Source organism: Oryctolagus cuniculus, chromosome 17 (assembly GCF_051225735.1).
Source record: "Oryctolagus cuniculus isolate XC-2025 breed Fujian yellow rabbit chromosome 17, ASM5122573v1, whole genome shotgun sequence".
NCBI classification, from domain to species: Eukaryota; Metazoa; Chordata; class Mammalia; order Lagomorpha; family Leporidae; genus Oryctolagus; species Oryctolagus cuniculus.
Genome location: NC_142883.1, coordinates 39,386,573 through 39,528,153, shown reverse-complemented (window position 1 = coordinate 39,528,153; position 141,581 = coordinate 39,386,573). Strand labels below are relative to the sequence as shown.

At 56.2% G+C, this 141,581-nt stretch overlaps 1 long non-coding RNA gene across 5 annotated transcripts; it reads right to left on the bottom strand.

Annotated features, from left to right (window-relative positions):
- Window positions 1–49,367: 49,367 nt before the first annotated feature.
- LOC149121193 (uncharacterized) lies at window positions 49,368–133,728 on the bottom strand. Of its 5 annotated transcripts, none has more exons than XR_016223839.1 (3): window positions 64,693–64,855; window positions 50,389–50,496; window positions 49,368–49,596 (listed from the first exon to the last, which is right to left on the bottom strand). It is a non-coding gene; the product is annotated as an uncharacterized LOC149121193 (long non-coding RNA). The 5 variants fall into 5 exon arrangements; XR_016223838.1 differs by lacking the exon at window positions 64,693–64,855 and adding an exon at window positions 132,038–133,728 and having other exon boundaries at window positions 49,369–49,596; XR_016223837.1 differs by lacking the exon at window positions 64,693–64,855 and adding an exon at window positions 50,606–50,806 and having other exon boundaries at window positions 49,371–49,596.
- Window positions 133,729–141,581: the final 7,853 nt, after the last annotated feature.

Below are 141,581 nucleotides of genomic sequence, written 5' to 3'. Positions count from 1 at the left end.
TGAATTTGTTTACTGGCTGTGTGACCGCGGGTGAACACCTGCCCTCAGTGTACCTGTCTGTCAGAAGTGCTGATGTTGGTGTCTTTCAGGTGGCTAAAGGATTCGGCAGGTCCGGGTATCAAGGTGCCCAGGACACAGCAGGTGCTTCACCTGTGTGACTTCCCCCCTCAGACTGGTTCACAGACTGCTGTTTTTGCTCCTCTCCATCTGATTCTCCAAATAATGCCCATCTTGACCCCAAGCAAACTGGGTGGGAGCAGAGACAGGGCAGATCATGCCGCTGAGCTCCTGCTGGTGTGATCTGCAGGGGCCTGGGTGGAATAACCTCTGAAGACCCTAGAAGAACTTGGTTGAGAAGAGCAGAGCGGAGGCCCCTGTGGGACCCAGAGGGAGCCCCTTTAAGACTCTGTCTCTCGGGCAGGCACCGCAGTTCAATAGGCTAATCCTCCGCCTGCAGCGCTGGCACCCCGGGTTCTAGTCCCAGTCGGGGCACCGGATTCTGTCCCAGTTGCTCCTCTTCCAGTCCAGCTCTCTGCTGTGGCCCGGGAGTGCAGTGGAGGATGGCCCAGGTCCTTGGGCCCTGCACCCGCATGGGAAACCAGGAGAAGCACCTGGCTCCTGGCTTGGGATCAGCACGGTGCACCAACTGCAGTGCACTGGCCGCAGCGGCCATTGGAGGGTGAACCAACGGCAAAGGAAGACCTTTCTCTCTGTCTCTCTCTCTTTGTCCACTCTACCTGTCAAAAAAAAAAAAAAAAAGACTCTGTCTCTGAACACTTTCATGCAGACAGGCACACATGCACACCTGCTGCAAGGCGGCACCTGTGAGTTCGAAGCCTGATGCATGTTTATCGGTGCCGCCTGCCGGTGAGCAGGGGTATGAGCAGGTCGGTCTCCCTGCCTGAGTCCAGTGCTTCCCAGGAGGTGTTGTGGGTCTCACCTGGGTCTTGGTCTCACCCAGGGAGGAGCTCTCAGAGGTCCAGGCCTCATCCTTGAGCTTCTTGGCAGATGGAAGACTTAAAAAGCCTCGGAGAAGGAAGGAAGGAGGCCTGTGGACCTCACTTGGGCTGGGAGGTGGGGGGCAGATTCAAGGCCTGAAGCCACGTCTTCTTACTCCAAACACAGCACCGTTTCCACTGAGGGGCAGCCGGCAATGAGCACACACATGCACACATGCGTGCTTCCAGGGCTCATGTGGCCAGGCCACAGTCTAAGGGATTTCCTTTCTTTTTCCCAGCAGGTGGAATCCTCCCAACACCGGTAGCGGTGTCACCATTCTTAGGTGAGGAAACTGAGACAGCAGGAAATAACTAGTTCAAGGACACACAACGAGAGCCTCAATATGGATCTTGAGTCGTCTGGCTTCAGAATTCAACCTTGCAACTGCTCAGTTCTGTCTGCTGCAGAACTGCCTCTCTGTGCACATGTGCACGCACACGCACACACACACACACACACTTCTCACGTGATCTGGGGGGCTCACCCACACCCACCCCTGGATGCAGTGATGATGCCAACACAGAGGGTGGAAGCTGGCTCGGGCCCAAGAGCGGACGCCTGCCTGGGGACAAAGCAGAAACACCTCTCCCCACCATGTCCTCTCCCTTGCTCTGCCCGAGCCCTTGCATGGGAGGAAAGAGCCAGCCAGCAGGCTCCTCCCTTGTTCCAGCCCCCACCCCCTTAGCTCCCATCCCCGAAGCTCCCTGGGGCCTCCGCTCGTACTGCAAAGACATCCCGGCAGTAGGGCGCCAAGAACAAAATGAAATATATGTAACATCTTATTAGTAAAGGACAGCTAAGCCTCTAATTAAAATTTGCCTAATGACCCAACTTCTTTGTCATTTTTGCTCTTGGAGACATTAATTTAAGGTGACAGGTACTTAGGCGAGGGAAAATTAATTTTTCCTTTAAAAAATTAAAGCGGGAGAGAGTGACCTGCTCCCTTATTTGTCTTTTAGATTTTTATTTATTTTTCATATCTCCTCCCACTCTTCCCCAGTAAACCCTGATGCTGAAATATAGCAGTGCGAAGGGATGGGGTCGTGTAGCAGCACCCCCTCCCATGGGGCAGGGTGCCGAGGATCCCCGCAGGCTCACGGAGAAGCTGGCTGTCACTGCTAGGCTTCTGGGGACCGGCTCCCACCCAGGCTGTTGAACTTGGCTGAGCCAAGGGTATCTGCTTCTCCATGGAACAGATGGTGGGCTCCTCTCCCCTGACACCAGGTTGCAGCCTGGCCTTCTGCCCTGCTGTCTTTCCCCGAACAACAGGCTGCAGGGAACAGGTGCTGCCGTGGTCTGCCTTGGCCACCTTCTCAGTCCTCTGGCCTTCTACTCCTGGGGTCTCTAATTACAGAGGAGGGCTTTCAGCCAGAGGTGAGGCCACCTGGCAGGGAGACAGGAACAGGGCTGGATGGTGTTCCAGTCTCAGGGCTCCGATTCTGCACAAGCCCATGGGGATGAGTCTAGGGCTTGAGGGGCAGGTGTTGTGGCACAGCCACTTGGGACAGCGAGTGCCTGGAACCAGCCCCACCTCCGCTTCCTGCAATGCTTCCTTGGTCCAGGGGGCTCCTCTTCAGATCCCTGTACTCCCTGCCTCTTCTGGCTCCAGGCTGCCCCTGTCTGGTATCCACGCCCTGTCTTCTGTTCTGTGCTTGGACAAAGGCTCCCTGGTCCATGGAGGGAGCAGGGCAGAGGCAGGAGGAGTGGAAAGAGGAACCCTCCCTTCCAGAGCCCTCAAGCCTCGTTACTAACTTGTCTCTCCCACTCCATTCCCCTCCAGGGCCATGACTGTCCAGGGATCCAGAGGTTTTACTGGTAATGAGGCCACAGCTCTGAGTAAGGGGTCTACACACCTGGCAGGAGACACCCTGGTCCACTGGCCCTGTGGGGAGGGGACAAGGGTACTCAGAATCCCTCTCCCCAGGAAGGGCTGGGTGGCAGCTGCTGTGGAAACAGAGGACTTGAAGATCCTCAACCCACAGGCCCAGCTCACCCTGTGCACACCTAAGCCTCAAAGCTCCATGGCATAACGGTCCAGCAGGGTCACTAGTGGCAAGGCCAAGGGCAGGAGCAGGGTGGGTGCAAGGCAGGGGGAGGCAAAGGGACTTTGGAGTCAAAAGGATGCCTGTCCCCACTCTGCCCCTTGCTGGAACACTTACCTGAGTCCCGGGGCCTCCAGAGGAAAATGAGCGAGAGCCGCTGGATGGAAATGCCCTTGGGACCCTGACAAAGGACCCCTCCCCCACGCCCGCTGCCACCCCCAGCCCTCCCCTGCTGGCTGGGAAGGGCTGCAATTCCTCTAATGCATGGAGGGAAGAAAGGTTTAAAGACGCCTGCTCATCTTGCTTTGCATACATTTGCATATTGAGTTCAAGAGGCTCGTCCTAATTCTGAGGATGGAAAATAAAATAAATTAACCAACGAGAGATTAACAAATGCAACTCCTGCAGCAATTGTCTTCCTTGCTGTTCCGGGCTTGACACCCTGGAGACAAGGAATGTTCACCAGGGAATCAACTTGTAATCATCTCTGGGCAGGGGTCCCTGACCCAGCGCCTGCTCAGAGGTCAGTGCTGGGGGTCCTGGGGGGCTGCTGGAGCAGACGGCCAGGGCCAGAGCAGGGGACAGGGAGTGATTCTTGCTTTGCTCCTTTGTGAACTCAAACGGCAGAGCATGGTGGGGGACAGGTTGGGCTGGGGCCACACTGCTCAGGTCTCAATCCTGGCTCTGCCACAGTCAGCTCTGTGACCTTGAGCAAGTCCTCTAACCTCTCTGCCTTTGGGTGCCCTCATAAGTGGGGACAGCAGCAACAACCCCCCCACACCTGCATAGGGTCAGTGTGGAGAACAGGTGGCTGTGTCCAGGCACAGCAGGTGTACAAGCTTGGTAAGTGTTGGCTAGTCTGAGTACTTAGATCATCATTGCCACCATTAGTGTTCTCTGATTGACACAAGATGCCCACAGGACAAAGAGCCTGAGCCCTAGGTTTTATTCTCTCCCTGGCCCTTGTCTGTCCACTGAGTGGCTTTGGGGACAATGCCCTGCCTCTTGGGCCTTTATACGCAGAAGGGGCTGGACTAGGCACCTTGTAAGCTATGACCAACAGATCAGACAGGTCACACGCGAGCCACATCATCCTCTGGCATGCAAGGGCAGGGCCCCTGGAGCCAGGGTCCAGGAGCAGGCCCCTGGCCCAGCCGCAGGTGAAGGAATCCCTCAGCTCCCCTCCCCAGGTTCCTAGGGACCTGACCAAAGCTTCTTCCTCCTGCTTCCACTCTCCCCTCACCCTGCCCCATCTGGGCCCCCTCACCTTCTCTCTCCACTATTCCAAGAACTGTTCACCATGTCTGGAGGACCGAGGGGCAGGACCACGTCTCACTGCCATGCCCACCTGCCCTGCATGGGGCTCTTGGCCCATTTTATCACCTTTCCACCTCACTGCTAGGAGAGCGGCAACATTTGAGTGCCCATTTCACAGAAGGGGCAGTAAAGACTGAGGATGAATGAAGCAGCTTGTAGGATATCAGCCTGCTGGAAGAACAAAGCCAGATCCAAGGGGCCAAGGGTGCCAGCTACCCTCCCCTGGGCTGGATCTACTGGCAGATCCAGGACAGGGAGAGGAGGCGGGGGTGGGGGAAGAGGACCACATCACTGCTCCCCCCTGGAACCCTGAGGTCTCCCTGCTGAGACAGAGAACCAAGGCTGCTGCCTGCCAGCAAATTTCTAAAGCCCAATCAATGTGGCTTTTGAAAGAGCCACTACTGTGAACATGAACCCTGATCCCAGAGGTTGGGCCTCTCTACCTCCCTGCAGCCCAACACCTGCCCATCAGCCTCCTGGATCCCACAGTAGGCCCAGCTCCCACTGCTTCCCTGAGGCAGACTCCTAGGTCAGCGGTCGGGTACCCCTAATTCCCAGCAGGAGAATCCACAAGGATCCAGGGCCCCAGCTCAGGGGGAAGAGGCAAATGTCCCAGCTGCCAGCCCAGCCACCCGGCCACCACCAGCACCCTCTTGGGGAACACTGGGCCACTACAGCCAGCCCCGCCCACCTCCCCGCCCACCCCCATGCTGGCTGCCTGAGCCTGCCCCTCCCATCCCTCTTACCTTCTAGGCCACACTCCGCCAGACCCCCCATTAAGTGGATGAAGAGGCAAGTTCCAGAAAGAAGGAGGTGTGGTTCAGTCCCAAGCAGATCCTCCGCCTCCTCCACCCCTTCCCTTCCCTCTCAACCACTCGGCTCCCTCTTGCTCTGTGGAGGTCCCTCCTTGTGCCCACTGTGGCCTCTTCTCTCACCCCCAGATCCTGGAGTAGAAGACACAGGCCACACCCAGTCAGCGCTGCGGAGGGGAGCAGGCCCAGGCTCCTGGGAGCCCCTCTGTATCCGTCATGCAATTCCATCCTTCCCAAAGCCCGTCTGGGGACCCTTTATCCCACTCCTTATAGAAGAGGAAACGGAGAGATTAAGTCAGTCACCCAAGGTCACCCTGCTAAGACGTGAAAGGTCAGCTGTTCTGCCACCAACCCCCTCACAGAGCCTCCCCCACATCCCCCTACCTGGCTTCTCCCTCCCGTCTCCTGACAGAGCCCCAGCTGGCAGAGAATAAAGGCTCACGGAGCCCTGGGGAGCAGGTGCAGGGGCAGCACCCCTTCCTGAGCTCCTGTCTCAGACTCCCTCAGCCTGGGTTGGGCCCAGGTCTGTATTTTCAACATGCACCCTTAGGGCTTCAGGTTTGCACACACACTTGGAAACCACTTTGTTTACCCAAATCTTTCATTTTCCATTTGGGAAAACCAACGGAGGCTCTGTGACTGGCCCGGGGTCTCACAGCAAAAGCCCAGCGTAGGATCCCAGCCGACCTGAGAGCTGCTGGGGCCCAGGGCTGTCCTTCTGGGCCTGGCATGGATGTGCTGGGTGGAAAGGCCCTGGCTTCTCTGGGCCTTGTCTCTCCTATCTGAAACTTGGGGCTGTGAGATGTACCTTTTTTTTTTTTTTTTTAACAGGCAGAATGGACAGTGAGAGAGAGAGAGACAAAGAGAAAGGTATTCCTTTGCCGTTGGTTCACCCTCCAATGGCTGCCGCGGCCGGTGCACCGCGCTGATCCGATGGCAGGAGCCAGGTGCTTCTCCTGGTCTCCCATGGGGTGCAGGGCCCAAGGACTTCGGCTATCCTCCACTGCACTCCCTGGCCACAGCAGAGAGCTGGCCTGGAAGAGGGGCAACCGGGACAGAATCCGGCACCCCAACCGGGACTAGAACCCGGTGTGCTGGCACCACAAGGCGGAGGATTAGCCTAGTGAGCCGCGGCGCCGGCCGAGATGCACCCTTTCTGCCTCCTAGAGGGGAGCCAAGAGTCAGGTGAGAATAGGAACAGGACACGTGCACGGGGCAGCTCAGCCCCAGCCCTTTTGACTCTGCTGGGCATGGGTCACCCGACTGGATGGCAGTCCACCCCCAGAGCCTCTCTGGGTGAGTGCTCACGGGCACTGTTGCCCAGGCTGCCAGGGGAGGGCCTTCTCCAGAGGGGCCCTGGCTGCAGGGGAGCCAGCCGTCTGCCTGCCCCGGCACACTTCCTCCTGACCGCTGTCCTCGAAGCAATACCAGTCACTAGCTGGCCTGCGTCTGCCCTGCTGGAGACACATCAGCCTGGTGGCCTCTCTGTGCTCAGGGTCACAGTCTGTGCCCAGTGAGCCCCTGGCTCCCTCCCTCGGGGTTTCTTATCTTCTTGCAGAGAACAGTAGTGGTACCCAGACCAGTGAAACAATAAACAAGATAATGGCTCCTCCAATTTTACGATTCCACTGATTTTAACTTAAAATCAAGTTAATGGGGGCAGGCACTCTGGCACGACAGGTTAAGCTGCCACTGGGATGACACCCACACCCCAAATCAGAGTGCCTGGCAGAGTCCCACTTCCACTTCTGATCCACCTTCCTGCTAATGCGCCTGGGGAGCAGCGGAAGATGGCCCAAGTGCTTGGGTGACTTGGGCCCCTGCCACCCTTGTGGGAGACCCAGATGGAGCTCCTGTCTCCTGGCTTTGGCCTGGCCCAGCCCTAGCTCTTGTGGGCACTGAGGGAGTGAACCAGCAGAAGGAAGGTCTGTCTATCCCTCTGTCACTTTGCCTTTCAAAATTAATTAATTAATTAATTAATTTTTAAAAACACAAAAAATAAACATGGAATGGAAAAAACCAAAATGTGGTCGCCGGTTCGAGACCCAGCTGCTCCACTTCCAATCCAGCGCTCTGCTGTGGTCTGGGAAAGCAGAAGATGGCACAAGTCCTTGGGCCCCTGCACCCTAGTGGGAGACCTGGAAGAAGATCCTGGCTCCTGGCTTCAGATTGGCACAGCTTGCGCCATTGCAACCATCTGGGAGTAAACCAGTGGATGGAAGACCTCTCTCTGCCTCTCTTCTAACTCTGACTTTCAAATAAATAAATCTTTTAAAAAAAAATGAACTCTTTTTAAAAATAAAATTAACAGCTTTTTATGAACAAAATAGGGGCTACATTGCTTTCTATGTAAGATACATTGTGATCTCAGAATTGAAATATCAGAAAGAAAAATAATGGAGGTCCTCAAGTTGAGGAAATACAGTAGTGATAATAGCACTAACAAGTGCCCAGCCCAACACAGGCAGTGGCCTTGTGCTCTGACAATGCACTACAGGGTGTGGCAGGTGGTGCCATTGGCCACCACCACAACATAGCATCTGGCCGCCTAGGGGGCCCCCAGTCTCGCTGGGGGGTGGTGTCTGTCTCACTCCCCGGGGGTTTTCTTGGCTCTGGGGGAGGGGGCTTGGGGGAGGCTCCTGGCACCCTTCTTGGGGGCCTCGGAGCACCCGCTCCAGCTGTGTGGCACCAACAGCCTCTTAGTTTATCCAGCGGTTTTCATTACTTCCCCTCTCCCGGGCCTGCTCAATGACTTTCCATTTTATGAATTCCAAAGTGTCCCACTATTCCCACCACACTAAGGAGAGGACAGAGGGTCTGACAACAGGGTACGGGGCTCTGCTGGGCCTTCCTGTGCTGGGGCGAGGGGACCCCATAGGCCTCCAGGGGGCCAGCCGGGGATGAAGGCCTGGTCTCACTCCGCATCTCTGCCTTGTGAGCCTCTGCCTCTGGCATCTGTAGTGTGGGGAGAATCAAGTCTCTCCCAGGACGACTGTAAGAAGTGAGATCGGGGGAGCGCCTTCCCTAGCTCACTGCGGTTCAGCAGGTGCTGCGTTCCTTCCTTCCTGCAACCACCTCCCTTTCCCACACAGACACTCAGCCACCCCCACCTCCTGGGAGCCCCCAGGATTGCCCCCACTGCAGGCCTCCTCTTCCTCTGCTCTAATAGCCCCTCAGCAATAGAAGGCATATATTAATACTTACCAACATGGAAAAGTGCCAGGACATATTGTCAAGGTTATCAACACATCATACTATACCCATAAATGTATATAACTCATACATGCAATATGATATTAATAAAGAAGAAAAAAGATGCAAACCAATTTGTAGAATGCAATTCTAATGTAGTAACAATATAATTATATATATAAATAAAAAATATCTAGAGGTAGACATAGAAAAGCAGTGAATAGATTACACAAACTATAACAAGTTTCAAATGACTTTTTAAAAATATGTATTTATTTAAAAGCATCTTCCATCCTCTGGTTCACTCTCCAAATGCCTGAAAAAGCCAGGGCTGGGCCAGGCAAAGTCAGGAGACAGGAGCTGGGATCCAGGAACTCCATTCACGTCTCCCACGTGGACGGCAGGGACCCACCTGCTGCCTCCCAGGGTGCACATTAGCAGGAAGCTGGAACTGGAAATGGAGCTGGGCACCGTGACACAGGGTGCAGACGTCTCAAGCAGTGTCTTAACCACGGCGCCAAACAACCAGCCCACAAGCACTTTCAACCTCTGAGGCCAGGTCGCATGGGTGGACAGGGAAAATTTACATTTATTGTTCTATAATTTGAAGTAGTGGGATCAGGGATAGTTTTCACTTCAGAGAGGATATTTCTTTTTTCAAGTTCAAGAAGGAAAAGGGGAAACACATGGACTCCTCCCCTGGAGAGTGTGAGGTCCCCGCCCCCCTATTATGGAGGAGACAGAGAACAGAGGCCAGGTTTTGGGGGCCAGGGACATTTCAAAGCCAGACATCTGGAGGAGTCTTTTTGCACGCATGAGAACCAGGTCCTTGCCCTGGCTCTGCTCCCTCCCCTCTCTCCTGCCCCCTGCAGGCACCTTCCCTGCACCTGCCCAAGGACTAGCCTGTCCTCCCTGGCACAGGCCTGTCGGGTTTGCGCATCAGAGGACCCTCAAGCATCCCCCCTCCCCATCTCTTGTGGAGGGAGATGGAGGGCCAGTTAGGAAATGGAGCAGCTCTGTTCACTATCGCTGAGAAGCACCTGTAGCTACTGTGGTCGCCATGGCAACACAGTCGCACCAGGGGGCGCTGCCCAGGAAACAGGTTGCCTGGAAACGGGGCTGAGGATGGGCAGGGTCGGTCCAAAGAGAATTCCCCCTCCCCTGTTTCTGAGGAGGAGGCATAGAGTGGCGGAAGCAGGCAGCACCGGAGGTGGGGAGGCCTAGCACAGCTTCCCCTGCCCTGGGGCCCCGACCCCGGCTCCGGCTGGGTGAGGAGACCCTGGGCCTTGCAGCTGGGGCTCTGGAGCAGGAAACCTCTGTTTAGGAATACAGGATCCCCCTGTGCCCTGGTTTCCTCATCTGTATAACACAGGGGCAGGAGCAGACCCTGCCTTCCAGTGCCTGTGAAGAGTGGAGACAGCGCTACTTGCAGAATGGAAACTCCGGTGTGGCAGCTCCTGCTGTGAGGATCCCCGGCACACAGCAGAGATGCAGCAAGCGTGCGTGACTATCATTCGCTCTCCCCGGTCCTGCCAGGCTCCGGACGGCCTGCACCCCTGATTGGCCCACCAGCAACCGTGAAGCACCTGCATCTGCCAGGCTTTACTCCAGGGCCTGAGGAAGCCGCCGCTGAATTCAAAAAAAAAAAAAAAAAAAAAAAAAAAAAAAAAACAAACTTCCTGTATGAGAGGGGATGCCGAAGCCCACAGACAGCAGGCGACGACCCCGCGTGACCTGTGCAGTGAGAGCAGATTCAGAGGTGGGGTAGGAAAGGTCGGCCTGAGGCAGTCCCGGCTGAGCTCAAGTGTGATAGCCAGCTGGCCTGGGAAGGAAAGGCATGGCGGGCGGGGAACAGCACCTGTGAGGCACCAGCCAAGCATGGCTGAGAGTGGCCAGCTGGACAGGGACTGGGAAAGAGGACGTGGGGCACAGTACAGACGCAGGCATAGGACAGGGGAAGCCCTGGAGGCTTCCCAGGGAGAAGGGCCAGGGGGACACCTGGAGAGGTCAAGGGTAGAGCCAGGAGCACTGGAAGGACACTGGGTCAGCTGTGGCCATGGGGAGAAAGTGGTGCTCATGCCCTGGGGCCACATCACTTCTCCTGTGGGAGCAGGGTGAAGCAATGCTTGTGTCAGTTCTTCATGAGTCTCCCAGCGGCTCCAATGGCTGGTCCCGAGGGTACCTCCCAGAAGCCTAAACAAAGACAGTGTCGTGGGAATGAGTGCTGTGCCTCCCATGACTACACCAGTACTGTGAGTAGCACACACTGGAATGGATGCAACTGAGACCACTTGTTCCAAAAACTCCAGGCACACGGCTGCATACACCTTGCCATCAGCACGGAGCCTCGTGTGCAGAGGAGAACTTGGAGATCCTGCTCTCTGGCTCTGGGAAACCTGAACCCTCTCAAGGAGGAAGCCACGCCAGTTTCCACAGCCCCTTTCTGTACAGCCAGGAGAGCCAGAGCTCTCCTAGAAAGGGGGACAGAGGTGTCTGGAGGCCGGAGCCAGGGGCATCCTCCTCCCCTGTTTGATAGATAAGGAAAAGGAACCACAGCAAGAAGGACTTGCACAAGGCTGAGCAGTGGGCGCGTCCACCAGCCAGTGTCCCCAGTCTTCTTTCTGGTTAATTGTCACTTATTTTATTCAAAAGGCAGAAAGAGAGAGAGCAAGAGATTAACCATCTGCTGGTTCACTTCCCAAATGCCCTGAACTGCCAGGGTTGGGCCATGCCAAAATCAAGATCCCAGAATTCCATCCAGGTGTCCCATGTGGGCAGCAGGGTACCCAAGTACCCAAGGGACCAAGTACCGGCTGCTTCCCAGGGTACACACCAACAGGAAACTGGAGTCAGGAGCAGAGTGGGGACTTGAACCCAGGCTCTCCAACTTGGGATGGGGGCGTCCCAAAGGCTGTGCTAACCACTGTGCCAAACATCCATGCTGTGTGCCCCCCCCCCGGCCCTGGCTCTCTCTCAAATGGGCAATGCCCACCACCCAAGGCACCACAGATTCTCCTTCCATCACCACCAGAGGCTGCCAGGGGAGCCAGACCTGCTCCCAATTCATTCATTCTCTCTCTCTCTTCCTTTTTTTTTTTTTTGTTTTGTTTGTTTGTTTGTTTTTTGTTTTCGTTTTGGTTTAATCTTTTTGCCTTCAGCCTGACCTTGAGCTCCACTGGGCTAGAGGAAATAACAACGTAAGGCTCTGAATTGCAAAGGAACGAGGTTGAAACTCAGAGCTGAGAGCAGGGCCTGGTCCCTGCTGGTTCCTCACAGGCCTGGGTTGCACCCATCTTCCCTCGGCTCAGGACAGGAGTTTGGGACAGAGCCTGAGAGAGGGTCAGCACTCAACTGGGGGATTAAAGGCAGTCACGGGCCGGCAGTTGGGGCCAGGGGACCACCAATTTGCCAATTGCACCATCTTTCAAACACAAGCCAGTCTAAGCCCTCTGGATTGTCGCCTCCCCCTGCAACCTGGAGTAAAGCAGGTAGGAGGAAGGAAAAAGAGAGGGGCGGCTCCTCCCCTTGGCTGTGAGGGCCTGACAGTAGGACTGCTGGATTCTCAGCACCAAACACGAGAAACTGCAATGCATCTGATTCGATCAACATGTCACAAGGGGAAGCAGGGAGTATCTATGCGGCGCCTGGTATGAGCCAGCCTCTCTGCTGGAAGTCCCTGCTCGCCTCACTTCCCTGAGCTTCCCCACCTGCAGAGGAGGGTCCCGAGGTTCAGGGGGTGAACGTCTCTTCCAAGGTGATGCCACAGGGTGGGGGCGGCAGGACTGGGACTCGGGCTCAGGGAATCCTGGCCCTGGAGCCTGCAATTTTTTTTTTTTTTTTTGACAGGCAGAGTGGACAGTGAGAGAGAGAGGCAGAGAGAAAGGTCTTCCTTTGCCGTTGGTTCACCCTCCAATGGCCGCCGCGGCCGGCGTGCTGCGGCCGGCGCACCGCGCTGATCCGATGGCAGGAGCCAGGAGCCAGGTGCTTTTCCTGGTCTCCCATGGGGTGCAGGGCCCAAGCACCTGGGCCATCCTCCACTGCACTCCCTGGCCACAGCAGAGGGCTGGCCTGGAAGAGGGGCAACCGGGACAGAATCCAGTGTGCCGGCGCCACTAGGCGGAGGATTAGCCTAGTGAGCCATGGCGCCGGCTCTGCAATTTTTTTTTTAAAAAAAAGGATTTGTTTTATTTTTGTTTATTTGAATGGCAAAATGACAGGAGGAGGGAGGGAGGGAGATCTTCTATCCACTGGTTCACTCCCCCAATGGCTGTAACAGCCAGAGCTGGGCCAGGCTGAAGCCAGGAGCCAGGAACTCCATCTAGGTCTCCCATGTGGGTGGCAGGGGCCCAAGACCTTGGACCATCTTCCGCTGCTTTCCCAGGAACACTAGCATGGAGCTGGGCCGGAAGTGGATCGGCCAGGAGTTGAACAGGTACTCAATGTATGGTATGCGGTGTCACAAGCAGCAGTTTAACCCGCTGTACCGCAATACCAGTCCCCTGAAGCCTGTACTGACGCCAGCTCACCTTGCCACTGGCGACGTGAGGGAGCTGCGAGGGAGCAGCACCGAGCTCCAGCAACCAGCCCCTCGTGGAACAGTCCCTGGGGCTGAATCCTTTACCATGCTCTGCAAATGCAGCCCCAGGTTCAGTTCCAGCCTAGTTCCCCAAAACAGAGCTCTGAGTCAGTGCCTCACTCCCAGTGTTTGCAAATGATGTTGTCAAGAAATGGAAATTCCCCAAATGTTTCTCCAAACCTGACCTTTAAGGCCGGCTTATAAAGAGCACCACATCTGGGATGTCTATGGCGGCAGAGGCACTGCAGTAGAGGGAGCGGGTGGGAAGGGGTCAGCGTGACACCCGAGGAGCTGCTTCGGCCTTCTGCCACCCAGGGTCAGTGTGCAGGCCCCTAATCAGGGGGTCCAAGAAGAGAGGAGGGAGCTCACAGCCCCTACTGAGAAACAAGCAGGTGCCGAGCCCTTGGCTGACCTTTCATGCCTGGGATACTGTTTCATCCTCAGTGAGCCCAGTGAAGGAGGAAGGCACCAGGTCCCCATTTGACAGAGTGCAAACTGAGCCTGGAGTAGCAGACCTGGGACTCGAACCCAGGCCATCTGGCCCAAGCCTGTGGTTTTCCTGTGGCATCACATGGCCAAGGGCTCCACGTCCCTTGTTGGGTACACTGCAGCCTGAGAGCACACCTGTCTGCACAGAGGCAGCTGAGGGAGAGTGGGCGTGGCCTCCTGCCGCTGTCCCAGCAAGTTGGACCGAGGGAAGGAGCCACCCCCCTGCTTCCGGGACCCCGCCTTCCTGGCAGGAGGTGTGAACCGGGGGGAGTCAGAGGCTTTTCTAGCTGTCACGCAGGAGTCCAGGAAGCCTGCCTCTGGGTGAGCATTAGGAGCCTCTTGGCCAGCCCTTTCTGCACGTGGCAGGTGGCGAGACAGCGCAGAGGAGCAGGGCATGGCCAAGCCCACCAGTCCACGGAGGGCTGAGACGAAGGCACTCACACTTAATACCCACCCTCCACTGGCACCCCCACCAGGACTGAGGCAGCGTAGGAGCCCCTGATCCAGTACCACCTGGTGTATGAGGGGGTGACAGACTGAATTCAGGTTCCCTTGGTCCTGTGCGTATTGATTTCCCAGGGTTAGTGTGGGCGTCAGATGACAGCCCATAACAAGGCACTAGCATACAGGGACCTACTGGGTTCACCACATGAGAAAGAACCTAGTATGTGCCAGGCCACCTCTGCTAAATGAGCAGACAGAGCAGGCATTGTGGGGCCATGGGCTAGGCTGCCACTTGGGACACCTGCCTCCCAAATCAGAGCACCGGATCGAGCTCTTGCTACTCCACTTCCTATCCAGCTCCCTGCTAATACACCTGGGAAGGCAGTGGAAGGTGGTCCAAGGACTTGGGACTCTGCCACCCGCATGGGAGACCTTGATGGGGTTCCTAGTTCTTGGCTTTGTCCTGGCTGTTGGGGCCATTTTGGGAGTGGACCAGCAGTTAGAAGGTCAGCCAGTCTGTCTGCCTCTCCCTCTTCCCCCCATTCTGCCTTTCAAGTAGATGAAAATAAATAAACCTTTTTTTTTAAGATGAGAGGACAGTGTGTCATAAACATCACATTACCAGTGATGGCACCAAGGCCACACCATCGGAGAGAAGCATGGCCAGGATCCAAATTTCCCAGGCCAAGGCCAGGCATTGGCACAGTGGTTAAGCCACCACTTGGGACACCCACAGCCTCTATAGTGCCCTCAGGCACTATTGGAGTGCCTGCTTCAAATCCTGGATCTTCCATTTCCGAGCCAGCTTCCTGCTAGTGCACATCCTGGGAGGCTGCAGGAGATAGCTCGAGGGCTTAGGTCCCTGCCACCTATGCGAGAGATCCAGACTGAGTTCTGGGCTCCTGGCTTTGGCCTGGGCCAGTCCTGTCTGTGGTAGGCAGAGAGTGAATCATGGATGGAAGCCTTCTCTCTCCCTCTCTGCCTCCCTCCCTTTTAAATAAAGTGGAAATAAATAAATAAATAATCTATAAAGTATTTCCCATGCCAGTGGCCCCAATACCCCATCCACACGAGTTCTCTTCTCGCCCTCCTCTTGCCCCAGCTCCACCAGGGTTGTTGAGGCTGAAGTGTTCCCCCCTCGCCCCAGCAAAGCAGGTGCCTCCGAGTGCCTGGAAACAGGCTGCAGTGGGGGCAGGCTGGGAGATGGAGCTGTCAGCTTCCCCTTCGCGTGGGTTTGATGCCTGCTTCAAGCTTCCGCTCGCATTCCGGGCTGGTGATGGAAGGCACCGGAGGGGAACCGTGTCTTCCAGGATTACGGTGATTATTTGCTGGATAATGACTCTATGTCTATTCTTAAGCAGGGACTGGTGCCAGGTGCTCCCTCCTACATGACCTTGGCTCTCCAGCAAGGCCTGCTTCCCACAAGCACCCTTCCCAGTCCCAGGAAACTTCTGCTTAGGCCCAGGGTGTGCACAGCTGATGGCTGAGGGCATGGCCTCCCTGAATCACAGCAGGACTCTGGGGCAGCCCTGGGTTGGTGAGCCACCTGGACAGCTTTCGGGACAGCCCAGACACCATTGAGTGCATGAACCACAGCAAGGCAGGGCGCGCTCCCCCAGTGTGTAGTGGGAAGGACACACACCCACATTCCAGTCCGGCTCCCTCCCAACCACGCTAGACCACCTGGCAGGGCCAGAGGAGGAAGTTGTCAACTTCTGGCTCAAGGCTGAGACATCCTATCCTGCTGTTCAGAGCCCAAAAGGGCCAGGTAGCCCTTGTGCCTGCCTTGGTCACTGCAGCCACTTCATCAAACAGTGATGAAGGAGCGTGGGTCTGTCTACTTTGCCCCCTGCCCTGGGGCCAAGGCCTTGGCTAGTCCTGCTGACAATGTGCTGTGGGGAAGAATAGCCCCTCCCATCAAAATGGGGCCTCCCCCAGTCTGCGGGTGTGTCTCCCAGCACACTCAAGGGCTCTGTCTCCCACAGCTTCTCCCCTCTATTCCCAGACCCCACCAAACCCTCACTGGGCTCAGACTCCACCTCTGCCCCAGGTGCTGGAGCATCAGGCAATGCTGGAGCTGGGCACATGGCGGGGGGGCACAGAGAGGCCCTGGGAGGAGGCACCTGCATCCCCGCGTCCCCAGGTCAGGCTGGTGATTGGGGAGGGGGCCTGAGGATCCAGCGGCTGACTCACTGCCGTCAGAGGAATCACACATCTGCTTGCCCGGTGCTCCCAGCCTGCCTACTTTCCTGCGACCAGGACCCAGAGAGGGCTGCAGAGGCTCAGAAGGGTAGCAAAGGGGATGGCCTCGAATGAGGGGTGTGCAGAGGTGTTTTCCTGTAAGTCTTACAAAATCCCTGTAAGGAGGGGTTTCCAGTACCCGTCTGTTCCAACAGGAGCTGAGCCACCCACCCGGCTGCCGCTGCCCAGTGAGCGTGCTGTGCTGTGTAGATTACTCCAGATCAACAAAACGGGTGCTTTCTTCACTTCATGTGTGCTCAGAAATCATCACTGTGCCATATGAAGAATAAGAACATTGAGAGGTCACCTTGGAGGGGGTGTGGAGGCAAGTGACTGATGGGGTCCGGGGGAACTAAAGCGATCCTGAAGATCTTGGCATGGAGACCCTTCCCCTGGCTTCCTAGGAGGAGGAGCTTGGTGAGTCCGGTTTGGAAATCTACCAGGGGTTCTGTCCGGCCCCTGCCAGGGAGGCCAGCTTCCAGAAGGCTTGAACGAGCGCTGGACGGCCTAACCAACCAAGCGGGTCCCGTCCCAGGGACTCTGCGAGCCAGGTCTGCAGTGGCCAAGTTTGCTGTAGGGCCTGCAAGTCTGTTTACTCCTTGGCAGAAACTCAAGTCTCCCTGGCTTCAAAGAAAAGAGGCGTTAAAAGGCTTGGGCACCAGGAAGCAGACATCAAAAGCCGCCTGCCCACTGCCTGCAACACGCGCTAAGTGCAAATGAAGCCGAAACAGGCAGATTCTATTTCCCTGGAAACATCCCTGCCTGCCCTGAAGGAGGAGACTGCAGAGTAAAGAGCTCCCTGTGGGCTACGGCACTGGCCCTCCCCACCCCCAGCACCCAGTCCCACGGCCGCCCCAGTCTCCCCATAGGTGGGCCGCTCCCAGCTTCTAGGAGAACAGGGCTGATTATGGAAGGCAGAGGGCTGGACCGAACGGCCCAGTTAGCATCTCAGCCAGAGACAGGGGGCTGGGTGTGCTGTGTCTGACCCTTTATGGAGGTAATGGAGCCTCTATTTGGGGATCTAAAAGGAGAACACAGCTCCTGCCCCATCCCAGGGATGCCTAATCCCGGGGGGAGGGACCCAGGCCCTGTGCCAGGAGCCTTCATTCTTCAGAAGACATAGTCCCCCTGCAGAGGGAGGATCTCACTTAGAATGGGGCAGAGACAGTTCCTGCTGCCTGGGAGCACCTAGTCTGATGGAAGAGACACAGCCTTGCTGCAGAAGAGCATCCAGTCTGATGGGGGAAGTAGCCTGATGGCAGTTAGCTTTTCCAACAGCTGAGAAATAATCGGAGCTGCACCAGGCCTGCCAAGACCCTAAATGAGCCTTCGCAGGTCTGCCATAAACAAGGACAGCTGCCAGGGCATCCGGGCACCACATGCTCTCCTCACCCACTTCTTGCCCATACCCAGACTCCAGGACCCCTTTCTCATGCCCACAAGGCACCCTCCTCTCCATCGTCACCCTCAACGGCACTGACATCCTCGGAAGTCTGGTTCTTGGGGCAGAAATAGCACCTCAGCCAGGCAACAGTAGCTGAAAGCCAGCAACACAAGGAGGGAGGACTTGCTGAGTGTTAACACGCCCCCGGCATATGAGACAGCCAGCGAGACCCAGCCCTGACCCTGGACAGCGCACGTCCCGAACACACAGCTGTCTACACTGTAGACCACACAGGACGGAGAGCACCATCTGAGCCCCAGGAGAGCACAGAGCAGGGAGGATTTGCTCCCTGCTGCAGTGGAGGGGGGTGCAGCTTCCACCCCAGACCAGGCAACTTTCAGAAAAATGAGCAGGAACTTGCCAGATGGGCAAGGACTGAGCGAAGAGAAGATAAAGGCTCCAGAGTGGCCCGAGCTGCGGCCTGAGGGAGAAGGGGGATGGCCAGGTTGCCCAGCAGTGAGCGGTTCTCAGACCTCGGCTGGCAACACCAGGAGGACCTGTCAGGACGTGGAATGCCAGGCCCCGACCCCTCGTGCAAGTCCTGGTTCAGCCGAGAAGAGGCTGAGGCCTTCGAGAACTAGGCTCCCGAAGGTGCAGGCAGGCTGGGTCGTTACTCCTGCTTCCGCAGCACCTCCCAGTGACGGAGTCACCACCAGCCGCCCCTGCACGCGGGACAGCATGTCTTAGGGAGCTGCTGGTACCAGGTCGGCTGCGCCACAGCTTGACACAGAGCTGCCCCCGCCCACTGGCAGATACATGTAATCCACTGAGATGTGGGATGACTGTCACACAGCATTATCATAGCAGGAACAGACGGCTACGAGGGCTCTGAACGACACGCTAAGAAACAGAGGCTCTGTCAGGTAGGAGAAAAGCAAGGCGTGGAGGCAGACACGGAGGCGTGGAGGCCAGCGAGGAGGCTGTGGTGACGTCTCAGGCGGGACCCAAGTTCAAAGACGCAGAGTGGGGAGAAAAGACAAAGGACTGGAGAGGGACAGAAGCCTGAGCCCCAGGCCAGGTCACTAAGTGGGGCAGGAAGGGAGGTCTACAATCATGGGCACCCTCCCTGGCCCAGACGCAGAGAGAAGGCAGAGGCCTCGTGTCCCCTGATGGCCCACCCCAGCACGACCGCCGACCAGGACGGTCTGCCACCTCCCCTTCCTCCACAGGCCCTGGTCACGTCTCACCTGGGCAAGCAGGGTCCCCCGGGGCAGCAAAAGAGCACGGGTGGGGACAGCTGTGTGCAGAGGAGCCAAGCCACAGCTCTTAGGTTGCTTTTCTCTGACCCATTTGGTTCTAAGTCAGCTGTAGCCCATCTTCACCAGAAGCCTTTTGATTTGATTGTGTACTGCTGGGATGTTTCTCCCCCTAGTAAAGACATCAAAATTGTCACATCGTAAATAAACAGCCCTCTTCCTCTACTCGTCACCCCACCCCCCCACCGGCCCTGCCCCTACACGCCACACAGCTGCCACAGCTGGGAGCAGCAGGTCTGAGGGCAGGGATCCCCGAGGTGAGCCGTGGGGTGCCCCTGGAGGGAAGCGAGAGGCTGAGGAAGCCACCTCAGAGCCCAAGGGCCCGCTCCAGGATACAGCACTATCCTTGCAGCCGGGAGCCACGCCGGGGCCCAGCAGCAAGCTGGGTCGTTGGGGACCACACTGGGCCTCTCTGCACCTGTCCTCTTCTCTGTGAAAGGTGTCTTATTGTGAATCAAAATAACTTACGTGGGGCCGGCGCTGCGGCACAGCAGGACCGGCCACTGGCTGTGACGCCAGCATCCCATACGACTGCTGCTTCGAGCCCCAGCTGCTCCACTTCCGATCCAGGCCCCTGTTAATGTGTCTGGGAAAGCTAATGTGTCTGGAAATGGCCGTTGTGGCCATTTGGGGAGTAAACCAGCAAATAAAATATTCTCTCTCTCTCTCTCTCTTTCTTGCCCTTTTCCTCTCCTTCCCATCGCCAGTCACTCTGCCCTTCAAATAAATAAATCTCAAAAAAAAAAAAAAAAACAATGAAAGCTCTAACAGGGCCAGTAAAATGTAGTATGTGACGGTGATGTGGTGTAGCTGTAAAGCCACCACCTGCAGTGCCAGCATCCCATATGGGCACCGGTTTGTGTCACAGCAGCTCCATTTCCGATCCAGCTCTCTGCTATGGCCTGGGAAAGCAGTACAGGATGGCCCAAGTCCTTGGGCCCCTGCACCCAAGGAAGCATCCGGAGGAAGCTCCTGTCTCCTGGCTTCAGATCGGTGCAGCTTCAGCCGTTGTGGACATCTGGGGAGTAAACCAGTGGATGGAAGACCTCTCTCTCATTCTCTGCCTCTGCCTCTCTGTAAGTCTCCCTTTCAGATACATAAATAAAATATTTTAAAAATAAGTTAAATTTAAAAATTTAGTATGTGACTATTAAATACAGTATCCTCGTGCAGCTGGATATAGTGTAGATTCTGCAGGTTCAGCCTTGAACTTTATCACAGCTCCCTCCATTACTGTGTGCTCTGAGGCCAGTTCATTAACCTGTCTGCATCTTGGTATCCTTCTTTGTAGAAAGGGACTCATAAGAGTACTCGATCCTCAGCATCATTGTGAGACATTCACGAGGTGTGTAGAAGGGTCTAGAATACAACAGTCACGTAGGAAGGGTCTGGCAGGTGTCAGCTGTTCATGTTAGATCCAGCAGGAGACTTTGGCCTCCGGGTCACTCAGCTGCCTAACTGCCAGGCTGTGTTCTATAAAGAGTGAGAAACAGAGACAACATTCAGGAAACCATGGCAAAAATTCTTTTTAGCAGAGTTCTCCCTTGACAACCAGACCTCACTGTGAAATGTGTCACCCCAGCCCCACCAACACACACACACACACACACACACACACAGAGAGAGAGAGAGAGAGAGAGAGAGAGATGCTGCAAGCAGGTGCAGGTGTCCCACTGCAGGGCGGGGGTAGGGGCATAAGTAACAGGGGGCAGATGCCACCACCACATTCCCACAGGGCAAGACTGGAGCCAAGTGCCTCCTGTGGGCTGGGGGCCCACAGTAAGCACAGAACAGAAGTTCATTCCAGCTGGGAACAGAGCTGGGAGGGAAACTGCCCGTGTCCCTCCTTGGCTTGGAGTATCATTCCATGGGCTGTGATGGAGAATTCTGGGTTCCGGCATGAAGCCCCATGGCTTTGGGCCCTATCTGGTCACTTGTAAGTTTGTGATCTTTGCTATTTAAAGCCATTCCCAGCCCTGCTTCCCCTCTGTAAACAGGGTTGCGAGAATCCAGTGACAACTGCCTGCCTTTTAGGGGCTCTGCGGACACCTGTCTTCAGCACCCCCCACCGCTGTCTCGCTTGCTTCAAGCTGGCCCTCCTGTGTCACTGCTCCCCGCCCCTCTCCCACTGGCTGGATGACACGGTGGGGCTTCCTCCTGACCATGTGCAGAAGAGTAGGCCCTGAAGGAATGGCAGAATATCCCACAGCCATCTGCCACCCAAGGACAGTGGACTGTCCACGACCAGCCTACAGGCATTGGAGAGAAGTGATCTCTGATCTTGGTGAAGTGCCTGTTATAGTCTGCACTACCACAGCCCCATGCACCCCAGCCACAGCCATCTCTGATGCAGAAACCTTGCTACCCCTTGCTGGGTCCCCGGCTTCTGCAGCTCTATTGTGAGGAGCCAGCAAGCACGCGGCAAAGTGGTGTGCACACAGCAGCCTGCCGGAGCATTCGGGAGTCCCCCTGAGGCTGAGAATCCCTGCTGGGACATGGAGGGTGAGCAGGCGAGGTCAGCAACTGGCAGGAGGAGGGCCATGAAGACAATGACTCCAAAAATGTCTTATCTGGAAAGCATGGTGGCAGGGCTCCCAACATGGCGTGACTGGGCCACAAGCCAGTATGCCGGAGGGCAGGCGACAGGCGCAGGGCGGGGCGCGGGGAACTGAGTTGCGCACATGACCCCAGGTGGATACGTCCAGGAGGCAGGTGTAGACGTAGGCCCACCTCTAGAAGCACAGTTCTAGGCACCACGGTGAGCAAAACATTTGCAGGGGAGACGGAGAGTCGATACGTACTTGAACAACTACAGACACGCGCATGGAGTGAGTACAGTAAGGAAAGGAAAAAGGTGCCAGCTCTGAGCACGAGGAAGGTCACAGAGAGCCTCCATGGTTCATGATATTTGAATTAAGGCCTAGATTGTGCAGAGGATTTGCTGGCAAATGGCACATAAGAGATGCAGCAGCAAGGCAGAGCAAAGGCCTGGGGTAGGGGAGAATTCTGCAGGACTGAAGGCAGGAGCAGTGGAAATTTGTCTCTTTCTTTGGCTGTCCAACATCGAAACCCCTTCCTACATCAGAGGAACCCCTACTTTGTGCATCAGGGCTACTTTTCCTACCACAAAAGTGACAAAGGTGAGCGAACCACTTCCCAGCCTCCCTTGCAGGTAGGGTACAGGCACCCGTGCCAGATCATTCCAGGCATGCTGCACCCTGCTGTGCCACACGGCACCCAACTGCTTTGTGATGTAGACCCCTGCTTTACCCGGAAGTCAGTGGACACAGTCCCTCTTTGCCAGCCAGGAACCTGCTCCCATTCCCGACTCCAGGCCACTGCTGTGGTTACAGGAAACCCGGCACTTGTTCCAGAGGGCTCTTGCGGGATGCTGCTGCCTGCTCTTCCAGGAGGCCTCCACTCGTTCTACAGAACCCACGCGGCTTCACAGAGCTCCCCTCTCCACGCTGGAAGTCAGAGTCTAACGCTGACGGACAGAGATAGTCTTTCATGCCACACAACCCCGGTTTGTTATACAGAAACTCACCTAGCTACACAGAATCCTGCTTTTTTCTTGAAATTCACGCCTAGTTGTGCTGAACCCTCGGCGAGTTTAGAGAAACCGGAATTCACAGAAACCTGCTTCGTTACAGAGAAACCTGCTGTGCTGTAGCAGCCCTGGCCCATTAGAAGGAACTCAGCATCCTTAGGCTAGCGTTGTTTACGCAGAGCCCTGCTCCCGGGCTCCGGACCCCGCTGGGAGCCTGATGCCCTCCTGGCAACCTCATCGCTCCACAGAACCCCCTCTGGCTGCATAGAGTGCGCTGGGGGGTTCAAGGCCTCGAATTTTCTATAGATCCCCAGAACAAGGAAGCCTGGTGGGTTACACTGAACTCATCTTTGCTTTGTAGGACCCCGTCCTAGTACATGGATTCCCACTTCCTCTGAACCAACCTAGCATCCCCATGTGTCTTGGGAACTTGGATCTGTAGAAGCTCTGTGGGGTAAGCAACACAAAAACACAGCTGAGACTCCTCCTCATAATGTCCTCGCTTTAGGTGAGACTGGGGGGCCCGGAGCCCCCAATTAGGGGCCCAGCACCCCCTTGCTCCTCGCTGCCACCTGCCAGGGAAGACTCGGGTGTGGGCTCTGCAGAGTAAGGGCAGGCGGAGCCTAGCTTAGGCTCTGGGGAGCAGGACAGGCACCCACCGACTTCTCTTCGGGGCTGGCCCTGCTCTCCTGGGCACAAATCTACTTGGACAGAAATAATCAACCGAATTAATTTAGCCTTAAATAGCAGCACTGAGGATGTTTCCACCAAGTTTTCTCTGAGGACAGCTAAGCAGAATTAATGATGGCACAATATCTGCGAGAAATGTTATTTATTAAGGCCTGATGGTTCCAGGGAGGGGTGAGCCATCAGATACAACCAAGTGGAAATCAGCGAGGCCAGCCCAGGCTGGCCCAGCCCTGCTCAGCCCGGGAGCTGGAAGCTCCTGGGCCAGGTTCCGGCAGAACACTCGGCTCCTGCAGTGGCTCCCTGGAACTGTAGGGTGGACTGGTTTCTCTGCCCCAGCCCCATCCCTCCCTGGAGGTGTCTCTACCTGTTCATTTGCATTTTTGCTTCTGAAGGGAAACATCACCCAAAGCTGCACAAGGCACCGTCCAGAAACAAAGTTTTCCAGCGGAAGAGGCTGCCTCTCCTCACAGCCTCCTTCCTGCGTTTGTTCCTTCCACTCATACAACCAAGGGCCAAACCGAGTCCTAGGTGGGAGGGATGCTATGGGAGGAGACAGGCGAGCGGGCAGATGCACGGACAGTGTGGGGTAGTCACAGGGTTGGCAAAGCCATCAAGTGATGGTGACAGGAGACAGTAGCTCCTGAATTTAGATGGCCTGGCAGGGCTGGCGCCTGGAACAGGTAACACTGTAGCCTAAACAGCAAGGATGGGGAAAGACCTGGCTAGGGGCAGAACATCCGGGCAGAGGACATGGCGAGAACCAAGGCCTGGAAGAAGAGGGAGGAAGGTCACAGTGGCAGCGGCCGGGTCTGTGCCCTCCAGTGTGGTCACTGGTACACCAGGAGCGCCAAGGGGGAAAGATGAGCGTTGGGGAGACAGGGTCAGGAGCCACTCACTCGGCCTCTGCCTGCTTTCTGCTATGGTCTCTGCCACTGCCTGCTCCCTCCATGGACGGGTCCCTGGCTATGAGATGAGGCGAGACACCAGTTCTGCTCAGGAAACACTGAGCATCTGCGAGGTGCCGGCTGCCGCTTTCCTTAAGACACGGACAGAGCAGACCAGGTCTGGAGGAAGCTGGCTCCCACCTGTCCGGGCATGCGCTACAGGGGGACTGTTGGCTTTGGTCCAAAACATAGGTTCTGCAGCCAGAGAGGTCTGAGTTCAAGTCCTCACTCACCGTACACCCTCAGGCAAGATCATAAACTCCCCTAAACTTCCGTTTCTTCAACATGAAATGGTGCCTCCCAGGGAGGGGGGTCTTTGGAGGAGTAAGTGGGTGAGCAAGGTCCTTGGATGCCCTCCTCACCCGGCACCACAGGCTGCCAGCAGCTTGGGTCCAGGGAGTGGTAGTGGAGACTCAGGCAGACCTTGAATGTGTGACCCTGAATGGGGACCAGGACTCTGCGCTCACATGTAAAGTGCAAACGTGGCCCTTCCTTCTGCTGGGTGCTCGAGGCTCACACAAGATGCCGCCAGGGAAACTCGTGACCCAGGTGCCTTGATGACTGACTGCCTCACTCCTGGCTCAAGCGACAGATTCAGTTCTCACGGTCTGGAGGTTGGAGTCCAAGGTCAGCGTGCCCACTGGGTTGTGCTCTGGTGAGGGCTCCCTTCCTGGCCTGCACATGCTGCCTTCTCAGGCTGCATGACTCCCTCAGTGCACACACGTGCTCTGGGAGAGGCGGTGGAAGACGGAGGGGGAGAGGCTGGGGGAGGAAGGAAGGGGAGAAGAGGGGAAGAGGACAACACTCTGGTATCTCCATGTAACAGGTTAGGGCCCACACTTGAGACATCATTTCACCATAATTACCTCCACTGAGGCCCAGACCTCTAAGTAGAGTCACAGGGGGTGTTGGGGCCATGGAGACTTCTTCCCAGGCTCAGGACTGGTCTTTGCCACCCTGGCCCATCTCCCGATGCATGGGCGGAGCATCCGGTGTCCCTTCCCCATCCAGCTGGGTTCCACTCCATCCCCTCGGGGGACTCCCTCATTCACCCTGGAAACAGGTAGCCAGGAAGGCCTGTTGAGCATGAAGTGCTCCATTTCTGCCGGGACTTTTCTGAACCTAAAATTAATCAAATGTAGAAATTCCCCAAACCTAGCCAGATTGCTTGTTCATTGTCCTTCTGACTCAGCCTTGGGGAATTCTGTGTCCTACATCTTTGCACTGCCCCGTTTGCCCCCAGCTCTCTTCTGCCTGCTCAGAGGCCTCACCTGCCCTTCTGCCAGTGGGAAACCTTGGGGTCTTATGTCACTTAGCCCCTCTGCCACATGCCTGTGCATTCTCACTTCCTCCCTTCCGGCACTCGGCATCTGTGCCCTTGTCTGCCTGGTGCCAATTCTTCAGATCAGAGCACATGACTTCCTCTGGGGAAGAAGTGGTAGACTGTGGATTGATGGAGTGCTCTGGGTTGGTCCCAGGCCCCAACCCACACTCAGTCCATTAAGCAGCCCACACTCTTGGCTGCAGCATTGGGCTTGGGGATGGCCATGTGACTCCATCAAAGCCAATCAGAGCCAGATCCTGGACCTAGGAAGGTCTGTTGAGATTCGGGCTGGGTATCTTCACTGGTTGAGATAAGCTGGACATGCTGATGACCAACTTACTACTATAAGGGCAGAGTGTGTTCAGAAATGGACAGAAGTGGTCTTGGGGTGTCTGTTGGCTTTTATGAGTAATATCTGACCACACAGGTCAGCAGCAAACCACAATGCACTTTCAATCTCATACATGTACCAGCCAGCTGGGGATTGGCTGATGGAGGTCAGGATCAGCTGGGCACGTCTGCTTTAGGCAGTGGTGGCTCCATTCCACATGGCTGTCCTTGAGCCAGCAGGCTACCTAGTTCTTCTCATAAGAACAGCAGGGGCAGAGAGAGCAAGCATAAACGCTCAGGATCTCTGAAGAACTGGACTCAGGCAGCCAGCGCTGTGGCACAGCAGGTTAACACCCTGGCCTGGGAAGCATCCCATATGGGCGCAGGTTTGAGACCCACTTCCGATCCAGCTCTCTGTTGTGGCCTGGGAAAGCGATGTAGGATGGCCCAAGTCCTTGGGCCCCTGCACCTAAGTGGGAGACCTGGAAGAGGCTCCTGGCTTCAGATCAGCACAGATCTAGCCATTGTAGCCAATTGGGGAGTGAACCAGCGGATGGAGGACCTCTCTCTCTCTCTCTCTCTGTAACTCTGATTATTCAAATAAATAAATAAATCTTTTAAAAAAAACTGGACTCAAAGCTGCCGCTTTGTCCCATTCACACGGTCCAGCCAAGGGGACTGAGAGCACTCTGCCTCTGTAGTGGCAAGGACTGCGAGTCCCATTATCAAAGGGGTGGCTACAGAGAGGGTTCAGATCTGGAGCCAGCAGTGTGTAACCTACAACAAGTAGCACCGCTGCAGGAGTTCTGGCCTCGGTGTTGTAGGAGTAGGGGCAGGCAGGGTCTGCACCTCGTCCACGCGAGATGCGGCAGATTCTTCCTTTTGTCAAGCTCTCCAGGAACAGCAGTGCCCCAAGTCACAGCTCTCAGCATCGCAGCCTCTCTTCTCGTGTCGGCCACAGCACCTCCTGTCTGCCAGGTCCTTCGAGCTTTGCCATCTTCTGTGCTGAGGCTTCTCTCCTCTGCGGGATCCGTCGAGGAGTGCTGCAGCTTCCCTTCTCGGCCGGGCTGTCTCACAACCACAACGCATGAGACTCAAGGTCAAGGAGGAAGTGAGCGAAGCGAAGTGCATTTATTGAAGAAAGCATCTCACAGTCCTGCCTAGCTTAGGATTTTTAGGTGTTTCTAAAGGAAGAACTTCTCCCTGATTGGTCAAGCTGTATGTTAATGATGTACTCCATGTGAACCAATCAGGAGACTGACACTGGAGTAGCCCGCTTTGTACAGAAGTTTGCAGTGTGTAGGCAGGTCCCTTGGGCAGATGTAACAACAATGGAAGATTACACTCTATGTGTTTCTCCTGTCTACCTGTCCCTCAGGGCTCCTGGAGGGTTATATCATGTATTTTTTTTTCTTTCCTTTCCTGGACCCCTGGAGTCTCTATCAGTGTTCTTTGAGCCCCTGGATCTAGCTGAGCCTGAGCCAGCTCCCTTCCCCAGTTTTGCCCAGTGCAGACCTTGGCAGATTCTGTGTTCTGTTTAACAACAGAGGGAGGGCTGTTGCAAAGGCAGAGAGAGGAGCCCTGGTGCACATGGGCTTTTACTGTGTGAGGAGCACTGTGCTGGAGGCTGTAATCCCTTCCCACACTGGAACCTTGAACTTGCTCTGCAAGGTGGCCATACAGTGCCCAGTTCACAAAGGAGTGAGATCCGCGGGTTTTGTGACTTGTCCAGGGTCTCACAGGGAGGGAACAGATGCTGTGCCTGGGAATGAAATCTGCTTCCTCCACTCAGTCACTGTGACCTTTGCCCTGGATGTGGGTGGCATAGCCCCCATGCCCATGCTCCTCTTGGTCAGCTAATGCTTCCTGAGCTTTCCTGGGAGCTAGCTAATGTGCTAAGCTTCAAATGTGCGAGCCTGGTTCGTCTCTATGAAGGCCCTAGACATAGGTGCCAGGACCTCCCCATTTTACAGATGAGTAAACTGAGCCCCAGAAAGCTTAGAGAACTCCCAGCTAGTAAGTGGCGGCTGGAATCCCACCTGTCCTGTCTGGCAGCAGAGCTGGCCTTGTGGCCTCTGTTTAAGCCAAAAAGAGAGTCCTTTAATCACTGGGGGTGGGGGTCAGGGACATCAATCCTGGGTCACCTGCCTCTTCACAGGGGAGCAGTGCCTCCACAGTTGCTCCAGCCCTCATGGGTTCCTGATTCACCCCTCCTTGGTTCACCCCTCGGTTCTACGAGCCAGCCCTCTCCCTGGCTGTGGACGTGACAAATGGCTCCAATTATCCCCACGGGCTTGGTTTAATGTAATGTTTTATTAATGATAACTATCAGAGGCAAGCAAAGAGCCCACTGCGCGCTGGCTGCCTGCCTCCCTGCTGAAGCTTGCTCTCCGGGTGCAGGAATGAAAGGGCAGGAGGCGAGAGGCTCCGCCCCACTCCCCAGTTCCAGCAGCCGGGAAATCACTCGGACCCCAAGCTGAATGAAGGGCGCTATTTTTTTTTCTTTTGCCTGCTGCATTCCACCCATTGCTAATGCTTTGTTGCTTCCTTGACTGACAAATTAGGGGTTTGAACAAAACACGGGTACAGGAGGGGGGGAGATAGCGGCTGTCCACCCTGCAATTAAGAGGGGCGAGGGAAGATGGGGGCCACCCTACAAACATTCCCTCATCACTCCGGCTCTGCCTGAGGGCTTCGAGAGCACACGGGAGCCACTCACTAACAGTTCCCACTCAGAGCCTGCCCTGGGGTCATCCCACTGGTGCCAGGCAGCAGCTTGCAGCCCAGCCTGCAGACCTGTCGTCTCAGGTCACGTGCGACCCTGGCCCAGGCAGGCTTCGTTCACCCCATTGGACAGGTGAGAAACCGAGGTTCCCCGAGTAGCAATGTCTCACCCGATGCCAGGTCTAGCAGTCATGGCTCCTGCCTCATCTGTGCTCTTCCTCCTACATGAGGCTATGCTAAGCAGCACGGGGGAACTATAGGAGGGAAGGGGCCTGGGTGTTGGCTCCCCACTGCCCACGTGCACTTTGGGTCACAGGCACAAGCTGAGCTGGGCACACTCGGGAAGGGTGTGTGTGCCCGAGTGTATACACAGTGGAGACCCACCTGATTCTGTGAGCCTGAAGGTAAGGGTGGCAGGAAGGGGGCAGGTGCTACTTCCTGGGCAAGATATCTGAATGTGTGCCTTCCACAGGTGCATGTGGGAAATAATGAGAGACATTATTATCATCATGAGACTATTCCAAAAGCAATTTTGGAAATAAGGCAGGTGCAGAGGGCTCTGGGGGCCCTAGGAGCCCTGGAAGGAGACACCCAAGCCATCCTTGGTGGTTTGAGATGAGCAAGAACTTCCAGGAAGCAAGGATGCCCAGGACGGGACTGAAAGAATAGGAGAGAATAAGCAAGGGGATGGGGGCGATTCCTGGCTAAGGCAGCCCAGGTCTCCCATGCGGGTGGCAGCTCGTAATTATTTGGTCCATCACCTGCTGCCTCCCAGGATCTGCATTAGCTAGAAGCTGGAGCCAGGACTCAAATCCAAATCCCCTGATATTGGGCAAATGTATCCCAACCAGTGCACCAAGTGCTAGACCACACACCTTCCCCCATTGTTGCAGTTGATTTCTCAACAATGCAGCAGTGGATTCATTTCTGAGAGGAGGAGCGTGGTGGGGGCAAGAGGCACGGAGTCACCACACAGACCCCGGGAGTCGGGAGTCGGGTGAAAGTGGGCTTGAGGCAAGCAGCCCGCAGACTCATTTATTTCAGTTAATATAGCCAAGACCAGCCAATCCGGTCAAGGGGCAGTCTATGCCCTAACCAATCACAGCCTGTTTCCAGGCAGTTTCCAAAGCCATCCAATCACAGCCTGTTGCCAGGCAGGCTCCATTGCCAGGTGGGTTTCAAAGCCATTCCTGAGTAACTGACGCTTGCTTGCCAGTGGCCATCTTGGCATGGCCTTCTCATTCCACCACACCCCATGAGAGTTCTTTCTATATTTTTTATACCAGTACTTTGTGAGATAAGTAATTTGCGAATATTTTCTCCCAATCTTCGATTTGAAGTTTGCATGAAAGAGGGGTGAAACCAATGAATCTTTCTAGAAAGATTCTGGGGACAATGCCCCACAGAGCCTGGTGATTATAAATAAATAACTCTCTCTGAAGGAGGGATGAGATGATATTGAAGATGTGGTCCACAGTGGCAGACCACCCACATCAGTTTTTGAAAGGAAAATCTTGATTTGGTTTGTGCCTTCACTGAAGAGGGCCAGAAACAATAGCCAACATATAGATGTCCCAACTGGTTCACTTACACAGTTCCAGCTGAAAACTGAAGTGCGGCAAACTCTGCTCAACCACTGCACTCGGATTGGCTACAGACAAGAGCAGAGCTTCCAATGGAAATTTGAAACAAGAGGGAATCCACATCCTGAAACAGTTCTTGGAAGATTCCTAAAAGGAGATGAACCGTGGCCTTACCAGTACCATCCAGAAGACAAAGCACAAACAAAGCAATGGCTACCAAGGAGTTGCAATGGTCCAGTCAAAGCAAAAGTGGACTAGGCAGGGGCAAAGATCATGGCAACAGTTCTTGGGGGGATGCTCAAGGCATTGTGCTTGTTGTCTTTCTAGATCAATCATATCTGCCTGTAATGAAAGTGTTTTGAGGGGTCAGCACTGTGGTGTAATGGGTAAAGCGGCCACCTGCAGTGCTGGTATTCCCATTTGGGTGCTGGTTCAAGACCTGGCTGTTCCACTCACTTCTGATCCAGCTCTCTGCTATGGCCTGGGAAAGCAGTAGAGGATGACCCAAGGCCTTGGGGCCCTGTACCTACATGGGAGACCCGGAGGAAGCTCCTGGCTCCTGGCTTCAGATCGGCACAGCTCTGGCCATTGTGGCCATCTGGGGAGTGAACCAGCAGATGGAAGATCTCTCTCTCTCTTTCTCTCTCTCTCTCTCTGCCTCTCCTCCTCTCCTTCTGTGTAACTCTGACTTTCAAATAAATAAATCTTTAAAAAAAGAAAAAGGAAAGAAAGAAAGCATTTTGAGCCAATCAGACCAAGTTTTGGCAGCTAAACCCCCAAGAAAGCTCCATCAGAGTCCAGCACCGCTACAGTGCTTGCTCATTCCTCTCCTCAAAACTGAGCAGTTCTGTGAGAGTTCTGATGGGAAACCACTGGGCCACCTAACAGTCATCTGTTTCCTAACCTCAGAGTCTTTAAAGGGCTTGTACCAGTCAGCTTTTTTGTTACTTTACCTAGAACACTTGAGAGAAGCATCTTGGGAAGGAAAAGGTTGACTGGCTGAGAGTTTGCAAGTATACAGTTCAGGATCGGGTGGTACCATCAGTCTCACTGGTCATCAGGGAGGCTGGTCATGGTAGAACAGGTGCAAAGGAACACCCATAGGGTGATCCAGGAAGCAGAGAGAGAGAGGCAAGGACAATAACCAAGTGGTTCACAAGAACCACCTTCTGGGGGTAAAGCCCCCGGGGACCTAATGACCTCCCACCACGCCACCCCTCAGATACCATACTTAGATCAGGACTCCACTTTTGATCCAAAAGTCCGAGTTTAAGCACCTGCATGAGTTTGGGGAGCTGAGTTCTGCTCAGTTCATAACAACAGCCATTGTTCTGCAGTTAATAACACAAGAAAGACAGCGCTGATGTGGTTAAATCCCCAGGGCCCTCCGTTCTTCAGGGATGGACTAAATGGCCAGTGTCATCGCTCGCAAAAGTGTCTTGAACTTGATGGAGTTTGTGCTGAACAAATAAAGTTTGTATTTTTAAAGTTTATTCTTTAATTCCATTTCCCATGAACATTTTAGAGTTCCCTCATATACTGAAAAATCAATGGGACTTTGTATTTTTTGCCTTCAACTGTGTTACACGATTTAAAGAAACCAAGAGAAGAGTCTATCACACTCGCCCAGGCAGAGGCCGTGTCTGTGGCTCTGCCTTTACCTGTGGCATTCCAAGCTGCCTGCTGACACTGTTTCTCTTCTGTCTGAAGAGATGTCTTCAGCCATCCTGTAGCGCAAGGCTGATGGCAACGAATTCCCATGTCATCTTCCTCTGACTGCATCTGCCTCTGGGGTCGGCCCCTCCGACCCAGGGAAAGCACTTCCTCGCACCATGATTCACCTGCCGGCCTCATTGCGGGCGGTCGCGGCCTCCGCCCCTCTGCTACAGGCTTCCCTGGCGCTGGGGCACAAGAGCGGGAGGAAAAGAGGAAAGAGAGAAGCACATCGGGAGGTCCCTGTCCCACGCCCCAGACTTCTCCTGCTTGGCACCCCGCATCCAGCACTCAGCTCAGGGTTTCAGGCCACAGGGAGCCAAGCCTAGGGCACCACAAAAGCAAAACACAGAACCAGAGACAGGAAGTGCAGCCCCAGCCTAGTGGCACTTCCAGTTCTGGTCTTCTCCCCTAACCAGTGTGCTGAGTTCTCACACAGCTGCTTGGTGCCTTCTGTCCAGAGGTTCTTCTAGATTCTCTGGGAGAGGCAGAACATGCTTACTCTACCTGTCTAGAACTAGAACTCTCCAAGCCCTTCATGTGTCCTACAGGTGGTCAACATAGGCTTTGTGTGATAGAGCACAGATCCTCAGGTGAGGCTCCGGGAACTCAACTAGGGTTCGGATGTCAAACCGAGATACACATGCATACACAAAACTGGCTTCTCCCTGGGACAGTTGGGATGGTATTTGGCTCCCCAAACTCATGCAGACATGTAACCCCCGAAGTCTTATGTTAATGGTTAATGGATTCGTGTTAGTTGATGGATTAAGGTTGGAGACTTGACCTACTTATGGCTTTGGGAGGTAGGTCTGGTGAGACGTCTTTAGGTCACTGGGGTCTTGCCTTTGGAAGGTAGCTCTTCAGAGAGGGTCAGTCATACAAGCTGAGTGTGCCCCCAGGGTCTGTGTCTGCTCCCTGGCTCGCCACATCATGACTCCTCTGGCATCCTCCAGAGGCCTAAACCCCGGGGGCTGCTGGATCCTGTGAATCTCCAAGCCGAAGGGAAGCCTTCTTCCTTCCTAGGCTGCTCCTCTCAGTGGTTTTAGTTAAAGCAACAAACGCCAACCAACAAGGACATCGGTACTGGGGAAGCACGCCCACTCCTGCTCACTGGCCTGAGGACGTGGACAAGCCTTTGATTCTGGTTTCATGGGAAGCTTGGCAGAGGCCAAGGGAGCAGGCTAGACAACATTCAGGGTGCCATAAACACAGCATCGTGAGTAAGGCTGCTAAGGGCCCAGAAGACCAAAACATGGGTAAAGATGTGGACACTGAAGGCCCCGGTGCTGAGTGCTCAGAGAGCAGTGAGTATCCTCTCGAGAACTGGACTAAAGGCTGCCACGCCACAGGGTGGCTGCGAAGCTGGCGCCTCTGGGCCCATGTCGGGGGGCCTTGTGGGAGGCTGAACTTAAAGGCAGTGGACTAACCTGCTTGGCAGAGGAGATCTTAGGACAAAGTGTTTAAGCTGCAGCATGGCTGTTATTGGATTCTGTTAGCAAGTTTTGCAGTGAGAATCAGGAGCAAAAGGGAGCAGAGTGGAAAGATATGGAAAACTCATAGCCTGGACCAGGAAAAATGAAGAAAAAGCTTGCTGGGTCAGGAAAGCAAAGTAGAAAAACCACTAAAGAGATTAGCTCAGAGGAAAGGGAGCCATGTGCTAATGGACAGGCAAGAGAGAAAGACCTTAAGGCACCTGGGGGTGGTGAGGCAGCCCCTCCTGCCACGGACCTCTAGAGGTGTAGAAGCTCTAACATATGCTCCCCAGTTCTCCCCGGGCAGCAGCCTTCCAGGAACAGCCTCAGGGCACTCGCCCAGGACCAGCTCCCGAGCCTGCCAAGTCCAGGACTGGCTCCTGCTGGTGGCCGACCTTGGCATTGTCCACAAGATGCTGGTTTTGCAGCTGTGAACAATGCGAGAGTAATGAGGTCATGGCAGCTGCCACTGAGGTTCCAAAGGAAAGCCTGGGAGGCTGGGCACAGTGGTGCTGCAGAGTTGAGCTCCCGCCTGCAACAATGAGCGGTCCAAGTGTCACAGTGAAGCTGCAGCGGAACCCCCAAAAAGCCGGGGTGCAGGCAGTGTGACACACCTGCTGAGGACAGCGGCACGCCATGTGCCAGGCGACTGTGGGCAAGCTACAGACATCAGCGTGCTGAGTCGGAGAGCAGCTGTGTGGGTAGAGACCAGCAGAGCCACGGAGACAGGGAGGCCTCCACCTAGATGCTTCCTACAAACAGGGTGCAGACAGACCCCAGTCACAGGGGTTGAGTTCCTGCTAAGGGCCCCCACTGGGGCAGTAACAGAGACACAGGGGCAGAGGGGCAGCAGAGCGCCCCTGCCAGGGCAATGCCTAGTGGAGCTGCAGACAGGACTGCAACCTGGGAAAACTGAAGCTCAGGCTGCAAGGCAGGAACCTTTAGGGTTTACTGGTGGCCCTGCCGAGTTTTGGTCCTGCTTTGGCCTGGTTAATCCTTTTGATTTCTTTGTCTTCCCTTTCTGGAATGGAAAGGTGTACCTTGTGCCTGTCCAGCCATTGTATCTCCTAAGTAGGCAACTTGCTTTTGACTGCACAGGGTTCCTGGCTAAGGGAGGTTGCCTTGAGGCTCAGATGAGACTGTGGTCTTTGGACTCTTGAATTAATGGGGAGCTGAGTTAAGACCTTGGGACCTGGGGGGATGGAATGATTGCATGTTAAGTGTGAGAAGGACAGGAGACTTGGGAAGCCAGAGGCAGAAGGTTATGGTTTGAACAGGGTTTGGTTCCCCAAACATGCAGACACTCTAGCCTCAAATGCTAACACAGTTAGTGGACTGATGTTAACTGTCGATGCATTCAGTGTGAGCCTTGAGCTGATTATGGCATCTGGAAGATGGGCCCCACGAGAGGGCATCAGGGCACTGGGGGCTTGCCCTTGGAAGGCAGTTCTCACAAACGGGTTGGTCATACACGCTGAGTGTGCTCCCTGTCTCTTTCTGTTTCCTGGCTCACCATATGACTGACCATTCCTCCACCAGCCTCCAGCCTCACCAGGGGCTAAACCAATGGGGTCACCTGATCATAGACTGAGAACCCCCACAACTGTGAGAGAAGAAATCCACCTGCTTCTTTCCTGAGTGGCTCCTCTTAGATTCAAGTAACCACAAGCCGACCGATGCACGTGCCCACAGCATCCTGTGAGGAGGTGGGGTGGGGGTGGGGGCGACAGTGCTGCCCTTATAAGGAGACCATGACCCAGAGGGATGGGCTGTCTTTTTTCCCCTGATCATACAGTAATCAAAAGGATGTCCCCAGGCAGCCTGGACCAAAGCAGAAGCACGGCTACTCCCCAGTGCTGTGCTTGTTCCAATCCAGCCCAACAGAGCTCCAGCGACAGGACCCACAAAAAACCGACAGCTGGCTAGAGAACGCCTCGTCCCCGGAGATGGAAGGGCCTTCCAGGTCAGCCCCCGACACCAGCATCCAGCGGTGCTCCTGCTATCAGGTTTTCTCTTCTTTTGAAGAAGGACACCACAAAGGTAAAGGCCAGAGAATGATGCCCCGGGCGAGGGGGCACCTGTGTCAACATCCCACGGAAGCAAAGGTCACTGGGAGCTCCCGGCCCCGTCCTCCAGGAGGACATCCTAGGCTTGCCAATGGATAGAGACCAAGAAGAGGCAGGGACCCTGGCCTGGCCCATACAGGCTGCCAAAGAAGACAACCCAAACAGAGTGGCATATAAACAAAGAAACATGCTTCTCACATCCTGGGAAGACCAAGGTCAAGGGGATGGCAGACACAGCATGTGGGCAGGGGCTGGCTTCCTGGCTCACAGACAGCACCTGTTTCCCGTGTCCATGCATGGTGGCAGGGCCAAGGGAGCCATGTAGGCCCGAATCCTGTCAGTGAGAGACCACGCAATCCAATCCCTGCCCAAAAGCCTCCCTTCCCAACGCCGTCACCTGGGGCACTGGACCTCAACATGGGAATGTTGGGGACACACAAACGCTCAAACCACAGCAGGCCCTGAGCCCCCAGATCCCCCACCCCACCTCCCTCTTGGTAATCCCCTCTGCCTCTCTCTCCTCCCAGCCTCCTGCTAGAGCTCCTTTGGGTTCCTCTCCCCACCTCCTCCACTCTCCCTCTTCTCTCCCTGACCCTCCCTAACCATCACCAAGAGTCCTGTGGCCAGCACTGGACAAGCATATGCAACTCCAGAAGCCAAAGGTACCGTCTGTCCCAATGAGAATGAGAGGTGACAAGTCCTAAAACCCGGGACCCTACGCTGGCTTGAAGAAGCCCCTGTCTCCAACCTCACTGCCCAGAGTCCAGCCAAATGCATTCCCAGGGCCAAGGGCTTCTCAGCCTTGTCCAGGGACGAGAGCACCCTGGACTCTTAGGGAAAACATCCACCTCTTCCATGGGGAAAACACGGCCCTGGGCCAGAATGCATGCTTTGCAGAGTGAAGTGTGGGTTGGCTACTGGCTCCCTCTTGCTTTCTTGACTGGCAGGCCTTGTGCAGTGCACAACATGACCAGCAGATCGTGGTGGTTCACGCCTTAGTCAGTGAGTAGCTCTACTTCTTTGAACAGAACCAGAAGCGTCTTTGCTACCTGAGTGAGGCAACTCTCACCACACAAAGGAAGCTCACGCCATGTCCAACAAGGGTTGCCTGGTACCTTGTTCCTGCTGGCTGGCTCGGGTCCTTTTTTTTTTTTTTTTTTTTTACAGGCAGAGTTAGACAGTGAGAGAGAGAGAGACAGAGAGACAGGTCTTCCTTTTCCGTTGGTTCACCCCCCAAATGGCTGCTACGGCCGGAACACTGCACCAATCTGAAGTCTGGGGCCAGGTGCTTCCTCCTGGTCTCCCATGTGGGTGCAGGGCCCAAAGACTTGGGTCAACCTCCACTGCCTTCCAGGGCCACAGAAGAGAGCTGGACTGGACCGGGACAGAACCGGCGCCCCAACCGGGACTAGAACCCGGGGTGCCGGCACTACAGGCAGAGGATTAGCTTAGTGAGCTGCGGCGCTGGCCTCGGGTCCCCTCTTGATTCCTGGGCCGAAGCCCTCCCTCCCTGCCTCTCCCCCATCCCCCTGAGGGACAGCGAGTGTTCCTTGCCTGTTGTCGTTCTGTGCAGCTGGAATCGACAGGTCCTCGGGCAGAGGGACCAGCCCCTCTTCTGACAGCCAATGAGCCCTAGATAAATGAGTATTGGTTTTGCTCTGTTTGTTTTTCATTTGTAGCTATCCTTTGATTTTTTTTTTCCCCCTTCAAAATTGGTTAAGCAATGATAGCATGGGTCTGGTTCTGCAGCTGCATTGATTGGGCAGCTCCCGGAGTCTGGGTTTTCTGTCTGCCTTGTTGGGTCTCCCACCTCTCCCCCTCCTCGGCTGTCTGGTCTGAGTCCATGGGAAAGGCAGAGAGGAAGGGGGCAAACAGGTAGGGCGCATCTGTGGATGACAGGCTCCAGGAGGGTGACTGATGCCACCTGTCTCACACCAGCCTCACAAACCAGCACAGGCCAATGTGGTAGGCAGTGTTCACCCTATTTCACTCATGAAGAAAGTGGTGCTCAGAGATGCAGAAACCTGCTCAAGGTTGCACAGCCAGAAACCAGCAGAGCGGGTAGGGAGCCCTCAGCTTCCTCTGCCAGCTGTGTGGTTTATGACGGGTCCCGGACTGGTGGTCTTCTTAGACCACTGTGCAATGGAAAGAGACCAACAAGCCCCCAGGCCAGCCACATGGGGGTGTTATTTCCCCAGACAGGAGAACTTGGAGCTCATCTGAGAATGGGCAGAGGGCAAGGGGCACGGTGACAGCGGGGGTTGGGGGAAGGGATACAGCGGGTTTCTAACAGGGGGCTAGAAGGGGTGAGACCAATGGACATTGCCCTGCCAAGGGCCCCAGCGACTGTCAGCCCAGGTCTGACTGGCATTGCCCTCTGCTCCTCAGGGGCCCACCCGGTGGCCTGGCATTGCGGAAGCCACCTGCGGGCAGACCTCGAGAACTCAGTGCAGGAAAGGCCCTGGGGCTGGGGGAGCTCTGTGTGCAGCTCCTGGGAGGTGTGGCCAAGCCCTCTGGGGTATCACCTGAGTTTGAGTGGTCAGCAGGAGGCAGGGGGGCTTTGCAAGAAGCAGCAAGAAGTCAAGTGGGAAAGTCACTGGGATTCAGCTCCTCCCATCCCACATTCTCAGCTGTGGCCTGGCATAAGTTATTCTCTCCTCTAAACCTGAAAAATAACAGAAAGCTAATGTGGGCATTTGGCACGGAGACTACATTACCCCTGGGACACCCACCAACAACATCAGAGCACTTAGTTTGAATTCTGGCTCCTCCTCTTCCTACCGAGCTTCCCACTAGCGCACGCCCTGGGAAGCAGTAGGTGACAGCCCAACTGCTTGGGTCCTGCCACCCACATAGGAGACCAGAGTGTGTTCCAGGCCCTTGGATCCAGCCTGGCCCAGCCATGGCTGTTGTGGGCATTTAGGGAGTGAATCAGCAGATGGGAGATGTGTGTGTGTGTCTTTCACATATAATGAAAATAACGTAAAATAACAATATATGAATATTTAGATGCTTGCTGTCTTCTGGGCCCTGATGGAAACACTTTCCATGGATTAACTCGTTGGATCCTCTTTCAGCCCGAGGCAGAGGATTATCCTTATTTTGCATCCATCACACTCAGGTTGTAAAGATCAAAGAAGTAAACAGAACAGAGCTCTCCTCTGTAAAGTTCAGGGTGGGAGGCCTGCGGGAGGGGCAGTGTTACTGGGGAGCTCAGCATTGCCAGAGCCCAGCAAGAGGAACAGCCTCCCAAGCACTGGCCACCCTCTCAAGGAGATCCTGACAACCTCAGCATCCTGGCCCTGGCCATCTTCAGCCCGCCTGCCCCCATCGGTCCATCCGTCCATCCACCCACCCACCCACCCATCCACCCACCCATCCATCCACCCATCCACCCACCCACCCATCCATCCATCCATCCATCCACCCACCCACCCATCCACCCACCCATCCACCCATCCATCCACCCACCCACCCACCCATCCATCCACCCACCCACCCATCCACCCATCCACCCACCCACCCATCCATCCATCCACCCACCCATCCACCCATCCATCCATCCATCCACCCACCCATCCACCCACCCATCCATCCATCCATCCACCCACCCACCCACCCATCCATCCATCCATCCATCCACCCATCCACCCACCCATCCATCCACCCATCCATCCATCCACCCACCCACCCACCCACCCATCCATCCATCCACCCACCCACCCATCCATCCATCCATCCAACCACTCAATCCTCCAGCATTCAAGGGCAGGTCAAGGGCCCAGCTGGAACGCTCCTCCACCGGTGGAGCTCACAGCCCACCGTGCAGCAAACACGTGATCTGTAGCAGGACCCTGCAGGGGAGAGCAGAGCTTAGGGGGGAAATAGAGCAGGAAGGGAGTCAGCAGGGGTGAAGAAGCCCCATTGAGAAGCTGATTCTCAGCAGAGACTTCAGCAAAGGGAAGCAGGCCTGGCGAGGACAGAGGTTCTGAGCGGGGGACAAGCCCAGCAGGCCCAGGACAGCAGCGGAGGAGAGCCGGAGAGTGGGAGACCAGGTCAGAGTCAGCCAAGCCAGACGCCCTGTGGCATTAGGGACACAGGAGGATGTGGAGTTTACTTCATGCCTGGTGGTTCTTGCACCCTGGAAGTATAGAGCAAGCAATGGCATCAATTTGAGTAAAAGGTGGCTTCACACCTGTCAGCTGGTCTTTCTGAGACCCTCATTTAGCCATGCCCACCCTCACCCCGCACAGAATGAAGGCCAGGCTCCCTGCCGGGGCCCCGCCCCCAACCCCATCCCAAGCCCCAGACACACCTCCAGGCTTGCTAACTCCATTTATCCTCTGAATCTGCCCCTTCTGCCTGGACACCTGCTACCCACACTGGGACCTCTACCCAGCTGCCCTGCCCATGGCAGGGGAGGGCCCCTCAGCTCTCACGGCACGTGCTGGCCACTCTCAGACCACGGGTCACATGGAATAGGGATTATCTGCTCTCTCCTGAGTCTCACCCAGGCCCTCAGAGCTCCTGCAGGCTGCACTGCAAACCACTGGTCACCGTGCTCAGCGAACACCAAACACACGGATGACTGAAGTGTCTGATAAAGGCTGCCCTCTTTCCCACCCCTGCTCCACAAGGCATCCTAGCTCCCAGGCAGCAGCGGAGTGCAGGGAGCCCTGGTGAGAACCCCCTCGTCCTTCCCCAGGGAGAGGCGGAGCAGACTGGGCCAGGCCAGCTCTGAGGGGGACACAGGAGGCCCAGCAGTAAACGCGCCGTTACATTTATAGCCATGTTCTTATTAAGCACCAGGAGAGGAGAAATGAATCATAGCCCCTCCTCCCACCCACAGCCGGCAGAGGAGGCCAGCAGCGGGCCTGGCCTTAAATCTCAGAAAGCGCACAAAAGTCACAAGTGCTCAGGGCAGCCCCGCATCACCAGGGACACAGACTGGCATGCTGCAGCTCAGGGCCCGCTTTGTGCCCCAACCAACGGGGCCCAGCCCAGGGCCAAGGCAGGGAGGGAGCAAGGGCAGTAGGGGGTTCCTGGGGGTCCTGGGAATGGGATCTTTAATTAAGATCTGCACTGAGTGCTGTGTGGCCTTGGGAAGGCCCGATGACCCCTCTGCACACAGCTCCCAAGTGTTTCTGGGACACTCGGGAGGCAGGATTTGTTCCTCCCCCTCAATCGCCCCATTTTACTTCTGCGAAGCAGAACCTGCAGGAATCTTCGGCTCCCAGACCTAAGTGACCACTGCCCTGAGACCCACGGTGCAATGGGCTTGTGGACTGGACATGACCTTGAGTGGGAGCCCAGAGGGGCCCTGTTCCCAACCTCCTCGCCCAGCCTGGGATCCAGCAGCCGATGCCCGAGCCCTTCCTGCTGCGGAGCCTGGGTCCACGGAAAAGGCCCTGGCCCCCACGCCCATTCTCTGGGCAGCAGCAGAGTGAGGACAGCTGTACCCATTTCACACAGGGAGCAACTGGGGCACGGGCCGCCTGCCAGGACTAGAACGTGGGCGGGGCCACCCTCACACCTGGTGTTTCTATAGTATCCTTTTTTCCCCTATATGTATAATTGATTTCAGTGAGATTTATTGGGGTTTTTAAACCTTTTCTTTATTGTGAAATATAACACAAATACCAAAAATTGAATAACTCATAACATAGCGCTTCATGAGTTATATAAAGTGAACGCCCAGGGAAACCACCTCCCGAGTCCCACCTCCATGCGCAGCTTGGGGAAGCCACATCCCGCCTTCCTGGAGGCCTCTTTTTCTATTCTCTGCTGATCCCAGACCCCAGGGGACTCAGAAGAATTGAGGGCATTGAACAGGAAGGCAAGAGACCCACGTTCCTGTCCCAACCCTTCTGCAGGCCTCAGTTTCTCCATTTGCAAAGTAAAGGATTGGATCCCTCCCCAGCCCAAACGGCCTGGGATCCCACACCAGCAGGGAGGAAAGGTGTGAGTGCAGGAGCAGGAGCAGGTGCAGGGCCCAGCAGAGATTTGAGGGCACCCACACAAACCCCCACAGCCGGAGCTTCCTTCCTCCTTCCCATCACCCCTGGCGCTGCCCCCGCCACCAGGAGGAGCCGCTTCTGCCTGCCTGGGAGGTGGAGCCTGGGGTCCTCTGTTTACTCCCACCCCCACCAGGGGGGCTTGAGTACTTATTCCTGAAGCAAGCAGAGTTCCTCCCTTCCTGCTGCCACACCTCTGGCTCTGGTGTGACTGTGAGGCCCCTGCCCACCCCACCATTCCTGGGGTGGCTGCACCAGGGCTGGATGGAAGGGCTTGGGCATCCTATGCAGAAGGGCGGAGGGAGAGCACAGGTGGGGAGCCGCATCTCCCGAGGCGGACTGTGTGCCAGGCACAGCACACGCTCGTGGCACTCATCGCCTTTTCCCCCAGCTGCCTCATACATCCAGAAGGTGCACTGGCACCTGCATGTTCCCAAGGAGTCCGGAGGCTCAGAGCTGAACAACCTGCCTGGAGTCGCCCAGTGGAGAAGCACGGAGCAGGCAGCCTGCCTGCCTGCCTGCAGGACTCTTTCCTCGCGCTCTGTGCCCGACCCTGGTGCAGAACCACTGGACGAAGTTAATCTCTTCCCGAAGTCTCGCTCCCTCCCACCAAGCTGCAAGTACCCTGGTTGATGAATGAAAGGGCTGGGTGAATTATCACAGGAAGTCTGTGGTGATAGAAAGTGAAATTAACTGGAAGGAAGGCAGCAAGTTGGGGTGGGAGCTGGAGGTGGGTGAGATTTCAGAGAACAGGCAGTGGTTTCCAGCTGGGGGACCCAGGGAGGTGGTGGGACCAAACTTCAAGACAGGACAGAGCAGCCTCCATGGGGAAGGGCTGGATTTTGAGGACTTGGGCCTCTCATTTATATCTTTATTCCTTGCAAAAAGCCTGCTGTGGAGCGTGAACTCTATCAACATTGGATGGATGGATAGATGGATGAACGGACGGATGGATGGACAGGTGGATGATGGATGCATGGCTGGTTGGCCAAGTGGATGGGTAGACCAATGAAGGATAGATGAATAGACAGATGGAGGGGTGGGTAGGTAGATGAATGAATGAATGAATGAATAGACAGACGGGTAGGTGGATGGATGATGGATGGATAGGTAGATGGACAGACAGTTGGATGGATGGACAGTTGGATGGATGGACAGATGAATGATGGATGGATGGATGGGTAAATAGGTAGATAGATGGGTGAATGGGGGGTGGATGGATGAGTAGATGGGTAGATAGATGGACAGATGAACAGAAAGATGGAGGAGAAGGTGAGTGGATGGATGAACAGATGGGTGAGTATGTAGATAGATAATGTATGGAAACATGCATGGATGGGTAGGTAGACGATGGACAGACGGATGGAGGACAGATGGGTGGGTGAGTGGATGCACGGCTAGGTGGGTGAGTGGATGGTGAACGGGGAGAAAGAGGAGGATTAATGGAGTATACACAATTATGACTAAGCACGCATCTGGGTTCTCCATCACTTTCCAGGTGGGAGAGGAGAAACACACACTGCAGTAGGTTGCTTACACGTGAGTCCCAACACCAGAAATGTCTAACGGAGGTCCCGCAGTCAGTGTTCCTGGATCCCCAGCCCTGCTGTCCTCCATCTCCATCTTCCTGCCCTCTGTGTCCATCCTCGTCTCCTCCTCTATCTCCCTCCCCCGCTGCCCTCCAGCCCCCAGAAGGGAACACGCTTGTCTGCACGTAGGAATGGTGGCTGAGAGCCCCACGTTCCTCGGCTCGTCCCTGCAGCTCCAGGCTGGCAGAGCACGGATCAGATCCTGGGGCTCTGGCTGAAGATGCCCAGCATGGGCCTGGCTATTCACCTCTGAGCCTGGGCTGCAGCGGGGAGCCCAGCGAGCCTGTGTTTTCCGTCTCTGGCAAGCTCTGTTTCGACCCCAGCTCGCAGCCGCACGGGGCTCCTGCTGCCCTGCCTTAGTTAAGGCCATGGCTTCCCAGCAACAAGCTGTGGTTGCTTGCCTTGTCTTTCCTGCTGAGTGATCGCAGTTGAATAATTTTGCATGATCTCAGCACAGCATGAAGACAGAGCCAAGCTGAGGCCAGGGGCTCATTCCAAGGGGGGAGAAGGGGTGGACGTAGAGTCTAAGGAGCACCCCGTGCACAGACCTCAGCCGGGCCCGGGAATTCCCTACACCAGCTGCCGCAGGCCGGTGTGAATTCCAGCAGCCCATCCTTCTGGGCAGAGCTCAGCAAGCAGGCACTGCCCTCCCAGAGTGCACCACACTTGCCGGGGAGTCCTCCACCCCAGCAAGGGCTCCTGGAGCCAAGGTCAAGCCCAGATCGGTGGGCCTCAGGCTGTAGTACTCGTGCTCCCACACCCCGCGGGCACGTCTGCTCCCCTGGTCTGCCTAACACCTGGACTCCAAATGGAGAACCAAGGTCCCAGGGGAGGGGCAGAGGCGGAGGGAGAACCCAAGGGGACCTCCTGCAGGGCAAGGAGCCGGGAAATCAGGGAAGTCAGAAGACCTGGAACAAAATTAGAATCACAGGTAAGAGCTGCCAGGCCCCAGATCCTCCTCTGCTGCTCACGGATGGATTCCACAGCAGCCCCAGAGAAGTCAGGCAGCTTGGCCAAGGTCACACCGCAACACAGCTGTGACCAGAGCCAAATGCTCCCAACCCCAGGATCTCACACGGGGCTGCACCTCCTCCTGCCCCTAAGCCAGCGAAGCTCCAACAGAGCTAGGTCAGGTTGGGGCCAAAGGAGGATAGGGGGTCCCTAGGCCAGGCCCAGGCAGAGAGGGTGGTCTCTCCCGCTGGGCTACCCCCACTCATTACTATTCCTGGCATCATCCCCCTCACTCCCTCTCCCTGTGGAAACCCGGTGATGCCGAGAGCTGGAATTTGGACGTTTTCCCAGCATTTGGGCTGTTAATTAAAACTAATAAATCTGCCACTTGGAGTTGGGTTGAGGAGAACGGGAGAGGCAGGGGAAGGAGAGGGGACTCGGGCTTGGATCCCCCCACACACACCCCTGCAAGAGTCCTTTCCTTTCAATCCTGCCTCCTGAATTATTCTCTCCACTGCCACTTATTCATTCTGCACGTCCTTCTCCCAGCTGCCAGCAGGCCCAACCTCTGTCTAAGCAAGCTCAGGACGGCTTTCAAGGAGTAGAAGGTTGTCTTTCTTTTTCAAGATTTATTCATTTATTTGAAAGGCAGAGTGACAGAAACGGAGAGACAGGGAGAGATCCTTCATCTGTTGGTTCACTCTCCAAATGTCTCCAACAGCCAAGGCTGGGCCAGGCCAAAGCCAAGAGCCTGGAACTCCATCTGGGTCTCCCACATGGGTGGCAGGGGTCCAAATACTCCTGCTGCTTTCCCAGGCACATTAGCAGGGAGCTGGATTGGAAGCAGGGCAGCCAGGACTGGAACTGGCGCCCGTTATGGGATGCCCATGCCTCAAGGGGCGCCAAACCTCGCTGTGCCACAACGCTGGTCCCATGGCAGAGGGGTTCCAAGGCCAGGACTCGCCCACCACTCCCTGCCACTCCACGGAACTGAGCAGGAAAGCATGACCCCGGCTAGGGCAGACCTGCGGCACTGCCACTTTCTAGCCACGTGGCTCCGGGGAGCCCGCCCTGCCTCCAGGCTCCTCCTTCATCCCCTCAAACACACGGATTGCAGCCCCAGCTTCAAAGTGACATGAGAACGGATGTGCCAAAGGGCCTGCTGCAAAGTGCTCCGGGAGCTCCCTCTGAGATGCCTGTCCTGATCCCCATCTCCCAGAGGTCCCCCAACACTGGCTGCCGTAAAGCAGTGGCTCACATCTGCTCTGCTCCGGGCTGCCACCAGCCGGGCCAGGGCGGTGCTTCACTCAGCCTCAGTGCTCAGCACAGTGCGACATGCACAGGAAGTGCCCAAAGTGCTCCCACACCTCGCGGGCACGGCTGCTCCCCGGGTCTGCCCAACACTCACTCTCCTTCATGCACCTGCCTCTCCCCTCTCCAGCTCCATGTCCCTCCCCTGCCTGCTGCAAAGGTGGTCATGTGACCACTCTGGTCCAATTGGAGCCTTCCCCAGGATTTTTCTCCCTGAGACTGGCAGGGAGCCCTGCTTTCTGGTCACTGGTGAGGCCAGAGGGTGGGCAGAGCTGCCTGTGGACATGGCTTGGCCTTTCTCGCTGGCAGAGATGAAGTCACGCGCATACAGAGCCTGAGACGAGAGAGGAACAGTGAGTGCCCAGCGACATGAGCTCTGACCTCCCTCCCTACGGTCGGGTTATATGGGCCACTGGAAATCCTATTCCTTTATTACCCAGCTGGGATTCTGCCATTCACAGGTCTTATCTCACATGATGTCCATCACCTCATTTAATCTTCCCATTAGCATCTCAAGCCGGTTCAGCAGGGTTTGTCATTCCCATTTCACGAATGAGAAGGTAAATCTGCTTTCAGGGGCCACGCAGCTGGTAGTGGTGGAAGCAGAACTGATAACAAGGGCCAGTGCTGGTCCAGAGGGGCAGGTGCTGTGCTTAGGGACTGACCCGCCTAATCCCACACCATCCTCACAGTGACGCAGGGACAACGTCACCACCACCATCCGTCTTCATATGGGTGAGAAAGCTGGGACTGCAACAGGGAAGTACACCACCAAGGTCACCAGCTACTATGGATTTGGCTCACGTCCGTCCACCCAGCATCAGTGCCACCCACCACCCTGCTGTCCTGCCTGCAAGGCTAGGGCCCCGTCCAGCCTCCAAGGCTGCCCTTCTGGGCAGTGGGAATCCAGGAGCGCAGATGCTGAAGTGTCCACAGCCAAGCCACAGCACTTAGCCTTCCAGGTCACGTGAGATGGGATGCGGGGAACCTGCCAGTTACAACCAAGTGCAAAGGCTGAGGTTCCAAGGAATGTGCTCTGGGGGCCCAGAGGAGGGAGGATGGCCTCCTGGGGGAGGGGCAGACTCTGCAAAGATGGGTGAGTGGCACTGAAATAAGGCCCTTACAACAGGTAGGATTTGCAGCTGTAGACATGGTGCGGTGAGGGCACAGTGGACCACACGAGCAGAAGGGACTGCCGAAGCCAAGCCCCTTGCAGCGGGAACTGCAGTGATGTGGTCAGGCAGAAGTGGGCCCATTTTTCTGAAGGGTGTGGGCATGAATGGGAAAAGACAAAGACCAGAGAGGAAGATTAGAGGCCACAAGTTGAGGGCCTTCAATGCCAAGATGAAAGTGGGACTTTGTTGGCCAAGCAAGAGGAGCCAGCAGAGGTTTTGAGCAGAGCAGCGACAGAGCAGGACAATAATCCAGCAGCCACACGCAGGGCAGCAGGCAGTTGAGAGCAGAAGCCAGGAAGGAGGAGGCTGTGGGGAGAGGCAGTAAAGGCTGAAGGAGACAGGGGTGGGACAGGGGAAGGGGCCGGTGAGATGACGCAGGGACACCAAGAAGGCAGAACCACCAGGGGAGAGTGTGGTGGGACGCAAATGGCTCAGGTCTGGCCATCAGCTGGCTGGGAACCTGGGCTGCCCACCTAGGAGTGGACATGAAGGTCCCCAGCACCGTGTGGGCCACAAGTGCACTTGCTGATCACTGATGCCACTCCAGGAGCTGGACCACAGCCTGACGCCCAGCAGGTGTTCTGTGAGCGCCAAGAGGATCGGGACAAATGGACAAGGGAATGAATGCGTAAAGGAGCCAGAGGATGGCTCCGGAGACAGAAATAAAGTCAAAGCCGCAGGGCGGGAGGGAGGCACGAGGCCGAGCCCAGCTTCCCGGATGCTCCTGGAGCAGGACTTGGGTCCTGGAGCCTTCTCCGCACCACCCCCACCACCCCCACGCTCAGTCCTGAGCCACAGGCCCCACAGCTGCTGCACCTGGGGTAGAGGAGGAGAGCAAGGGTGGGGCGGGCTTGAACTTGAACTGCTTGCAGAGCTCCGCTGCCCTCTTGCTTCTGAGAAAGACGTGCTGAGGAGGAAATGCCACTCGCTGCCCTGTTAGCACTGCCGTGGTTTGCAGCTCCCGCGTCTGGCTCACCCAGTAGCCCTCCTGGTTTCGGACAGGGATGAGAGCCCCTTCCAAGTCTATGACCTCAGCCAAGCCAGCGATCACCGGAGACCCAGAGCTTTCTCAGTATGAGGCTGGCCCGGGGGCTGAGGAGGTGTCAGGGATCCAACGGCATCTGAGGGGGGACTGAAGGCATCTCAGGGGACAAACAGTGTCTCAGGGGCCGAGGGTGTCTACCCCATGGGGGATCTGTGAACCGCTCCCCTTCAGATGAATCCTGCACCTGCCAGCCTGCCCCTCAACTGTCAACACCATCATTGGTCACTGCCACGATCCACACCTCTCTGTCACAGCACCTGGAGGACTCTCCCCATTTCACAGAGCAAGACACTGAGACTCAGAGAGAATGCCTTGTGGCGCTCGCCGACGGGTGGCAGAATCTGGTCCAACATGAAGTAGCTGGAGGTGCTCCCCACAGCCCTCCCACATGCACACCGGGGATCCCGGCGGAGAACTGAGGCAGATGCCACTCGGGGAAGTGGGGCTGACAGAGGCCCCTAGACATGATGAAGATGAGGGCTAAGGTAAGTGAGGTTTGCTCCTAGCCCAGCCCCACCAAGCACTTGAATCACCTCATTTAACTCCTTGGCAGTGACTGCAGCAAGGGGCTGGCCCTGGGTCACACAGCCAGGTTGTGGCAGAGCCTGGACTCAAACCCAGGCAGTTCAGCTCCAGAGCCAGAGCCCCCAGCCTCCTCCAGCCCCGAAAACACTCCCAGGGATGTCTCAACACTGCCCTGAATGGTGCTCTAGATTGCTGAATGATGGTGCTCGCCACAGAAGTGAATTGGGAACGCGGCTGCAGGCACGCCACAGCCTGCCAGGAGCTGAACCGTGGATCTCACCATTGTCCTTGAGGCTTGGGTGACCTGCAGCCATTCTGTGCCCGAGAGGCAGGAGAGAAGTTGATGTGGTGGGTGGGAGGCCCTGCCAGGGGAAGAGGCAGGGAGAGGCAGAGCTGTGGGAGGGGCTCACTACCCTTTGAAAAGTGCCGTGAGCACAGACCGAAGTCGGCGAGGTTAGAAAAGACCGCAGGCCCAGGGCCTTAGCCTTGGGCGAGTCTCTGCCCCGTCAGAGGAGGTAGGAGGGGATGGGAAGGCGAGGAGTGAGGGAGCTTTCTGAGGTCACTTCCGGTCTCACTGCACTGTCTCTACTGTCCCTGGGCAGCCTGCAGCAGTGGGACACGAAGGCTGCTGGGTGGGACGGGGTGGGGTACAATGGCCAGCCCTCCCTAGTCCTCACTACTAGATGACAAGAAATCCAAGACAATGCGAATGCCCCCGGCTCCCACCCTCCGCCCCGCAGACACTAAGGACTCAGAGCCTGCGAGAGCCACAGATGGAGCCCCCGTCCTACGCAGCCTCAGCTTCCCCATCGGTGAAGTGGGGAGGGCAGCCTAGGGCTCAGACCCCTCCCGCCCACCTCCCCTACTGACGGGGAGGCCTTCAGATGAGGCTATTTTCCCACTGGGTTGTCTGATTCTTTGGGTACACAGTTAGGAGCCAGTGGGAGCAAACACTTCCTCCCAGGGGAGGGCCCCTCCAGACAGGGACAAGAGGGGAGATGGGTGTGATGTGAGAGCAGGGTAAAGTCGGGGCTTTGATGTCCTTGTCAAAATTCTGGATTTACTTGAGGCAGGTATGCCCCCTCCTCCAGGAGGTCCCCACGATTGCTCTGCATACTGACCTGACTTCATGCTCTCCCCTTCCTCCCCTTCTCAGCCCGCTCCTGCTGGATGACCCCCGGTACAAGCAGGCACTCACACACCCACAAACCGACCACACACTGCCCCCAAGGCTGAGGCTCCATCTCAGGCCCAAGGGGGAGACGCAGGCTCTGGGCCCTGTCCTCTCTTCCCAGCTGCTTCTGCTTGGATTTTGCAAGTTCTTCCTCAGACTTCCAGGCTCACATGAAGCACAGCTCTTTTCAAAGAATAATAATAATAATTGAAGAGAACCTGCAAACGAACACAGATCCTGCTGCTGCCTCCGCCCGGCACTCTAACCAGACTCCAGGAAAGACTCTGTGGCCACGGGGTCCCTTGGAGGCCACTTCCATTGTGCGAGGTCACCCGTGTTTTAAAACAACGGAGATTTTGCCAAAATTGGGTTGCAAAACATGTGGCATATGTTACGTCTTAACATTGAACAATTTAATGCTTTTACACAAAAATTACAATGTAATATAATTGCTCTATTAACAAGATAATTGCGAGTTTCTCTTTAATTGATTCATAATATGCTGCAGATGGTGTGGTCCGGTCACAGCATCTAACGTCACAGGATGAGCCATTTCTTTGGGGCCCAACAGGGCGGCTCTGAGAGGGAGCAACAGGTGCACCTGGAAAGAATGTCAGGTGTTGGCCGGGCGAAGGCAGCACCAGACGCACGCTTCTCCTGGCCTCCCCTCTGCCCTGATGAGCTCTGCTCCTGACACACCCCACCCCCAAGAAAGCTGAAATCACAGAACAGGAAGGAAGTTTCTAGATGCACCATCCAGAGCTCTCTGTTGGCCAGATGGAGAGGCCTAGGTCCCATGCAGCCGGGAGAGCACCAGGCTTGGAGACAGGAGATCTCCTATGCGGCTTTGCAAAAGCCAGTTCACACCTCTGAGCCTCAGTTAGGAAATGAGGGATTAAACCACACACACTGAGGATGCCGAGCCAGGGGCCAGCAGCAGAGCAGACGCTAACTCAGACCCGGACTCCGTACACCCCTGCTCCTTCTCAGCTGAGCAGGGACAGGAAGGAAGACAGAGCAGCCCCCAACTTCCGGCCTGGGCTAGAAGCCGTCTCACACAATGCGCCAGGCTGTCACCCTCCAGCCATACAACGGGGCGAGCTTATGGTCAGGGAGGAACTGACCAGCTCAGAGGCATGGGGCCTGGACACAGCCCCACCACAGTCCCACATTAAAAAAGTCTGTGCAGGAGGGAAACACAATCAGGCAAACTGGCTCCAGCCCCGGAGGTTGAGACCTGGAGGGTGGACTGGGGCTAGGACAGACGGTCCCGCCAGCCAGCCTGACTCTGGATCCCAGGAACAAGGCACCTGCTCCCAAACAATCTCTCCATCACAAAAAGCCCAGGCTCCCAAGAGTCGTTAAAGAGGACCCCAGACTTTATAACCCTCACCTGGGGGCAGGAGAGAAGGCATGGAGCGAGACCACGGGCTGGGTCAGGAGCACTCAGGAGAAGGAGGTGGAACATCAAGAGGCAAGGCAAAGCTCCCTTCCTTACCACCTGTCCAGTAAGAGAGACACCTTGGGTCAAGATCACCAAAAGCCGACCTTGCCCAAAGCAACCAGGGCAAGCGTCTGGCACAGCGGTTAAGACTCCCATATGAGAGAACCTGGTTCAAGTCCCAGGTCTGCTCCTGACTCCAGCTTCCTGCTAAGGCACACCGTGGGAGGCAACGGGATGGCTCAAGTATTTGTCAAGTACTTGGGCTCTCAAGAGTTCTCACTGTGCTGGCCACCCCGACCCCAGATGACCGCCTCTCCTGTTTCCTGGGCACAGGCTCGCCTGCCCCTCCTCCTTCCACACTGCTCCTCTGCCCGGGCCCCAGCCCCGCCCCTGACACGCCCCCGCCCTCCCAGGACTTTCTGCGATCCACGTGCTGAGTAGCTTCAGCTGTGCGTCTGCAGCCATGGCAGTTCTCCGGGCTGCACACTCGTTTGTCCACCACTATTCCACATCAGACCAAGTCCAAGAGGAGCCTGGGCCCTGCCTGTTGAGCGCGCCCCTGCTTCTGCCTCCAGGCCTGCCCCCCACCCTGCCCAGACTCCCACAGCTGCCTCCACCTTCCTCTCCCTCACACCTACAGCCACTCCCACTGCCCTCTATCAGCATCTCCAAGGCCACAGCCCACCCGACTTCTGGCCTGCACCATGGCGGCTGTCCACAGCCCTCCCACCTGCCACTCGTGCCCCCTTTCCAGAGTGGGAATCGAATGACACCGGGACATCCCTGCCCGTGCTCTGCAAAGCTTCCCGTCACCACGGGAGCACAGCCAAACCCTGGACTGCAGCAGGGCAGGACCCTGGGAAGACGGGGAGGTGGCCACACTGTGCGGGGGCTCGGGATAGGCGCCCATGAGGAGGAAGGACACAGGACTGTGGGTAAGCGAGGCGCCGTGAGGCAGTAACCAGGGGGCCACAGTGAGCCTACAGGGGCCCTGGAGCAGGGATGCTCCGTAGAGATGGCCCAGGCAAGGGGTTGAGCCTTATACCCCTGCCCCAGCCCATCAGGGGCAGGCTGGGTCCAGCAGTTTTCTTCAGCTGCGAGCAGTTCTTAGGGACGGGGCTGCTGGGGGGCTGGGGGTGTGCCGCCCATGACAGCAACCCCACAGCGGCCTGCAAGACCGGCATGGTCCCGCCCCCTCACACACACACACCCACCCCACACCCACCCCTGTCAGCCACACTGACCTGCCCTTGGCCCCTGAAACACTCCAGGCCCCAGGACTTTGCCCTTGCTGCTTCTGCAGCTCAGTTTCCCCAGACGTAAAACAGACACAATCAGCGCATGGGCCTTTGGGGGAGGTGGAGAGGATGGGGTGGGTCACATCAGCAGAGAGCAGCGAGGAGCAGGTGGCGGCGTCCCACAAACCACAGGGGGCGGCGATGGTGAGGCCAAGAACGCAGAAAGCTCTCAAGCCCCAGGTGGTCGCATGGCCGCCCCTTCTCGTCATTCAGGCATCCTCCCTGACCACCTGAGCCATGGAAGCCCACCTCCAGGGCACGGACCACCCCACCCCCACCCATTTACCTTCTTCACAGTGTCCAGAAGGATCCATGATCACTGGGTTACAACAGTGGTCCCCAGCCAGGGACCAAGGGGACGCTGGCAACACCTGGAGACGGTTTGTCACCCCTGGACAGGGACAGCACAGCTGTCAGCCAGCGGGCAGAGGCTGGGACGATGTGACAGGTGTGAAAGTGCACAAGGCAGCCCCTACAGCAAGGAGTTAGCTGGTTCCAGGTGTCCCCATGCCGACGGCAGGAATTCAGGCCCATGTGGTCATTTGGATCCACGATATCGACACCTGGTAGACACTCGGTCAGCAGATGCCGGCTGGCAGAGCCGGCAGTAGTGCTGCACACCGTGGCAGGGGCCTGTGCCATTTGCTGAGGGGCTGTGTGATGATCGCTGTGTGGGCTTGGTGAGCAACCGAACCTCCCTGAGCGCTGACTGCGACGTGCTCATTCATGAAAGCACAACCAACACTCACCAAGCGCTCACTGCCTCCTAGTCACGTCCACCCCCAAGAACGATCGGGGGACCACAGGAGCTCCAAGAGATTCCGTCTCTGGGCCTGCTCACCTCCCCCAGGAAGACTTCCTTGACTGTCCCCACCATCACCAGGCACTCTCTCTTCCCACCCCACCCCGCCAGGATCAGACAGCCCCCGCCCCCGATGTGGTAGTGCTGTTGGCTCGAATCGCTCATCAAATGCTCAGCCCCTCGGCGTCCCTCTCCCTTTTCTAACAGCCTGAAATGGCTCCTTTACAATCTCGAAATGAAATTCACATAGAGTATAACCCACCTAGACACACTGCTTGAAAATAAATCAACATAATGCCCTAACTGTAATAGGAAAGAAAGGTAAAATGAAGATAATTTACGAGAAGATGGTGCATTTCCATATGTAAATGCTAAGGTCCCACGGCTCTGGGAGAAAGAAGAAACCAGAAGCTTCTACACCCACCTGTTCGACCGCCAGAGGCCCAGAGCCCCCATCACGGCCTGACACTCGGCGGAGGGGCGGGGGGGGCTCTGTCTGGGACTCAACTGACACAAAGAGCCACATAAATGTGATTTTTTCCAAAAATGATGAATAACTCTTGGTAATGTTTCCAACAGAACAAGGTACAATCTTCCTTCAATTTGCACGGTCATGGTATTCCTGGAAAATTCAGCATGTATTAAATCCGTGACACAAATACTTTATGTTTACCTCTGAGACTGAGTTCAGTTCCAGGCTCAAATAATTGTGAGCAGGTTTTTCACCTACTTGAATGTCAACCAGGATATTTCAGAGGTGTGGAGTGAGCCTTCCCTGCGAGGGGGCGGGACGTCTTTAGCAGGCATGGCCCCACCCCAATGGCAGTAGCATCCCCTACAGTAACCCTACACATCAAAAGGGTCCCCCTGGGGCGGGTGTTTGGAACAGTGGTTAAGAGGCCCACATCCCTTATTGGAGAGCCTGGGTTCAGGTCCCAGCTCAGCTCCCAATTCCAGCTTTCTGCTACTGCACACCCTGGGAGGCAGCAGGGGATGGCTCAGCTTGGTGCTTGCCACCTACATGGGAGACCTGGATTGGGTCTCTGGCTCCCAGCTTCAGCCTGGCATTTGGTGAGTGAACCAGCAGATGGAAGATCTTTCTCTCTCACCCTCCCATCCCCACCTCAAATACATTTTTTGAAATTTTTTTGAAAGCTCCCCACTTGTTTGCAAAACTGTCCCCTAGGGACAGCACTACCCCCCCTGCAGCCTCTCTGTTCTAGTTTTCTGCCTCTCTCTGGTGGCTAGGAGCTGCAGGAGGACGGGTGAAGTTGTCCTGCTCTCTGTACTCTGGGAACCCAGAAGGCTCTGGACCCATGGTGAGTGCGCAGCAGGTCCTGACTGGCTGAGCGTGTGTGCAGTCGCCCCATCCATACCCCCAAGGCCAGCCCTGAGGCTGCGCCAATGGTCACCTGCACTCAGCCTGGGCAGGGGGAGGGGCAGGGAGGGCCCTGGCCCAGGGAGTGTGACCACCAAGTGCAGAGCAGACCCAAGGAGCCAAGGAGTTGGGAGCCCACCGCCCAGCCTCCGTCCATGCTGAATAAACTCCCACCTCCCTCACTCCTCCACACATGGGGTCCAGAGGCTCAGGTCCCTGGGGGAGACTTAGCCCCAGCTGCCCCAGAGAGAAGCCTCATTCACCTTTCCAGGCTCATGCCCCCACTCTCCTAGAGTGCTTCCTGGGGTCACGCCCTAACACACCGCGGCACCAGAGCCTCTCTCAGTGTCTCAGGCACCACCCAGGCGCTTCCCAACGAGCCGCCCCCCATCGGGATCCTCCTGCACCGGTGGTGACTTGGGTCTCCCCGACTCTGTGTGTTGGCTGCGTGGCTCCTGCGCAGGGACGGTCTCACCCCAGTGGCTGCCTTCGGCCAGTGCCTCTCCGGCCTGGGAGTGGAAGCCGGTCTCACTCACTGGGGCCGGCGGTGCTGGCTGCTGGCTGGTGAGGCTCTGTTGTCCCCCTCAGGTCCTCTCTTCCTGCAACTTCAGGGCAGGGCCCCAGGATGGCCAAAGAGAAAACTGTAGGCTTTGGGATCCCAGGCCCAGGTGTCAGACAGCACCTCCCTGCTGCCCCCTACAGGTCATGGCGAGTCACACGCCAGCCCAGGTTCACCAGGTTCATCAGGTGTGTGTGTGCAAGCAGAGATGGGAGGGGTTTGTGACCGTGAAGCAACTTCCACTTGGGGGTCTGCTTTGGAGAGAGGTCACCCCAAGATAGGAATCTGCAGAACCCAGCACTGGACCAGGCAGATGAAGGTGTGGCGGCACGCGGGCATGGAAGATGGGAGATGCAGGACACAGAGACGCACTCCTCGGGCCTCAGGGCTGGCAGGGGCGTGCAGCCCGCAGACACACAGGCAGGGCAGCATCGAGACCTTCTTCGCATTTCTAGCCCCACTGCCACACTTGTATTTTTCCACAAGACTGCATAATTCACCAAAGATACAATTACTTAAGGCAGAACATAAACAGCATGTGCCACGGGCCCGAGGGGTCTGTAATTCAGACATGTCTCCCGGGGTAATTAAAACCTCCTCTTCGAAACAGAGAGCCTTGAAATACTCCTGCAGCCGTGTGCCCTTGAGCCTCGCCAACCCAGGGTGGCAGCCAGAGACTCCCGAGGGCAGGAGGAGCAGCAGAGGGTGGGGTGGGGACAGGCGCCAGGAACAGCAATCCTTGGAGGATTCCAAGAAGCCTGGGTCAGAGGAAGTGGATTCCACACTGTTGCAGCTGGAAGGTCAGGCCCGGCAGAACATCTCCCGACACCAGGAGCCACAGTGACGGTTGGCCCAGGGCTGACTCCTTTACCCATGGATGGCAGGACAGGTGGCAGCAGCTGGCTGGGACACAGGCAGGATACGATGCATCAGGTGGCTGCAGTCTGTGAGTGGGGGAGGGTGGGGATCGGGGAGAAGGAGTCTCTCTGCATAAGGAAGACTTCTGCCACTGCGCAAGGCATTTCATACTCATTCTCATGCCCTCTGTACCCACTGTACAGATGGGAAAACTGAGCCTCGGGGAGGGGAAAGGAATATAGCTGCCGATGGCCAAGCAGGGACCCAGGTCTTTGGGCTCAGCAAACAAGGTGAAGGGCCAGCGCTCAATGTTAATCCTCCACCTGCGGCGCCAGCATCCCATATGACTGCAGGTTCCAGTCCAGCTGCTCCACTTTGGATCAAGCTCCTTGCTAATGTGCCTGGGAAAGCAGCAGAAGATGGCCTAAGTACTTGGGCCCCTGCACCCACGTGGGAGACCTGGAAGAAGCTCCTGGCTCCTGATCAGCCCAGCTCTGGCCATTGTGGCCATGTGGGGAGTGAACCAGTGAATGGAAGTTCTTGGGCTCACTCGCTCGCTCTCTCACCCCTCCCTCCCTGTTTTGTAATTCTACCTCTAAAATAAATGAATAACCTTAAAAACAATAAAGTGAACAAGGTGAGGCCTGTGGGTGGCGGGGAGAAGAGGACATTCTGTGGGGGAAGTGGTGGCTCCGCCTGAAGGCTCTGGACAGTCACGGGAGAGAGAGCTGGCCCCGAACTGGCTCACCCCCAAAAGCCAGAGCCAGGCCGGCACACGGCTGTTATCAGCAGACGGATTTCATTCAACCTCAGAAAAAATTCCTAACAGGCGGAACTGTGCACTCTGGAGGGGATGAGCTGTTTGGACAGGTAGTGAGCTCCGCATCCCAGGAAGCGTGTAAGCACAGGCTGGAGGCCCCCAGCAGAACTTCTGTAGAAAGCTGAGACCTGAGGCCTGTGCAGGCTCTCAGAGCCTGAGTTTCCAGGGTTCTTTGGGAGGGGCTGGGGTACAAGACAGGGGAGGCCCAGAACTGACAGCTGACGGGAGGGGCCGAGGGCCCATGTTCTGTTCTCTCCTACTCTCCGAGAGGCCCCGGACATCTCCCTGGTGGCTCTGCTGGCAGAGCCCCTGGCTGGGGGGAGGGGAGAGATCAGGAGCGATGCCCCCCCCCGACTCTATGCCCACTGCGTGCTGAATGGCGGCAAGTTGACCTGCTGGCCCTTAATCAAAGGCTCTGAGCAGGGGGCTGGATGGATGCTACCGTTTTCGCCAGCTCCAATTACTCTGCAGGCAGGAGCGGAAGCCGGAGACAGCTGAGATAGAATGGTCCTCAGGGGACCACAGCCACAGCCTTGGCCAGGGCTGGGGGCAGAGAGGAGGGGAGGGTCCTTCTTCTGCCACCCAGACTCACAGGGTCCTTCAGCTGGGCTGGGAGAAACCAGGTGCTGGGGTGGGGGTGGGGGGAGAGGGCAGACCGAGCACCTTGGGAATGGGCTACAGAGCTGGGAGGGTTGCTGCTGCCCACGGAACCCTGCCCCCATGATCCAGGCTGCATGAGGCCTCGGGAGCAGTCTTAAGACTCTAGGAAGCCCCTGGGGACCCCCTGTGTACCACCCACCCACCCATGTCACCCTGGATCCCCTCTGGGATCAGCCAGCCCTGAGGAGCATAGGAAGGCAGTGCCCACGGAACACCCCCCACGCTCCGCCCCAAGACCTCTCCCACGTTCAGAACTGAAGCAGGACAGCAGTATAGGAGGAGGGGGCCAGAACAGGGTGGCCTCAGACCCCGCTTCCCTCCTGCCTGTGCCCGCTCACTTCCTCCCTGGCCCTATTCAGAAGCACGTGGGGGCCAGGGAAAGGTTCTGGACCCCAAAGAAAGCCTGCGTGTTGGGAGCTGTGGGAGGCTCCCATCCAGGAACCAGACATGGCTTTCTCTGGAATCTGATGGCAGACACACAGACGCTGCACTGGAGGAGCTCCGGGTCTGATGGCAGAGACAGAGCTCTGAGGTCCAGCCCCCCAGACGGAGGGAGGAAGACAGCACATGGAGACGGGCTTGCAAACACAGCACTCAGCGCTCAGGAGTGCAGCACACACGAGCAGGAAGTTCTGCGGGACTGGGAGCCCAGGAAGAGCAGCTTATTCATTTAATCCTTAAGCAAATTTACAAAATTGTCGGAGGATTTGCAGGAAGCCGAGCAAAGTGGCTTCCAGGGAGCTGGCAGCAGCTCCCGCGGGCGGGGGCTCGAGGGATGGGTGGAGGCCTCGCCTTCAGCGCCCCCTTGCCCTGGGCCTCCTGGCAGGGCTCCTGCTTCCTCACCCTTCCCTTTGCAGTCTCTCCCCCAGGGGCAGATCCTGAAAATGGGCCTGGGAGCACAGCAGCCCCGGTGCCCAGCAGCAGGGACAGACCCCGAGGCCGTGCCCAGCGTGCTCATCACGTCGGCAGGGACCAGACTTCACGGGTGGGAAAGCTGAGACGTGGCGAGGGGCAGTCACTCCCTGCACGAGGCCGCAGGCTTCTCTACATCCTTAGTGTCTCGCCTCTCTCTTCTTTGGCTTTGAGCTTCTGTCACAAGTGGCAGCCGGCGCCGCAGCTCACTAGGCTAATCCTCCGCCTGCGGCGCCGGCACACCGGGTTCTAGTCCCGGTCGGGGCACCGGATTCTGTCTCAGTTGCCCCTCTTCCAGGCCAGCTCTCTGCTGTGGCCAGGGAGTGCAGTGGAGGATGGCCCAAGTGCTTGGGCCCTGCACCCCATGGGAGACCAGGATAAGTACCTGGCTCCTGTCAGCGGATCAGCGCGGTGCGCCGGCCGCGGCAGCCATTGGAGGGTGAACCAACGGCAAAGGAAGACCTTTCTCTCTGTCTCTCTCTCTCTCACTGTCCACTCTGCCTGTCAAAAAATAAAAAATAAAAATAAATAATAAAAAAAAACAAGTGGGAGCGGTCAAGGAGACCCACGGGGTTTCAAGGCCAGCTACCTTCCATGCTGTCCCCAAAGGCAGCTCCAAGTGCTGGAACATCCTGCAGCATCCTGGCCATTCCCCAGCCTCCACATGCCTGTACCGCTCAGTCTGCACCCTACCCATGGGCATCCATGCTCACAGCCTCCCAAGAACCCAAGAACCCTGACTTGTGGTCTAAGCCTCACCCACAGTCCATCCCTGAACCTGTGTAAGGCACAGCCTGTGGGTGGATCCAGGTCTTGGAGCCTCCCATGTGACTCCCCTGTTTGCTCAACAAAGGCCTGGGCCAGTTGCCTCCTTGTCTATGGAGAAGGCGGCCCAAGCCCGAGCCCCCGTGGCCCCAGCTGCCCTCATCTCCAGGCCCGTGGAGGCTCCAGCCAGTTAACCCGCCTGGAAGAGGTCACCAGCGGAGTGCCGATGAAGAATTAGAAGAGCCTTGACCAGCCGGCGACCCTGTCCAGGCCACAGTCCCTGGTCCGGCTCCAGGCCTCCAGCCAACACATCCCTCATTAGCATCTTAATGTGAGTAGCATATGCAATGAGGCATCAGAGAAAATCCCCAGCATTTAAATTCATTAACAGTCACAGGAAGTCTTCAGTGCGAGGTGGAATTTGCGCTAAACTGCTTTTAACTCGACAGCTGTGCACTAAAGGGCCGGGTGGGGAGGCCAGCTTTAGGGATGGCTGCGGGGTAGTGGGAGGTTGGAGGGGTGCTGCTGTCTCTGGGCTCAAGCCCAGGAACGCTGGAGGCTTCTGGCTGGAGGGCTGTATGTCCTAGCTGCTGTTCAGCACCCTAATGGTGAGTGAAAAATTCAATCACCCAGCTGGCTTGTCCACTTAGGAGCCAACAGCCGCCTCGACTGATATTGATGTGGCTGCGCACTTCGGGTTAAGTTCCGCGACCCTGCTTCTCTCTGCACACGTCGCGCGTGTGATGGATGATGGAGGAGCCATCGCCCCTCTCCCAGGAGCAGCCTCCCTCTGCCTGGCCAGGCCCAGCGGGGGCTCCAGCTTTGCCCCTGCAGAAGACACTTCTTGTCAGCCTCCCTTCTTGCCTTGTATGGGTTCTGTCCACCCTGTCTGGCCCACTGTCCCAGCATGCAATGCACAGCACTGTGGCCATGCTGGAGACTGTCTCCTCTGTGCACCCAAGAACCGGAGTGGCGCGTGGCCTGGGTGTGCCTCTGGGTGCAGTGGGCCAGTAGCACAAGGGGTGAGCTCAGCAAAGGCCCCTGGATGCCTTCACTGGTGGAGTAAACATTCCTTTTTGCCTGCTGTGTCCACCACAGTGCCTGGCTCATTGTAACTTTTCAGTCTGAATTTGCTGAATAAATGCTGAATGACAAAAGAGCAGCAGCTTCAGGCACAGAGTAGGGAAAAGGAGGGGAGAATTCAGAAATTTCTTGCTTTATTCAACAAATATTAATTGTGTAACTAATCAGCAGGTGGTTAATATTGGTATTGGGCTTACTGTCTACAAATCACGTGTTAACTCATTTAAGATTCCTAACAGCCTTAAGAGGAGTCGTCGGCCCTCAGAACACAGAAGTGAAAACCAAGCAACTGAGCCCAGAACATCGTTACCACGCACAACAGCAGGGACTGGAATCAGAGCCCAGCTCAAGGACACGCCTTGCCACTGGGAGTCACATGGTAGCCACCTGTGAAATCATGATGTCTCTAGGAAGCTGGTTCTACAAAGGAAAAGTAATTGGGCAAGATTCATGTGAAGAAGGTATTTTATCCAACCCTGTGTCTGAAATACCAATACGAAACCAACACTTTAAAGGTAGGAGTGCGATCTTTCACATTGTATTATTCATGCTAAGCTTTGGGAAGTGGGTGCGTCAAAGGCGGCAGAGGGCACACGGCTTCTGCACTGGACAAAGCAAGCAGAAGCCTGGATTCTTAGCCACTGTGCTCCCCTGCCTCCAACCTGCACGTGTCTGGCACCAAGCTCCATGCTGAGGACAGAGGTGAACCAGCCACAGCCTGCTGAGGGGGACACATGGGGCATGGTAACACACGGTGCTGAGCGTCGGCACTTCAGACATGCCTAGAGCACGAGAGGAACATGGACCTACAGAGCCCTACAGAAGGACACAGAGAAGCCCAGTTCCGGCCCCCAGGGCCTGCTGTGCCCTGCTGTGCCCTGCTGTGCAGCTCACCTTGCCCTGGGGTGAAGGTGGTGCACCCAGGTCCAGCACCTGCACTTGAAAGCCCGAGAACTGGACTTGAGAGGCTCCGGGGATGGTCTCGGCCCTGTGTCCTGCTCTGTGCCGTGGGGAGACCAGACTGGGTCTGCCCCTCCTTGGCCCAGCTGGGCCTGGAGTCACTCACTCCACAGCATGTCACCTGCACAGATGCTTGAGCCCCAGCCACAGGCATTAGTCTTTCCAGGAACAGGGATTAGCCGGGCCAGAGAAGCCATGCCCAGTGCAAGCTCCGAGGATGCGTCAGCGCCGACCTTCTCAGAGTCTGCGAGAGTCCCTGGGAGCAGACGAGGAGGCAGAGAGGGTGCACAAGGCATGTCTTCCAACCCACTAGGTCCTCGCCTTCACCCCAGGCCATGGCTCGGCCTGCTCCTGTGCAGAGGCAAAGCGCACCGCCCATGGGAGCCAGGTGCAGCAGGCTGGGTGGCCCGCCAGGCAGCCCAGCTCAGGGAGTGAACGCAGTCCAACAACTAATCACCTCTTCAGAGAAATATGTGCCGGTCAACACACTGGACCCCACCTTTGGATGGCGGCACTTCCGGGGCCTCTGGGCTCCAGGGAGCGAGAGCTGCCACCCCCTGGAATTTCTGCCTGGAATTCCTGACTCAGTGACTGCAAGTCCCTATTCCACCCCCAAACCTCCCACCCCGGCCCCACAGCCTACAGAGTAGCAGAGCAGGACTGGGCGTTCTGGCAGTCTTCAGCGAGGGAGGTCTCAGGAAGAGGGCTGATTAGGCAAGGCTGCCATGCTACCACTGGGAACAGCAGCCCTGGCTGTCAGGCACAGGACAGGGAGTCCTCCTGGGCTGGAATGGCGGCCCGAGGCAGGACCCGGATGCTGTCCAGCCCAAGCCTGAGAAGGAACGCCAGACCAGTCATCATCCACAGGCCAGCAACCCCATATCCTGCCCGTCCCTAGACACACAGGCATGCACACCCACACACATGTGCACACGCACACACATTCCTGCACCTGCCAGCACAGCCGGCTTCCTACTCTCCCTAGTCTGATAGGCACTTGAGTGTTCAGAGATTGAAAACAGATAAACAGCAGGGCTGCCAGCCTCCCCTCCCCGGGCCCCCCCAAAGCCATCACCTCAGGGCCACGCTGCTGCTGTCACAGCCACCAGCCAATTAGCCCAGGGGTAACGAGGGCCCAGCGCGCTCTCGGAGGCAGACGCCGTTCTGGGACATTAGCTTGCTATTAGGAGCCAGTTTCCACTGCAAAAACAACACAGCCTGGAGGAGGATTGGCAGGGGCGAGGCTGGCCTGGGTGGTGGAGGAAGCAGCAGCCTTGGAGAGCCCTGGATTAGCTCTTGCGAACCAATTCACTCCAGGCACCGGACGGAGCCCACGAGGGAGAACATGAGATTCAAGAGAAATTTGAGTACGGGCAGAACACTTGGATTGTCCAGATGGGGAAACACAGGCCCCCCAGAAGTCCAGATGGGCTGGGGGCAGGGCAGCTTCCTCTGGTTGAGCCTCAGCTTTAGTGCCAGCTTGATGATCCCTTAAATGACTAACGGGCTTACCCTGACGTGGTGGGGTCTGGAGGGAGTGGCCTAGGAAAAGGTGGGGCTGGCAGGGGCCAAGCCTGCGGGAGCCTCACTTAGCTGACACGGCTGTCACATCTCAGACTGAGTCCAGGACGGCCGTGTTGAACAAATGTTTCCCTCCTGCTTGCAAGGCTGAAGGCTGCAGGAGGGAGTGGCAGGTGTGCCACGGGAGAAGGTGGACCCGTGTCTTCATAGGCACACACATGGCGGCACACACGGGCCAAGCAGACACACGCCTGCCCCTCAGGCTCACCATCAGCCATCAGCCTGGCACACCCGTGTGCACACATGCAGCCGTGGGGAGGTGGAGGCCTGAAGCATCAGCATGGCCCCCCCAGAAACTGTCACCCAGCCCCTGTCCTTGCCCAAGCCAGGATGAGGCACAGCCAGGAATCTCTCCAGCCTGGCTTATCACCACCCCCGTGTGAGGAACATTCTGTCAGTGCCCTGTCAAGTGACATGGATTTGTACAGATCGCCACCTCCCTGTGTAATCTTGCCTTAGTTGTAATGTACAGGAGAGAAGAGGTATAACTGAAGAACATGCAATTCAGGAGGTGAGTGCCTGGGCAGGGAGAAGTACAGGCCCACACCTGGGCATCCAGGCATCCCCAAGGCAGCACTCACCCATGCCAAGGGCTGGGGCTCCTGGGAGGGGCAGAGGCACTGGGCATGGCCCTGCCCTCCTGTGTGGTTCCTCAAGTGGTAATCAAGACTAAGCAAAATGCAAAATGCACATAAAACAATCCCCAGTCTTTGCTTGACTCCCAGGCGGTCCCGTCCCTGGAGAATGTGGAATCATTAAATCTCACCCCCAACAGTGGAAACTCAGCAGCAGGGTTGGGTTCCAGCCACAGGCCAACCTCCACAGGTGCCCATCTCCTCGAAAGATGCTGGATGCACAGCATCTTTAGTCCCGCCCACCAAGCGGCAGGGGGTCCTAACCACATGGTCCTAACCAAAATGCCCCCTGTGGGCAGTACTTCCTTCGCTGAGAACCACTGCCTTGGACATTCCCGGAGTCCAGGCCCTGGGGCCCACCTCTGTGGGCTGAGGTGAAGGACGCAGAGACAAGGGGCAGAGATGCCTGGGTACACCCAGGCCAGGTGAGGCTGTCACCCTGCAGCAGACACTGGAGCCACGACTTGAGCGCTGAGCGGGGCACAAAGGACCAGGCACTTGGCACCCACCACCTGTGAGGCAGGTCCTGTGGTCCTCTTTGCACAAGGGGGAAGCTGAGGCTGTGGTGATTAAGTAACTGGGCTCAAAGCCCCTCGGGCGAGGCTCGGGGAAGGAGAGGGTATCTGCGACAACGACCTGGGTTTGTGGGGACCTGCGTGGACTGCAGGGGAGTGAGGCATGCGGATCTGCCCTCTGCAGTCTCCTGCATTGGGCTCCGGGGCCCACAACGGGGCTCCGCTCAGCGCCTGCTCCCAAGGCAGCCTTCTCCCTGGAGCCGGGGCTGTCGAGGAATCCCCCCACCCTCCCGGAGCCGTTTTCAAGCCATAATTAATTGCACCGTAATGAGGCTCTAATTGCCTTTCCCTGCCAGCACCCCAGAGATGATGGGCTGTACCTGGAAGAAGGTGTGTTCAGAAAAACAAGTTAATTAACACCTTGAACAAAGAGGCTGGTAACTGCATCACTTCCAGGACTTGGGAAGGCGCTCTTCAGCAATGGGAGCCTACTGCCATGGGCTCCTTCAGAAAAACCACAGGGGTTTGGTGAGGAGGCCCTGCCTCCCCTCCTCCCCATAAAGAACTGGAACAACAGCCAACCCAATCGCTTTTTTCCAGGAGTGTCAAGGACCTAGGGGATCTTCTTGCCCCCATGTTACAGATGGACAAACTGAGGCCAACGACACATAATGGTTCAGTGGCTTGGCCACATGAGTTCCTTCCCACAGTGCTCACATCTGCCATAAATCAGACAGGAGAGGGGAAAGGACAGGGCTGGACCAGGACAGTATCCCCCCCTCCCCAATCCCCAAGAAATTCTGGCAATGTGTTCAAAGAGGTGGGAGGACCTAGCCCTAGGAACAGGGAGACCTCTTCAGATGACCTCGACCAACACCCTCCCTGAACACCCAGGTCCAGAGAGGGTCACGCAGCAAATCCACAGCAGACCCTAGTCCTGGGAGGCTGCCACGCCCTCCCCACTGGGCTGTTCCCTCGCTGGGCCTGCTGCTGGGCGCTACACCTCACGACGTCCTGCAGGAAGGCAATCTGGCCGCGTGGAACAGGAACGCAAAGGCTCATACCCTCTGACCTGGTAATTCTTTTGGGAATCAAGCCGTGGGAAAGAATCCAAAGGGAGAAGGGGGGTGGGGGGAGTCATCTGACAAAGACGTTCGCAGCGGCATCGCTATTTGCAAGATTGGAAATTTGGCCACTGCCCAAATGCCGACAGTAGCAGGAAGCCAGTGGCGACCACATGACTGTACTGCCGTTATTAAAAATGACAGCTCTGCAGACCCCGTGAATGCAACAGGAGTGCTCATGTAAAGCCCTGTGAAGTGGGAAAAGCCAAAAATGTCTTCGCATGTTGGTTACAACCCGGCAAAACGGCTGTGTGTGTTAGCAAAGACTGACGGGAGGGAGGAGGGGGGAAGGCAAGGGCTTACTGTTCAATCGGGGTTTCTTCCCAGGGAAAGTTGTCTCATGTCAAAAATCTTCCAAGTCATCCCACGGCAATGCAGGAGAATTAGTGATCAGAGAACAACATCACACGCAAAACCACCAGGCAGAAGAATCCTGACCGCACTTGGCCCCCTGCCCGAGCCCCACAGCGCCCCCTGGAGACCTGCCCAGAGAGCGACACCTGCTCAACAAATTGCCTGGGCCACATGTGATGTCAGGAAGCTCCAGCAGTCTCTTTCTCTCTCCTCCTCCCTCCCTTCCTCCTCCTCTCTTTCTTTCTCTCTCTCTCTTTCTCCCTCCTGAGATGTCCGCAGAAAGGGGCTGGGCTCCAGGGAGCCATCTCGGCTGTGAAGACCCATAGACATGGAACCAAATGTTGAGAGATGGGTAGAGAGAAGCACAGAGAAATGAAGAGAAAGAGGGGGAAGAGAAGCTTCATGCAAGTGCATTTGGGGAAAATCAGATGCAGAGCTGGTTCCAGGCCCGGGAGCAATTAGGAAAATCCTGCCGTGCAGAGGGAGCTGGTGTGAGCAGACGTGCACCTGCAGAGCCCACTGCGACTGCTCTCATGGGGGAGGCGGGAGACCCAGTGGCAGGCACGTGGCCGAGCCGAGTGAAGAGCACTCTGCTAAAGGACGGGGGAGTTTCTCAGGGGGAGAGAGACCACCTCCTTCTAGTGCCCTCAACTCCTTCCCTCCTACTGACTCATGCCATCACGAGCTGGCAGCCTGGTGTGACTGTGGCACCCAAGCTCTTTCGGCCACACCACCACCACATCAAACTGATGAGGATAGCGTCCTCAAGCAAAGGAAAGAGCCATCGTTTACCAAGCAACACGTGGGCCAGTCACTCGACAGCAACTTACGGCAGCAGTCCTGTCACGCCCATTTTACAGCTGGAGACACTGAGACTCAAGGAGGTGACTTGACTTGTGTGAGGTCACATTGGGAAATGGTGAAGCCAGGATTCAAACTCACTGCTCTGTGATTCCAAAGGCTTTGTTGTCCGACACGGACATTCCAGGAAAGGAAACAGGACCTCAGGGATAAGCAAGGTCCTGGCTCTGCCCCCACTGCTTCAGCCCTGCGCCCACTGAATCAAGGCAAAGTGCAGTCAGAATGGCAGCCAAGAGTCTCATCTCCGGCATTCCCACAAAGCGGGGGAGAGAGGCTCTCAGAGGGACGGAGGGCTGGCTGGACTCGCCTCTGGTCACAGCTCGGGTCAGCCCAATCTTGGAAAGAGAGGAACACCCTTCCCAGTGTGCATGTGGTTGTGGGATGCTACTAGGACCGTGCAGACAGCAAGGTACACAGATCTGCCACATAAAGCCCAGTACCTTGAATGAGCCGATGGACACAGCACCATGCTTACTACCCACTGTGGTGAAGAGGGCATATATGACCAAGGCACAGCCCACTGGATTGTCCATGGGCTCCTCGCAGGTGGCTGAGCTGGGACAGTTCTGTGCTGAGAAGGCTGGGCTAGGTTAGCCAGGTTTTCTCTTCGCAAAACTTGACTTGGAGCCAGCATCATGGTGCGGCAGGTTGAGCCGCCACCTGCAACACCAGCATCCTGTATTGGAGCACTGGTTTTGAATCCTGGATGCTCCAATTCAGCTTCCTGCTAATGCACCTGGGAAAGCAACAGAAGATGGCTCCAGGTTCTTGGGCTCATGCCACCCACGCGGGAAACCCAGATGGAGTTCAGCCTGGACCAACCAGCCGTGGCTAATGCAGCCATTTGGGAAGTGAACTAGTAGATGGACAGTAGCTAGATCTCTCTCTCTCTCTCTCTCTCTCTCTCTCTCTCTCTCTGCTTTTCAAATCAGTAAAATAAATCTTAAAGAAAGAATTGGAAGACATTCCAAAGAGGTCAGGAAGTCCAAGCCAAGGCCATGAGGCAGACAGAGGCCACAGGGACCAACAGCAACTTGAAGTTCCAAGTGCAAACCAGGAGGCTTCCAGACACAGAGAAAAGGACTAGGAAGCCATTGACAGCAGAAGCAGGTGGATCCGCGTGGGGCACAGCTGAGCCATACTGATGATACCTTAGTGGGAGGACTCCCCCCCCCCCAGCAATGCTCCATGCTTCTGGGGAAACAAGGAAATCAAGGCTGCGCACCATCTTGGACCCTGGCTATTCTCCCTCAACCCAAGGACTGTGGTGGCTGAATCTCTTACTTCCTGTGGATTCCTGTCTACCCTGATGCTGGAGCCCATCGGTAAGTTGCATTTGCAGAGGAAACTCAAGGGCGTGTCTCTGTCCCTCTAGAGTTCCCAGCACAGAGTCAGAGCTGAGTCAGACACCCTTGCACGTGTGCATTTTCTCACAGCACCTGCACTTGGCCCTGCGCTGCAAGGTCTGCTTCTCCGCCCATTGCTAGACTCAGCTCCCAGAGATGCCAACCTGGTCGCCATTTTAACCCCAGAATTTCTTTCAGTTTAGGGCAAATTGAAAGGCGGGGAAGGAATGGGGGCAGGGAAGGGGGAAGAGGGGGGATAGGAAGCAAGGAAATGTAGGATGAGCAGGTTCGTGTGACAGCCAGGCCAGCACATGGTCCCACAGCCCAAGAGCAGAGCTAACTGCCATCTTCTCCATGCCTGAGCTGAGTTTCCCACTGCAGCGTCCCTGGTGTATCTGGGTTCGGTTCTCCCTCAGCTGGGAAGCGCTGCACGTTGTTGGAGTATTTAACATCCTGGTGCCCTCTACAGAGTGAGTAGCAGGAACAGCCGTGTTCACTGTGAAATCCCCAAACACCCCATGTGTTCCCACTTCTGGATGCTCTTCTGGGCATCGTCCCCAGTTCCTATATCTTTTTTTTTTTAAGATTTATTTGAAAGAGTTACAGAGAGGCAGAGAGAGAGAGAGAGAGGTCTTTCATCCACTGGTTCACTGCCCAGATGGCCACAGCAGCTAAAACTAGGCAGATCTGAAGCCAGGAGCCAGGAGCTTCTTCCAAGTCTCCCATGCAGGTGCAGGGGCCCAAGCACTTGAAACATCTTCCACTGCTTTCCCAGGTCGCAGCAGAGAGCTGGATCAGAAGTGGAGCAGTCAGGACTCGAACTGACACCCATATGGGATGCTGGCACTGCAGGCAGTAGCTTTACCCACTATGCCACAGCGCCGGCTCCTGAGTATTTCGACTATGTTTTTATCACTCAGAAAATCCTTTAGTGGTGGTTGGTTTCTTAGGGAACCTTTAAACTAACGGCCACAATAGCTAAGGTCCATGGACAGCTTCTCCATGCCATACACCGTTCTAAGCTCTGTATAATTAGTCATCCCTTGACCCTCACAGACACTGCTGCTATAAGGTGAATGCTACTGTACCCCCATTTTACAGGTGGGGAAAATGAGCCCCCGAGCACTGAAGCCTCCATGAGTCTCACTCCGAAGCCCACACTCTCCTCTGCTAGGCTGCAGCTCCAGGCTGGCTGCTGCCCCGTTCTTTGCCAGTTGTGCCACGTGGGCTCACGAGCACACACTCAGACACCACACCAGGCCGCTCGCTGGCCCCAGGACATACAGCTTTGCTCATGGCAGCCCCTCTGCCTGAGTCTTTCCCAGGTTCCCCCTCCGGGAGGGCTCTCCTGGCCGCAGAGGTTCCTATGCAAACACTGCTCTCTCCACCGGCCTCTCGAGCTGCACCCCCCCCCCCAGCCAGAATCAGCTGCTCCGTTCCCTCAGGCTCCCCTGGCCCTGCAGTGTGCCCTGTTCAGCACATGACCAGTCTGCCTTGGAGCCTGGCTCCCTTGGGAATGCTCTGGGACCGGCTGGGCCAACTGTGAACACCTGCATTCCGTTCCCAGCACCTGCTGTTGCCCCAGGCTTCTTCTCTCCATCCGTATCCGCACACCCCCAAGACTGGCCTCCGTCCCTGCTCCAGCTGGTCAGTCCCTATCCCTCCCAACCTGCAATGCTAGGAGTAGCTTTGACCACCCCCAGCCCCTAAGTCTGACACCTAGGATCCTGGAGGCTGCTATAAGGGGGTTTCAGGTCTTCCTATCATCCAAGCTGGTGGGGGGCAGGCAGGGCCCCGGGGGTTCCCACACCCTCTCTCTGCCCAGCCCGTAGGCCGCCTGGCCCCGGCACAGATTCCCTGCACACAAGGCTAATGACCCTCCTACCCCACGCTCCGATCTCAGCACACTCCCAGCCATTAATATCAGCCGCACCATCAAGTGGTTCGTTACTCAGCAATTTGCAATCATTAATTAGTGGAAATTGCAGATTGGGGCTGAGAAGGAGGATGGTGTGATTAAGCTCATTTGGAAATCAAGTTAATGGAGTGATGGGGAGGGATGGCCGCCTGGCCCAGAGCAGGAGCCCCTCCCGCACCTGCTGAGCCAGCCTCTGGCCTGGGACCAGGGCGAACCAGGAGCCTGACGCTTGGCATTCAGGAGCATCCAGAGAGATGGACGCTGGGAGAGATGTGGAAGATTAAGCTGGACACCATGGCTTCTTGTTCAGCTGAGCTCTGCTGCAACCTGCCTAGCACCCCTTCACATCCTGGGGTCTCCCCACCTCCTCTCTGCCCTCCTGCCCCCAAGGACTCTTCCCCAGCCCTACTCTTCAAATTACTCCAAAATCCTGAGTCCTAAGTGGGCATTATTAACTCCTGGGAGCTGATTTCCCAGGGGACATTTAAGGGGACCGGGTTAAGCACTGTCCCCACCCCACAGCGCCCTGGACGACGCTGAGTGGACCTCTGCTCCCTAGGTTGCAGATGCTTCTGCCTGCACCCACATTTCTTCCCTAGGAGATACCATGGCCTCCCTCACTCCCATTTACAGTGACCCCCGAGGCCCCATGGCCCCTGAGACAGACACGGCGGCCGGGGGCTCCCTGCACTGGAAACAGGTGCCTCTGAGAGCTGCCTCCTTGTCTCCGGGAGGAATCTCAATGAGGAAACAAAGCACAGGAGGCAGGGAAATCCTGGACGGCTCAGGACAAGGCCCCAGACGGGCCACTGCTTCTGCCTGAACCCACCCCAGCCCTCGCCTCTGTTACAGCCACAGGGAGCAGCTCAGCCCCTTGTTCTTCCTCAGGGCCTTTGCCCAGGCTCTGTTTCCTGCCTGGAATGCCACTTAGTAGCCCAGACATCTGTTCCTTCTACGGGCACTAAGTAGCTACTGTTGACACTAACAAGGCAAGATGAATAAGTCCCTGCCTGATAGAACAGGAGACCAGGGTCTCACCAAAAAGTAATGAGAATATGGAACGGTGAGTGCTATGGTCGAGAGAGGCACCTGCAGCACAGGGTTAGGTCTTGAAGCAGAAACAGTGTTTTAGCAGGTGCACAAGAAGCCAGTGGCATGACACCTGCAACGCTCAGAGTCATAAAGAACACACATGTTTAGGGGCTTGAAGCAGTGTGTGCTTGCTGGATTGTGACATGCAGGGGAATGGGGGTGAGGCCTGGAGTCTCAGGGTACCAAGGAATATGCAGCAGGGCCGGCACTGACACCTGGGAACAAAGACTGACCAGAGGGGCTGAGAAAGAGACAGAGCAGTGAGCAAGTGTTAAGAGGTTCCTAGAGTCAGTACAAGGGGCAGAGGTTGAGTCTGGTACCCAGATAGGGCTGGTGAGCATGACAAGGAGATGTCCAAGGACCTTCAACACACGTACCGAAAGCCTACCATATCCTAAAGCCCAATTCAAATACCCCCTCCTCCATGCAGCTTTCCCGATTTCTTCCACATCCATAGCAACAAGGACCCCCTTCCTCTGTGTTCTGAGACCACTGGCCTCACACTCCTCCCTGAGAGCAGGGACTGTGTCTTTCCTCAGCAGAGCCACCCCTCTGCCCTGAGCACGGTAAGCCCTGACTTCATTTACTGACTCAGATTGAACTGAAAGGCAGGGAGGCTATAATGTGGCTGCCTGCTAACACCAGAGCTCTCCACACGGGGAGAGGCTGTCCCGCGAGCCGGGAGCTCCCAGCGCTGCGAGGGCTCAAGCAGGGACCCGTGGAGAGCAGGATCTGGGACTGAGTGAGAGCAGGAGGCACGCCTAGGTTTGCTCCCGCTCTGGGGGTCTCCGAGTTGCCTTCTGAGCCTATGTGTTCCGTGGGGGGCTAGTCTTCCTTTCCCCAGAGAGGGAGACTCCCCAGCCCTGGGATGCACAGCAAGTACCCCCAGCAGGGCTAGGCCCCAGGACCAGGAGTGAATCACCCCCCTTTTCTGGGGGCAGACAATGCCTGTCTTCTGCCTTCCCCTGCCCATTCGCCAAGTGCGGTGGCCTCAGCAGACACCATCCTGGGTGGCATAGAATTTTGCTCTCTTAGATTTTAACCTTTCGTCTCCCCCACTGGCAGGTGTGGGGGGGGGGGTCATTCTGGAGAGGAACAGACACACAGCAGCAGCTGCAGTCCAGTGGGCCATTTGGAGGGCCCAGTTGCAAAGACCCCTTCACACATACAGCAAATGTGCATTGTGCACAGCCTTTGCATCAAGCCCTGGCATTGGCTGCCCATCTCCATGCACTCACGGCAGCCACTACGCCTCTGCAGTGACACCAGAGGCCTAACCATGAGAGGAGAGATGGCATGGACAGAGGCCCAGTGCATGTTAGGCACTGCCTGGAGTATGTCTTAAACCAACACTTCTCAAACATCTGTGTGCATGAGAGTCACTGGGATTTTGTTCAAATAAGATCCAAATTTCGTAGGTCTGAGTTTGGGCCTGAGATCTTGAGCTTCTACAAGCTCCCGGGTAGTGCTGGGGCTGCTGGGCTGCAGACCATGCTTGGAGGAGCCAGGGGGAGCCACCCCCTCCCCCAAAACTGGGCCTGTACAAGAGGGTTGAGAGTGTATTTACAAATAATGAATCTGGGGGCTGGCACTATGGTGCAGCGTGTTAAAGCCCTGGCCTGAAGCGCCGGCATCCCTTATGGCTGCCGGTTCTAGTCCTGGCTGCTCCTCTTCTGATCCCGCTCTCTGCTGTGGCCTGGGAAAGCAGTACAAGATGGCCCAAGTCCCTGGGCCCTTGCACCTGTGTGGGAGACCCAGAAGAAGCTCCTGGCTCCTGACTTCGGATCAGCGCAACTCTGGCTGTTGCGGCCATCTGGGGAGTGAACCAATGGATGGAAGACTCTCTCTGTCTCTACCTCTCTCTCTGTAACTCTTTCAAATAAATAAAATAAATCTTAAAAAAATAATGAGGCCAGCGCCGCGGCTCACTAGGCTAATCCTCCGCCTAGCGGCGCCGGCACACCGGGTTCTAGTCCCGGTCAGGGTGCCGGATTCTGTCCCGGTTGCCCCTCTTCCAGGCCAGCTCTCTGCTGTGGCCAGGGAGTGCAGTGGAGGATGGCCCAGGTGCTTGGGCCCTGCACCCCATGGGAGACCAGGAAAAGCACCTGGCTCCTGGCTCCTTACATCGGATCAGCGCGGTGCACCGGCCGCAGCACGCCGGCCGCGGCGGCCATTGGAGGGTGAACCAATGGCAAAGGAAGATCTTTCTCTCTGTCTCTCTCTCTCACTGTCCACTCTGCCTGTTAAAAAATAAAAAAATAAAAAAATAATGAAGCTGAGGGCTAAAGAGGTGCAGAAACAGGAATGGAGGCCTGAGCCCAGAGACAGAACGGTGTACAGCTCCCCTCAGGGAAGCCCAAGTCCTACCTGGGAGACACGGCTTTATCCTGTGGGTGTCCTCAAATGATGGGGATAAGGCTCTGCCCAGCGGGGAGCCCCAGTCTTTGGGGGAAGTTGAAGCCTTCATGTCTGGGGAGCCAATATGTTGATCAAAACACACGGCCTTCCCTTTGGGGTCTGCCAGAGATCAGAGAGAGGAGGGGAGAAGGCCCAGGGTCAGGCCCCCACTGCTGAGAATGGAAAGAGGTGCAGGAGACCTTCTGGTTTGTGGGAAGCTGCTTCTCAAGCCACCCACAAAAGCTAGCCCAGAGGCACTGAGCACGTGGCCCCAGCCTGAAGCTGAAGAATGGCCCCCAGGCTTGGGTGGGCCAGGCTATTTAACACTGTAAACACCACACTTTACTGCGGCCATTAGGCCTGTAACAGCGGCCCATCCATCCTCGCCCTGGCCCCACGACACCAGCACTGATGGTGCAATTAGGCGGCAGAGAGCAGGTCGTAAATTGCTGATGCAGCCATCTCTCCCGCAGGCACAGCTCAGGAGCCCCACCTGCACCTCCTGCATCCCAGGCTCCACTGGTGAGGCATGGGGGTCTCCTGCCTGCACAGGCTGAGCCCCGAGCACCACAAAGCCTTCTGCCTGTTACGGCCACACGAAACCGCAACACTCTGGGAGCAGCTCCACCACATGCACTCTTGCCCTTCACGCGTCCATCTGCTAACATCCTCAGCAGGCTGCATCCCCCTGGGCAGGCCCAGTTACCCATCTTTCAAATGAGGGGAGCAGGCCATAAGAGGCTGCCAACTGTTGACCACTGAGCGCATAGATGTGCTTTGTATGGCTCATAAGATGAGGGCTTATTTATTATTATTCAATTATTTCAAGATATTTATATAGCATGAGCCCTCACATACAAATCTGACTTTCCAGTGGCTCTTTAAGAAGCATTATCACGCAGAGGGTGGAGCCGCCCCTGTGATGGAGACCTCCCATATTGGAGTGCCGGTTCGAGTCCCAGCTACTCTGTTTCCGATCCAGCTCTCTGCAGATGCACCTGCAAAAGCCGCAGGACATGACTCAGATTTCTGGGCTCCTGCCACCCATGGGGGACACCCAGATGGAGCTCCTGGCTCCTGGCTTCGGCCTGGCCCAGCCCCAGAGCTGTGGTCATCTGGGGTGTGAGTCCGTGGATGGGAGATCTCCATCTCTGCCTCTGTCATTGCGCCTTTCAAAATGAATCTCTTTAAAAATAAAATAAAAATTAGAAGCCAAGACAAATTGGGTCCACATCCCTCTACGGCGACGGCCACCTGGTGCTGCAGAACCGCTGCCCCTTTACACAGGCGTGGCCTCTGCATTAAGCGGACAGGCCCCAGACCACACCTCTCTCTAGAGCACCCCTCAGTGTTCTCACCCTGCCCCCACATCTCTCACTTCCGTTACCTTCCTGGGGGCCTTCAGGTTTCCATCTCATAACCTGGCCAGAGGCCCCTGTGTCCTCCGACCCTGGATTCTGCAATGAATGAGTGAGCAGGGGGAGGAGATGACTGGCTGATGGGCTCCACACCCCTTACTGGCTTTAGGAGAAAATCACAACGTTCCTCATTTTTCTGCCTTCCTGGGGGCAGGGTGAGTTTATAAAACATTCAGAATAATGGGACATTGAAGTGTCACAATGCACAGAGGTCAGAGCAAGCGTGATATGGTCGTTTGAAGAGAGAAGAGCCCACCGTGCACCTGTGCTGAAGCCACCTCCCTCCAGAGCTTCCCCCACTCATGGTTCCCAAGGTCTCCCTCACTGGGGTTTCCGTACCCCTCTCCTGATCAGCACCAGGGACAGCTCCACCCATGGCCCAGGAGCTTCCGTTGCCAGCCCAGCTGCTTCTTTTTGACAGGCAGAGTGGACAGTGAGACAGAGAGACAGAGAGAAAGGTCTTCCTTTTGCCGTTGGTTCACCCTCCAATGGCCGCTGCGGCCGGCGCACCACGCTGATCCGATGGCAGGAGTCAGGTACTTATCCTGGTCTCCCATGGGGTGCAGGGCCCAAGCACTTGGTCCATCCTCCACTGCACTCCCTGGCCACAGCAGAGAGCTGGACCAGAAGAGGGGCAACCGGGACAGAATCCGGCGCCCCGACCGGGACTAGAACCCGGTGTGCCAGCGCCGCTAGGTGGAGGATTAGCCTATTGAGCCGCGGCGCCAGCCCCAGCTGCTTCTGATCCCACCAGCCTCGCTGGCCACCTCCGCGGCCCCCTGTCTCCAGCCTCTTGGGCTTTGTGTTCATTTTGCAAATTTTCCAAGCTCTTCCCCTTCCTAGAGCGCACCTGATTCTTTCCCCGGGAAGTTTCTCCTCTGCTGTGCACAGCGAACACCTGTTCCACGTCACTTCCTCGGAGTGGTTGCCCCAAACTGACAGCCCAATTAAACTGCCATGCAAAACCCTCTCATGGCACCCCACCCCTTTCCATCATAGCACAGACAGCAGAGGATGGAAAGACACGGACACTGTCACCCTCCAGGACATTAGGAAACGAGCTCCAGGAGGCAGAGCGCAGACCAGTTTTGTTCTCCACCATATGCCCAGACCCACTTACACTGTTGTTGAATGAGTAAATCCCTGAGATCCCTCTGAAGGCAGAAACTGTGCTAAAATACAGTTCTTTCCTGGAGTAGCTCAAGGGTTCACTAGCTAGTTAAACTGCAGTTTAGTTAGAGTTCAAAAGAATCCGATTCCTTCTTCCATTAAAAAAAAATAGTTGAACGAAGATTCTGCAGCACAGAATCATTCGGAGATTGGGTGGCAGAGCCCAGCTGGAATCCAGCGTCCCTGCTTCCCAGTCCAGCCCAGTCTGCTATGGCCTGGTCTCCCACTGTGCTCCTGTATTTTATCTCCCAGTGAACAGCCATGGCCATACCCCCTTCCATTATCCCATCAGCCCTGCTTGGGCATCTCTATTGCTAGCATTTAGCCCCCTGGGGCTTCTGTTTGCTGTGAGTCCACCCCACTGCTGCTTTCCTGAGAGTCTGCCTGGGCCTCCCTGTAGCCGAGTGTGGGAGTGTGGCCGAGCGGGAAGATGCCGTGTTGCTGCTTTGGTCTTTGTCTCTGCAAAGCAAACCCTTCGCCTGCTGGGAAACTCATCATCACCAAGCATCAAGCTCAAGCTGAGTTCCACTTAGCTGTTTGCAAATGGCAGTGGGGTGGGGTGAGAGTGTCAGTGAAAGGCTTGAAGCCCAGGGAGAAGGCACAGGGCTTGGGCGGTGCAGTCTGTGACAAAGGCTGGCCTGCCATAGGCAAGGAACACACCGAGGGTTACAGGTCTGCCCTGCCCACAGTCACCTCCCTCCAGCGACCTCGGCCAGCACAGGCTTTGGCACACCGGCAGCTCCCAGTCCTCGGTGAGGACACTGATTGCCCCACAAGCTGAAAGTCCCCAGCAATTCATCTAACAACAGGCCTCACCTTGCTCACTGTGGACATGGGAACGCACTGGCAAAGTGGCTGTCAGGGTCTGCATCCACTGACACACTCTGTGAGGGCTGCATCACAAGAGGTTAATGTATGTGCTCTCCTCCCCGAAGCCAGCTGCGTCTGCTCCCTGCTTGTCAACAGTGAGATTCACTCACGGGGGTCGGCCCAGGACAGCCAGAGAGGCCGACTGGGAGGTCGAAATGAGACGGGGTAGGTCACGGCCGTGCCAGCACTCCTTGTCCTCATCCATCCCCGCACCTGCGCCCACCCCACACCCTCCCTCCTGGTTCATCCCCGACAACAGGATTCTCCAAATCGCAGGCAGAGTAATTTATTCCGCGGTCTGAGCGCCTTCTGCTCCCCTCTGCTGCCGTCTCATCTCGGTACCCCCTCTCCTCCACGCCTGAACATGAAGACAAAATACCCATGGATGAGATGAAAAGAATGGAGAAGAAAGGACAGAACAGAAGAAAGGGACACAATCCTGCCCTCGTCTCGGGCTCCCTAATTGAATGATTCTGCTACCTGTCTCTCCCGTCGGCTCCCGGGCTCCTTCATTCCCTCTGACGGCCTGAAATCATCTCCCCGTCTCATCAAGTCCCTCTCCCTTCTTCCCTGCTTGCTCTCTAAGCTGCAGATTACTTTTTCATACAATTCAATTTCTAGCCATTCTCATTACTTACTCACTTAATGCGGCGGCTTGGGGGGAGGGGCGCAGCACTTACCCAGCCTGGTTACCGAGGCCCCTCGCTGGGGTGTATTAGAGCCTGATAGGACCAGATAATGGACTTCTGTCCCCACGCAGGGAGCCGGCAACAGCATGCTCGGATATTGCAGTGTCGCCTCGGAGGGAGGCAGGACTCGCAATTGTCCTCAGCGACTCCTCTCCAGCAGCGGAACTGACTGTTTAACAAATATTTTCCAATCCTCCTTCATAGACTTGACCCAGTGCTAGGTGCTCTGCGAGCAGGGCTCGCAGACCCTGGCCCGGGGTCAGGGAAGCATTCGGGAGGAAGTGGCATGGGTGAACACCTGCACAGGAATTAAACAGCGCAAAGGAGAAGGTGTCTCATTGTAGGCACCCTCAAAAATGAGCCTGAGGGGCAGGCATTCAGGGCAGTGGTTAAGACACCACCCGGGACACCCACATCTCATATCCGAGGGCCTGGTTCCAATTCCAGCTTCTCTTCTAACCCAGCTCCCTGCTAATGCACACCCTGGAAGGCAGCAGATGAGGGTTCAAGTACTTGGGTCCCTGCCATCTATACTAGAAACCCAGATGGAGTGCCAAGCTCGTGGCTTCCACCTGGCCCGGCCCTGGCTGTTGTGGATATTCAGGGAGTGAACTAGCAGATGGGAGAGTTGTCTTTGTCTGCCTCTCTGCCTTTAAAATCAAATGAAAGTAAATAAATAAAAATGCTTTTAAATGAGCCTGAAATAATGTCTCAGGAATGAATAATTTGCGTGGGAGATTATCCCGGAACTCAGAGCAAGGAAAGAGGAGGGAGAAGGGAACAGAGAAAACCAGTAAAGCGTAGATTACTGAGCCAGTTGCTTCTGAGGAAAATTCAAGAGCAGAGCCAATTTTGTGGTGCAGAGGATTTAGCTGCTACCTGTGACACCAGCATCCCACGTAAGCACTAGCTCAAGTCCTGGCTGCTCCACTTCCGATTCAGCTCCCTGCTCACGTGCCTGGGGAGGCAGCGGAAGACGGCCCAAGTGTTTAGGCTTCTGCCACTCACACGGGAGACCTGGATGAAGTTTCAGGCTCCTGGCTTTGGCCTGGCCCAGCCCCAGTCGTTGTGGCCATTTGGGGAGTGAACCACTGGATAGATCTCTCTCTGTCTCTCCCTCTGCCTTCCAAATACACAAATGAATCTTTAAAAAAAAGAAAAGCTCTTTCTTAACCAAACAAAAACTCGGGAGCCCCTAACCACCCATGCACACCCTCTAGGCCTAGATGTCAGCGCTGACCCCTGTCCCCACTGCCAGAGGGTTCTCCCCGGAGGCTTTCATTGTTCTGCACTTCCAGGCTGCACACGTGCAGGCTGGGAGCCTCCCCTGAATGCAGAGAAAGTCCTGAGTCAGGAAAGCAGAGAAGCAGCCGCTTGCGTACTGGGGTGAGTAGCTGGCAGCACGCCTGGGAGCGTCTACTGCGGCTGCACTGAAATGAGATCCTGCTGCGGGAACAGGGCTTGGGGGCCAGAAAGGGCTGTGGTCCACCCCCATTAGTGTTCAGACATGCTTGGGACCCAAGAGAAGTTCACCCTGTCACTGAACTTCCAAGGGAAAATAATCTCTGTTTTTATTAAAAAAAAAAAAAAAATTCTGGGGCAGGCATTTAGCTGGATGCACTGAATGTGGTTAAGATGCTACTTGGGCCGGCACTGCGGCTCACTAGGCTAATCCTCCGCCTATAGCGCCAGCACCCTGGGTTCTAGTCCCGGTTGGGGCACCAGATTCTATCCCGGTTGCTCCTCTTCCAGTCCAGCTCTCTGCTGTGGCCTGGGAAGACAGTGGAGGATGGCCCAAGTGCTTGGGCCCCTGCACCCACATGGGAGACCAGGAGAAGCACCTGGCTCCTGGCTTCAGATCGGCGCAGCACGCCAGCCACAGCACGCTGGCCGTAGCGGCCATTTGGGAGGTGAACCAACGGAAGGAAGACCTTTCTCTCTGTCTCTCTCTCTCTCTCACTGTCTAACTCTGCCTGTCCAAAAAAAAAAAAAAAAAAGGCGCTGCTTGGGACGCCTGCATCTCATTTTGGAATCCTGCAAGCCCTGGCTTGAATTCAGCTCCCTGCTAAGGTGCATCCTAGAAGGCAGCAGGTGGTGGCTCAAGGACTTCAGTCCCTGCCACCCACATGGGAGACCAGGACTGGCTTTGGCTTGATGGAGCACTGGCTGCTGTGAGCATCTGGGGAATGAAACAGCAGATAGAAAATCTGTGTCACTGCACTCTCTTTCTCTTTCAAATTTAAATAAATCTAAAGTAAATAAAATACTTTCTCAAAAAACAAAAGCTTCCTCGGACAGCAGGGTTCACGGGTCAGCACAGCTCTAACTGCTGTGCTGCGAGGGATTCCCTTTTACCGTTGGCTCTGTTCACCCTCAGCCAGCATCTCGGCTGCCACGGGTCACTTGTTCCACGGAGAAACCCAGGTCAACATCATGGCTGCTTCGGCCTCACCAGGCTGCGACTGCCAGTTACCCATTCACTGTTATTGTCAGAGTCGGAAGCATCACGAGACGTCCCAGCGCGTCCATGAGCTCCAGGCGGTTTTCCTGCAAATCATGGTCAATCCCCGGCAGCTCTTCTTCACTTGCCGTTCCACTGCCATGAAGCAGCAGCACCGCAGTGTGGCTCCCCACACGGAAGTACTCCCTTCCAGCCAGAACCTGTCCTACCCAGGGCCCACAGATAGGACGACAGGAAGCACATGTTCTCTGGGAGAGTTCCTGGACGTGACACGAGCGACCCCAACCCTACTTAAAACCCTTGTTTTCCAGACATGTATGTTCTGGCTGCTGGGGACAGAATACCACACGTTAGCCGCAGACTCAACACCTCCACCCTACAGGGCGTGTTTCACAAAGCAGGGTCTCCAGAGCCCTCCCCAGGCCATGCCGGCCCTCCACTGACCCAGCTGAACCCAGATGACCTAACAGTGTGCTACCCTGACACCACCTGTTAGTCACTTCCTAGGTCGGCTTCTAACATCAGCTGTGATGGGGGGGTCTCTCTAAAAACAGAAAGTGAAACGAGGTGTTGGGTGCAGTAGTTCACTGGGGAGAAGACACTAGGGAGCAAGAGTGAAGAAATTGAACCAAGGAAACAAGAAGGAGAAAAACCAGCCAAGGGCCAACCATCCAGCTGGGTACACTGTGGCAAGTGGCCCTCAGTGCTGTCAGACCCTCCGAAGAACACATAGAACGCATCGCGGAATTGTGTCTCTAGGGACACTCCCGTCTCCCACTATGCCCCCCAGGGTAGAAACTAGCCCCCACCCCCCACCGCCCATCCAGACTGCTCCTGCACATGGGCTCAGGGACTTTCCACGGCTTTGGAAAAAACCCCGTCAGAAACAGGAAGACAATGCAGCCCACGTTTGAGCTGGGACACGAAGGCAAGGAGTGGGAGTTTCCATGACGGCCATGCTGAAATGAGATGGGCTGAAAGGGAAGTGAGGGGCAAGGAAAGCAGCTGCCAAGAGTGCTCCCGACGGCAGGAGGAGCAGGTGCCAAAGCCGGGGAAAGGGGGCGGGGATGCTTAGAGCACAAGGGCAGGGGAGCTGGAGGCAGAAGAGGTAGGATCTGCCCACAAAGAATCTCGCAGGCTGTGTTAAGGCTTTGAATTTTGCCTGGAGATAATTTGAAAGCCCTTGAAGGGTTTTAAGCTGCGGCGTGAGAAGATGAGTTATTGTAGAATTTTGACGTAGAATCCACGAACTGCCACCCGTATCACTCCTCCCCTCCTTCCTCGTGCCTCTGGACTTTCCGCGGGCACACGACTTTACCCAAGTTTCTCTTACCCCTCTGTGTGGCCCTGTGGTACTAGACGTGGTGATGCACTCTGCAGGAAGTTCCTCCTTCCTGGAGGTTAAATCTGTGGGTTGGTGTTTGTGGGGGAGGATGTGGAGGTGAGAGAGAAGGAACCGCTCTGGGATGCACCAGTTCCGGGCACGAGCAAAGGTGTAGCAGTGGAACCTCCACTGGGTACGTCAGTTAGGAGAGCTCACACTCCGTTCCTCTGCTCCTAAAGACTGACATTCCTGGGGCCAGAGCTGTGGTGCAGCTGTGGTGCAGAGCCCTGGCCTGAAGCGCCGGCATCCCATATGAGCGCCGGTTCAAGTCCCGGCTGCCCCTCTTCCGATCCAGCTCTCTGCTATGGCCTGGGAAAGCAGCAGAAGATGGCCCAAGTCCTTGGGCCCCTGCACCCACATGGGAGATCCGGAGCTGCTGGCTCCTGGCTTTGGATTGGTGCAGCTCTGGCCGTTGTGGCCATCCGGGGAGTGAACCAGTGGATGGAAGACCTCTCTCTCTGTCTCTACCTCTCTCTGTAACTCTCTCTTTCAAATCAATAAAATAAATATTTTTTAAAAAAAAAAAGAAAGACTGACATTCCTGGTACCAGGTCGCCCAGAGCACCTGCTCCCATGTCCCATGAAAGAGATCCCTGCCACAGCCACCTCCAGACAGCTCGTCAGACCTCCCTGGATGATTCCTGCACCCTGACCCCAAACTTTACCCAACTTGCTCCATGTTGTTAGGACACCCAACACCCGCTGTTAGGGTTCCAGATGGAGCTCAGCTGAGCACCAGCTCTGTGCAGTGTGAGGGCTTGGCTGGGGGCAAAGTTAACTCAGGCACCGCACTAGACACCACAGACAGAACTAAAAATGAAAGTGTCTCCATCTCAGGTAGCTCACAGCAAAGAAGGTAGAACAGTAAACAAGTGAAGCCGGCGCTGTGGCATAGCAGGTAAAGCCACCGCCTCTACTGCCAGCATCCCATATGGATGCTCTCTGCTGTGGCCTAGAAAAGCAGTAGAAGATGGCCCAAGTCCTTGGGCTCCTGCACCCACGTGGGAGACCTGGAAGAAGCTCCTGGCTTCAGCAGATGGAAGACTTCGCTACCTCTCCCTCTCTGTAACTCTGCCTTTTAAAGAAATAAATCTTTTAAAAAAATGTAAACTAGTGTCACCAGCATTGCAGGCGCCCCACCAGCGCCGTGTGTTCTGGGTGTCTTATTTCCCCAAGGACCACAGGCGTCCTCTGAGATGAGCAGGCACCTGGACCAGGGCTTGAAGCTGGGAGGGGTAGACATCCCTGACAAAGGAATTACTTGTACAGAGATACTTAAGGCTGAATCAGTGTTGTGATTTCAGACAACTGTTAACAGCTAGGTATTATCAGAGTGTAACATTTTCACGGTGTTTTGTTTTTGGTGGCAGTAGGAATTGCAAACTCAAGATGTAGGTGGGGAGCATGGGGAGCCACATTTAAGGTCTACATTGAGGGTACAAGCAACAGAGGAGACGGAAGGCAGAGAATCAGGAGGGTGACGACATCCCAAGCAGAGCAGTGCACTAAGTTGCAGTCACTGCTAGCATTTACTGTCTAACCTGATGGGCCCTGACTGGTGCTATGCATTGGCCCTAGACAAGCCCATTTCCTCTGCACCCGGTGAGGACAGCGTTATTAGCAGTCCTGCTCTCACAGATGCAGAAACTGACACCCAGGCAGACGGCATAATTAGCCCAAGGCCACACAGCTCAGGAGCCTGGAGCCAGGATTCCAACCAGAGAGGTCTGCCCCAGCACCCACGCCCTCAACCAAGATCCTGATGCCGAAATGCCCCCTTGCTGCTTATGGAATGAGACTCATCGCTTGCAGCTGGGCTTCAGCTCATCCCATGTACAGAGGCGGCAAGAAGAAAGGCAGAGTGTTCCGTACGAAATGGGTTTTCAATAAATATCTCTGACCAAGGGAGAAACCACAGCATAAACAAACACGGACACCTGTCTGGCTAGGACCTGAATGCACTTTGGAGAAAGCATGGTCCAGTTCTCTAGGGTTCCCAGGGAGGAAACTGAGTCTCCGAGAAGGGACTCTCACAGGCAGCTTGGGCAGGGTCTGAGTCCAGGACCTGTCATACACGAGCAGGACGAAATAGCAGCACCCCACAGTCTCCTTTGTGCCCTCTGCACAGCACTGCCTTTCTGGAGGTTCTGGCAAGTGGGGCTCACTCCCCAGCAGTCAGATTACAGCTTTGTTCTTTTCCTTTTGAAACAGCAGCAGTCCCAGAAACAAAGCCAGACTTGGCCCGGAGAAACTCGGTGTGCACGCTGCAGAGTCTGAGCCGGCAGGGAGCGGGTTGAAGGAGAAGCAAAACTTTCCCCAAAGCCTTCCTTACGGGGACTTTGACCACAACGGAAGGCAGATGAACCGGTCAGATAAAGAGCTCCTGCTGAACTCCCCAAGTCCCCAGGTGGGACCGAGCAGGCCTGCCCTGGGCAGAGACCGGCCGCCCCCACAGTCCGAGGGGAACCCTGCACCCACGCTAGCCAGCACCCACACCACCACCACCACCATCCCCCATCACCCCACAAGGTGTCCAGGATCTCTGAGCATCTCCAAAGGGAAACATCCTTAAGATGCAGGCGGTCAGAGTGATACAACATCCAGAAAGGGTACGGAAACCAGAAGTCCTTTCTCCTCCCCAGACTCCAGCTCAGTCCATTCATTCCCTTGCCTTTGCTCATGTAAATCCCTTGCTGGCAACCCCTCTCCACTTCCCGCCCTCTGTATCAATCCTAGAGAATGAAGGAGAGAAACAGAAGGAAGAGGGTGAGAAAGTAGAAGAGGAGGAAGGATTTCCAGAAAGCACAAATCCAGTCCAACCTTCAAGATGCAGGAAAACTTTTTAAAAAATATTTATTGGGCCGGCGCCGTGGCTCAATAGGCTAATCCTCCACCTTGCGGCGCCGGCACACTGGGTTCTAGTCCCGGTTGGGGAGCCGGATTCTGTCCCGGTTGCCCTTCTTCCAGGCCAGCTCTCTGCTATGGCCAGGGAGTGCAGTGGAGGATGGCCCAGGTGCTTGGGCCCTGCACCCCATGGGAGACCAGGAAAAGCACCTGGCTCCTGGCTCCTGCCATTGGATCAGCACGGTGCGCCGGCTGCAGCGGCGGCCATTGGAGGGTGAACCAACGGCAAAAGGAAGACCTTTCTCTCTGTGTCTCTCTCTCTCACTGTCCACTCTGCCTGTAAAAAAAAAAAAAAAAATATTTATTTATTTGAAAGACAGAGTTAAGAGAGAAAGAGAGAGGCAGAGGCAGAGAGAGAGAGAGGTCTTCCATCCTCTGGTTCACTCCCCAAATGGCCCCAGTGGCCGGAGCTGGGCCTACCCAAAGCCAGGAGCCAGGAGCCTCTTCCAGGTCCCTGACATGTGCACAGGGGCCCAAGCACTTGGGGCATCTTCTACTGCTTTCCCAGGCCATCAGCAGGGAGCTGGATCAGAAGTGGAGCAGCCAGGACTCAAACTGCCACCCATATGGGATGTCAGCACTGCAGGCAGCAGCTTTACTTGCCATGCCATGGGACCAGCCCCAGGATGTAGGAAAACTCTTCAGCTTCTTTTTCTTTTTTTTTTTAAAGATAGATTGTTTGATCGACTTAAAGGTAAAGTGACAGAGAGAGAGAGAGAGAACTCCCATCTACTGATTCACTCCCCAAATGCCGGCATTAGCTGGGACTGAGCCAGGCCAAAGTCAGGAAGCAGGAACTCCATGTGGGTCTCCCACATCCACTGCCTCCCAGGCACTTCACCAGGGAGCTGGACTGGAAGCACAGAGCAGCCAGGCCTCGACCCAGGCACTTCAGTATGGGATACAGGCATCCCACATGGTGGCTTAACCTGCTGTTCCACATCTGCCCCAACACTGTCAGCTTCCTTCCTGCTGGCCAGGATCTAGAAACCTACTGTCCAGTGAGCAGGCCAGTGCTGGGTCACCTAATGGAAGGCGAAGCCCAGAGCCCCCTCATCCATCCCAGAAATGCTCCTCTCGCTACCCTGGGTCACCCAGCAGTGGTCAGATGACCCACTCGCACCTGCGTGTCACTGCGTCCCTTGACTGACACGGCTAAGCCAGATGCCTATGTGAATGCCAGGCCGGTGAGTAACAGGCAAACCTGCTATCCCTGGTATTGGCCCTAATTAGATTAAGAAAACAAAACGCATTTCCTCTTTTCCTTCTAACGCATGCTACCGAGCAGTGCTCCTAATAATTAGCTCGCAGCCCCTCCCACGCAGGAGCTCAGGGACCCCAGGAGCTCTGGAGGCAACGGCACTGCTGTTTGGCTCCACGTCCCCTCCCCCAGCCCTGCATCCAGGACCCGTTCTCGTGAGCAGAGATGGATGAAGGCTCAGTCTTCAGAGCACGGAAGACCAGCACCAGGCTGCTGCGTGTGGAACACGCACTTCCCCTGGCTCGACTCTCGGAGGGGAAGAAGTCATGCTGGGCCTACAGATCCGAGCAGGCCCACAACCCCTGCAGATGAATACCTTTCTGTCCCCCATTCCCACCAGACTCCAGCTGTCGCCCCCAGCACATGGCAGTGAGGGGCTGGGTCTGAAGCCTTCCCCATCCGACTGGGGCTCTATATGGGGCACAGCTGTGATTCCCAATCAACCACAGAGGCCAGGCCCCCCCAAGCCTGCAGATGAACAAAGGTCTTCAACTCCTTTTCAGACAGTGGCATCCCGAACAGGGCTCGCTACGCCACCACCACCATCAGACCCAGGCCTGCCTGGCCTCCTTCCTGGGCCCCAGGCCCCCCCAGCAGGGCCCATGAAGTTTAGCTAAACAGTGTGTGCCAGACGTTCCCAAGCAAAGGCTGAAACCTGACCCTAGTCCACCCAAAGAGGGAGACACACCACCCTCCACCCCACAGGAGCAGCAGCCAAACAGGGCTCAGTGCCTCTTGTCCTAACAGCTGTCTGAGGGAAATAAGAGATAGAGGTTTCCAGAACAGGGCAGCAGTGCCCTCTGTGCACTGGTTGGGAGAGTCCCATGGCCACAGCTTCTTAAACCATCAAACAAAGACAACAGAGCTGGGTGCAGGGGGTTGTGTGGCTCCTGGGGTATTGACAGGGAAAGCCAGGGGCTTGGGGTTGGGCACCAGCTTGAGAGGAGTGGCAGCCTGGACTCTGCATGCATCTGTCCCTTGATTGCAACGCTGCCAACACGGCATTTCAAGACCCCACTGTGATGTCACCGAGCTGGAGAGAGACGTGCCAAACTGGCTTTCAGGAGCTGGCCTGCCCGCTTCCTGAAACAGTGCCACTTAGCACATACTTGATGCTCAGGAAGTGATGAGTTCTTTGCTAACGCTTATTCATTTAATCTTCTTTATTTGAAAGGAGAGAGAGAGAGAAAGCAGGAGAGCTCTTCCATCTGCTGATTCACTCCCCAAATGCCTATAGCAGCCGGCGCTGGGCCAGGCTGAAGCCAGGAGCCTGGAACTCTAGCTGGGTCTCCCACCTGGGTGGCAGAGACCCAAGCACTTGGGCTGTCACCTGCTCCCTCCCAGGATGCACACTGGCAGGAAGCTGGGTGGGAAGCAGAGGCAGGGCTCAATCCCAGGCGCTCTGATTCAGGCTTAACCCACTGCACCACAAGGGTCCAGCTCCTGCTAGACCTGATCAGGCCCCACTTTGCCCTTTAATCTTGTAGTTTTGATTATGCTGAATGTCTAAGCATCCCACTTAAAAGGGATATGGACAAGGACAGCATGGTCGAGACTGAGCAGTTTGCCGAACCATTTCCCACTTCCTCCTGGGCACAGCACCAAGGCAGCAATTCCAGCCTCCCTTGCCGTCAGAGCAGCCGTGGGACTGTGCCGGCAAAGGAGCATGAGCGAGAGAGCGATGCGCGTGCCGGCCGGACCCATCCGGCACACTCCTCGCCAGCACCCTCCGCCCTCCCTCTTTCCCATTCACCCAACCACGACCACGGAGCCCCACAGAGGGAGGAAACAGGTGTGAGGTTCTTGCACAGAAGCTGGCCCACCTGAACACCTGCACCACACAGGTCAATGAAATCAGTGGATGTGGGGCGGCGTGTTCTAGCCATCAGCCTCCCCTGGCTGGCACGGGACCCCCAAACCCTGCCACGGGAAAGACTGCCGACGAAGAGGAGGCTTGGGCGACAGCACGAGGTGTCGTCCTCCCTGCATTAGGCATGGGGGGGGGGGTGTCCTGTGAGACAACCAAGGGGAAGGAAGCTCCTGGCACACATGGGCAGAAGACGTTCACAGAGGTCACAACAGGTGGGGGTGGGGGTGGCCGTGGCAGCCAGCAGATTCTCCCAGCACCACGGGGGGCACGTGAGCAGCCATGAACACTGCCACGGCCACGAACGCAGCTTCACACCAGCCAGGAGGGGTTTTTTATTTTATTTTTTAGTTTATTTACCTATTGGAAAAGCAGAGTGACAGAGAAAGGAGGAGAGACCGAGGAAGAGAGAGAGATCTTTCATCTGCTGGATCTCTCCCCCAAATGGCCACAGCAGCCAAGATTAGGCCAGGCCAAAGCAGGAGCCTGGAACGCCATCCAAGTCTCCCAGGGGGGTAGCAGTGGCCCAAGCACTTGGTCCATCCTCTGCTGCTTGCTCAGGCACGCTAGCAGGAAGCTGGATTGGAAGCAGAGAAGCTGGGACCCAAACCCACGCTCTGACACGGGATGCCAGCATTCCAGACAGTGACGTAACCCTCTGCTCCCCAGCCAGCCCCCAGCCAGGTATTTACAAACTGATTCTGCAATGCTATGAGCTACCATGCCTCCTCCACCAGTCCAGGCCCTCCCAGAGCCGGGCCCTAGCACCCTGAGCAAGAATCTTAGCTCCCCAGCAGAATCTGCCCCAGCTCCTCCTGGTCTCACAGCTCCTGAGGGCCCCATGTGCAAGTGCAGGGACCAGACCCAGTGCGTAGGGAGGAGCTGGTTATGTGAAAGGCTGGATCTGAGCCCCAGAGCCTGCGTTCAGAGCCAGAGCCAGAGAGTCTGCACGCTCCTCAGTATTTCCCAGAGCCATGCTCCCCAAAACACCCTGAGATGTCCAGGAAACCTGGGGGCTGCGCTGGGGAGCGGCAGGGGCAGCGGAAGGGGGAAAGGCTTGGGGCATTTTCCTGGGGAGACATTAGACACAGAATCCTGCTGCTGCCTCCCGCTGCCCACTCCCAGCCTCACCTCTGCTCAGGCCTGCCTGCTGCCACATACACCACATTAGGGCCAAATTGAATTAGAATAATTAACTTTTGGTCACACTTTTAATTTGGTGCAGGAAATAAGAGAGCTAATGGAGATTAAACAAGGCTCTCACTCCAGAGACCAGCCTGGAGCCTGCAGAGGGAGCCTGGGCTCTGGGCCGGAGGAGAATGAGCTGAGACAGAGGTGGGGGCTGGGAACCCACAGAACACCCGTGTCCATGTGTGTTGACGCACACGCTCATGCTTGTACGTGTACGTGCTCCGAATCTATGGAAACATGCTGAGTCACACAGGCAAACGTGTACGCGTGTGTGTCTGAAGGCCTGCAAGGGTGTGTGCTCCCCCAGCTCTCCCTGCCTGCCAGGCAAAGCTGTCTAGTTCTTAGGGACTCAAGTCCGTGTTGGTGTGAGAGGCGCCTTTGTGAACGTGTTCAAACCCAGCTCCCTCCCACCTGCTGTTGGCATCTCTTCTACCTGCCATGGGGGGGGGTGGGGGCGCTCTGATGGTCTGGAAGTGCTTCCTTCCTTCAATATCACCCCAGCTCCCAGATCTGCCTGCAAGGCCTGCCCTTCCCCCACAGCACCCCTGGGAGATGCTGACAGCCCCTCGGCTTTAGCTCCCTGAGCCCCTCATAAGGCTGCCCACAATAGATACCACTAGTACCACTGGCATCAGACATGCAGAGACCAAAGCCCAAAGGAGCCGGGCTGGGACAATGCTAATGCCAGAAGCCCTCAGGGGTCATCTGCTGCAGCCATGGTCAAGTCAGACTTCACATGCAGCAGTCACTGGGTGGAGTCCATTAAAATACAGATTCCCAGGCACTTGCCCAGGAGCTCTGAATCTAAAGGTCTGCAGAGGCCCTGGTCTTTTGTATTTTTCTTTTTTTTTAAGATTTATTTTATTTATTAGAAAGACAGAGTTACAGAGAGAGGTAGAGACAGAGAGAGAGGTCTTCCATCCACTGGTTCACTCCCCAGATGGCCGCACCAGCTGTGCCAATCTGAAGCCAGGAGCCAGGAGCTTCTTCCATGTCTCCCACGTGGGTGCAGGGGCCCAAGGACTTGGGCCATCTTCTACTGCTCTCCCAGGCCACAGCAGAGAACTGGATCGGAAGTGGTGCAGCCGAGACTCAAACCAGCGCCCATATGGGATGCTGGTGCTACAGGCCAGGGCATTAACCCTCTGCACCACAGTATTTTTCATAAGCAGCCAGGAGGCACTGATGCAGCGACTCAGAACCATCACCTGCAAATATTGACATAGTCCAACCCTCGTTTTACAGACAGAGAGAAATGCTCAGACAGCGTTAAAACCTAAGAAAGGGGCCCAGTGCTGTGGCATAGAAGGTAAAGCTGCCACCTGCACTGCTGTCATCCCATATGGGCACTTGGACCATCCTCCACTGCCTTCCCAGGCCACAGCAGAGAGCTGGACTGGAAGAGGAGCAACCAAGACTAGAACCTGGCGCCCATATGGGATGCCAGCACCACAGGCAGAGGATTAACCAAGTGAGCCATGGCGCCAGCCCCATGATTTTTAATCTATTTCACTTGAAAGGCATAGGAAAGAGGAAGAGAGAGTGAGAGATTAAGAGAGACAGTTCCATCTGCTGGTTCACTCCTCAAATGCCTGCAATGGTCAGGGCTGGGCCAGGCCAAAGCCAGGAGCCCCAAGTCCATCCTGGTCTCCCATGCAATTGGCAGGGGCACAAGCACTTGAGCCATCACTGCTGCCTCTGCCTCCCAGGACCTGCACTGGCAGGAATGTTGGAGTCAAGAGCCGGATCTGGGAATCAAACCCAGGCACTCCAACATGGACTGCAGGTGTCTCTTCAAAAATGTCTTATTATTTATTTTTATTTATTTTATCAGGCACAAGAGGGAGAGAGACAGAGAGAGAGGGTAGGCAGGCACTTCCATCTGTTGATTCACTCCCCCAGATCCCCACAAAACCAGGACTGGGTCAGGCCGAAACTCGGAGCCCAGAACTCCACCTGAACGTCCCCAGTGGCCAGGGCTGGGGGTGGCAGGATCTCAGCTCCTGGGCCATCATCTGCTGCCTCCAAAGTGCACTGGCACAAGTTTGGTTGGAAGCCGAGCAGTCAGGACTCACCCTGGCAGGTGACACGCACAGCACCCACCCGAGAAGCAGGCGTCTCAACCCCCAGGGCAAACGTCCTCTCTATGAACGGCTTTAAAGGAGGAGGAGACGTAAACAATAGGGAGACAGGGCTGCCTCTCTCCTGGCCCACTCTGGCTGCGGCTGGCAGCGGGGACCCGTGAGCAGGAGACCACAGCCATCCTGGGGACGGGCCCTTCTAGCTGGGACACTGGAGGGGAGGAGGTGAAGAGGACTGGGGAGACCCACCTGCTGCAGACTTAGGAGGGTCTTGGGCACGGCGACGAGGGGTGGGGCCCCGGGTGAGGCATCGGATATGGGGCTGGGGAGGGGGCTCCTCAGGCAGGCAGACTGGACCAGAAGCTCCCACTTCCTACGAAAGCTCAGTTGAGCTCCTTCACCACTGTGAGCCCCAGACGCCTTGCCCATAAAAGGGGAAGAATCCCTCATCTGCTGGTGCGATGATTTAAATTCAATTGTGTTGGCATGAACAGTGCTCAGAGCCTAATGCGTACTTAACAAAATTGCTTTCTCGCCCTCGCCCTCCCCGCTGTGTCCAGCTCAGAGGCTGGCTTCCCAAGTTCATTCCTTTCTTCCCTCTGGGGGCGTACAGCATGAAGGGGAAGGTCAGGGGTCTCCATGACCCCACACCTGTACTAGGCACCACGCTCTGTGAGGGCAGGTGCTGTTTCACCTGAGACTGTCTTGCCACCCTGGCAAGGCTGAAAACTTTGTCTCCCTGCCTCGGCTCTTGTCCCTTTCACACCCGGCTCCATCCAGCCATCAGAGCCACACTGCCAAAACATGAGGGCACCGCCCTGCTCCGCTCCAGACGCTCCAACAGGTGGAAGTCAGAGTGCTGACAGCGGCCCGAAGCCCCTCCCTGCTCTGCTCACCTCCCACTGTCCCCTGCATCCTTTCTGCAGCAGCCACACTACCTCCTCGCCATCCCTCACACCAGCCAGATCTGCTCCCGCCCCAGGGTCTTTGCATATGCAAAGATCAACCCCATGGCCTTCCCCCCCACACCTCCTTCTGCAGCTTACCCAGATGTCACCTGCTGGGTAAGGCCCTTCCCCACCATCACCGGCAGATTGCACAGCAGGCACTTCTCTCTCTCCCATGCTTCACTTTTTTATTCATAACACATATCATTAATACCACCTCAGGGGCTCCTAAAAGTTGAAATATGTTTGACGAAAATAAAAGCATGGGAGGGGCCGGCGCGGTGGCTCACTTGGTTAACCCTCCACCTGCGGCGCCTGAATCCCATATGGGCACCGGGTTCTAGTCCCGGTCAGGGCGCCGGGTTCTGTCCCGGTTGCTCCTCTTCCAGTCCAGCTCTCTGCTGTGGCCCGGGAGTGCAGTGGAGGATGGCCCAGGTGCTTGGGCCCTGCACCCGCATGGGAGACCAGGAGAAGCACCTGGCTCCTGACTTCGGATCGGCATGGTTCCAGCCGTAGCGGCCATTTGGGGAGAGAACCAACGGAAGGAAGACCTTTCTCTCTGTCTCTCTCTCTCACTAACTCTGTCAAATAAATTAAAATTTTTTTTAATTAAAAAATAAAAAAAAATTTTTTTGAACCAAAATAAGCTTTTCTCAAAAACTTGTTGAAGTCCCTCACATATTTAATCGATTTTGTTTATCTGCCCCCTCCACTCTACAAGGTCAATTTCTTAGGGCAGAAATTTTTATCAATTTTGTTCCTTAACATATCGCTCAATCCCCAGAATGTTGCTGGCACCTACAGAACACTTGAAAAATGAACAAGAGGAGGAGGGAGGGAGGGAGGGAAGAGGAAGTTCCTTCTTCTCAAAGCCCCTGGTCGCCCCCCCACCCCGCCCTAGGCCCTGGCATTACCGTTGGGCAGGTGTCAGCTCACGGCTGGGAGCCGAAGTGGATGAGAAGCACACAGTTAACCCTGGGCACTCAGGGCTCACGGCCAAGCACAGGGGCAGCAAGTGTCCGGCCACAGACAATCCCCTGCCACAGGCTGAGAGGGTGCTCAAGTCCCTGGGCCACCCTCTGCCCCCACCCCCAAGTGATCCAAGCTCCCAAGGCAGGAGCCAGAACATAAAAAGTGCTCGGAGCTTCGGGGCCACACACAGGAGGTGCCCCAGGGAGAGCAGGTCAGGCTCCTTGGAGAGCCTGCCCACTCGGGCTGCAGACGCCTCCCTACCTCCTTCCCTGGCTGTACCTCCCTGACCTCACCTTTAAAATGTGGGGGCTCGGGGCCAGCACTGTAGGTTAAGTCTCTGCCTGTGGCAGCGGCACCCCGTATGGGTTCGTGTCCTGGCTGCTTCTCACCTGATCCAGCTCTCTGCTAACGACCTGGGAAAGCAGTAGAAGATGGTCCAAGTGCTTGGGTCCCAGCACCTGCGTGGGAGACACCAAAGACACTCCAGGCTCCCGGCTTCAGACCAGCCCGGCTCTGGCCGTTGCAGCCATTTGGGGAATGAACCAGCAGATAGAAGACCTCTACCTCTCCGTCTCTCCCTCTCTCTATAACTCTTCTTCTCAAATAAATACATAAACTTTTTTTTACAGGCAGAGTGGACAGTGAGAGAGAGAGAGACAGAGAGAAAGGTCTTCCTTTGCCGTTGGTTCACCCCTCAATGGCCACTACGGCTGGCACACTGCGCTGATCCGAAGCTAGGAGCCAGGTGCTTCTCCTGGTCTCCCACTCAGGTGCAGGGCCCAAGGACCTGGGCCATCCTCCACTGCCTTCCCGGGCCACAGCAGAGAGCTGGACAGGAAGAGGAGCAACTGGGACAGAATCCGGTGCCCTGACCAGGACTAGAACCTGGTGTGCCAGCGCCGCAGGCGGAGTATTAGCCTAGTGAGCCGCAGCGCTGGCCAATACATAAACTTTTTAAACAGGCACAGTTTTTATTAAAAATAAATAAAACATGGGGGCCAGCAGTCCCTGCTCAGCCGCTCTGCGGGGTCCCTACAAAGCCCCAGCGTGAACATTGGGAGCGTCCATCCTGGCCCCTGGGATGTCCTCACCCAAGCCAAGCGCCTGGCGATTCTGAGATCGGGTACTCATCTGCCCCTGCGCCCAGGGCCAGCTCAGCTCCATCAGGGTGCCTGGCAGCAGCAAACTCCTCTCTGGGCCCCTTGGCTGGCTCCGAGTCTCTCTGTTCACTGGATTTCTTTCTCTGACTCAGCCTGCGTTTGATCCCAGGCTCCCCTCCCCCACCTCTCCACCTGAGTATCTCTGTCTCTGCCTCACTTTACGTCTCTTCTCTCTCCCCCTCCCCCGCCCTCTCCCTCTCCCTCCTCCTCTCCCCCCGCCCCACCCCCACCTAATTGCTTCTTGTCTCTGCAGATCACTCTGAGGATTTATGCAACACGTGGCCAGCACGGGCAGCGGCCGTGCTGAAAGGCTGCTGGCAGACGTAAGAACTTAATGCCACACCAGCCTTCAGGAGAATGAGCTGTGATCCTCCCCAGGGCTCCTGGGCTCGGGGCAGCCGGGGCCTCTCCTCCTCCTGCAAAGCAGGGAAGCCAAGCTTAAGCAGGCCCCTGTGTCCCGGCTGTGTTCAGGGACCTTGGCATGACATTGAGAGAGGCCCAAGGCTGCCGGGGGAAGATTCCTGGTTGGGCTCCGCTCCTAGCACAGCGCTGCACTCACCACACCTGGGCTCTCACCTCTGTGTTCTGGGAGCCTTGGGTGGACCACAGCCCTGCTCTGGGCCTCTGTTTTGCCATCTGGCAAATGGCTCCACCCTTTAGGTTTCTAAGAGGCCTACATCAACCTAGTGAGCCCACATCACCCCCAGGAAGACAGGTCTGAGCGCCAGCAGGCAGGACAGCAGGTGCTCGGAGACGGGTATGGTGCCTGAGGGTGGGAAGAGCTCCACAGTGGAGCAGACATGGAAAGCCACGCGTCCCTGTGCTGGCGCCTGCCTCCCTCCCCTGCACACATGACCCACGCCAGGCCCACACAGCTAAGCAGGGCTGGTGCAGAAACAGGAGTGTCTCAGGGCCATCCTCATCCGCCGGAGCAGGGCAGGGTGGGGAGCACCGGCTCCTGGAGGAAGCAGGGGAGAAGTCAGCGTTCCCTGAGCACCTGCTCCACGCCGAGCCTTGCCTGGAACCTGGCTGAGCTCCAGCCCACATCTCCCGTCCTCACGGGTGGCAAGTCTGTTTGGTCTGCAGAGGAGAACCTGGGAAGTCTGTTCAGGGAGGAGTTCAACATCTCCTTGGGAGCTTCAAGGGTTAACATCAGGGAGGCAGAAACATGTCACTTATCCCACAGCATCCACACAGTGGACTCTGACTGCACCAAGAAAGACTTGGGGCAGACACCAGGAAGGACTTCCTGCCTCTCAAAGAGATGTTAGAGGCAAGCGTTAACCCTGGTGACTTGCTTAAATGAAGCAGGGGCTGCCTGCTAAAAACCCCGAGGGAGGTGCTAACTTGTACGACACAGAGAACTGGGCCAAGCGACATATCAGAGGCTCCCACAGTTCTTGAGGCCAGTAGTAGATAATTACATCACCACACATTCACATGTGCGTGCGTGTGCACACACACACACACACACACACCACAGGCTCCTCAGCCCACCTGCAGCTCGTTCTGCATGACCAGGACTGCGAGGGGAGGGGTCTCGGGTGGGCTGCTGGGCAGAGGTGTTCCACAGGAAGCCACAACAGACACCACTATCTCCCCATCGCTCTGGGCAGCCACCTCTGAGCTCGGCAGGAAATTAACTGTGAGCTCAGAAGCCTCCACACACTTGCCTGCAAATTCAAACCTGGAGCAGGCGGGGGCTGGCTCAGGGGAGCAGAGAGTGGGATGGGACGGGGTAAGTGGGACAGATGACCCAGCCAGGCGGCCAGGGATGGCTCTCTGGCAGCAGCCAGCTGGATCTGCGGCATGCACTCCACCCAACTGCAGGAGGCCCAGCAACCTGGTGACCAGTTCCACAGCTGCTCTGCTGCAGGGATGCAGAAGTCCCCCAGGGGACGTGACCAAGGGGACAAATGACGCCCAGGCTTCTCCTTAGAGCCAGGAGCTGAACAGAGCCTGCACAAACCTGGGTTCACACCCACACTTTGTCACAAGCACTACGGCCTTAGGTCTCTACTGCCTCATCAGTGACACGGGCATGACAAGAGCCACCTGCCTCAGTCCAGACAGGCCAACTTTCCAGCCAAGAATTCCCCATCTCAGCAGCTCAGCAGTGTCCAGACTCAGTTCCTGCTGCCAGTCTAACACAGAGGGGCAGGGAGCTGCGCTCCAACCACAGTCACTCAAGGGCCCAGGCTCTTCTGCTTCGCCCCCGCCCACCCAAGCCTCATTCCCACGCAAGGCTGGTTTCTCTGCCGCCTGCATTGCACCTGCCAGCTCTAGATCACACGGCCCCACTGCAGGAGGCTGGGAGATGCAGTCCACCCTTGTCCAGGAGGGAACAGACTCGGGTCACGTCTCTGATGTGCCATCCCTCCGAGCCGCTGAGATAAGCTGACAAGCTGAGGATTTTACGTAAATGAAACGCACACCATGTAGGAGGCTCTCAACAAACTCTGATGACCGATATCCCCGGGGTCACTCAGAGCCCGGGGCCAGAGGCAGGAGACGCAGGGCTGTCCCTGGGACGGAGGCCACTTCCATCCTCCTGCGGTGGCTGAGATCCTGGCACAATGCCCAGCTGCCTGCTCCTTCCCCAACAACGTCTGCACACCAGCCAAAGGATGCCTTTGGCCACCCAGGGACCACAGAGCCCGTCCACATATACTCAGGTGACGGTCAGTCTACGAGTCGGGGTGTCTGCTGCCCCGCAGTCATCGTCATAACTACATGACATCTGGTCTACCCGGTCTTACAGATGAGCCCACTGAGACAGTGAGAGCTGAAATAACTTGTGTGAGGTCCCAAAGCTAGGACAGGTTTGCTCAAAGACCTGAACCTCACAGGGAAACCCCTGCAGAGGGCTGGGGTGGGCTCAAGACCCCCAGAGCAGAGCCCAAGCCTGCATGTGTCTCAAGTGCATCCCCACAGAGCTCCCAGCGCCCGTCCAGCTGACCCCCAGGCCCTTGCCCCACCCACGCCTCTCACTCATTATCTGGTAAAATTGATGATTTTCTGCCCGGTCAGCTCCCTGTGCCCCAGCAGCACAGCTGACAGCTTCATTAAAAACGGACACGGTCGGCGCCTCTCGGTCCCGCAGAGGCGCAGGCATGTGTCACCGCCGCCCCCACCAGCACCAGCACCAGCACACACGACGGCCCAGTGGACAGCCAGCTCGGGTCCCTCCCGCCTCGGTCCCAGTAGCAGCCTGAGGCCTCCACGTGGCTGGATCCAGGCTCAGTGGCTTCCCAGCAGAGAAGAGGGACTCGGGGACGGAGTCAGAGGTTGGCATGCGCGGAGCCTGGCACCGTCCCTCCTGGATCTGCCCTCCAGCCCCGCAGTGGGGAGGGGATGACTGCTCAGTGCCAGAACCCCCTGGGCTGCTCAGGCCTCCTGGGACTGCTTCTCCCCTAACCCCGCGTCCGCTGCAGGTCCCTGGCCCTCATCAAGCTGGCCCCTCCTCCTGGGCTCTCACCACACCCCAAACTAGAGGCCAGCCCCGCCTGGGTGCTGAAACAGCCCTGGGCTGAGAGGGGAGAGGGGCACAGGCTGACACAGCAGGGAAGCTGCAGGCTGAGCAGAGCTACACTTGCTGGCCCTGTACAAATCCCACTCTCCCGGGTGCTTGAAGGCCTCTCTTCACCCCAGTGCCCTGTTACCACTCCCATGTGACGGGTGAGGAAACTGAGGCACAGACAGCTCAAACAGCCTGGCCATGTTCTCACTGTGGGTGGAGGAGGCAGGAGCCACACGCAGAGCCACGCAAGTCCGGCCACTCACCATGTCACTCACTCCAAGGTGACATGCTCACCACGGCCTGCAGCACCCACAGCAGTGGCCAAGGACCCCGAGCTCCTTTCTCATAATGGGGGTCGGGATGGAAAGGACACAGGGCCCGCAGAGGGGCCCCCCACTCTCCTCCAGAGCAGTGGTGGGCAGACCCGGAAGTAAGCTTGCTGAGCCCCTGCCAGCCCCGGCCCGGTGAGGATGACGAAGGTGAGCGGGCCATCTGCAGTGCGGCTTGTCCCTTTGTCCTACCGCTAGCAGGAGAAAGGATCCAGGAGTTATTTACTGCAGAGATTCCACCGCAACGCTCTCACCCTCACTGTACATCCTTTAAAGGTGGAATAAAAATACCTAAAGGGGAAAAAGGCATTTTATTCGCATCGTAAAAGCCTTTGGCAGGCATTCCCCTGGAAGCGGGAAACACAGCATAAAACTCGCAGTGGTCTTGTTCTGGGCAGCGTCTTCACAGCCAGAGCGGGCACTGGGCAGGGCGGGGTGGGGGTGGGGGACCGGAGGTGGGGCACACAGCTCCGGGCTCCCCCAGCCTGCCGTCTCCCCAGGGCCTGTCACCCTGGCACAGAGCAGGAGCTTAATGGACAAAGCTTGGTAAGTTCGAGAGCGGACAGAAGAAAGAGCACAGATCTGGATGCCCTGGTAGAAAGGGAGGCAGGGGGCTGGGGCATCATGGACTCCCAGAGGATGAGTCTGTCTGTCTGTCTCTCCCGTCCCGCACCTGTGCACATCTCTTCCTGCCCTGAAGAGGTCCTCACCCAGGCGCCAGCCTCCACTGCCCACCCAGCACTGACGTCTCAAGTCCCCTCTCGTGGCCATGGCCATGGCCGCTAAGGGGCCACTGCCCCTCCAGGTGCCTGGGTCTTGGTTTTCCCCCATCTCAGGATGGAGGCCCTGCCAGGAAGCACTCAGTGTTTCTCAGCTGAATGAATGAATCAATGAATGACACTTGTGTGACACTGGGCACTTCCCAGAGTCTTGCCCACCAGGCTTCCCTGCCGCTGCTGGCTGGCTTCCATGCGGTGAGCCTGGTGTTGCAGGAGGAGGGAAGACAGAACTCAGAGAATGCGAGAGAAAGTGAGGGTGAGGGCTACGACCTGAATGTTTACAACCTCCCCCGCATTCATATGCTGGAACCCCCGCTCGCCAGGGGAGGGTGTGAGGAGGCTGTGCAGTGATGTGTGGGACCCGTGCCCTGGGAAATTTGTAGCCCCCTCCACCCTGTGAGGACATGGCAGGAAGGTTAGGAAGCAGGCCCCCACCAGACGGCGAATCTGCTGGCACCCTGATCTTGGGCCTACCAGCTTCCAGAAAGAGGAGAAATACATGTCTGTTGCCTCTATGTGGGTGCAGTGCCAGCAGCCCGCATGGACCAGGATGACCATGTCCCCCAGTCAGGTCCAACGCAAGCCCTTAGCTTTCCCCACTCCTCCAAGGAGAAGCTCACACACCTGCTCCACATACAGACACCAATGTCTACACACACACACACGTTCATGTGTGGTCAGAGATGCATGTGTGCACACAGGTGCATGCAAACACATGTGTGCACATGCACACGCACGCACATGGGCAGAAATAACAGGCCTGAAGAAAAAAATCCCAAGGGCCTCCCCAACGCCTGTCTTCCATCCTCAGGCTTTGCCTTTGATTTTCTACTTTTAATTTTCACATCATCAGTTACTTACATCAAAGCGATCTGACTGCAGGTGCCCTGGATCCAGGCTATTGCTAGCAGCTCTGATTCCAAATTCTCCTTCCCACTGGGCCCTCATTGCCAATAGCGTTTCACTTCTCATTAAATTCCACACGGGGAGCGAGGGGACGCAGAGGCAACGGTGGTGAAGGCACCCTTCACCTCCGCTTCCAACTCTCATCCGCTTCTGTTCAAACGTCGCTTAAGGAGCCTGTCCAGATTCCCAGTTAAACACCCTCCTTCCCTGTCGGGCCACCGGGCTGCGGCACACACGTGGGAGGTCTGCTGTGGGTGAGCCACACACAGTGCAAGGTGCACACTCAAGCAGGGCATTCCACCTCCCCCCCCCAGCACCCCACCATCTGACGAGAAGGGGGCTGATATAAACCTGCGAGGCAGAGCAGGTGAGGAGGCCCCCACTACGGTGGTCCCTGCTGGGTGGGGCAGGCACAGCGCTAACACCGCTGGACGCCCACGCCCCACACCACAGTGCCTGGGCCTGAGTCCAGGCTCTCACTCAAGTTCTCCACATAGAACCAAACACCTACTCTGTGCCAGAGCCAATTCCAGCTCCCTGCTAATGCTCTCTGGGAGGCAACAAGGGATGATGCCAGTATTTGAGCCTCTGCCACCCCCATGGGAGACCTGGATGGGACTTCTCCTCCTGGCTGCAGCCTGCCCCAGCCCTGACTGCTGCGGCCATTTGGGGAGTGAACCAGTGGATGAAAGCTCTCTCTCCGTCTATCTCTGTGTTTCTGCTTTTCAAGTAAATGAAAATAAGTTTAAAATTTTTTTTTAGGCCGGCGCCACGGCTCACTAGGCTAATCCTCCGCCTTGCGGCGCTGGCACACCGGGTTCTAGTCCCAGTCGGGGCGCCGGATTCTGTCCCGGTTGCCCCTCTTCCAGGCCAGCTCTCTGCTGTGGCCAGGGAGTGCAGTGGAGGATGGCCCAAGTGCTTGGGCCCTGCACCCCATGGGAGACCAGGACAAGCACCTGGCTCCTGCCATCGGATCAGCGCGGTGCGCCGGCCGCGGCGGCCATTGGAGGGTGAACCAACGGCAAAGGAAGACCTTTCTCTCTGTCTCTCTCTCACTGTCCACTCTGCCTGTCAAAAAAAAATTTTTTTTAAATGGTTTTTTTAAACGTTTGGATACTGAGAAGCAAAGAAAATGGTAACCAACCAGAAGCCAGAGAAGACCGAGCCTAAGGCAGCCACAGGGGAAGCACTGAGCAGGCTGGTGCCAAGGGCAGAGCCCGGGAAGGCCCAAGTGCTGGAGACGCAGCCGCCTCTGCAGGCCGGGCTTCCCAGGAAGGCTTGAGCAGGAGCACCCACTGCAAGTCTGCAAGCGAAGCAGCGACTCCCACCGAGCCCCAGCGCGACACAGCAGGCACACGCAGCCGTAGGACTTCACAACCCGGGACACAAAGCGGGCCTGCTGAGGGCCAGGTGCTGAACAGCCGCCAGAGGTATCAGGACAAAATCTGCAGGTCTTGCCTCCTTCCCACGCTCAGCCAGACCCCTCCTTCCCCTGCGCTCAGCCAGGCCTCGCGCCTCCACATGCGCTCTGCTGAGCCCCCGCCTCTCTCCACGCGCTCTGAGGAGCCCCCACCTCCCCATGAGCTCTGCTGGTCTCACGCCTCCCCACGTGCTCAGCCAGGCCCCCGCTTCCCCACGTACCCTGCCAAGCCCCCGCCTCCCCACGCGCTCAACTGAGCCTCCCGCCAGCTTCTCCTATCCACAGAAAAGTGGGGACTTGGTCTGATTAAACAGTACAGTTAAGGGGAGACCAGGAGACCCAGGCCCTGAGGCGGATGCCCTCACCTGGACTCACCACCCACCAGACCCAGGCAGGAGCTATGAAAGATGGAGCCAAAAAGAAAAAAAGGAGAACTGGGAAAGGAAACTCAGATTAAACAGAAGGCAGGAAGAGCAGGATATTGCAAAACTGTGAAACAACACCTGGAGAAATAAAAGAAGGTGCTCTGTGCAGAGGCTCCCAGTTTAAAAAAAAAATTTCAGAGAACACATTTCCTTAAACTCCTGGAATTCAAAAAAATAAGGGAACAATTTTGTCAGAGGGTTGGGAGACACAGTGGAGGAAATGAGTACCCACAGAAGAACAAGAATGAAAAACAGGAGGAAAAATGACTGGAAGCTCAGACAGGCGGCCCAGGAGACCTAAGGAACAGGAGAACGTGGAAGGCGGGCCGAGCTGGAGGCCAGCCAATCACCACGATGTCTTAGCACCCGCCCCCCTGGGGGGTGGGGGGGCACATGATCCTCCCATGGATGGGAAAGTTCAGGACACGGAGGAAGCAGGAAAGGGACCCACGCCGCCAGAGAGGGAAGAAAGAACCGTGGCCGTCCAGGAAGCTTCTGGAAACAGAGCGGCACTCGGCTCAGCTCAGAAACCACGTCCTCCACGCTGTACAACTGGGGGAAGGGATCTGGGAGGCAGAGGGGCCTGGTGTGGGGAGGAAGACTCTGCAGCCCTGGGGGTGCCCGAGAAGACAGAGGGCTCCGTGAGCCACATTTCCAGAGACAAAACCACAAGCCACGTGCAGCTCCACACCTGCTGTGTGCCTGGGGACACAGCTCAGTAAAGGGTCTTCCCACCCAGAGACCTGTGTTTCCTCCCTGCCACATCCCTCAACCAGAGGCAGTGTGCAGCGTGTCCCCAGTCTCAGCTGGTTGCTATGGAAATGATCGTAGGCATAAACAGAACAAACACCTTGCGGCTCCTTGCTTTCCCAAACCGGGCAGGGCAGCTGTGAAGGTATTGCTTACTTGGGTGAGACACGGGAGACGTCAGACTAGGGTTCAGAGAAGATACTGATTTATCCAGAATCATCCACATCAGAGTGAGGTCTCCTGGTGGAAGGGGACGGAGACTGCGAGAAGTCCGGGTGTGAAACTTCACTTCCCGGGAACAGAGGCTGGGATTCCCCACATCAGCCCTCCCTTCCTCCCTCCCTTTCCTTCATGGGAAAGAATTCCAGCCGCAAACACCCAAGAAGTCCAGGCTCTGAGAGCAGATGGAAAATGAGAGATTGTGGAATACACGGCCTTCACAGCGCAGAGAGAAGTGCCCAAGGTGACATGGCAGGTGAGCGGAAGAGTCGGGGATGGAAGCTAACTCTGCTCGATAAATGCTTCCAGAACCTTCTCCATGGCCAACTAGCTCTCACTCAAGTTCTCCACATAGAACCAAAGAACCAAACACCTACTCTGTGGCAGAGCCTAGGAGTACTTAGACAAAAGGACCCAGGCTAGTGAAAAGCAAGCAGGTAAACGGGCACGCGTGAAATACAGGGGTGTGGGTCCAAGGCAGGTTCTCGGCAGGTGCAGTGCTAAGGGAGTGCTACATGGACCTGTGGGATCAGGCTTTGCTCAAAGGGCCTCAAAAGGCCTGGGTGTCCCAGGACTGACTGACGAGGGCTGGGAGTGGCCCTGCAAAGGGAGGACACAGCCCATGCCAAGGCGGAACCAAGAGTTCTGCTGGGCTGGGATACCAGGTAAGAGCCAAGCACCAAGGATGGAAAGGCCGGCAGGGGCGAGGCCTGGGCTCACAGTGGGGCTGCTGGGGAAGACAGGGCTGATCCCTAGACCCCGGGAGGAAACAGGGGAGGGGAAGGAGAGGTGGAAGAAGGGGTCTGGTAGCCCCTTCTCCTACCCCCCCCCGCCTTACCTCCCCTCTGCCTTAACTCCCTCACCCCACCCCCAACCACCAGGTCCCAGCCCACAAGGTAATTATAAAGAAGTTAAACCAAATTACCAACGCAGGGTTTATTTTGTGTTTTTCTGCTGCTGCCGCTGCCAATTATGGTGCAATTAGGCTGCCTTCATTAGCAAATGAGATTAGAATTAACATTGTTAATTACTCGTTCTGTTAAATGGGGAAGTGGTGTGGGGAGGGCCCAGGGTGGTGGGGGGGGGGTAAAAAAATGCGCAGCAGGGGGAGGTCTCCTGGGCCCCTGGGAATTGGAGGAGGAAACCCTGCGGAACTGAATACACAGGTGGGGGAGGCTGACTCTGTCAACCCTCACTGCCATTCCCTGGAGACTCCGGCTGTGTCTCCCTTTAACTGCATTGCTCACCCTGGCAACAGCATAGGAAGCAGGTCTTAGCGGGAAGAGTGCTGCTCAGAGAAGCTGAGTGGCTTTGCAAAAGTCACACAGCCACGAGGAGCGGCAGAATCCAGCCTCTGCCCTCCCGACCACCAGGGCCTTGGGTTCCCATGGCACAGGGGCCCCACACGTACGTGATGCTTGTCCAGGTGAGGAAGCTGTGAGAGTCTAATCAGGGACTGGCACAGCAGGCCTGCAGGCCGAGCCCTGCCCGCCACCTGGTTTGGGAAATACTGTTTAATTGGAACACAGACACACCGTTTATGGGGTTATAACTAAGCAGTATTTACTCGTATTTGTGTTCTGGGTTGTGCCTTGCTCTCAAACCACAACAGAAGCACTGAGTTGCTCCAGTGACCCGTGGTCTGTATAATTAGTCACCAGCAAAGGAAGTAGGATTATTACATTTGGCTTAGATTAAGTCAGCATTCATTCCGGGGGTGCGAGTGTGGCTCCCCTGAAAAACGGGGCTGCGTTTTGACAGCAAGAATGAAGTAGAGGAGCGGGGGGTTTGAGGAAGGCCAAGAAACTTTGGATGCCTAAAATAATCCCTAACTGGCCATCTGCAGGAAAAGTTTGTCAAGCCTGCCTTGACTGTTAACCCGAAGGCATGCATGCGCTGGGGCTTGGGACCAGTGCTCCCGGCCCCCAGATCAGACTCCGCAGCAACGCTGGCCTAGAGGGAAGGAGGCAGTCCTAGCCAGCCAGCCTTCCAGCGCTCCAGAGACTCCATCACCCCAAGGGAAGCAGTGGGCGTCGCCATCCTGCCTGCAGGATGCTTTCAAGTGAACACCAGAAAGCCCAGTGATGGCGGTTTTAGAAATGAGCTGTCTATGAGGCAGCAGCTCAGTCGCCACGTGGGGCACCTACATCCCGTGTCGGCTCCTCTGCTTCCTGCTGACTTGCACTGGCAGGCAGTGGTGATGGCTCGAGGAGCTGGAAGTCTCTGCCACCACGTGGGAGACCCAGAGTTCCGGCTGTTGTGCACATTTCGGGACTGAACAGAGGGAAGACATCTCTCTCTCCCTCTGTGTGTGTGTGTGTGTGTTTCTGCCTTTCAAATAAAATGAAAATAAATAAGAATGTTTTAATTTCATAAAATAAGGGGTTTAATATTTCTTGTTACAATCCAAGGTTAGCTAATTCCTAATTTAATAAATTCATCTTGGTCCTGGGACCAAGGATCTATCTATCTCTTTATTCCCTACTTCACTTATGATCATAATATGGCTGCCAAAGCTCCAGGCATCACATTCTCACCCACAGCATCCCAGGGTGGTGGGCAGGGGCTTCTTCCAGAAAGTCAGTTTTTCGGATCAGGGAAAGTCCTTCCCAGAAGGCACCCTTCCCCATTAACAATCTTCCTCTTAGTTGTCATTGGCCAGAACTGCATGATATGCTTGTGCAAGATAATCACCAGCAAACAGGACTGTGACACTTGGCGTAGAAGACTCGGCTCCCAGTCTCCCCTGAGAAACATGGCTGCCAACATCCAACTTCTGACAGCCAGAGAGCTGTGTGTGGCTACCAGCCTCTGGGAAGGCAACAAAGAGATACCTCCAGATCCCTGGCCCAGCGATGGTGTGGAGAGTCCTAAGCCCCGGGTCTGGAAGGTCCTCACCTCGCTGCGGAGGCCAGAGGCGCCCAGAAGATTGATCTCCCCAGCAGCTGACCCACAGCACAGGCACAGGCCCCTCCAGCAGGCCCCAGGGCCTTTGCTCCTCCTTCCCCTGCCCCAGCCCAGAAAGGCCGAGGCTTCCCCAGCATTTTCCCCAAAGCCTTGCATGCTCCACTCTTGTTCTCTCACTGTAGTGTTCCACGAATTCACGAGTCCTGAGCTGTGCACTAACGCATGGAGATCTGAGGCCCTGGGCGGGGGCCACACTGCCCAGTCCATCCTTTCTGAGGTGCACAGACCTCCCCCCACCCTGGCGCACCTGTACCAGATGCCAGCACCAAAGGGGCAGTGTCCACAGCCTCGCGTCCTGGCCCGGCCAGCGACTGGCGCTCCTTGCTAGATTCCCACCAGGCTCACGTTCCCTCCCCCACCCCACTCGCCCCACTCGGTTTCTTCTAGACCCCGCACCTTGCCAGGACTTCCTTCCTGACATCTGAGGATCTGTGAGTCAGACAGGTTACCCAGGTATTTAAAGAAGGCTCAGGAAGAAGCTGTCAGGCAGGGTGGGGCCCATCTGGTGCCACCTGCAGTGCAGAGGCTGGGGGGGGGGGTGCATTCCACAAGGTCCCAGGCCTGCCTTAAGGAAGAGGAGTTGTGGAGGGGCTGGGTGGGAGGATCAGCAAGGGAAGGCAGGAGTTCCCCCCCCCCCCCCATCACCACCCTTGGCCAGCATAGCTTTACCTTTCAGACGAACTTTGGGCCGAGCTCAGTGTCGGGAGGCGAAAGGCATGCTACCTCCCACCCTGCGTGACCTGCGCACTTCATTCTGCAGCGGGTCCCCGCATTGACTGCAGGGGTACACATGCGTGTACAGGCACACACGCGTGCACACACTACCTGCTGTCCCTGTGACTTGACTCGCTGCCTGGACACACAAAGATCTCCACCTCCAGCGGGCTGGGCCCAGAGGGCCTGCACCTCCTCCCCCTGTGCTGCCCCGGTCCTGTCCAAAAGCCTCTGGGGCTTTCTGAAGGATTCACTGAGGGGAGCAGGCTCTGCAGCCTTCCTTCCTTGCCCCGTGCTCTCAGGGGAGACTTACCCCTGCCGCCAAAGCACCCCAGCCCTCGGGGAAGGCGCCCTGCCATTCACCCTGAACCCACGTGCCTGGCAGGGGGTGACCCCCCAGGGGAGATCTGACTCCCGGGGGAAGGCCCTGCCCCATGATTGGATGTAAACATGATGGAACCTACAAACCAGAGAGGAGGCTGTAGTGGCCTCTCTCTTCCCAGTCCAGAGGGGATGGGCTGGTTCCCCTGGTGAAGGGCTTCTGCCCCAGCCTCCAGGGTCAAGGGTCGACAGTGACTTAGGAGCAGGATGGTCATGAGGTGATCCTGGGCTCCCCTTTTCCCACGGGGTGGCTGATCTCAAGCTCAGCTTCCCGAAGAACTTGTAGCTCCCCCAGCCTGCCTCTGACCTACAACTTCCCACAAGACCCAAGGACCCCAAGTACTGGGGTCAACTCTTGCCAACAGCTGGGGCCCAAACCCAGACAGCCTGGAGCCCAGCATTCTCACCCCTGTCAGAAGGTGGAGGAGCCTGGGGGCAGGGCAGTGTCTCTCTACAGGGTGTGAACTCTGTCCAGTGCCCAGCACACAGCCTGGGCCAGAAGACCCCGGCTCCCCCTCCTCATGCATCCCTGGCCCCGGCAGAGAGAGGCTCTGCCTGGCCCAGCTCCGCCTGGAAACACGGACAGCAGGAGGCAGGGACTGCGCCAGCACCAAAACCTGCCAGGGAGGCACAGAGCCTGAGCACCTGCTCCTCGTGTGTGAGAAGGAAAGAGTAAGAGAAGGGCCGGAAGGCTGGGACGATGGGGTTTGGCGTTCGGAGCTAAGTCCAGCAAGCCTGGGAAGGTGGAGTTCAGGGAGGAGCCAGCTCTCGGCGCACATGGAACAACTGGGGCCGAGCTCCAGGAGGAGCTGGACGCCAGCTTGGGGACGGGGATGCTGGACGTGTCGCTAGGAGACAGGGAGCACAGAGGGGTTCTGAGCCAGGGTGACCCTGGCAAGAATATAAAGCAGGAGGGCTCAAAGAAGGGAAAATTGGAAACAGGAAATGGTCTGTTCCCTGTGATCTTCCAGGCCCAGGCAAATGAGCTTAAATGACTCGAGACTGCAAGGCGTGAGCAGGAGTCGGGGAGCCGGGGCCAGACGATGCGGTATCAGCCGACCACTGACAACCGCGTCTCCCATAGGTTGCCAGAATAAAATGTCAGCTCCAGGCCAGATCCCATCCACCTGACACTCCTGTTAATAACAAAGCCTAATTAGCATGGCTTTTAAGCATCCATTACATTAATTTAACGTGAAAATCTAATGGAGCTTTATTGGAATTTTTTCCCGGCAAAATTAACCCTGCGGGTTTCTTACACATGTTTTCATTAGGGGCTGTGAGCAGTGGAGATAGTCGGAGAATGAGAATTAGCCCTGGTGCTTGTCACGGTGGCTCAGGTCCTCCACCCCCAGCCCGCGACTCTGTAGGTCTTGGTTTTGCTGAGCTTTTGCCCCCACACCAAGTGGTGCTCACAGAGGGCCACAGACGACGGTGAGGGAACCCAACCCCAGCCTGGAGCAGTGCCCCTCTGATGCTCACGCGGCACATCCCAAAGGCTGCAGATCAGGGGCCCGAACAATCCCCAGACACCAGGCTAGGATCCCTAGCAGAGGAAGGCGTTCACCGTCAGGTGGTCGGACCTGACCCCGTGCCGTACCCCAGCTCTCCAGGCTGTCATCCGGCAGGACTGGCCATGTCAGTCAGTCCTGACCCACAGCAATCCTCTGGGTTTCCTGAATAAAAAAGACAAAAGGAGGGGCTGGCGCAGTGGCATAGTGGGCTAAGTTTCCACCTGCGGTGCCAGAATCCCATATGGGTGCCAGTTCAAGTCCTGGCTGCTCCACTTCCAATCCAGCTCTCTGCTGTGGCCTGGGAGAGCAGTAGAAGATGGTCCAAGTCCTTGGGCCCCTGCACCCGAGTGGGAGACCTGGAAGAAGCTCCTGGCTCCTGGCTTCAGACTGGCGCGGTTCCAGCTGTTGCAGCCAACTGGGGAGTGAACCATCGGATGGAAGACCTCTCTCTCTCTCTTTCTCTCTCTCTGCCTCTGCTCTCTGTGTAACTCTGACTTTCAATTAAATAAATAAATCTTTAAAAAAAAAAGACAAAAGGAACTGTAAGAATGCCTCCATCTGTTCATTCCTCCCTCTTCTCCCTGCCTGGAACATGGATGGGAGATACGGAGCAGTAGCATCCACCTTCTGCCTTGAGGACAAAAGCCGCAGGCCAAGGGCAGCAGAATGGAAAGACCTGCATCACCGTGCAATCTGGGGCTGCCAGGGTGGCAGATATTCCCCAGTCTACGCCTGACCTTTTTTTTTTTTAAGATTTATTTATTTATTTATTTATTTGAAAAGCAGAGTTACAGAGAGGCAGAGGCAGGGAGAGAAAAGTCTTCCATCTGCAGGTGCAGGGGCCCAAGCACTTGGTCCATCTTCCACTGCTTTCCCACGTGCATCAGCAGGGAGCTAATACAGAGGTGCCCAAATGGGATGCTGGCACTGCAGGCGGCAGCTTTACCCGCTACGCCACAGGTCCGGCCCCAAACACCTGACCTTCTCATTGCATGGAACAAAATCTTTACTTGCCTAAGCCACCGTTAGCCAGGTTTGCTCTTACTCTTGCAACCAAACCCAATCCTGATACATCTGGATCTGGTCCTGAAGCCTGGAGGGGGGTGGGGAATAGGGGGAGGGAGGGGGCGAGGGAGGGAGGGAGTGGGGAGCAAGGCAACTCAGAAGACAGAGGCAGAGCTAACACTGGCCCAGGGTGGGGCATGGAAAGCAGGTGGTGAGAGGAAGTGGCAGAGGGAAGGAGTGATTGGGGCAGGTCTATCAGAAGATCTCCACAAAGAAAGTGCAAAGTATATGCAAATGACATCCTCCTTAATGAGAATGTGATTGGATGGCGATGCCTCTCCTTGGAGACCGCCCCCATCTCTGCAGCCCCCAGCTCCAACAGAGGGCCTGACCTTGGCTTCCCACTGCTCTCCCAAAAAACCAGTCCTAGGAAGGGAAAAAGTCCTCACAGAACCCTGACAGTCATCCAACCAGAGGGGCTAAGCAGCTTGCATGCTGGTGGACCCAAGGGCAGGACCCTGGGTCTCGTATCCCACAGCCACCAGGGGCAGGGCAGCAAGACGACGCTGTCCTCAGCCCCTAAGAGGAGGAATCAGAAGGCTGGGGCTGTCGCTCCCATTAGTGTCAGTGCTTCTTTAGCCCCGCCCCCGGCAGGGGGAAGTCTGGCTGCCCGAAGGAGGCCTGCTCCTTGCCAGCTCCTTGCCAGCTCCTTCAAGGTCTCGGCCACACCAACACCTGCAGGGGGACAGGTCCCTGCCTGCCTACCTGGTGTGGAGAAGCATCTTGCCTGGAGCATCACTCAAGCCCAGCAACCAGTGCCGTCTCCGTAAGGCCGCCACAAAACACACCAAACACAGGAGTAAGGGAAACCCGACAGACCAGAGGCGGGGCGAAGAAGGGAGAAGGAGAACGTAAGAGAGAGATCAAGAGAGAGAGAGCCATGTGTTCAGGAACAAGTCCTGTTAAACCTTTGCCAGGGGGCAGGTAGGGAAGTAGGAGCAGCAAATCCCATTAGGATGGAAGTGGAGCTGACACTAGTGGTTGGGCCATGTGGCCACCTGGCTTTCAGCAATGGCGGCGGGGGCTAGAGCCTAGGACGGTGTCTGGGGTATAGATTGCCACAGATAAGACTATGCCATGGCTGGCGCCACGGCTCACTAGGCTAATCCTCCACCTTGCGGCGCCGGCACACTGGGTTCTAGTCCCGGTCGGGGCTCCGGATTCTGTCCCGGTTGCCCCTCTTCCAGGCCAGCTCTCTGCTGTGGCCCGGGAGGGCAGTGGAGGATGGCCCAAGTGCTTGGGCCCTGCACCCATGGGAGACCAGGAGAAGCACCTGGCTCCTGCCATCGGATCAGTGCGGTGCGCTAGCCGCAGCGTGCCAGCTGCGGCGGTCATTGGAGGGTGAACCAACGGCAAAGGAAGACCTTTCTCTCTGTCTCTCTCACTGTCCACTCTGCCTGTCAAAAAAAAAAAAAAGACTATGCCATTTTACTAACAGTCTCTGCCATACAGTGGCTGCCGAGCTTAGGCAGGTGGCCCCCAACTCTGGTCATTGGGCTCCCGGCGACAGAAACCCCACCACTCCAGGAACATGCTGCTGTCCACAGAGGTGCCAAGTGCCTGGCTGCAGCGGGTCCTTGACACGCGGCCGTCTGCCCACACTGACCCAGCCCCTGCCCTCTTGGGGGGGGGGGGGTCTATGGTCTGATGCGAAGGGAAATCTCATCTTTGAATAATTCAAAAGCTGCCCCTCAGGAGTACCTGGGATGATATTTTCTTAGCACTGGCAGATTTTTTTCCTTCTCTTTATTTAATGGGGATTAGAGTTTACTCAAGCCCAGATCAAAATGAGTTTGCCTTTCTGAACTCACAGTGGAGGACAATTCAGGGGAGAGGAATGGTCAAAAATAAAGACTTGGGAATTATAAGGTCAAACTGGCAGGTGGCAGGCTCGTTCCCATCACCCCATCAGGCAGAGCAGGAAGAGAAAGGGGCAGAAAGAAGACTCGAGGTGGACGTGGGATGCCGTGGCTAAGACGCCCAGGCCTCATGTAGGAGTGCCTGGGTTCAAGTCCCAGCTCCACCCGATTCCAGCTCCCTGCTAACGTGCACCCTGGGAGGCAGCAGTGAGGCTCACGTACTTGGGTCCCTGCCACCCACACGGGCGACCTGGATGGAGTTCTGGGCTCCCAGCTTTAGCCCAGCCCAGCCTGCCCCAGCTACTGCGTTGGACTCGAGGAGCCAACTAGCAGACTAGCAGACAGAAATCAGTTTTTTCCTCTGTCTTTTAAATAAAATTAAACAAATAAAAAATTTGTTTTAAGATTTGAAATTAGACAAGAAGACTCAGCGAGGCCAGGCTGCAGGCCAACACAGCCTCCACAGACCTCCAAGACCGACGGGGAGGCCCAGGCCAGGCTGGAGAGCACGGCGGCAGCCCACAGTCCCGCACCCCTTGCCTCTTCTTGGCTTGGTCCATTTCGGGGTTCCCAGGGTAGGACGGGCACCCAGACTCACCTCTCCCCTGCACACAAGCTCCTCAGCTTTCGGCCAACCCCCAAGGCCCTCGCAGGCCCCCGGCAGTGGAGCCCAAGGCCTTCCACACCCACACTGCTCTCTGCTCATCCCCTCCTGGGCACATACCCCAGCCTCAGACAGCGTGGGGCCTGGCTGGGCACGCCCATGGCTTCCCCTCCACTCCACTCCACTCCCCAGCCTCGCCGGCACCTGCCCTGCCTCTCTGAGGTGGGAGAGCTGAAGCCCTGGAGGCCCAGGCCCCTCTGGAACAGCCCCAGGCAGGGCCCAGGGGGTACAGGAGCCTGGCAGGGGCTCCGAAGACCAGGTTCTTGCCGCAGTTTGGGTGGTGCCAACTTGCTTGGGACCGTGGCCTCCCCTGGCCCTCTCTGAGCCTTGTGCGACCTCAGGGTTGTAGGAGATGGTCCACATCCCCGCAGTCTCTGACATCCCGAGTCTCTCACTATTCACAAAGGGAAGCTGAGGAGGAACAGAGTGACATGGCCATGTGGGGTTTGAGGTGAGGTGGGGGAAGGCAGCGGAGCCAGCCAGGGCCTCTGCCCTGCCCCAAGCCATCAGAGAGCGATGTGGCTCTAGGGGTAGGAGAGGAAAACCCACACTGGTCTAATTGCACAGAAGCCGGCTGGGAATTTAGAGCTCAGAGTTAGCTTAAAGGAAGGAACGACGCTTATTTGGGTGGTTATGCAAATTGAGGGCTGCAAAGATTGCTGGGAAAATTGTTTATCTGCCGACATGAAGAAGCAGGATTAAGGCTGAGAGAGGGAAGACTGGTGTCCTGCAGCCTCAGCACCACCCTGGGAAACTGGACTTCTGCCAGCCCTGCAAAGCAGAGCAGGTTTTCAGCCAGCAAGCAGCAGCCTGGGAGCAGGCCACGAGCAGAGCCATCCGGGACCTGTCCTGTCTCAACCACATCGGACACCCCTGTCCTCCTCCTTCTCTGGGGAGGCCACCTGCTGAGCACCATGGACAGCACCATCTAGGGCCTGGCCAGCCCCGAAGGGCCAGTGTGTCCAGGCTGGCAGGGTCCTAGGTGCCCAACCTAGGAGAAACACAAAGGGGAAAAGACCATCACCAGTGCAGGGAGACGGGCAGGAGCCCCTCTGCCTCTGGCTCAGCTCCCCGATCTCGAGAGCTCACAGCCCGACAGGGGCAGCCAGGTCTGAGGCTGGCCCCAAAGACACAGCAGCGGTGGAGGACATGGGCCGCGCCCTGTCCCACCAGCGCCACCTCCTCAGCCTTTCGCAGAGCCCTAGGCTTCCCATGAAGCCACCAGTCCAACTGCACGGTCCCTACTGAGCTCCTGCCTGGGCTTCTCAGCATTCCCCCGACAAGACTCACTGCCCCCAGAACGCCACACCTTCGCACAGGTCCGTGCCTCCCTGACAAACTCCTGCTTAAACCTCAGCTTAAATGTAGGTAGCTCTCCCCATGCAGGACCCGGGAGAGGACCCTGCCTCACTCACCCGAGCATTTCCAACACAAGGCGCTGGGCCTGGCACACAGTCTGTCCCCAGTAAACTGCTGAGTTATATTCACAAGCAAACAAACGTGGCCTTGAGCAATTCACTCCTGCTCCGTAGGGCTCGGCTACTCACCTGCAAGATGGGACTCGTGCTCGTCACCCCTTTCCTGCCTCCTGCCCAGCCTGGTGACCTGGGACGGCCAGGGATGTGGGTGGGCTGTGCAAAGACTCCACATGGCCACTCTCTCCCTTAGCCAAGGTGTCGGGACACCCCCCACCCAGACTGGGATAATGGCAGGAAATTGCTCCAGTCCAGCCAGCCCCTCTCCCCCTCCTTGGAGCAATTCTGTTCCCTGGGCTTCCCTCCCCTCTCTCTTTCAACACGCAAACTTGAGAAACGTAAACGTTTTTCCCCCATTATTCAAATGGCATGGAAATTACCTACTTGGCATTCCTCTTTGACATGGAGCCTTTAATTAGCCCCTGGCTCCGGTTCCGTTCCCTGCGTTCATTCTCTGGGCTCTGCGGCTGCCTCCCTTCCTCCTGCCCGCCCTCCATTAGCATCCTAACCAGGGATGCCCAGACTTCCAGGGAAGAGAGCAGGAGAGAGGAGGGCAGTGGATTGCAAGAGTCATCCCTGGCCGGAGGGAGCAGCCGGGGTTTGGTCTCCAGCAACCTGGGATTTAGCGGGGTCACCCATGCTGGCGGCAGAGCTGGGCTCAGACCAGGGCTTTGGCCCACCCAGATGTCCATCTCGCAAAGCCTCATTGCCTCTGCTTCCCACACGCCCTCCCCCAGTCCCGCCTCCCCAGGGCACTGCCCTTCCTCCACCTCCTCATTCTGAGTTAGTTATTCCCTACCCCTCCCCGTGCTTCCTCAGCTACTGTTTTGGGGTCCCCAAAAGCTGCGGCCTCCAGGAGTGACAGGAGGACCTACTTCTGCCTGGAGGGGCCAGGCAGGGGGCCTGTAGACCCTCAGTTCAGACCAGCCCGTGTCTTCCACCAGGAGGTCCCTGCAGGATGTGAGCGGTTATCCTGGCTCTCAAGAAACTGGCCAACCAATCGAGAGAACTAGACCATGATGTAAGAGGCCGCGGAGAATCCGAGAGAAGGCACAGTCGTGGACAAGCCACTCTGCCTCCTGGGAGTGCAAGACCACAGCAGTTGCCACCGGGCAGATGTGGCGACCTCCGTGCCCTAGCAAAGGGGATGTGTGTCTTGATCCTGGGATGTCCCAAACAGCACTGGGATGGAGCAAGGGGCACAGGGCATTGTGCCTCTCCAGGCAGGGGCAGGCTGGGGCATCCTCACGCACAGCACCCAGGCTGCTCCGGGCATGGAGCTCCAGCAGCAGGCAGGGAAGGGAGGCCAAGGAGACAAAGCAGGCCGCAAGCCCTGGGCCCAGACGCGATGCACACCTGCTCCAGCTCCCACCCTGCTGACGAGAACCAGAGGGAAAAGCTGTCTCGCTGGGGTCGCTGTTTCCCAAAAGTACCGCTACAGCAAGCGAGGGGAGCAGAGGCCACAGAGGGTGAGCACGGCCAGCTGTCTCTGCCACGGGAAGCCTCTGTGTTATTCCCGGTAAAACGGGAGCAGGGAGGCCCGGGTTGAACGGGCCTGGACTGGGGAGGACCTCAGAGCGCCTGGGCTCCATTCCCTCCTCTCCGCATTGTACAAGTGAGGACGACGGGACCGGGAAATTCAGTGGCACCCTCCAAACCCTAGGCCCCTGGACCCTCACTCGATGATAACAGCACAGGCCGGTCACACATCTGAGTTGCACGATGACCTCAGGAAGTCCCTACCTTACAGAGGAAGAAATAGAGGTTGAGAGAGAGGGCACTTGACCCGCACATGGCGAAGCTGGGGCGGTGACTCCACCCCTAACCGCCTCTCCTCTCTCTGCACCGATTTCTTCTCTCACAGCTCCTTCTGAGCTCCCCCACAGGTGGGGACAGAGGCCCAGCCTCCCCCGTGTTCTCAGAGGTTCCCGTGTCCCCCAGAGGCCCGCCTGTCACAGGCATGGATGCCACAGCCTTCCGTGAGCGGTGCCGGCAGGGTGGAAGCACCGCCCACTTTAGGGGTTTAGAGGTGAGGTGTGGGGAGTAAGTGCACAGGACTAGGCTGGCAGGGCAGAGCCCCCCGGCCGACTCCTGGAGGTTTCACAGGGAGAGGCCACATGGACACACATGTTCCCCATTTTTTTTTTTAGATTTATTTATTTTGAAAGTCAGAGTTACAGAGAGAGGGAGAGGTAAAGACAGATCTTCCATCCTCCAATTCATTCCCCAGATGACCACAATGGCCACCCTGAGGCAGGTGCTTCATCCGGGTCCCTCACATGAGTGGCAGGGGCCCAAATACCTGGATCATCTTCTGCTGCTTTCCCAGGCCATTAGCAGGGGAGTGGCACAGCCAGGACACAGGATGCAGTGTCACAGGCGGTGGCTTCACCTGCTACGCCACAACGCTGGCCCACACACATGCTCCCTTCTGCCACGTGATGCCCTATGCTGCCTTGGGGCTCTGCCAGCAGGGACACCGGCACCATGAGCCAAAAGAAGCCTCCTTCCCTCCTAAGCAGTGTGTCCTGGGTACTTCACTGTGGTCATGAGAAGTGCATGGGTATAGTCCCCTTGGAGCTGAAACCCCCTGAGTGCCCACTCACCCCTCCCCCAGCACGGGAGGCCACTCACACGTGCGCAGCCGTCACCACCAACAGCAGCGGGAGTCCAGAGAGGCTGAGCCCATAGTGCACGGCAAGGAAAGGGCTGTGTAAAGCAGAACTGGGTTTAGCCAAACACCCCGCAGGAGGACCACAGCTGTTCCGGTGCCTTCAGGGTCAGGGACTCAATTGCCATCTACGTTGCTGCGCCACAGCCTCTTTTCCAAGTTCCCTTGTTGACACAATGTGGCTGCTGCAGGGCCAGTCATTACATCCGCACTGCAGGCAGCAGGAAGGAAAGAACAGGGTAAGGGAAAGTCCTGCCTCACTCTTTAAGGACGCTCCCTGGAAGTAGCCCGTGCCATTTCTGCTTCTATCCCAGAGTCCAGAACTTGGTCTTGTGGCCGCACAACACTGCCAGAAGCTGGAAATGTCTTTATTCTGAGTGACCACACACAGGATTCTCACAGAGGATGGAGAGAATGCCTAAAAGGGCATCCAAAAGTTCATGGAAATGTGTATTATAAAATTAAAAACTATGCAGGGATTTCAAATTCTTTTGCCCCAAAATAATCTTAACTTTTTCCGTGAATTTCTCAAAGCATCCTTGTGTGGCAGGCCCGCAGTCTCTATCCCAGAAACCAGCCAGGCCCCGCTCGTGGCCCAAGCTCTGGGCTTGTGACAATGCTGCAGGCTGGAGGCGGCCCTGGATGAGAAATGGCGGGATCGTGCAGGGGGCGGGGCAGAGGGCTGCCTCCTGCCTCTCCAGGAGCCTGGGCTGCAAGAGCTAAGCCCCGGGCAGGGCAGTGTCTTCTCTCCAGGGAGGGAGATCTGTGCTCCCTTGGGAGCAGGGGGTGGGGGCTGGGGCACGTGTGCTGCTCCTCTCACAGAGCCCTCTGTGCGGGGCACAGCGGAGGACCGAGCCCTTCCTCTGCAGGGAGGAGTGAAGTGGGGTCCCGTGCCCCTCCCTGTCTTGCCAAACCCTCTCGAGGATCAGCAAATTGAGGTCTTCCTGCCGGCTGCAAGCTCCAGCCCCTCCCAGCTTAGGGGGCTCACACCAGTCCCTTTCACCTGCCTGGGCCTTGACCTTCTCACCTGTAACACTGGGTCAGCACCCCGCCTCATGGGCCGGGACAAACTCAGGACGAGATGAGGTCACGTAAGTAGAGGTTCTGGCACATAGTAGGTGCACAGCCAATCTCAGTCTCCTTTCCCACCCCCATCTCCTACCCAGGACAAAGCCCAGTGGCTGGGCAAGAGCGGGCCGCGGCTGCTTCCTCCACCTGGGTCCACACGTTCACAAGCAGGCGAACACACAAAGGGACATAAAGATGCCCCTTTCACCCCCACACGGTGCTTATGCACTGCTGGCTCATCTCCTCTGCCTCAGGTCGCCCCGTGGGTCCTCTCCCATCTTAATTCTTGCTCAGCTAGGTACCCGGCAGAGGGGTTTGGTTATAGGTCACCATGGCCCCAGTCCGCACACCTCCTTCCAGGGTGTGAGGGTGTACCACTCACCCCTGGAGGGGACAGCGTTCTGTACCTGTACTTCCCAGGGCAGCCCCAGGCCCCAAGCCCTGGGGTACTGGCTGTGAGGAGGAGGCCCCCTCAAGGCCTTTGATCCATCAGGATAAAGGGTGCCGTGAAGACCCTTCATCGCGCACAGACACAGGGCAGGGCCCAGGGTGAGGGTGACGATCCTGCCTGCGTTGCTCCCAGCAGTGAGGCCAGGCCACAGCTCCCCATCTACGATGCAGGAGGGGCTAGATGATCTTCACCATACTTCCAGCCTGACCCCTCAGCAGTGTGAGGGGGACCCCACACCCATCGGCACCAGCACCCCTGTTTTTTATACCCAGTCTCCCGGCTGAGAAACCCCCAACGGTGTGTCCCAGGGGCCAGGTCAGAAGGTCAGCTCTGGCGGAGGCTTTGGGCCAGCTGCCCTGCTCCTCTCTGCTTCCTGCGCAGGGGGTGGACCTCGTGGTTCCCGCTTTTCCCAAGACTACTTTCCCAGGGCTGGCAGCGTGGCACAGTGGTTGAGCTGCTGCCTGCAACACTGGCATTCCTCATCAGAGCACCAGTGTGAGTCCTGGCTGCTCCACCTCTGATCCAGCACTCCTGCTAATGCACCTAGGAAGACAGAGGAGGATGGCCCAAGTGCTCAAGTCCCCGCCCCCCACACGGGGGACCCAGATGGAACTCCTGACTCCTGGCTTTGGCTCACCCAGCTCTCACTGTTGCAACCATTTGGGGAGTGAACTAGGGAACAGAAGATACGTCTGTCTGTCGTCTCTCTCTCTCTCTCATTGCTCTTTCAAATAAATAAATACATGAATCTTAAAAAATAATTAAAATAAATGACCTGCCCATGTTCATTGCATGTGGGAGGTTACACGGACCTTAAACCCAGCCCCCTTTTCCATATCCACTGCTGGTGGTACACAAGGCACTCCCAGCGCTGAGCGTGGAAGCCTGTTCTCTGACACAGAGCTTGCACCCCAGTCATTACCCTTGGTTGTGCCCTGCACATTTGTTCTCAGTTACCAACGTCTGTTCCCCCTGTGAAGGAAGGAGGGGCAGGTGGCAAATCCAGGCTGAACACAGCTACCACGAAGCCTAACCTCAAGGCAGCCCCTCCCAGAAGGAAAAAGTGTGACCCGCTGTGCCACGCAGCTTTGAACAAGATGGGGCCATGGGAACCTGTTAGTGCGCCTGGGAAAGCAGCAGAAGACGGCCCAAGTGCTTGGGCCGCTGTACCCTCACGGGAGACCTGGAAGAAGCTCCTGGCTTCAGTCTGGCCCAGCTCCGGCCATTGCAGCCATTTGGGGAGAGAACCAGCAGATGGAAGCGCTCTCTAGCATTCTCGCTCGCCCTCTGTAACTGACTTTCTTCTTAAATCTTTAAGAAGAACAATTTAAGACATCTGTAAAATGGCATGAGAACGCCTATGTTGTCTGCTGTTGACAAATTCCAGGTACCGGTCACTCTGCTGTGATCTGATGCCTGCATTTCTAAGGAGGGAAACACCCAATTTCAGTTCAAGTTTGGTGAAAATAGGGGTGGGCATTCAGTACAGCTGTTAAGATGTTACTGGGACCCCCTATCCCATATTGGAGGGCCTGGCTTGGAGTCCCAGCTTCTCCCTCGATTCCAGCTTCCTGTTAATGCGCACCCTGGGAGGCAGCAGGCGATGGCTCAAGCAGTTAGGTCCCCAAGGCCCATGAGGGAGACCCAGATGAAGTTCCTGGCTCTCAGCTTTAACCCGGCCCCAGTCTCAGCTCTTATAGGAATCTGGCAAGTGAACTGATAAATGAGGGCGCTCTCCCTTTCAAATAAAATCCACTAGTTAATTAAAAGCTCAGTGAAAATAACGACGTAACTTGTTCCTACCGGAGTTCAAGAGCTCCCAGCTTCTCTCCACCCCCCATTTGGATCTCCAGGGCAGCAGGAGGAAAAGGCCTGCCTTCCACAGCCCACAGTCTTGTTCTCGCGCCCAGTGGTCAGAGCATCGCAACCAGACTGCCTGCTCCGTTCCCGGGGCCAAGACCTCCAGCCTCCCCGTGCCTGTGTTTCCTCCTCTGAGTTTGCAAGGAGCACACACACCAACCAGCGAGAATCGCACCTGGCAGAGCCCCTGCCCGACACACAAGGGCAAGCGACACTCATTCTCTTTTGGCTCCCAAAGACAATGGCACAGAAGCCCAGAGATAGGCATGGGGGTAGCTGCTAACTTGAGTCATGTTAATCAACACGGGCAGCACAATTAGCAGTTTCAATTGCAAGGTCCGCCCGACGATAAAAGCTTTGCATCTCTCCTTTTCCGATTACTCTGCTCGTTAAAACTGCCAGCGTCCATCGCAGCTGCCACACGACGCCGTGTTGGCTGCATCTAAAGTAGCAGTTAAGGCACATAATGGCCAGTGCTGACTGATTGGCTGTCGTGCCCAGGATGAATGGAGTCAGGCAGTGAAGGCTGGCGGAGCCTGGCCCTGGACCCTGAGCTGCACGGCCCTGGCAAGCTCGCCAGGCCTCTCTCCCCTTCTCTCCCAAGCTGCCCCATAGGCCAGGCCATGGGTGAATGTAGGGGTAGGAGTGCTGAAACAGGAGGCTCTGGGGGTGCTGGTTGGGGCCAGCCTGGCTCTAACAGGCTGTGTGACCACGCAGTAGCCACTGGGCCTCTCTGGGCTGCACTTTAATCGTCCGTGAAAAGGGGGCCAAGGGGACGAAGGTCCGGATGCTTTCCAGGTCCTGCCAGCTCTCACTGACTACTCCAGGGCAGCTTCCCCTTCACGTGCCTGGGGCCCTGTGGGCGAGGAACGGCAGGGAGAGTCTGCAGAAGGAACCATGCTCCCCAAAGATGCCATCAGGAGTCCTGTGCCTTTACCCTCCTTGTAGTCAGTCAAAGCCCCAGAAGTCACTCAACTCACACCCAGGCTGCGGCACGAGCGAGCCAGCAGTGACCACTCCTCCAACTCCCCATGCTGCCATGAGGCGGTAGAATCGTGCTGAGCTGGATCAGCCGACGCCAAACCTCCACGTGGAGGACACCTCGGCAAACATCGCAGAGGCGGGACGTGAACCTTATGCTGTGAAGACGTTCAGGCTGCTGCACCCCAGCACAGCCTGGCCAATCTTGCCTAATACAAGTATTTTCTCAAAGGATCCATATAACTGGATTTCTAAAGATTTGCTTATTTGAAAGGCTGAGAGGGAGATCTTCCATTTATGTGTTCACACTCCACATGGCTGCAACAACCAGGGCTGGGCCAGGCCAAAGCCAGAACTGGGAACTCCATCCACATCTCCGTGGGTGGTAGGATCCCAAACACTTGGGCTGTCACCCTCTGCCTCCCAGGTGCATTAGCAGGGAGCTGGGTTGGAAGCAAAGTAGCCAGGACTCAGACTGGCACTCAAATAGTGGATCCCAAAGAGTGGCTTAATGAGCTGTACCACAACCCCTCCCCAGCAAATAGGTTCTTAAAGGAAAGGATTCAGGGAGCAATTGCTTACCAGTTCTAAAGAGGTAAAGAGGTAAAGGAGAGCAGGGACTGGCTTTCTAACAGTGGGCTGGAGGCGCACTCAGGTGATGACACACCACCCTACGCCGAAGGCCCCCTCGCCACCATGCTCCCCTAAGTTCTTCAGGCAGGGAGTTCACAAGCAGCCTTGCTGAGCCAGGAGTGAGGGCAAGGCCCTGGGCGTCCTCCAGGAGCCACGTGGGCATCAGGATGGAGAAGGAAAGGCCAAAGCTGGGTTTGTCCCCATCCCGAGGATGTCACCGCTTCTCCTCCCAAGCGGCAGCTGTCGTCACCCACTCTCCTCTCCAGGACGGAGGCTCCTACAGAACCCTGGTGCATTTTTTGATATGTATTTCTTTGAAAGGCAGAGTTACAGAGAGAGAGAGATCTTCCAGGGGCTGGTTCACGCCCCAGATGGCCACAATGGCTGGGGCTCCGTCAGGCCAAAGCCAGGATCTTCATCTGGGTCTCCCATGTGGGTGCAGGGGCCCAGGGGCTTTGGCAATCTTCCATGGCTTTCTCAGGCACGTTAGCAGGGAGCTGGATGGGAAGAGGAGCAGCCGGGACTTGAACTGACACCCAAGTGGGATGCAGGCACTGTAGGCAGAGGCTTAACCTTCTACACCACAGTGCCGGCCCACAATTTTTAAAATCACATGCTTCTTGAGCTAGGGAATAATTTCAGCATCTTCAACCCTAAATCAAAGACCCCCGCCTTGCTCAGGGCGTCTGCAGCAGCAGCAGATTCCAGAGTTGCAGGAATCCAGGCTACAGAACAGGCCTGGGCACCCCCTTTCCCTGCCAGGCCCATCCCAGCCTGACCCAGCAGGACACCACCAACTTCTGCTTCTTGGGGGTGCCCAGGTGAGGAGGCCCTGCCACCCCACATCTCCCATCCATTTGGCCACAGCAAAGTTGTGAGCAAGCTCTCACCATGCAGAAAACGAGCCCAGAGTGTGACTTTGTGTTTGAAGGACAAACGCCAAGTTCGCTCTCCGGGGCCTCGCAAAGCCCCGTACATCACCTGCACACGGCCAGGCTGTCAGGCCTGCCACGCCAGCTCTGCTTGGCGGTGATAAACGCAGAAGACGGTGCACTGCCTCCGCCCTAGGCCCTGACATCAGGGTGGGGGTGGGCAGCCACTCTCGGATTTATGTTGGCAACAGCTTTCCTTTGTCAGGGGAGAGAGCCGGCAGATGTTCCTAGCGGTGAACTTGGGGATCAGCAGGCGGGCTGGGTTCACTGTGCCATCCCTCCAGGGGGGCTGCACTGCGCTGGGCGGCCACCCCCCTTCTTCCACTCTGCATCTTACCCTGCACTGAATCACAGCCCCAACTCCTCCTCTGGGAAGTCTTCCCAGATCTACACATCTATTTCCAAGCCCTTCAACCAAGCTCCAGCTATTTCTCAGTCCTCGGGGGATCTTAGGTCATTCAGTAATGGTCTCTCTTGGGTCCATGAGCTCCTAGAGAGGGCTGATCACCTCTCAGTCCAGAGCTGGGGCATATTTGCCCTCGCAATGCAGGCAGGAAGCATAGAAAACCTGCCTGCAAAACATGGGAGTGGTGTGTGTATGAGGGGAGGGGGTACATTTGGTCTGGTGGATAAGAAGGACCCTAGTCCCGCAGTGGCCTGCCTGGGTTCAACACCCAGCTCTGGCTCCTGACTCAAGCTTCCTACTAATGTAGACCCTGGGAGGCAGTGGTGATGGCTCAAGTAATTGGGTTCCTGCCACCCACATAGGATATTTGGATTGCGTTCCTGTCTCCCGGCTTCAGCTCCAGCCATTGTGGATTATTTGCAGAGTGAATCAGCAGAAGGGAGCTCTGTCTGATAGAACTCACAAATAAAATTCTGAAAACATTTTAAGAAGCAGGGTGATGACGCGATCACACCTTCTACAGCAGGGGTTCCTAACACACGGAGACACCCTGGAGAGTCCGAGTCCACGCAACGTGCTCGCACGGGCTTGACGTTCTCTGGAAAGAGGACCCTTAGCTTTCAGGTGATCCACAAATGGACGTGCTCCGAGCCAGCGAGACCTCGTGCAGCACCACGCCCTGAGAAGGCCACGGTCCTCCCTACTGCACTCTCCGCATGTGTCCTTCAAACTAAAACAGGCACAGCAGCTAGGGCTGCTGCTTGGGATGCCAGGGCCCTGTCTCAGAGTCCCGGCTCCACTTCTGATTCCGGCTTCCTGCCAGTGCTCACCCTAGGAGGCAGCAGGTGATGGCTCAAGTACTTGGGTCCCTGCCACCCGTATAAGAGACCCAGACTGAGTTCTTGGCCCCTGCCTTCACCCTGGTCCTGCCTTCGCTGTTACAGACGTTCAGCTAGGGAACCAGTGGATGGGAGCTGTAGCTCTATCTTTCAAAGAAAAATAAATTTTTAATGAAAAGAAATACTAAAAACTGCACTGAGCTGCCCCTTCCCAATGGAGAAGTTTATCAGAGCTAAACACACATGAAGTCAGTCTACAAGGTGACCCCGACATGGAGGAAAGGTGAAAAACCAGGTTAAGGGAAGGTTGAAAGCAAGGTTAGCGAGGGGTGGGCGTTGAGACCCAGTGTGTTAAGTCGAGCCATCCCATACTGAGCACTGGTTCAAGTCCCAGCTACTCGGCTTCTGATCTGCCTTCCTGCTGATGCACTTAGAAGGGCAAGGGAGGACGGCCTAAGTGCTCAGGGCCCTGCCACACACATGGGAGACCTAGATTGACTTCTGGGCTCCCGGCTTCTGCCTGGCTTAATCCTGGCTGCTGTGGGCATTTGGAGAGTGAATCTGCAGATGAGAGAGAGATGAAAGACAGACAGACAGAGAGAGATGAAAGACAGAGAGAGAGAGAGAGAGAGAGAGAGAGAGAGACGACACTCTGATTCTCAAACACACAAATCTTAGAAGGAAGTGATGGTAAGAGATGGGGTTTAGATTCCTTTTCCAGGGCCTTGCCTTCTACCTAAGGAAGCATTCTAAGTAGAGATACAGTGACGGTGCAGAGTGAGAAGACACACACACACACACACATACACACACACACAGATGTACATAGCTGAGAAGTGGAGTGGACCCCAGAGGAAAGGGGGTGGGGGAAGGGAAGGAGAGGGGAGCAGCTCAGACCTCCTTGATCTTTGTCTCCCCTGGAAGCACCTCCTTTTATTAGGAAACGTGGTCACCTGGCAGATTTATGACACCTCCATAAAATTCCACGTGGAGCTTAATATACGTATTTGCATGGCTCCTTTCCCCAGGTCCCAGATGAAAATAAAGCATCCTGGGAAAGGGAATGTTCTGACAAATAGGACAGAATTACATGTGGGCAGGGGCCAGTACTGTGGCATAGCAGTAAAGCCACCACCTACAGTGCCAGCATCCCATATGGGCACCAGTTCAAGACCCAGCTGCTCCACTTCCGATCCAGCTCTCTGTTATGGCCTGGGAAAGCAGTAGAAGATGGCCCAAGGCCTTGGGCCCCTGCACCCAGGTGGGAGACCCGAAGAAGCTCCTGGCTCCTGGCTTTAGATTGGCACAACTCTGACTGTTGCTGCCAATTGGGGAGTAAACCAACAGATGGATGACCGCTCTCCCTCTCTCCCTCTCTCCCTCTCTCCCTCTCTCCCTCTCTCCCTCTCCCTCTGTGTAACTCTGACTTGCAAGTAAAATAAATAAATCTTTTTAAAAAATTACATGGGGCAGCTCAGCTAGCTACCTTATCCCATATCAAGAAAGAAAGAAAGAAAGAAAGAGAGAGAGAGAGAGAGAGAGAGAGAGAGAGAGAAAGAAAGAAAGAAAGAAAGAAAGAAAGAAAGAAAGAAAGAAAGAAAGAAAGAAAGAAAGAAAGAAAGAAAGAAAGAAAGAAAGAAAAGGGAGGGAAAAAGGCTGGGGAGATGTCACTCCCCCCTCTTCGTGGAGGAACGACACAGGACCCTGCGTTGTTCTTTTGTCTGCTCGGCCCTTCCCGGGTTTGCTGCTGGTCCTTCCTGGGTTGGCTGCCGATCCCTTCCACCTCCGTGGAAGGGCGGCTCCCCCTGCCACTTTCCCCACTTCCGCGGGGGAGCGGCACACCGCCGGCCGGCTCTCTCGGGGGCTGCTCAGGTGTTCCTTCAGATAGATGTTCCTGGTGCATGTTGTCTCTCTCCTCCTTTATAGTCCTCTTCCACCAATCCCAACTCTGCTACCCACACGCCGAGTACGCTGCTCTCCTCCAATCAGGAGCAGCTCCTGTAGTTTATTGGTCGAACTGGAGGCAGCTGCGTAGAAGCTGTTTACTCCTCCCCAGCGCCATATTGTGGGAGAGCAGATGCATAGAATAAGTCTTAATTCCAGTAACTTAGTCTAGTCCAAGTTGCTCCCCACAGGGAGAGGCCAGCACCGCAGCTCACTAGGCTAATCCTCCGCCTTGCGGCACCAGCACACCGGGTTCTAGTCCCGGTCGGGGCGCCGGATTCTGTCCCGGTTGCCCCTCTTCCAGGCCAGCTCTCTGCTGTGGTCAGGGAGTACAGTGGAGGATGGCCCAGGTCCTTGGGCCCTGCACCCCATGGGAGACCAGGATAAGTACCTGGCTCCTGCTATCAGATCAGCGCGGTGCGCTGGCCGCGGCGGCCATTGGAGGGTGAACCAACGGCAAAGGAAGACCTTTCTCTCTGTCTCTCTCTCACTGTCCACTCTGCCTGTCAAAAAAAAAAAAAAAAAAAGGCTGGGGAGAAACAGGCCATGTCCTCTCAGCCTCAAGGGCAACCCACTGCACACCACTGCTCCCCAACCTGAGCAGGAGCCAGGGAGGTGGGGCCCCTCCTGTGATTCTGAGCTAGAACCAGGCAGAGAAGGAACCTGCAATACTAGCTGGCTCTGTCAGGCATGGAACCAGCAGGAACTTCTTCCCAAACACCCACGCCAACCCCACCCAGGGCGACATACAGGATACTGGGTAACAACTAGATTCCAGACTTGACCTCGGGAGAACCAGTCCCAGGTCCCAGCTCTACCACTGCTGGCCACTGCACCCGGCAAGTCCCTGCCCTCACCTCCTCTCTGCTTGGCTGGTGTCTATACCCCAGGGAGGGTCTGGGCAGGAGGGTCACCTCAGAGCCTGCTCTTGACCTTGAAGTAGTACTCTGGTCTTTTCCAGGCCTCTGTTCCAAGAGAGGAGGCTGGTCATGGGAGCCTCGCTGGCAGGGCAGCCTCCTGGTCCTAAGGGGAAACCTGGGTGGAGAGAGCCAAGCAGGTGGGGCTCAGGGGAGCACGTGGCTGGTAGAACCTTGCTGGACAGGGAACAGCAGGACCTGGGGAGCCCCTGATGGTCCTGAAGTCCTTTGGGCCCTCGGGGCTTGCTCTGTTGGAAAGAAAATCCCAAAAGTGAAGAAGATGTGGGAGAAAGCTAAGGTTTACTGAGATTTTTCCAGGTGCTTGGCACCCAAATAACTGCATTTTAATTCCCACGGCCCTATAAATACTGCTGCTGTCCCCATTTCACAGACAGGACAACTGTGGTTCAGGGAGGTCACACGGACTAGGAAAAGGCAAGGCCAAGACTCACTTCCAAGTCACATGGTCTTTCCAAGGGAGCCAGCCCTCTGGCAAGGAGGCACCCCAGCCTCACGCTTGGAGACCACAGGGACAGCCTGGCCTGGGTGGCCCTCCAAGTCGCTGTCCAGCGTGCACTGAGGCCGGTCCCTGCCCCTCTCTCACCCAGGATGCTCTCAGAGCCCAGCCAGCCCCATGCTCCCTGAGCTCTGAGCCAGACACGAGACCAGAAGCCAGGTACCTCAGGCCTCCTCCAGGAAGCGCAGTACCTGTGGGCTGGGTGCTGCTGTCCCTGCCTGCCACGCCAGCTCCACCACGCCATGCTGTATCTCAGCCCCACTGGGCTCTCTGTCCCTCCCCTCCCGACTCAGGGTCACCTGCACAATGAAGCCCACAGTCCAATCACAGCCCCTGAGGGCCCACTGTCAGGAGACAGGTGCAGAGATGGGGAGGGGGTGGCACTGGAGAAGTGCGAGGGCTCCAGGCCTGTCCTATGCCTGCTGAGGACCAAGGGCTCAGGGCAGAAGAGAGGTTTGGGGACCGAGGAGATGAGGGTGCTGCGGGTGGGAGAGAATCCCAGGAAGCTGGGAATCTGGCTCTCAGAAGGATTCCTCTATTGTCAGATCATTTGGATGGAACGTCTTTTCTTAAAGATTTATTTATTTGAAAGGCAGAGTTAGAGAGAGAGGGGAGAAGGAGGGAGAGAGGGAGGAGGGAGAGATCTTCTATATGCTGGTTCACTCCCCAAATGACCACAAAGGCCAGAGCTGAGCCAATCTAAAGCCTGCAGCCAGGAGCTTCCGAATCTTCTCAGTAGCATTCTCTTCCCTCAGCCCCGCAGAAAGGAGAAGGGGTCTGACTGTGCAGAGCCAGGGATGCAGAGAAAATTCAGCAGAAAGGGCAGTGGCTCCCAAGACAGGGCCCCAGGCGCCCACCCGCTGGGGTGGAAGGGGGGGGGGTCTCTGGTTGGCTTTGCTGGGCATGCACTCAGGTGGAGGGCCCAGGAGGAGCACAGGTGCAGCTACACAGGGAAGCAGAAGCGATGCAGTTCAAGGCCATCTAGGGCACTTCACAAGGCCACCGGGAACTCTGCACGTTGAAATACACGACCATTATATTCATTTCCCAGTGACTGTGCACAAACCTCAGCAGCACTCAGCAGCACGTGGCATCCATGGACACATCTGCACTGCTGGGGCTCAGAACACGGGGGAGGGAGGGAGAGGAGAGAAGGGCTACAAAGCCTTGGGTGGGCTTGCAAGGCTAACAAGTAACCTACTTGCAGGCATCATTTACCATTTACTCCTCATGTGCAGCCTGCTAACTAGTGCAATTGTTAAGTGGGAGGGCCTGGGGAAGCAGCTTGGGTGTGCTCTAAGGACCACCTCCATAGGAATCAGAGATGCCCGACAGGGGAGCCTCCCTGTCCCCAGCATGTTCAAGTGGAGGCTGGCTATGCGGGGCCAGGGTACGGGTGGGGGCGGTGCTGTGATGGAGTTGGTGGAGGGCAGCTGTGCTTGGGGGGGGAGTGCCCAGCTGGGTCCCTTCCACTCACCTCCCAGATCCATGCCCCGTCCTCACTCTGCTGCCCAGCAATGGGGAGCTATGGAAGGGACAGGAGCTCTCCTTGCAGGGCCACCGTGACAACAGGTCACAGCTCCTCTGAGCAGCCTGTACCCCACAGCCCCTACCACCTCTAGCTTCTGATCACTGCTTCCTTCTCTCACCCCTGGTCATGCCTGTCCCTAACCCTCAATACCACACTTCTCTGTGCAGCTTCCCTATGCCCTGCCCACACTTTGATCAATTGCTACTTTATTTAAAGGCCTGCTGGAATTATCCTAATGTACACACACCATCTGGTTCCTGCTGAGATTCTGACCAATATACCAGGACTCCTCATCAGACAACAAAATTCAACATTGTGCCCGCTGCACACGCAAGTCGGTAGTTCCACGAACTGGGCCGCTTTTGCTCCATTACAGTCCTGAACTTCATGTTACCATGGTATCAGGTGTGGCTCATGGCCTGTGACCACCAAACCCACTGCTCCCCTTGCCTGCTTATGCTACAGATGGAGAAACTGAGTCCTAGGACTTCAGCCAAGGTCTCAACCAAGCACAGGAGGTCAGGAACCCAGGATCCCAGCCCTGGCTTCCCAGAGCAGAGCATGCAAGGGGCCCTGCCAGCCTGTCCCTCCCTAGGGCCTGCCTGTCCCTCCCCAGCCATGGTGGGGAAGGCCCTTGGGGAAAATGATGAGGTTTTTATAGCATTCAGTGGTAAGCACTTAATAACTCCCCAAGCTGTAGATCTGTGCTTCGCATGGGCCGGGGATAATTCACAGTAAAATATGACTTTTCATTTATCACACTGACGCGTAATAAATACTTCCCAGTGAAGCCTGAGCACGCAGGGGGTGGGGTGAGCAGCCACCAGATGAGGCTCCACGGCTGGGGTCTTGGGGTTCAGTCTCTGGCAGGTGCACTCATGGCGGAACAAAGCTGAGTCTTGGCCAGGGATTCTCTGAGGGGACAAGAGCTCCCCAAAAGCCACTTGGCAGGTTTCTGGGAGAAGGGGCCCTGGGGTGGGGCTCCTTCCCCTGTCCCCTGACCTGTGGCCACGCCACAGATCCAGAGGAGTGGGGGCATTCACACTCAGGTGTGAACGGACACTCGCCCCAGCCCTGCCGCCCACTCCAGATCGAAAGCAAAAACCCTTTAGCAAAAAACCCTTTAGGATCACCAGCCATGCCTTGCCCATACCTCCTCACAGCTTCTCCATTCCCTCCTGGAGACAAATGGCCCTGAGGGACAGCAGGGCCTGCCCCTCCTCCCTCTCACATCTGGCTCTCTCCCACTGGCCCTAAAGAGCTTCCCCCACTCCCAACCTTTCCAGCCCCCACTGCCACTGATAAGCTAATTATCAGACATTTGGGTTGTTTTCCATCTTTCCATAACGATCAGAAGAGCTCCCGTTCAATCCAGCCAAGTTCTCAGAGCCAGCCACAGTGTTACCAGCAACCCCAGCTCTCGGTGTGGGACTGACACTTAGAGGGACCTGTCCAAGATCTCAGTGTGATGACATGGTGGCATCAAGCCCCAACCCAAACCTGGCCAGTCCCGATGTCCTAGGTGGGGCTCCCCAGCGGCAGATCCTGAGCCAAGGATGAGCGCAAGAGGTCAGTTTCCTTCCAGGAAGCACTGGAAGGAGAGGGGCCGCGAGAGGGAGGGGAAGGAAGGTAAGGACTCTGTGGGGAGCAGGTTCCTGCAGAGAGAACTCAGGGGGCAGACTGAACAGACCTCAGGGTAACCCCAGGCTACAAGAGAGGGAGCTGAGACAGCCGAGCAGGTTACAGGAGCCAGAGAAAGCCCAACGCAGGTCTCAGGTCTCCAGCTGGCAGCCACGGGTCCAGGCGCATGGACATGGATGGAGCGCCAACAGCATCGGCCCCCCTGCAATCCCACTTGCCACTGTCTGGACAGTCTCCTAACTGGTCTCCCTGCCGTGGACTAACTCCATCCCACTTCAATCAAGAAGCACATGCACGGGCAGGCATCCTGGGCAGTGGTTAAGTCTGTGGAGACACGCACTCCAGAGTGCCGGGTTCCAGTCCCAGCTCCTCCGCTTCCGATCCAGATTCCTGCTAATGTGCACCCTGGGAAGCAACAGTCATGTACTTGGGTCCCTGCCACTCATGCCGGGGACCTAGATGGAACTCCAGGTTCCTGGCTTTGGTTTGTCCCAACCCTGGCTGTTATGGGCATTTGGGTACTGAACTAGGAGATGGAAGATTTCTTTCTGCCTTTCAAATAAAATAAAATTCTTAAAAACTAAAAAACAAAGAAGTGCATTCGACCTTAGCCCACAAGCAAAGAACGGTGGATAAAGTGTCCTTTCCACTAGGAAGACATTGCTGTGTGCATCCCTGCCCACACAGGGGCAGAGCCCCCTGGCCTGGATGATCTCCCAGCCCCTTTGTGGGTCCTTGGCAGGGTGTGCTGCACAGAGGGTACTCAGCAAGCTTTGAGCACTGCAAATAAACCTCCCAAGTCACCTTGCAATAGGAGAGGGGCCTCTCCCCTGGGAAGCAGCCCGATTTATGGCCCAGCCTTGCAGGGATGGGGTGCTGGTCCAGTCTCCCCAGCTCTGGAGTCTTTCCTTGTATGTCCACCAACAGCACAGCAGATGAGCAGTTGATCATCTCAGCCGAAAGAGCCGAGTGGTGCGGGGACAATGGTAGAAGGGACAGACACACTGTGCTGGGGGCCAGGAGGTTACTCCATGGTATGAAGAGCTCAGGGTGCCTTGCAACGAGTGCTCCAGGGTGAGGACCACTTCCGGGGTGAAAGCACCACACGTGGGGTCAGGGGGAAGGAAGACCACTGACCATAATCCTGGGAGACCACTGTTGTCTATGCAGTGTCATTGACCAAAACTTCAGTACGTGGTCCATGACTGCACTGCTATAATTCCAAGAAACCCGGGCAGTATAATAATCCTTGAGGAATCCTATGACATCAGGATCCCCCTCCTCCAAGAAGTCTGCCCTGGTAGCCTCTCTCCAGCACTTCCATTGAAGAACAGTGGACCATGCCCTCCTCAGTAGTCTTGTTCTGCCCAAGAGCTGCTGCCCCTACTCAGCTGTGAGACCTAGGGAGACAGACCCATGCCTGCACACACACACACACACACACACACACACACACGGGTTCGCTGCACAATGAACAAACGCATGCCAAGGTGATCCAGTCAATGGGCTGATGGACGAGGGGCACCACAGCTCCAGCTTGAGAAATCCTTTGGACCAGCAACCACACGAGGCTGCTGAACAAGAGTAGACGCACTCAGCTAAGCCAAGAGCAAAGTCCTTCCATGCAGAGCCTGACCCACTTGTCTCCCTCCCTCAGGCTGGGGACGTCACAGCTGCTTCGTTCCGATTCCACCCAAGGACCCTGCACAGAGATGGAGCAGATCACCCAAGAGCCTACGTGAGAGGAAACCTTGGCGGGTAGAGGTCCGAGTGCTCTGGAGACGAGAGCTCTCCCTGCCATCCTCCTGCTGCTCCCCACACACATCCCTGCCTCGCTCCGCCCCACCCCACCCCAGATCAGAAAACGTACCCGACAAACCCCCTCACCTGCACAGTTCAGAAATTCTCTTGGGCCCCAGGTGACTATCACAACTCACTGCACTTAAGAAGTAGGATACGTGTGAGCCCATTTCTCAGGAGGGAACGCTGAAGCTCTGAGGGGACAAGAGCTCCCCAAAAGCCACTCGGCAGGTTTCTGGGAGAAGGAGCCCTGGGGTGGGGCTCTCTCCCCTGTCCCCTGACCTGTGGCCGCACCACAGATCCAGAGGAGTGGGGGCATTCACACTCCGGTGTGAACGGACACTCGCCCCAGCCCTGCCGCCCACTCCAGATCGAAAGCAAATAGCAGTAAACAATCTGTGGCATTTCGGGCCTGTTAGATTTCTTGCTTGCAGAAGATATATGGGTTTCTGAATAATTAAGGACGACACTCAGCCTGCAGCGTCCACGTCCCCAAAAGGCACAGTGAAGCTGACGCAGAAATTTTCCACCTGCAACCAAGCCTGAGAGAGGCCAAGAACCTAGCTCCTCCCACCCAAGGACCTGACAGACCAGGGCGGGAGCAGGAAGCTGGGTGCAAAGGCCCACAGAGAGGACCTGAGCCCACTCCCTCAGTACCAGGCATGAGAACCGGGGGCCACAGAGGGGCCTCACCGGCAGCCGGCAGCCCGCAGCCCTGGGAAGACAGTCAAGTCCTCAGAGAGGGGCCCAAACACCGGGGCGAGCTTGGCTCCAAGCCTTTCCGACCAAGTCACCCCGGACAGGTCGCTCTACGGCTCCAAGCCTTCACTTTTCCGCCGTCATGTGTGAATAATAAAGCCTTCCGTGAGCTGATAACCCATTCTACAGATGGGGGGAAGTGGATGATGCATGCGAAAGCTCTGGCTAATTTCAGACAGACATGCAACTTTGTGCTTTACAGCAAAGCTCCCGCCTCTCGGCTCCAACACCGTGCCGGCATCCTCCCTCTCTCCCTCCTCGTCCTCGTCCTCCCGCCCTGCTGCCCCCAAGAAGGGCTGAAGGACACGCACAGGCAGCAGCAGGGAAGCAAGGCCTAACGGAAGCAAGCGGCAGCTCAAGAGGAGCCACGGAGCCCAGAGAGGCGGCGGGCCACACGGCTCCAGGGCCAGGGAGCCGCCGACCGGAAGGCCCCGTGAATGGGCAAACATCCTCACCGGCTTTTATTGACGGCTTACTGTGTGCCAGCCCATGCCGCCTCCAGTCCCTGCAGCGGCCTGCAGGAGAAGGTGCCTTCATCCTCATTTCAATGACTGAGGCTCAGACGGTAAGTCACCTCACCCGGCCTCACAGCTAAGCCATGGAGCCACAATGCAAACCCAGCGCTCTGCCTTCCTGCCTCCTTAGAGCGCTGCGGGAGGCCTCTCTGGACCACAAGGGCTCTGTGCAGCTCAGAGACTGCAGAGAGAGCCGCATCATAACTGATCAGAGGCGGTGCAAGAAACCCACCCCATCCCGCCCCAGCCTAAAGGCAGGAACGGGCAGGGGGAGAAAGGGGCCCAATAACTTTTCCGTTTGCACTCCCGTCAACGCAGTGGCACCCAGCACCCAGGCCCAGGGCACTGCACTCACAAAGCAGGAGGCCTGGCCACATTCACCAGCCCCATAGCCCAGCGGCCCTGGCTCTGGGAACCAGGCCATGACAGCCCCCCACACCCGGAAATGGGGTGAGATAGGCAGGCCAAGGCTGAGCTCCCACCCCTCCCCCAGGTCATATCGGCCTGCACTGGGGGCTGCCTGGGGGCCTCCTGAGACTGAGGAATCTGTCTCTCCCTCAGAGGAGCCAGGCGGGAACAGGGACAGCTGTGTCCCCATCCCGTGACACACAGGGAAACCGAGGCCGGAGACGCTGTCAGTTAGAGCAAAGCCAGATGAGAACCACGCCTCCTGGCACCTGGCCCAGAGCTCTTCTCTCGCTACCCATCCCTCCGGCCTGAGCCCCATCACTGTCCCCCGTGCCCTCCACAGCTGCCTGGAGCAGCGGAATCAACCCCTGGCCCTCTGCCTCGGTACCTGATACCACACGACAGTCACCTCCAAACTTGGCAGTGTCAAACAGCACACACTTACCAGCTCCCCACGTCTGTGGCTCAAGAGTCGGGGTCCCAACAGCCACGGGCTCCCACGAGGCTGCGTCTCGGCGGGCGGTCTGCTCACGGAAGAGTCCACTTCTGAGCTGACCTGGTGCCTCTGTGGGATTCCATTTCTTGCAGGTGGGGAGGGCCTCGGTTCCTGGCCGCATGGGCCATCTCATAAAAGCCAGCGAGCAAGGGAGAGCCGGCGAGAGTCCACCGCTGAGACGGAAGTCACCCTCTATCGTAACCAAGCCACAGGAGGGGTGTCACCGGACTAAACAACCAGGCCCTGGCTGCTTGCCGCCGGACAGCCAACTCTCCAGAGCCGAGAGCCGGTGAGAGGAAAGGGGTCAGCTGGAGAAGCCGGCAGTCTTGGGGAAAGAATGGTCTCTGGGTCCGAAACGTGACCTTTGCCAACAGCAAGGAGTAGCGCGGGCAAAGGTTAGAGAAACCAACGAGTCCAGCTCCTCAGGCTCCGTTCCCAGGAGGGGCCAGCTGGAGGCTTCGCAAAGATGGAGCCAGCTACCCACGGCTGGTGGCAGCAGGCTTTGTCCTCGCTGGGCGCGAGGCCTGCCGTCCGGAGCCCTCGCCTTTCCGCAGGCTCCGGACCTCATCGGATGCAGGTAACCCACGTCAGCCACAGTGAGGACGGGAGGGAAGCTGCCCTCGTCACGGCTGCAGGGCCACCGTCACCTCTGCTGTGTTCCCTGGGTTAGAATCAAGTCCCCAGGCCCGGCGCGCGCTCGGGCAGAGGGCATTTCACCAGGGCATGGAGACCAGGAGGCAGGGACCACTGGGGGCCGACTTCCGAGCCTGCCTGTTGCGGGCTAGGCTGGGCCCAGATGAATCTTCCAGACTCTTGCCTTTTACTTAGGAGAAGAATTCTAACTACAGGCCCAAACACGGCGCGGTGTGATGATGTTTATTTACAAAGGGAGAAAAATACACGGGCGCATGAGGGCTTCATCAAGGGAGAGCGGGCCAGAGAAGTTACAAGGGAATTATCGCAATTACCCCACCCTGCTCTGCTCAGCGTGAGTCCACGAGGAGGCCAGGCTTCCCTCCTACCTGGCTTTCCACGAGCTTAGAAAAGCGGAAGTGTTTACGTGGTACCACCCCCACGCCCCGGGTAAGAGGAGGTACTTTGAGGGGGAAGGGTTTCCTGATTGACAGGCAGGTGAACATGGCAACATAGAGCAAGGGGGCGTGGCTTCCAGCTTAGGAACTTAAAAATTCCCTACCTACGCTTTTCCACACCGTGCCTACCACCACCATGACTTGGTCAGTTTCCCCTCTGTTACTTTGAGGACAGAGATACTGTGCTCAGTGTCGGGCAGGCAGAAGGTGCTCAGAACCGTGGCTGTTCTTCTTCCAAGTGCTGTCCGTAGACTAGGGGTCTGAGACAGCTGTGCGTTCACAGGGACGGAAGACAGGTGTGTGGCATGGGCCTCCCCAGCTGAGGAGATTGGCCTGCGACGCAGGAGAAATTCTCTGCTTAGCTGCAGTCCAGAGGCGGTGGAATAGGGAGTGTTTAGGGCTTGGAACACCTGGGGAGCCCACAGATGCTGGACCAGGACCCCTGAGAGTGAGCCACGTAGCTCCACAGGTGCAGGAGGAAGGCCAGAGACGGGGAGTTGCAGCCCCAGGGGGCTGGTCCCACACAAGCTGGCTGAGCATGCAAGCTGTTTGCCAGTCAGGGGAGCCCGCATGGCCCCTCCCCAGCCCGGGCTTGGCCAAGGATGGAGCCCGTGGAGGGTGAGCACTTTCCTGGAGAGCCCCACTCTGCCCTGTGCAAGCACCCATCTGATTAGAATTCTCGCCAGTAGCTGTGGCTGGGAGAAGGGCAGAAGCCAGGAGGACCCCAGCTGGAGCGACCTTAGGAGATGAGAGAGAGGCAGGTGTCGGGGCTCTGTGAGCCCTCTGAAATCTTATCATCTGAATTGTGTGTGTGGCTGCACATGTGTACAGGGAGAAAAGTCTGCCCACCACCCCAGGTTAGGACCACAGAGCCAGTCAACACTCCCATTTTACAGGTGACAAGACTGAGTCCAGGGCAGGGCCTCTCCAAGGCCACGTGGCTGTCCCACGGGGGAGCCAGAGTGAGCACCCAGAGCTTGGGACCTGCAGGCCAGCCCATTTCCCACACCACTCTTACACACACTTGAAACTCATCCTTATAAGTTTAGCATTTTCCTAATAAAGCAGTGATGTCTCTGAACAACATTTAATTATTTCGCGGAAGAATCACTTTAATGGGCCGTATGAAACGTAAAGGATTTTTAATATAGTCCCACGAGCTCTGGGGGCTTCAGCCCCTCCACAGGCCCCATTGATGTTTCTCCTGATCCCATGGAGCGGCAGCGTTTGTCACTGCTTCATTAGGAGCCACCAGGCCCTGTGCTATTTATGAGCCTGCTATTTATTGAAAATTGTGCCAGTGCTGCGGCTCACTAGGCTAATCCTCTGCCTTGCGGTGCTGGCACACCGGGTTCTAGTCCCGGTCGGGGCGCCAGATTCTGTCCTGGTTGCCCTTCTTCCAGGCCAGCTCTCTGCTGTGGCCAGGGAGTGCAGTGGAGGATGGCCCAAGTGCTTGGGCCCTGCACCCCATGGGAGACCAGGAGAAGCACCTGGCTCCTGCCTTCAGATCAGCGTGGTGCGCTGGTCACAGCGCGCCGGCCGCGGCGGCCATTAGAGGGTGAACCAACGGCAAAAGGAAGACCTTTCTCTCTCTGTCTCTCTCTCACTGTCCACTCTGCCTGTCAAAAAAAAAAAAAAAAAGAAAGAAAGAAAGAAAGAAAGAAAGAAAGAAAATTGTATTTTTGAGGGGGAAGGGGGGGCTGAAGTTTATCACAGAGAAGCCCTGGCAGGAAAATTAGTGACATTTTCAAGTACTCAAATCCCTGCTCCTGGAAAGCCGGAACGAGTCGAGTCGGCAGATGTCAAAGCAGGACGTAAAGTCCTCTCCCAGGTAGGGGCTGCCTGGGGCTCCTTGAGGCGAGACTGCCCCAGGGAAAGGACAGGAGGGCTTCTAGCCGCCTCCCAGAGCTGGCCTGTGTCTGTCTTCCTTTAAAGAAGAACCGTTTTTATTGAAAGTAACATATGCACGTAAGTAAACCCAGCATCCTGTTCTGTTCCCATTAGGCAGCCGCATCTAACTTTTTAAAACATCTCTTCTTGTATTTGCCTCCATTTTTCTAAATAATATGCTTCTACGGAGATTTCTTGATCCATCCATTTTAACCAGCATCTATTGACTTACCGCTGTGACGGACAAGGACTTACCTCACTCTCCCCGCCTCCACACCTGCTGCCAGAGCCCTGCTGTTGGTGCTTTTCTGGTTGCCTTTGGGCACTCTGTGAGCCAGGTCGGGACCCTCCCTCCTTCCCTTTGGCCTCTCACATTCCTGCCTCCAAGCTTCTGTGGTCTCCACTCCCACCACTGCATCGTCAAAATAGACAATACTTACATTTATGCTGGAACAGGTCTTTCAGCTCTCATTCTCCAAGTTGAAAAATCACCCAAAAATATTTCCATCATTGTGCCTAGGTGAAGACCATCCACTGCACAGCCAGGTAGTGTACTGGGATGGTAGCTTTCTTTCAGGTACAGGTGTGTCTCTGTGCATGCACATAAAATGTTCCTTTTTTTAACATAAGCATCTGGCTCTGGAGCCTGATTTTTTTTTTTAAAGATATTTAGTTATTTCAAAGGCAGAGTGACAGGGAGAGAGAAGGAAATCTTCCATCCACTGGTTCACTTCCCAGTTGGCTGCAACAACCTGGGCTGGGCCAAGATGAAGCCAGGAGCCTGGAACTCCATCCAGGTCCCCCACAAGGGTGGCAGGGGACCAAGCACTTGGGCTGTCTTCCACTGGCTTCCCAGCTGCAGTAGCAGGGAGCTGGATTGGAGGTGGAGCAGCCAGGACTCAAACTGGCGCTCCAATGTGAGGTGGCGGCTTAACCTGCTGTGCCACGATGCCTGCCCTGCATTGCCTTTCGTAATTCTTTTGCCTCGTCTTTACTGCCTTCCCAGGTCTTTTCAGCAGTCTTCTATAAAGCACATTCTGTCCGGCCCTCTCCCCGCAGCCCCGCCCCAGCCCCCCCAGGCCTCGGTCCCTGTCCTGGGGCTTCCACCCGTGCACACAGCTCTCGCCTGGCACTCGCCCCGCCCCTCTGAGTTCTACCCAGAGCCTTTTCTTCTCCCGGTTTTCCTCTTTGCTGGCTCACTCCCTCACTTACTGCAACACATCCTCAAGTTGCTGCCTTAAAAAGGATTTATGGGAGATACACGTTATGAGCCCTAGCTACTTGAATCATGGGTTGGCTGGATATAGGAATTCTGGGCTGAAAATCATTTCTTTCAGGATTTTGAAGGTGGCTGACGTGGCTGATGGGAGCTGATTTTCCTCTTGGAAGCCTCTAGAATATTCTTTTCTCCTATTGCTCTGCTGACTCGCAATGTAACTTGGTGTGGGTTCCTTTCATTTCCTGTGTGGGGCACTTGGGGACTCTTTCTTAACTTGGAACTGAAGTATCGTAAACTACACAAATACACATCAAGACAGAGCATCTACAACACCCCAGCAAGTCCCTTCACGACTCCTTGAGTTACCAGCGTTCCACCGTTCTGGCCTCTTTTACAGCAAGCATCTCGTGTGTGTGGCTGCATCTGCTTAACATTATTTCTCACCCCTACTGGTCCATGTGAAAGTCGCTGTTTCTTATTCATTGCCATGTAATATTCCACTGCACCCATACACCACAATTTATTTATACAGCAGTTAACAGACATTTGGAAATGTCCCCAGTTTGGAGCTGTTACGAACAATGCTTCTAGAATGTTCTTTGGCTGGAAATAAGGATTCACTGCCCTGAGTCCATGTGCAGGCAGAGTTCTTGGGTCACAGGGTAGGTGTCAATGCTGTCAGTCTTCCAGTGTGGCCGTACAGATTTCCATCATCACCGGCAATGTGTGGGACTTCCGGTGGCTCCACAGTCTCTCGAGTCCTTTCAGAGCCCTTATTTTTGTGATTCTAGAATAGAGTGGTAGTTCATCGTGATTTTAATCAACATTTCCCTGAAGACTCGTATTATTGAGCGCCTTTTAATATGTTTATTGACCACATCTGTGCTTCTTTGAGTGACTTACTTTGTAAAGGGTCCGCTCAAATCTTTTGCTGTGTGAACACGTAGGATGTCTTTATATAGCCCAGAAACGATCCTCTGGTTGAGTAGACACGGTGTGACTGCTTTTCCGAGTCGTTGGCTGGCCTTTTTGAAAACCTCTGTCATATTGTCTCCCACTAAAGAGGAGGTTTTCATCTTCATAGCGTCTCACATAGTGAAATTCTCTTCTGTGGTTAGGGAGTTTCGTATCCTGTTTAAGAAATCTTTGCCAATCCCCAAAACCTCAAGCTAGTCCTCTGGAGTGTTGGGGTGTGCGCCCTGGAAACTTGAGTTTGCGTTCTCACACCTAGGTCTATGACCTGTCCTCAATCGTGTGTGTGGTACGGCATCAGGATGAAGTTTCCCGTGGACGTCCCCTGGCCCACGGTTGACAGGTCCTTTCCACTGTAGGTCTGGGCCTCAGGGTAGTATCTGGTGTTGATAATCTTCACCCTGCTGGTTGGGAATTTCTGTTAATCCAGCGTTAGACCTCCTGGCTGTTCATTCCTCCACAGCGCTGCTCTTTCCTGTCATTCTTTTTCTGTTTTTTGTTCTACCTTTAGAGATATTTCCTTGACTTTTCTTTCCAATCTTTGTATAGAAATTTTTAAAATTTTTTAAAGATTTATTTATTTGAAAGGCAGAGCAACATACAGACAGATTGATCTTCCATCCTCTGGTTCACTCCCCAAATGGCCACAAAAGCCAGGGCTGGGCCAGGATGAAGTCAGAAACCAGGAACTCTATTTGGGTCTCCCACGTGTGCCATCTTCTGCTGCCTTCTCAGGCACATTAGCAGGAAACTGGATCCTAAGTGGAGAAGCCGGGACCCAAACCAGCACTCCGAGAGCAAATGCCAGCATTGCTGCACACAACACCAGCCCTTGAATTTTCTTTCAACATTATATATATTTTTAAGATTTAATCATTTATTTGAAAGAGTTACAGAGAGAGAGAACAAGAGAGAGGTCTTCCATTCACTGTTTCATCCCGAGATGACCACAACAGCTGGGGCTAGGCCAAGTTGAAGCCAGGAGGCAGGAGGTTATTCTGGGTCTCCCACGTGGGTGGCAGGAACCCAAGCACTTGGACCATCCTCTGCTGCTTTTCCCAAGCCATTAGGAGAAAGCTGGTTAGGAAGTGGAACAACCAGGACTCTAACCAACGTCCATGTAGGATGACAGGGTTGTTACAGGCAGCTGCTTAACCCACTATGCCACAGCGCCAGCCCCTCAACAGTGTTTTTTATTTCTGAGCATTTTACCTGATTTTCTGATGGTTCTTTGCGCACAGCTCTGCCCTCCTTCTGGGTGTTGGTGGATAGCTCCCCACTTGGTCACTTGGCGCCCCGTGCTCATTCTCTGCAGAGCCTTCTGCACTACACAGAGAGCCGGGACACGCAGTCCTGGCTGGAGCTGCAGAGAGAGATCCCTGCCTGCCCTCTGGTGTGCCTGCTTTCCTGGCCGCTTTCTTCTCATTGCCAAATGCTGGAGTTCCTGGGGAAACAGATGTATAGGTGGAAATTATGAGCGTGCCCCCAGGCTCAGCCCCAAGGAGAGGGCATAGCTAGTGGTGGCGGGCCGGAGAACGGATGAATATCAAGGTGCAATTGCTGCTGCTCACCCCAGGGACAGCTCAGGAGCTCGGATGGCCCTCAGAGCTGACCCACCTCGAGGGGAGGGACAAGGGCACCCCCTTGTCCAGTTGTAGAATACAGGCTGAGCTGGTGAGAGTGTGACCTTAGACCAAGCGGCTCCGTTCAGCTTGAAGGTGATTACTGGAGAAAGACCCATTCAAGGGCTGTCAGCTGCTAGCACTCCCAGCAATTGAGGGGACAGGCGCCTCCTCTGGCCTCTGCACCTGCCCTCAGGAGCCAGTCGTGCACATGCCCCCCCCACCACCACTCTTGCTGAAACGGGAGAATGCAAGCAGACCCAGCACTGCCCCCAGCAGGTGATGTGCTGACCTGACTCGTTGGTTCGGTGGTCAGAGAAGAGGTGGAGGGCAGTGCATCTTGTGCCACGAGGCAGAGGCCTCTGCAACATCTTCCAGTAAGGTGGGGGTGGGGAGGGCAGGGGAGGTCGCTGTCCTCTAACAGGGACGACCAGGCCACTTCTGCAGGCCCCAAGAGTTCAGGAGCATCTAAAGATTCATGAGCTTCAAGGGCATTGATCCAGGTTGTCCCATCACAGGTTTGGCCACAGATGTGACTGTGGAGACAGACAGGGCATGCTGTCTTTCGGTTCCAAGATCATTGCAGAGGTGCCTCCTAGGGCCACTCCTGGCACTGGCTCTGTAAGGCCGCCACAAAACACACCAACACCGGAGCAAGGGGAAAGGATTTATTGATGTGGGGGCAGGGAAGCGGGTCCTCTTACAACTTTGCTGGGAGGCGGGCAGGGAAGTAGGAGCAGCAAATCCCATTAGGGTGGGGTTGGGCCATGGGGTCACCTGGCTTCCAGCCTTGGCAGCAGGGGACTAGAGCCTAGGATGGTGTCCGGGGCGTAGATCGCGCCAACAGATAAGACTGCACCATGCTACTAACAGGCTTTCTTCAGTTGACTTAAGCAGACTTTGAGACAGAGACTCATGTTCAGAAAGCTTGCTGGCAATTGCCCTGGGACTTGCACCCCTCGGGGACTATCGGCGACCCCAAGGGAGCACCTTTGCAGCTGGACAGGTCAGGCCCATGGCTTCCTGAGATGGAGATGACCAGGCACCCTGGGGACGTGTGGGTGTCTCAGTGAGAGGGTGGCAGAAAGGACTTGCCAGATCTGGGCTTGTGTGACATGACCTGCAGAATGGCTCCAGGAAGTGGGACTTATCCCTGAGTTGGCTGCCCCTGGCTGTGGGGGGAATGCATGATTCTGTCCCAAAGGGGGGATCTGGGCTGTGCATCCTCTCTCTCTCTCTCTCTCTCTCTCTCTCTCTCTCTCTCTCTCTCTCATGCACACAGGCCATACATGAAAACAGAACCTTGAAACTCGCTCTAGGTACTAGAATTTGCTGTAGGAGGAATCCGTACCCCTCCCATCACATCCACACCTAGCACTGGGAGCTAAAGGGTGGGCTGGCGGATGGAAAGGCTGGGGGAGAGGGAAGGTGAGTTGCAGGAAGAACCGGACCAGAGGTGGGGGACAGAATCAAAGCCACGAAGACTAGTACGCCCCCCCCCCACACCACCCACCAAAGCCCCAGCTCAGCCCGGTGTCTTCCCTATGCTTCCCAGGAGCAAAAAAAAATGTAAAAAATCCTTCCAAGTAGCTAATCTGCACTACAAAGAGAAGTGGAGGTGGGGAAAGATTTAGGCTACAGGGGAAGATTCAAATTGAAAATGCTCAGGGGTCCCCATTAATAAAGACAACAATTCAGCTCCTTACTGAGCAATCCCAGAACAAAGAGAAGAAATCACTGAGTTCCTTACCTGAACGGGGAGGAGGAACAGGGAGAGCAAAAAACAGGGACAGGCTGCAGACCACAGAGGCCCCTTTGAGTCTCTCCAGGGAGAGACTTCCAGCTCTGCGACTTTAGACCCTGCTACGAGGCCAAAGCCACTGTCCCCGCAGCTTTCCAGGGTAAGTCTTCCAAGCACAGGTGTAAAGATTTGCCCCTAGGGGTAAGCTGGCCAGGTCTTGGATTTGGTGAGAATCTCTCTGTCCTCCCTAGATTTAGCCATCCAAAAAAAGGTGGGCTTGCACATTGCACTCAGGAGCTAAGCTGGCTACTCTATCCCTTGTCTCGTATCATCTCCAACAGCCAGGTGCTAATGTTATTAATAAAATAACGAGCATGTCCTGAGAGGCCACTGCTTACTCTCACTGTCCCTCACAACAAAACTGAGAGGGTGAAACTACTAAAAACCCCATTTGTCTTTGGTAATAGCTTTGTTGAGATATAATTTACCTCCTAGACAAATCATCCGTCAAGCTGCACAGTTTAATTTTTAGTATATTCAGAGTCATCCAACCCACCGCCCTGGTGTTAGACATTTTCCTGACTCCGAAAAGAATCCTTATTCCCTGAGTTATTAACCCTTCCAGCCCTGCCACCCACCCCATCCCAGACAACCACTGGTCTACTTCCTGTCTCTCTAGATTTGCCCATTCTAGACATTCCGTGAAAGTGGAATCATGCCCCATGTGGTCTTTTACGACTGGTTTCTTTCCCTGGGGACTTAGTTTTCAAGGTTCAATCATATCGCAGCATGTATCAGTGCTTCATTCTTTTTTATGTCCAAATGATATTTTATTGTATGTATAGACCACACGTTGTTTACCTATTCATCAGCTCATAGACGTCGGAGTTGTTTCCATCTTTTGGCTATTGCAAACAATGCATGAACATCTGTGTACAAGTCTTTGTGTGGATGCATG